At 43.1% G+C, this 129,274-nt stretch overlaps 1 protein-coding gene across 1 annotated transcript; it reads left to right on the top strand.

Moving 5' to 3' along the window:
* Positions 1-32,139: 32,139 nt before the first annotated feature.
* Positions 32,140-120,587, top strand: Dpy19l1 (dpy-19 like C-mannosyltransferase 1). The gene is made up of 22 exons (XM_051156090.1): positions 32,140-32,504; positions 47,850-47,874; positions 48,478-48,565; positions 52,080-52,217; positions 55,122-55,242; positions 55,892-55,985; positions 73,723-73,780; positions 83,863-83,954; positions 86,367-86,466; positions 89,049-89,126; positions 95,632-95,718; positions 97,276-97,335; positions 97,718-97,798; positions 102,246-102,347; positions 104,277-104,348; positions 106,159-106,208; positions 110,003-110,027; positions 111,435-111,554; positions 113,072-113,246; positions 113,859-113,958; positions 115,218-115,343; positions 120,040-120,587. Exons 1-22 carry the CDS (start codon positions 32,216-32,218, stop codon positions 120,194-120,196), a joined length of 2,238 nt encoding a protein of 745 aa, XP_051012047.1. The 5' UTR covers positions 32,140-32,215; the 3' UTR covers positions 120,197-120,587.
* The last annotated feature ends 8,687 nt before the right edge of the window (positions 120,588-129,274 follow it).

Raw genomic sequence — 129,274 nt, 5'->3', positions numbered from 1 at the left:
GGCAGAGGCATGTAAATGCTTTGAGTTTGAGGTCAGCCTGATCTACAAAGTGAGTCCAGGACAGCCAAAGCTACACAGAGAATCCGTTTCTCAAAAAACAACAACAAAAAACAAAAACAAAAACAAAACAACAACAACAAAACACTAAAAATACAGAACAAAGAATTGAAAGCTGCAAAAATGAAACACCAAGTTGTACTTGAACAGAGACCCTTATGAAAATAGCCGATTTCTCTATAGAAACTTCACCAGGCAGAAGTGCTTGAAATGCTGCATTTCAACTGCTGAAAGGCAACAATGCCAAACCAGGCTATTATATCTAGCAAAACTGTCAAAATTAAAGGAAAATGAAATTCTTTCCATGATGAAGCAGAAGATAGACTATCAGGACATGAAGATAAAGTAGAGGTTGTAGTCAGAATTAAAAAAAGAATATGAAAAAAAAAACACACAGGGAAGAAACATATAGGAAATGTGGCATTACATGAAAAGATAAAGCCTTCAAATCACAGGCATGTTTGAGGGAGAAGAATTCCAAGTCAATGTCAACGATCAGATGTTCAACAAGATCATAGAAGAAAACCTCGCCAAATTAGGAAAAACACACCGATACACATACAAGAAGCACACAGGACACCAAATACACCAGACTGGGGAAAAAAACACATCATAGTTAAAATACTAAGTATACACAGCAAAGTGTATTGAATAACTCAACCAAATACAAAATACAAATCACATATGAAGAGAAAACCATGGCTGATTTTTCAATGGAAAAATTGAAAGCCAAAAGAGCCTGGAACAATGCATTTTAAGCCATAAAAGACAATGAGAGGCAGCTTAGACTAATATACTCAGCAAAAACTACCTGCCATAATTGAAGAAAAAAGAAATACTTAGCATAATATAAACAACCTAAACATTTATATACAACAAACCAAACTTAAAGAAAGTACAAAAGCTATATTTAACACTAAAGAGAGAAGTGAACATAGACAAGAGATTTGGAAAAAATATTAATCCATAATTATTAAAACACAAAATGCCACTAGTCCAGGATAGTCAAGGCTACACAGAGAAACCCTTTCTCAAAAAACCAAAAGAAGAAGAAGAAAAAAAGAAAGAAAACAAAGAGCAGCAACAACAAGAACAACAAAACAATGCCAAAATCAACAACGCAATATCTACAGTTTCCAAACACATTTCAACAATAACTGTAAATATCAATGACTTCAATTATCTAATCAAATGATATTGACTAGATCAGGAAACAAAATCTGTCTGTTGCCTCCAAAAAATACATCTTAATTTTAAAGACAGGCACCACCTTAGAGTAAAAGGGTGACTAAAAGTGTTCCAATCAGTTGGGGCCAAGAAGAAAGCAAGTATCATTATCCTAATAACTAACAAAGTAGATACCATACTAAAACAAATTTCAAAGGACCATTTACCCAAGAAGATATTGCTTTCCTAAAAATATATACACTAAGCTTTCTTGCATGGAATTTCATTTTCAAAAAGTGCTACTGTATTTAAAGACATATATTAACATCAACCCATTAATAGTAGGTGATTTTCATATCCTGCTTTCTCCAATAGATATGTCATCTGGACAAAAAAAAAAAAAAAAAAGATAAGCTGAGAAACATCAGGTTTAGTTGACACATGCATCAAATGGACTTAATAGATCACCTAAAGAATATTCCACTGAAACACTAAAGACCACACATTCTACTCAGCAGCACATAGAAGGTTCTCAAAATAGACCACACCCTGTGACAAAAATCCAAATCATTACAAATTCAAAGAGATGGTAAAAAGTCTTAAATTCTGACTACAATACAATAAAATATTAATTTGACATCAAACAAATCTCTAGCAAATACAAAAGCTCTTGGAGATTAAACAACTCATGGTAGAACGGTGAATGAATCGAAGAAGTGAAAATTTACTAGAAATAAAGGAAAATCAAAACACAAGATGACAAATCTCTTGGACACACTGATAGCAGTCATATGAGAGAAATTTATAGTGCTAAGTGTCTACTTTTTTAAAAACCCGATAAGGTTACAAATAAATGACTGAATGATACAACTCAAAATATGGGAATACAAGAGCAAACAAAATCCAAACCCAGCCATGAGCAAGGACAAAAATTAATTAAATAGAAATAACATAATATGAAGAATCAATGAATAAAATAGCTTGTGCTTTAAGAAGGCAAGATTGTCAGACCCTTGACCAAATTAACCAAAAGAAAGAAAGAGTGGGCCCCAATTAAAATATAAGAAATGAATGGGAAAAAAATTACAACAACCACCAAAAAAATTCAGAATATCATCAGAGTTTAGCAATTTGTATTCCATTAAGCTATTAAAACTAAAAGAAATGGATGAACTAATAGATTCAATTGAACCACTAAAATTAAATTGAGAAGTCAACAACCTAAATAGACCCATAACAAAGGAGCAGACAAAAATAGTATTAAAAACCTTCCAGCTTAAAAAGAATAACAATCAGCACCAGATGAGTTCACAGCAGAATTTCAGAGATCTATAGCCAATCATCCTTAAACTATTAAAAAGGAAAGAGAGAGAGCACGCCAAACCTCCTTTTATAAAGCCAGTATCATTCTAATTCCCAAATGAAGTAAAGATACAACAAAAATAGAACTTTAAACCAATATTCCTGAAAAAAAGTCCCTTGATTCAGCAGAGGATGCACGTTCAACGAGTTGAGGCACAGCACACAGCAAAGCACACACTTGTATGGAAAATTAAACGCTGGTGTTAAAATTAACTAACTCTGGATATATCGAATAAACATTGGCTGCACTCTCTTTACATACTATGAAAAAGAAAATCATAATCCAAATGATAGCTGTAGTTTATTTTCTATATTTAGTTAAAGGATTTACTACATTACAAAAACTCGATTTATTTCTTTACAAATAGAAAAGTAGAAAGAGATTCTCCGAAAGAATTTGTAATACACAACAGTCGTTTATATCTCATTAGTGCCACCTTCTGGCTGTGGATCTTATAACATTTCTCATGGATTTAACGAAAAATATTAAAATACCATTTCTATGTGTTTTAATGGAACTCAAAACGATGGATAAGCTTTGTCCATCTTTACAATTGCAGTGGCTGGAAGCATCCCTGGCTCTTCTGGTCCTCATCTGCCCCTTTCCACAGTTTCTGTGCTCAATCCCCCTGCTATACCAGTGAAAATTTAAACTGGGGTAGCCACATAGAAAAATCATTGTTGCTACAAAACAGCAAACTGACAGTCGAACTACCATGTGCCCAGCCGTACCACTCCCAGGTATGTACACCATAAGCTCTGCCATACAGATGCCTGAACCCCATGTTTACTGCTGCTTTTTATCTATGGCTAAGAAACTGAACCCACCTACAAGTAAATCAACAAAGAAAATGTCGTTCAGTTGTCCAGGAAAGTGAACTCATGATGTTTGCAGGAAAACTGATGGAGCTAGAAATGATTGTGTTAACTTGGGATGATCCTGGCTCAGGCTAGCAGGCTGCTTCTCTTGTTTGCAGAGCCTAAGTTTTAGTTAGCATATGTGTATAATGTGTGTAGGGAACAGTACGGGTCATGAAATAAGAAAGATGATGATGAGAGGCGAAAGATCTGTGGCAGGGAGGTCAGAAAACAGAATACCCGAGAATTCAGAAAAATGGAGGCATCATCATGGCCCCAGGTGGCAGCGCAGGCTAAGCCACATTCAGACCCATCCTCACTACCCTCGTGTCCCCTGTCTGCCTCTCTTCACGTGTGCGTGAACTGTTCTGCTTCCCTTCCTGTCCCACATCTTGACCGCATGTGTGCTCGTCATCGTCATCGTAGCGTGGCGGCAGGCCTCTGGGTGTCTTCCTCCCTCCCACTTATGTGACTTAAAAAAAAAAAGAAAAGAAAAACCTTAAAAAACAAAATTACTTGTATTATGTGTGAGTGTTTTACTTGCATGTGCACCTTGCATGCTTGGTGCCTACGGAGCTCAGATGAAGGTGTAAGCTCCCCTGGAACTGGAGTTATGGGTAGCCGTGAGCCACCATGTGGGTTCTCTGCGAGAGCAGGAGCTACCGACTATAAAACTATCCCCTCAGACCCGTGTTCGGCTTTCCTTAATTAAGGGGTGAGGGAGTATCTAGTTGCCTTTGAGAGTGTCTTATTGAGCTATAAATTATTTATGTGCATGATATGTGTCATTTATTTCTGTTTTCCCATCCAGGAAGTCATGTTGCAGTAAGTAGTAAGTAATCAATAATGTCTCATGGAAAAAATAATGTGGAAAATGAGCAAGTAAAAAGCAAGACTGTTTCAAAGACAGCATGGGGATGACCTTTGCGGGGGGCGGGGGGTGTTTTTGCTGTTTGCGATTCCTACTGCATGGTTGAATTATCCTCAAAACAGATAAGCCATTTTCTCAGTTCTGACATCCAGTGCCGGCCGGGGCCTCTGCTGACCGGCCCTAATGTTAGTGTGAGGCTGAGGCTGGGTCTGAATTCCTGCTCTAACTCGGCAATTGATTTAACATTTAAAAATTTCATCATCTGCAAAATTGAAATGCTAAACGTATTTACCTCAAAATGGTGTTTTGAAAAAAAAAAAAAAAGTAGATTAATATACGTAAGGCACAGAGGATATGGTAAGTGCCCAGCGAGCTGTTCGTAGCTGCTGGTGTTATGGAGTCCAAGAACTGTTTGCAGATGATGCTGTTATTGAGTCCTGGACTGGATGTGAGAAGAGTCCAGTGGAGCAGCTACTGATGGCTAGGAGTCCGTCCTTCACCCAGGAAGTCTCTATTCCCGGTGGAGTTTTTATCAAAAACCTTACGCCACTCAGAGGAGCTTTACTACTGTGCCACTCCTCCAATATGGTTAGCTTATATAATTAAAATTTAAAAGCCACAATCTAACCAAGAAATGGACACCACATGCATGTGTGTGGATAACTGATACCGCAAACCAGCAGGTTACTACAGGACGATGGCATCGTACGGCTTTAAGTTTTAAAATACATTTATTTTAACTAGACTGGGTTAACCCACAGCTATCAGATAGAAAACCCTATCACAAGTCTCCAGAGCCTTGCCTTATCCCTAGAGAAGACAAAGAAAACAAGAGGAGACAAACGGCTGCTTCTGGGCTGGAAATGAGTGCAGATGCCACAGGCAGCTGGTGCTCTGTGGGCACAGTCAGCTACTGGCTGGGCTTAGCTGCGTGGAGACTGGAGAAAGGTGCCTGACTGTGCTCACTCCACAGAGTTGGTAAATGCTGTGGGAAAGTCCTGGTTTTGTGCTGTATTTGAACTCTGCAAAGAGTCAGAAGCCAGGTCAATACAGGCAAATGGGTTTTTTTGTTTGTTTGTTTGTTTCCTGTTTTTTTTCCCCCATTGTCATAAAGGAGAACATGGATTTAAGGAAAGGTAGAAATATTTCTTATGCAGTTATTGAACAACTTTGCAGAAGTTTGTGATATAACCAGGAAGTCCCTAAAATTTGACTGTTCTGGTCCTTCGTGTGTAGGGGTGGACTTGGACCTCTCCAGGCCCCAATCATATTCTTGGAGGGAGAAAGGTCAACTGCCTTGGGGACAGTTTCCCTCGCCTTTTCTAGGTTCGGTTCCAGCAATATCCGAGTTTCTTCCACCCTCTTCCGTTGAGTCTTTACCCTGGAAACGACTTTAATGGAAGGGAGCACCACTGAACCCCTTCAAGAGGCAAAAGTTTTTAAAGGGGTTTCTATTGTTCGTTTCCACAATCCAGCTATCTATGGCAAGGTTGGGGTGTACAGCCAAAGGGAAGGAGTGGCAGCTGATGATAGTGGTTGCCTGGCCTGCCCTTTGTTGGATGCCAGCCCGACCTCACGGTCTTGAGGCTAAGTGGACCTATGGCATGCTCAGTGACAGCAGAAAACCTAATTGCAAGATGCAGCTTGGGGGCTGCGTCCCATCCTGCCCAGCTCTCTACCACTGAGCTGACCACAGCTTCTGCTAAACATTGTGGTGACTTTCTCTAGACATTACTTTCCTTCTATATTATTCTCCAGGGGGAAAAAAGAGAGAGAAGGAGAGAGAGACAAACTTCGACTTCAGAACATTTTATCCAGTGTCATATTTTAAGATCATTTATAATTATAGATTCGTGTGCAAGTGAGATAATATTCTTTGTAGAACACCTTCATGCATGTGTTCCCTGACAGGCGTACAAACTTTACTCATATTCAGCATGCCCAAGCAGCCACCTAAGCTGAAGCCAGGACGTTATTCTGGGTCACAGAGAGGTAAAGCAAGACTTGTTGTGAGAGCATCCCTTCTTGTAGGAAGACCATACACACAAAGACACACAGACACAGACACACACAGACACAGACACACACACACACACACACATAACTTAAATATATATGCATATATAGTCAATATGTATATATATATAATTATACACACATATTATAATGCTCAGCAAGAAATCTGACAAGACAACATTTTTAAGATAATATTTTTTTCTCTTTTTAAAAAAGTAAAGGGTTTTTAACTAATTCAATACATTCTTGAAGTTGTACATACTTGCAAATATAATTTTTATTTTTAAATTAACTTCGTGTTATTATATGATTATTGCTTTAGTAATTGTTTGTTTTTGAGATTGGGTCTCATAGAGCTTAGGATGATCTTAAACTTCTAATTCTCTTTCCTCTGACACCTAAGTGCTGGGATCACAGGCATGCACCATCACACTGAGGTCCAGTTTTCTTAACTCTATGAAACTATAATGACATCAAGCCCTAGAAGGCAGTTCAGGTGTATCACAAGAGTGCCTGCTTTCCCTGGGGCTGGGGTTGCGTTCACAAACATAGCCTAATGGGAAACAATTTGTAAGCTGAAGACCTGACCCAATATCCTTCTTACTAAATGAATTTGTATACACAAATAGACACCCTCCCCTCAAGTCTATGGTTTCCATAAAGAACCAGAACTGAACAGAAGAGAGAGCTCAATGGGGCCTTAAGATGCAAAGGGAATGTTAACTGTGCATCTTATACTACTGCACTGATGGTTGTTGAAACCAGCTCCTCCATGCTAAGCATCGGATCTGCTGCTGCCCATGTCTGCTACAGCGAGTGGAGCACAGGCAACTCCAGAGGATCGCTAAAGGCCTCTGTGGCTAAAAAAAAAAAAAAAAAAGCTTGGGACTACTGTGTCACTTGTTGACACTGGCATTTTTAAAAAATTATTTCAGAGGAGGGAGTTTAAAAATAAAATTTTAAAAATCAACTAACTAAACCTATGCTGCGCAATTAGGCACTTACCTCTATATTTCACGGCAGCCTTGTGGATGCTATTTTATCACTATAAGCAACCAGAAAAGACTTGGGATCCCAGCAGGTTGTCGTGCTACACTTTTAGCCTTTTCAGAGAGAGGAAGATGACAAATAACAACTGGCCAGACATTTTCTCACTGAAAAAAAGTAGAGAGGTCGCCAGTGGGGAAAGCTTATCATATTTCACTTACCAGGGCAACTGTACCAGAACCATGCTGGAGGCTTTGGGAGGATGGAGGGAAGAGATCAGTGGCTGTCTTCTCCACATGTCTTCATGTGGGTTTTTACTTGGTCTATGTCCTATGCAGCTTTTCCTACAAAAATAGATCTTATTGGATTTCTTTCCCCGCCATGAACTCATTTAATTGTTATTGTCACCTTAAAGACATTTGAGTCGTTGAGGGCCAGGGCTTCAAGGGAGAATATGATTCAAAGTAGAATGCCTATTTGACATGTGCTTGGCGGAAAGGAAGAAGAGCCCTTCAGCAACACACGTGACAGAAATCCTTCTTAGAAACTAGTTTGGTTATTCTTCAGTAGCTAAACAGATTCCTGACATGACAGATGCCAAGGAGCTTAGAACTATGGGGGGGGGGTCATGAATGGTGTGAGGCATGCAGAAGCCAGAGGGATGAGCAATCCACTCCAGGAAAGAGCCTGCCCTCTCTCCAGTGCTGGGAGAGGATGTCAGTAATTCACTGTGAATACTTTATCTCATGATAATTCTTTATGAGGTGTATGTACTTATTTTCTATAATGTATGCCCAATACTATTTCTTTACTATGTTTATGAAATTGAAGTAAAGAGGTTTTTGGCGCCTGAGCACTGCACTGTACAGTCACAATTACATAGCCCAGGCAGAGAGGGTTCCCACTGAGAGATGTTGTGTGTAGTTCCTACCTGATGCCATATGTCACAATGGCACTGGAGGCCTTTAGAGCCATTGCCGTGGAGGAGGTTGGAACCAGATCACACGCAAAGGAAATGAGTACACTGTAATGAACTACATACACAAAACCACCTGCCACAGTTTCACTATTATGGCTATCTGATAAAGTAGATGATCCACAGAACAGTCGTCTATCCCTTGTACGTTTCAACCATCATTTGCTTTAGGTGTTTTTGTAGTCAATGTGCATAGCCACCAAAATTCACTTACAGACAAATGCAAGCCGCTGTAATTTGTCTTCGAGTAAAGCTGCTGTTTTGTTTTGTTTTGTGTTTTAGAATTTATGCTGCACACCTTTGCTTTCTCATATGAACAACTAAGGGACTCTGATAATTTTTTTAAAAGGCAGAGAAAAAGCAGAGAAAGTCATTCAAAAGGCCTGTGGTCCTGCTGAAAGTATGGAGCTAGTCTAACTGAAAACTGGGTCGTGTGCCAGAAGATTGGCCACAAGTTCCTCAAAGAGGAAGGCATTGCTGTGGCAGATTGCATTACTCTATCAATGCAGCAACAAAGTACCTCAATAACTGACAAGGAAGAAAGGTTTGTTTTGCCTTCCTGGTTTGGAGGGCTTGGGCTGTGTTGGCGCCATTGTGTGTGGGTCATTTTGGCAAACACTTCGGGAGCATGTTTCAGAGAAAGTTGCTACTTCATGGCAAAACCAGAGAATGAGCGAGAAGGCTCCAGGGTCCCCTGACTCAGCTGATTTTCTTAGGCATTTGTTACAAATAATTCCACAAACTTTTCTTAGAAACTAGAAATGGAAATACTTCCCACCAATTTTATGAGCCTGTAATTACACTAGTACTAAACTACACTGTGCTTGCTTCACGTCACTGTAATGAATCGTTATTTCTTGTAAAGTAAAAGGGGGAAGATTTATTTGGACTAATCATTTCAGAGCTTTCAGTCCATGGCCATTCAGCCTTGTGGCTTTGGGCCTGTGGCCGTATATAGTAATTATGGCAAGAGCATGTGACACAAGAAGCCTCTTTACCTAGTGGCAGCTGAAAAGCAGAGGGGCGAGAAAGAGATAAAGACAGAAGAAGAGAGAGACAGAGAGAGGTGGAAATAGAGACAAAGAGATAGAGAGACAGATTTGTAAATCTTGTTCAAGATCATGTCTGTAACGCACTAACTTCTCTTTACCAGACCCTACTTCCTGAAGGTTCCTCTGTCTCCCAACAGGACCACAGGCAATGGACCAAAGCTTTGACAAGGCCTTTGGAGGGTACTCACGATCCCAAACTACAGTTCATGCCAATATTTTCATAAACGTACAAGAAAAAAAAATACAGAAGCAAAAAAAAAATTTAAGAGGCTAATTCGAAATGAATAAATAGTTTATTTCAGAGACACATTTAGAACTCACTCAACATTAGTCAATTAATGTTTTGTGTCATATTAGCAGGCTATAGAAGAAAAATGATGTCTATATATAGTATTTAAATTGTTAATATTTATAATTTTAGAATTCTTAGGGTCCTACTAATAGATGAAACTTTATTAACTGTTAGAGGAGTAGTTAATACTTGATATTTAATGTAAAAAGATCGAACACTTTATTTTTAATATTACCAAGTATGACGACTATTTACTCCTCTCATTGCTTATACAGCATTGTGTTGAAAGCTCTAGCCAGTGCGGAAAGGCATGAAAAAGAAAAGAGAAGCACATCAGAAAAAAAAAAAAGAAACAAACCCTATTTTTAAAAAACAACATTATTTCTATGTGATCGTGCACCTGTTGTATCTGTGTGTGTTGTGTGCCATGTATGTGTACATGCCTGCAGAGGCCAGAAGAGGACATCAGATTCCCTACAACTGGAGGTACAGGCACGTGTGACCCATTTGATATGGATGTTGGTAGTCAAGCTCAAATCTCCTGGAAAAACAGCAAGTGCTTCTAAGTTAAGTGCTGAGCCATTCCTCCAGCCCTTCAAACTCTGTTTTTGGCTAACATGATTATATAGAAAATACCACAAAAGCTAAATAAAAGGTATTAGTGTTAAAAAAAAAATTACAATTGACTGAACTGTAAATAAACAAAACTAATTTTATTTCCACATACTACAAAAAAAATATTAAAATTTTACAGGTGTGGTAGTTATAATAGCACCACCAAAAAATGTAAGAAGAATAAATATAGTCATATGACATAGATGCTAAAAAATCGTAAGTCCTGATGCTAAAAGGCTCAGCTGGTCTATAGGGTTATCTGTAGTTCCAGGACATGACAGGGGAATGGAGCGGGACGGAATCAGGAGGATTAGGAAAGTTCAAGGCTGTGAGTTTGAGACCAGCTGGGACTTTGTAAGACCCCGTGTCATCGTCACCAACACCATTATCATCAATATCATCGTCACATTATAAATCTCAAAGAAAACCCACATCAGTAGAAAAACGTATTCATAGAATAGTGGTGAGATGTCAGTGTCCCATACACTGATCCATATAGCCAATGAGATTTCATGGAGAGAGAAAGATTTCCTTTTCTAAATATTTATTTTTATTTTATGTGCATTGGTGTTTTGCTTGCATATATGTCTGTGTGAGGGTGTCAGATCTTGGGGTTGCAGATAATTGTGAGCTGTCATGTGGGTGCTGGGAATTGAATCTCAGTCCTCTGGAAGAACAGTCAGTGCTCTTAACCACCGAGCCCTAAGAAAGGAGAATTTCAACAACTGAACGAATCACAGGGCTAACATCTAAAGTTGCTACGCTTTAGAAGCAAGCGTATGCAGAAAATATTACACCAATGGTAGTCTACTAGGACCCTACATATGACCCCTAAACCTGATGCACACATGAGAAATTCATAAATGGCAATTAACCAGAAATTGAGAATTTTCCCAGCAAAAGTAATGCCAAAAGTACTCAAAAAAAAAAAAAAAAAAAAAAAAAAAAAAAAAAAAAAAAAACCAGACTACTACAAAAACACTTTCAGAATACGCAGATGTCAAAAGACTTGCAGCCGTAATATATACTCATAAAGTACTCATGTCATAAATTTAAACAGCTACATCTTCATCCACCATATATGTGTAGAAATATCTGTGTGCGTATGTACATGTATATGCAGATAGCAAACAGGCACATGAAAAGACAGTTAACCTCATTAGTCATTAGGGCAATACAAATCAATGTATTCATAATTTAAATTTTGAATGCTAAACTTTAGGTAAAAATATAACACTATACAATGGCAGTTAGAACTCAGAGCCACCTCAGTATCTGGGGAAAACATTCATCAATATACTGTAAGGTCAGCCAAACACAGCCCTTCTATGAGACCCAAAGACCTCATGTTAAGGTACTCATCCCAAATAAGTGAAAACTTCTACTGACACAGAACCACCATGCAAATATTGTACAGCAGCTTTTCTGTAATCCACTCAAGCTGGAAACACCTGAGATGCATTTTAACTGGTGAAGGGATGAACGGAGAGTAAGAAAGTCACAGATATATGTTGCAGATCTGTGCCACATGTATCAAGCCCGCTGTGCTGAGTTTAAAAAGCTGTACATGGTGAATCCATTAGCATGAAATATTGGAAAAGGTGAAATTATAAGGAGAAAGATCAGGCCAGTGGATGACAGGAGGTCAGAGAATAAGAATTACTGTAAATAGGGTAGTTAGAACATTTGGGAAGTGCTCTACACGGTGGGGGTGAATTTGTAAAAGTTGTTTGTACTCAAAATGAGTGAACATTATTATATATTATTTTAAAAAATTTAAATTAGTGATAGATTAGTTTAAAAATTATTTAAATTAAATAAGTTGAGGCAAGTAATTACAGCTGGAAGGCTAAGGCTGGAAGATTTTGAGTTTGAGGCTAGCCTGAGCTACATAGTGAGTTACAGGCCATCATGGGGCTACAGAGTGAGACCCTTTATCAAGAAGAAGATGAAAAAGAAGAAGCAAAGGGAGGGGAGACATACACACTAAAGCAGTTTTTCTTTATAATAGTTTTCATTAATAAAGTGTTTTAAGCCATCTGGCAGATTCCTAACAAGCCTATGGAATAAGTACATTAATTCCACATTACAAATGATGAAACCCAGAATCAGAGAAGACAGAAACAATTATTGCCATATTAGCAAGTGACTGAGTCTTCTGCCTACAGGGTCTAAGTTCTTTCTCTGTGCCAGGATGATTTGACTCACAGACAGCAACACAAACACTACACATGTACACACCCACAAACACACACTGCAAAGACACGTATAAGATCAGATCCATGTGAGAGACCCTGCAACTAACAGCATCATACAAATGTGCAAACAGGAAGTTGTGCGATTTTTATCATTATCCTATTTAGCATATATAAAGTGCCATGAGTTGCAGAGCCCGTTTCCTTGGTCAGGAAATAACAATTGTGTTGTAGCAGGTACCACTTCAAAGGGCAGCAAGTGAAACGCACATGATCCCTGGGCCCATGGAGTCTCTGGACAGCAAGCGTAGTCAAAGCCCATATACTTGTTTAAGGACATGCAGAGATGTTTCTGTTTTCTGTTATACTGGGGGAAAAAAACCCTAACCAGTATAATATATTGCTCTTGGGAACAAGAGAGAGGTCTTCTCCTGAAGGCAAGGCCCTCATTTGATCATTCAGCATATAGTCAGATAAACTCTCATTTTATTTTAGGGCTTATGTACATCATAGGTTTGTACCTGGTGTTTTACATTTGTTGTGGGTGTTTTTGTCTGGCCACCTCTCAACATAGGAGCCGTGTAGTTTGTGTGTTTGTCTCCCCGTCCAACCTTGGTTCTTACCTTGACCTACAAAATATATTCCTTAGGCCAATTTACCTCTTGCCACCATATTTCCCGTTGACTTTCCACTTTTAAGGAGATTGGCTGGCCTTTTTTAGAGCAGCTAAGTAACTTTCCTTTACATAAACCTCAGATTGATGTGTATTTATCCTTTAGATCAGTAAGCATATATAATTCATTATTTTTTTTCCAAATACATTTATTTTATTACACATGTATAAAACAAACTACATACAGCAGGGATAACCATGTAACAATCATGAGTTCTATGTTACATTCATAGTGGTTTGGCTTTTTGTATTTGTCAAGCTTGAAGTAAATGTCTTTCCTGTCTTGTTGGGTTTCATATAACTTATTTTTAAGGAAAATGAACTAACATAATAAATTTAAGGGAAAAAATTTAGCTTAATTCCTAGGCTGTTTTTCTTATCAGCAGGGGAGTGACACCCTGTGGAGACCAGGTTGGTCTGTAACTCAAGAGTTACAGAAAAAAAGCCTGGCTTTTGTCTCTTTTGTGTTGGGATTAAGGGCTGGTGCCACCACCACCCCGTGTAACTATTTCATCTCAATTTCAGTCAAAATCTTCAGAAATCTCAAGCAAAAATCATGCATGGAAACAGGAAAAGTCTAAGCCTTGGGCCAGTTGTGCCAATTTGGGCTTCATTTAGTGAAATCCTGTCCACCATTTCTTGGTATGTAGCTATTGCTTTCTTTTTCCAGTGGACTTTTCCCAGAAAGCCCTGACAAACACCTTGTAGCTAAGGAGCTTTGAACCCCAGCTGCTTTAAATTCTATGGAGAAGAGTTTAGTTCCTTTTCCCTTTCTGGTTGCTGGTAACTTAGTCTCACATTTCTTGGCTCTCTGCCTTTCTCCCTGAACCTTTTTAGGGTAAGGGTAAGTGTGACTATAACTAAGCCCATTGTAAACATATTCATCAACACCAAAACAAAGCCAAAAAAGATGCAGGAGCCTTCTGCCATGGCGAAGGACCATAACAGTTTTTATTTTATTAATTTTTGTAGGTAGTTAACTCCATTTCTCAGGCTAGTTTAGAAGACTGTCAGTCTCTTAGGTCTGCCTCTCCAACTGGCCATGTGTATGTAGCCATCTTAGCGCTGGCCTATGGAAGCTCTCTGGGAGCTATTCCCCCCTTTCAGACTATGACAAAAAAATGCTTTTTTAAGAGTGTGGATACCTGCCCCATGTGGAGCGCCACTTGTTGTTTTTAATTATGTGTAAGGCATCACTTGTTTTTAGATTATCTGTATTATCTGTAGGCCCAGCTGGCTATCAAGACACAGACACCTGTTATATTTTGAAATAGCCTCTAAACTACTTCCCATACCTGCCCCAATACCATGTCATCTGCTTCTAATCATGTCTATCAAGCTACCTGGCATCCATAATTTCCAAATACTTGCTAATGTTCTTCATCTGGGCCAAATCTCCATCCATGCCGGCCACATGCTTTTTTTCCATCTAACCCATGGCGGCCTTCCTTCCCTTCTCCTCCTTTGGGGGGCGGGGGGAGCTTGTTCCTCTTCCCAGGATTTCTTTCTCCCTGAGCCCAGGAACCTTAGCCACAGCTATCTCATCTGCCCTGCCCAGGTGGGATGGCTTTTTGATAATTAGCATGAAAAGACATCAGACCATCCCCCAACACGGTCACTTCCTCCGTCAGAGGATTTCCCACAGCACTCCAGGAGCTCGGAGACTTTCTCAGGTGAATAAAATCGGGGAGAGGGGCTAAGCAAAATCAAACAAGCTTTTGAACATTCTGCTTCCACTGTCGGACTTGGCAGAAAACCTTAAGCATGCTGAAATGACGGTCTTCCTTTGTCAGATGCTTAGGAATAACTTTATAAATTGATGTCCTGTGAAAGATGATTTAGGAAAAAATGTGCTTAGCGCACATCTCTGCTAGCTCCAGGACCGAATGCCACCTAATTAGCCGCCACTGAACTTGTCTTAGACCATAAGCAAAATAATAACCTAGCTTTACCATAAGCGTTCGGATTCCCGCCCTTTTCTCCTGCCTTCCTCCTCCTCTTCTCCCGTTTCCTCCCACTTTCCCCTCCCCCCGTTTCCCATTCTCTCTGCTTTTCTATTTTATACAAGAATGTCTTGAATAAAACAAACCCAAAAAGCAAATAGAAACTTGGCAGTGATCATTTTTAACTGGATGCAGAGTTCATTGAAGGAAAAACTACTAAAAATGGCATTTTAAAGACTTAAATAACACATACTTATTGGATTAACTCAGGCGCTGTGTCGATGCTAGATGAAAATATATTACATGTCTTTCTAAATGAAGAACTTTTAATGAACATCCAGCAGTGGCTGCTGCACTGCGCTGCTGTCCACTAGGGGGAGCCATTCAACGGGGTTCTGTGCAACTGTCCCCTGGAGCACAGCCCTGTGAGTACTGTAGTAGAAATAGCTGAGGAAGCAGATGGCGATTTTGAATCTTAACATGGTATGGTCACCTTAGGAAAGACTCTAGACCAGACCATCAGCGCACATCCAGAACACACATTTTCCCCTGCAGATTAAGTCAAATGGGACAGGAACAGGGTGTAATCTACCAGAAGCAAGCAACCCTGTAGGCAGGTGGGATAACTCCCAGCTACCTTTGCTGTATTGTCTGTGCTCAATTCCGAACAGACTACCAAGCTATGAGAGAAGAGCTGGCAAGAAAATCAAGGCAGGCGGTAGGCTCGGTGCCACTTTTCAAAGAAGCCAGAGCCACCTGCACACAGCATGATTCCAGGAAACGCCAGAGTGTCTCGGGGCCTGTTCCTGGAGACTAGCAGACTTGTGAGGTGCATCCAAGCTGCGTGATCCCTACAGGAAGGAGCTGCCTCTGGATGCCAGCGGAAGGAGGCGACCCCGGGTGGCACAAGGGTTGTGTAATACCTTAACCTCTTCCGCTTCCCAAGGCTCAGAGGTCATCTGGTTAATTCTGCAGCAACTACAGGAACTGATTCTAGCCAAGCAGCCAGGAAGTCACTTTCTTGTAGCCTGCAGCGCAAAAAATGAGTCTGAGTTCTTACACTGCTTTGGGAGGGGGCCACACTCGGCCAGGAGGGTTTGGTCCTTTGCTGATGACCCGTGGCTAGGGGTAGGATTCCCTTGGAAACCTTTCCATTTGCAATGCTCAGAGCCTGGGCTGATGATGTGCACATTTAGAGCTAGCACATTGAGAGTCTCTAGCACCTCTCCCTGCCACAGTGGAGCCCCTCCTTATGGGCCCTCCAGCATGGTGACAACTGGATCCAAAAGTGCTTGTTTCAGGTGAAATGATCAACTTCTTTTGTGGTTAGCTGCTCTTGGACCAGGAGGATGGTTGCCCTGTTAGTTCCAGCATGCATTTTTGGGGACAGGGAGAAATGCTGCTTGGGACCCAGGAGACGGCCTGTACACCCCAGAATCAAAGAATATATAGCTTTCTTAGGAAGTTCAGTGGGCCTAAGTTTCTCCTGTGTTAAATGCAAGTAGTAATTTGTGATAGAGTTCTGTGGAGGGTTGGGGAGTAGCTGGGCTGAGGCTGATGAAGGTGGGGGCTAACTCGCAGATGGCACTGTGCCTTACTGCGAAGAGCCTGAAAACCACAGCTAGTGAATAGATAACCACCCAGATGGTACAAATACTATTCCCTCCTTCAAAGTAACAATAAGGTCATTTTGAATGAGACAGAAATATTGCCAGTTAGTAGTTTTGCTTTTCCCTGGCTTTCCCTTGATGGATCTAAAGTGCTTAGAGCTGTTGCCAGATCTCAGCGGCCTGCACGCACTTCTTGACTGGGTCTTTGGCGAAGTCAGTTAAGAGTAGTAGTAAAGTTGTCACTGGCCTAGTATCAGACGGGTAAACTTTTGTTCTATACTCATCTCCATTGCCACACAATTAATTTTATTAACTCTTGGTTTAGAATCATTAAGAAGACAGTATGGGCCCACTTCTCATAAAAATGTAGGGTGCTCAAGTGTTTGGGGTGTGAGTGGACTTTGGACTTTGGGAAGGGCCTGGAACTAAAGACTTGTGGCAAGTGGCATTTACTCTCTATCCTCCTCTTCTCCTTTCCTTCCTTCCTTTCCCCTCCCCTCTCTCCCACTCTTCTCACTGTGTGCTGTATTCCCCTCCGCTGTCATGCCTGCCCCGCCACTGTCCTGTTCTGAGTCGGATCTCGACGCTTGTCCAGACTAAATCCTCACCCAATACAATCAATCACAAGCTTAGGATTTGTGGTGAGGGGACATGAGGGCAGGACCAGGCTTTGTTCATATTGATTCTCAATAGCAAGTCCACTGGCCAGTCCCTAGTAAGCCCTGAAGTTACAAATCAGTGTTTGTGGCTTTTTGTTTTTGAGGGTTTTGTTGTTGTTGTTGTTGCTGTTGTTTTTAATCATCACATTTTCCAACTAACAAGGCCTTGAGAATCTTGAGGTAATTAGTACATTGGCTGAAGTTGTATCTTGTTAAGCCTGTTGTGATCCTTTGAAGTCTAAACAAAGGACACATATTGGTGTTTGAAAACAAACTTCTCCTGTACAATTTCTTAATGAAATAGTCTCAAATGCATTCTATGTAAGAATGGACTGGGGGAAGGAGGATGTAAGGACTATAAGGACTACCGAAGCCTTAGCATTTACACACAGACTTTGTGCAGATTCATTGGTTTTTATCTAAATGACGCTCGTGGGTTGAATGCAAGCACTGTCTTGCTTAGTATCTGCAGAACAGAGAAATACGCAGGATTCACTAAGCTACTCATTTGAAATGAAAAAAATATATATATAATTTGGGGCTGGATTTCTGGAAGAAAATTGAAGGCAAGAAGAAATAAGCAGCGAGCAGCCAGACTTCACCCTTTCCAGGGGGAATTGAAATCCATCCCCGCTTCGTTTTTATCTAAGCTTTGCAGAGTCTTCAAGCTGGATAAGGAATGCAAGAAGTGTATGCTTCCTCCCCTCAGGGTACCACTGAGGGACTCAGCTAAAGTCACGCCCGGCACATCGGAGGACCAAATGCCCCCAGGAAACACGCACATGTGTCCTTGGAGAAGTCCTGATTTCTCCCTCATGTGAGCTTTCAGAGAACATTCTTAATCTAGAAAAATTGAAATCTTTGGCAACAATAAATCTGGGCCTTATCCTGAAGCTTGGGACACCCACAGATGCCCCAAGTGTATTTCTTCAGGCATCCCAGCATCCCCATCCCTAGCCCCCAGCCTCCACCTGCATATCACAAGCCTTGAGTTCACCATCAAGTACTTTTTTTGGGTCTGTTACCACGAAAGCTCCAAACCAGGAGACTGACACGCACTGCTGATGTCTTGTTCTGTGTACCTTCCAACTGCCTTCCCAACTTTGTTACATAAATATCTCCCCGTTCAGGTTCATTTTCCAAGCCAGTGGGTTGTTAGCCATGGCAGTGTCACAACACACTGGGGTGTTGCAATGGGCTGTCAGCAATGGAAAAAAATCATTTGTTACTAACAATAGAATGTCAGTCTGCCAGGGGCTTATTTATAAATATATAAATTAAAGGGGAGTCAAGTTAATCCCTGTAAAATGCCACACTCTGCTGCTCAGAACACACTTGTGAAAGCCTATGGTTGTGAAGATGTCCACATTTTCAAAGAAGCAATTTTGAGTTTCTAAGGGAAACCACAAAACACAGTGCCTGCCTTTTATGAATACTACAACTCAACAGCAAGTGACCCAGACCTGCTTGATTCTCTTTTTTGGCCAGCTGTGTGACTTCTAATGTGCTACTCAACGCCTCTGTGTTTGTTCTCTACAACCCTGGGGATGGCAGCACGCACCTTGTAGAAGTCCACAAGCTCGTGTTTGTGAGGGACCGGAGCAGCGCCTGGACCTGGGAAAGGCTAGCTTTTGAGTGTTACCATTTGGAACGGTGAGACTTTCCCCACTCCGTTTGCCCTGCTGCTGATCAGTCTTCTCTCTTTGGGTGTGAAGAACATTTGCTGTGTTGAGTCACTGTGGCCATGAGAAGGTGGCTGCCAAAGCCTGGGCTGCTTTTGTTTTTTATGATGTTGAAAGTTCCTCACATAGCTTCATTGGCTACCTCCTGAAATGTTCTGTGCTCCATGGGGAAAATGGGACTTGACACAAAGAGCTTTTATCCAAATCACCCAAAGATTCTCTCAGCTCCTGTCTTGATGTCATTAATAATGATAATAATTCATATTATTGTGAGTAAAATAACTTACATCATCATCATTATTATTGTTATTATTATTTTATAGCCGATGCATGGTCTTTAGCATTTGGAAGACCACTATCCAAACTAGATCTGTAGCTGGAGTGAGCTGCTGAGGAAGGAGTCTGGGCTCAGCAGGTGGCTCACCACAAGGCTCCAGAAAGGCTTCTTGGAGGCACTCCATCAGCTGTGGGAGAGGCTCCAAGCAGCAGCGTCACCTCAGCTCCAGTTTCCGGTGAACTGCTCCTGTGCTAACTTGTTCTCTTCCTCCTCTCCATCTACCTTGTCTCCTCTGCCTGCGCTGTCCTCGTCAGGGTCCTCTGTCTTCCTAACCTTCCCTGTAATCTTCCTCTCAACAATCTCATATAGTCAGTGGCTTTGAGAATACACACAGTTGGCAAACAGAGTCAGTGAAGCAAGCAGAGTCTGATACTTACACTGTTCAACGAGGCAAACTGACTTTCAGACTTTGCTTGTCACTCGCTCGCTTGCGGAATAGTTCAGTGTGCTGCCATCCTGACCTTCCCTGCCTAGCCTCTGCAGCTGGAGTGGGCTTCAGGGCGGTCCATACATGGCTCTGCACTGACTGTCTTCTGGGATGCTCCCTGGGGCTGGTCTCATTTTGTACTGGACACTTGAGTAAGTCTCTCCATGCACACCTGGCTCCCGTGGAGAAAATGATACTGCAGATTAAATTTTAAAGCTAATACTGAAAGGAGCATATGTGTCCTGTTGGCAACACTCTTATAGCCCTCATTGTGTTTATTTCATCATGGGAGAGTGGAAGGGAGAACCAATTTATGTCTGTGTGAGTTTCAGGGCTACAGAAAGTGGCCAAGGAAGCCTCTGATCAGTGTGTGTGCCAGCTTGCCCACAAAACAGTTTCGGTCCCAGGTGTGGGTGAACTCTGTTCCACCAGGTAAGACACAGTAGTGGCCACCAGCAGGGAGGACCACTGTGCCATCTGATCAAGGGAGTCCAGAGGCTCAACTTGGTTGACTTTGACTTTCACACTTTAAGCAACTGACAACTGAGGGATGCTTGGAGTCAGTAAGGGCACTGGACTGTACGTAGCACTAAGTCACTGTGTTCGCCACCAGTCACCCCACCACTACCCCTATGCAACCCTCAAGCCTGGGTGGAAGCCCATAGCATGTGCCATAGGACCAGGGATAGAACCCGGGGCCACCTGCTTAGTGGAAACTGCTTCTTTTGTTGACCGTACTGTAGGAACAAACTGCCTTCCTCTGCCTGAATGCTCATCTTAACATATAACAGTGGCAGTGGGGTCTCCATTCCTCCCCAGAGTACTCAGAGGTTACAGTCAGGCTGCTGGGAACCCACTGCTCCACCAGCAAGGTCAAGGGTCATGATTCTACTGTGCTTTGCCCTTTGCCTCTTCTGAAGTGGTATTGATTCCTGATGCACAATGGCCACAGGCCAGGGGCAGAAATCAGTGGGGAGAATGGATGCCAGGGAGTTCTCTTCCCCCCCTAGTCTTCCCCCATGACTCTACTCTTACCTCATGTCTAGTACAAAACCTAGACAGTTGGTACACTGGGACAGAAGGGAACCATCTCCTGCTGCCCCTTCATGTTTAGTTAATAGATAGAAAAGCAAGACTCCTAGCACAGGCTTAGGTGAACTGAACACTTGGTTAGTAAGCAAAATAACTACACCTCTAACTACCTTAGTTTTAGAATGTATCTGCAAGGTCATTGACAAATAATGATTATTTTGAAATGAAAAATGAATGCTTTGGGAGGGCGGACTTTCATCAGTCTGTGGCCAAAATCTGTATCAGAATTCTGCTGAACAAGACCTGATTTGCTTATGCAACAAATATGTACTGATACTACTGATAAGCTTTTTATCACAACGAGTGTCTGAGATAATCAACTTATCAAGAGAAAAGATTCCTTTTGGCTTTAGGTCTGAGCTGTTGAAATCCTTGATTGGCTAGCTGTGTTGCTTTTGGCCTGTTCTGAGGGAGGACATTACAGTGGGAAGACATGATAGAGCAGAACTTCACTTCGTGCCCAGGAAGTAACTTGCTTGTTAGGACTCATGATGCAGAGGGTTGATGGGCAGTCAGAGAAGATGTAGGGATCAACTTGGGTGCCCTTGACATCTTTGATGGGTCATAGGAGAAGAGAAATGACAGACACCAATGAGCTGAATCCCCAGAATTATAGATTGATCAAGTTTGACAAATTATAAGAAGGAAGAATAACTTCCTGGATTTAGGAAACGTTTCTTAGTTGAGATAAGGGCATTAGAGAAAACACAGGGTGGGATTTGGGCATTCGAGGTGCCAGTGGAAATTCTGGTAGAAGTGTTGAGTGGGCAGTAGTACATAGGGGTCTGAATGTCAGGGAGGGAAACTGGGGACACAGGTTTAGATATGTGTAGCAAAGAACATGAAGTTCATCTTAACCATCAACTTGAATAGACCTACAATCCCCTAGGATACCGAGGTACACCTCTGAGTGTATCTGAGTGTATTGTGAGGGTGCTTTCAGAATGATTATTTAAGGGGGAAACACATAGCCAGAGTGTGTTTTACCATGATTCCATGTACTACAGGCCTGAGTGGTTCTCCTTTCTCCCATGACCTTATTACCATAATGCAAACTTCTGTCCTCTGCAGCACACTTCACTTGCAGCATATGTATCTAATACAAAGTCAGAAGGTTGCCTAGGAGACATAAAAAGAGATGATGCAGTTTTCAGACCCTGGGGAATGTTAGTTTCTGTAAACAACTGGTACTTCCGAAGGAGAACAGGAAAAACAACAGACAAAGAGATTACAAAACCTGAAAGGGTGGTTTTGAGGAACCATAGGAAATGAGTAACCATCTGTCTGGGAGGAAAGGACCATGGAAAGTGAGTGGCCAGATGCCTTAGAGGAGAGGACCACAGGAAGTGAGCAGACAGATTCCAGGGCTGATGGAAACTTGTGTTACTGAGAAGTTGATAATGTTGAGGTTATTATGGCCTTGGCAGGAGAAGGGCTGTAGGACGTTAAATGCAAATGCCAGGGTTCTGTGAGCTTGGGAGGAAAATAAGGAGAGAGAGAGAGAGAGAGAGAGAGAGAGAGAGAGAGAGAGAGAGAGAGAGAGAGAGAGAGAGCAGGCATAGGGACTCTGCTGAGAGTTTCTATGGGTGAAAGAAGAAGAGGATGGTAGCCTTGAGATACTGATGGTGAAGGGAACTTAAGATAGGAGACATTTGGCCATGCTTGCAACTGTTGAAATCACCCAGAAGAACCAAAAGCGAACCAAGTGTCTAGTTGATAGAGTGAGCCACCAAAATGGTAGGATGCTGCGGGCCATCAAATGGAAGAGACATTGGATATGTAGAGGAGCCTTCCCCTCTTTGTCCACGGGAAGGAAACCAAGGGAGATTCTGTGGAAAGATATGACAGCTCCTTCTAGAAGTGTCCAGTGACTTCATGGAGTAGGAGGAGAGGTCGTCTGCTCGGAATGAGAGTGTTGGTGACATGCGCAGGTGTAAGACATTAGTGGACACTTCCTACACCTTCAATGGAGAACAGGGGCACATGAATGTAAAGGGTAGCTTTTCGGGTCTAGTTGGTGATAGAACTAAGACTCCATAATGCTTTCTACCTTCTAAGCTGTAGCATTTCGCCAGCGTTCCTTAGCAGCATGGGAGCAGACCTCAGAGCTGTACAGTGAAAGTTTGCCTTAGGGATGAGAGGACCCAGGCAGGGGTGGGGGCTACGATTCTGCCAGAGCTGCAGTGGTGGGCCTGCCATTGACTCAGCATAAGAAGCGATGGAAAGCACTGGATTCGGTGCAGTGGATTGTGCAACACAAAGGCAGGCTGGGGTGGTGAAAGGCAGATGCTGAGCACATAAAACTGAGTAGATGAGATGGATCAGGGATGCTGGTCCCTGGAGAAGGAAATGAAGGGGGATGAGAAGCCTGGGGTTTTGTTTTGTTTGTTTGTTTTGTTTTGTTTTGTTTTCAGGAACTGTGACGACAGGGCTTAGGGTTTGCTATAGTGAGTGATGACAAGAGAACAAAAGGGCCATCTTGAAGGACAAGTACTACAGATAAGGGGTTCAGAGGGGCTTTGCAGGAAGCAGGAAGGAGCTCTGGGAAAGTAGAGGGGCGGGATGTGTGAGCCCGCCATAGAAGGTTCTAGGTAGAGGTCATGGACAGGGGCTGCATGTGTTGGGGACAGACTGGAGATTTTTGGGAAGACTGATGGAAAGCTAAATAAAGGAAACACAGGGATGCCTGCATAAAACCTCCAGGTCCTTCTCCTGGCACAACTTTTCATTGCTGTGACAAAATATTCGAGATTACTTAAAAGGAGAAAACTTTATTTTACTCATCATTTCCGCCATGGGCACTTGGTTCAGCTGCCTACAGGTGAAGCAGAACATTCTGGTAGAAGCACATGGGAGGGGAGTCAGCCAACCTTGTGGCTGTCAGGAAACAGAGGAAGGGGTAGGGGCCCCACGTCCCCATCAAAGGTTATTTGGAGATATTCTTTTACTTATTTTGATCCCCATTACTTATTTTCTATAACCAGCCCCCACCCCTTGAAGAGGTTACGCCCTGCCAACTGTGTCTCTCACAGGAATTACCCTTTAACATGTGAGCTGTCCCGGGGCATTTAAAATCCACATTATGACATTATATACCTGGCCCTGAGAGCTTGATGTCCATCTCACAATGCAAAATGCATTCAGCCCTTCTCTGAGACTCACCAAAGTCTTAATGTTTTCGGGATCTCTCAAAATCCAATCCAAAATCTCCTTTGCGATCTAAGGCAAACTCCTAGCTGAGAACAACTGTTAAATTAAAAAAAAAACAAAAACAAATAAAGTTCAAATATATTATGGCTGGGTAGACAATCCTATTACAAAGAGGATGAAAAGAAAATCAATAACACAGGATCAAACCCCAGGGAGAAAACATTAGATTCTTTAGTGCCATGTCTAACATCCAGACCAAAGAGACCGGTTGGATAACTCACCACCTTGCTGGTTGCATCCCATGGCTTCCATCTTAGGCTGACTCTGCTCATTGCCTGCAGCTTTGCTTTGCATAGTGTGTGTGTGTGTGTGTGTGTGTGTGTGTGTGTGTGTGTGTTGGGGTATGTATATGTGTGTGTGTGTGTTGGGGTGTGCTCACATATATGAAGAGGCCAGAGGAAGATACCAAGTGCCCTTTTCTATGCACTTTCCCATGATGGAACTAGTTCTGGCTAATGCACAAAAGGGGAGGACACCAGGCCAGAAATACTCATTGGCTTATATAGCTTTACAGCCCAAGTTACATGTTGAGTAACTAAGTTTGTTCCAAAAACACAAGAGTCCAAGGTTTTGCTACTTGGACTAATGGGGGAGATTTACACTGTAAAATATTGTCATAATATCTCCAGACAGACCAGGGCTTCTTTTAGCAGCCAGGTGTTAAGCAGGTTGTTGTCTGCCTGTCTGACAGAAAGATGCTCTTCCTGAGATGAGAAGCAAGGAGTGCTTTTTTTGGTTAAACTCTACTTTGTGTAACTTGGTTTCCTAAGTAAGTTTTCAAAGACCCTTAATGAAATTAATTTATTACTCTCAGTTTCTCCTGCATTTACTTGAGTCAGGATCTCTCATTCAATCTTAAATTCCCCCTTTTGTGTGTGGGGGACGGGTTAGGCTTGTAGCCAACAAGTTCTACTAATCCTCCTGTTTCCATCTGCCAACATGGTGTTACAAATGTTGATGACTGAGTTTCTACCCATGAGCTCTAGGGATTCAAACTCAAGTGTCCCACACTTGTGGAGCACTTTACACACTGAGTCACCTCCCCAGGGCCATGCCTGTATGTCTGACACTTCTGTTGCTGCTGGCTCTCTGCCACAGCTGTCTCCACTCGGCTGCATGGATTACCTTCCTCCAGGCTGCCTGCAGGAGCCCTGACTCTGCTACACACTTCTAGTCTTTCTTGGCTTTTAAGATATCTGTACCCAAACCTCCATGGTCCCACAACTCACATTGAGTATGCTTGTAGAACAAGCACAGCTGGATATTACCTGCTTCCTTCACAGCTTCCATGTGCCCAGATGGTTGAATGTGCAGGAGCAAATGCTTGAGAACCAGTGTCCTTCTCAAAGCGAGGGTTTATGCATGTTCAGTTTAAGCTAGCAAGAGTGGAACTTACTGATCCATGAAATGCCCTCACAATGTATTTTCCATCTCTCAGTGGTGAATACTTGGCTCCCTTTCAGTGGAGCTAATATTTTCAGTAACAACAACTCAACAAGCATTCCTTTCGTTCAGATTGTGAGGTTCTCAAACACTTTTTGATCACGATTTTTAGTGTAAATTTGGCTAAACGTAGCCAACAGTATCCTTACCAGTGCCTGCATGATGTCATGCCTTAAAATTTCCTCCACCGTGTAAACTAGTCTGCCATCTTTAAACTAAGCATTTTACAACATCCAAGGGCACAGGCAGAAGAACACAGGCAAACTCACTGAAAGTATCACAAAGTTGACCTTTGATTCCATTCCCAACACTTGCTCTTCCTCTAAAGCCTGGCCAGCTTTCCTTGTCTGTATCTTTACTGGGGATTTTTGGTCTTCTGAGCTCACAAAGGAGGGAAGTTTTATTTTGGTTCACACTTTTAGAGGTGTCAGTGTAGGATATTGGTTTGATTGTCTGTGCCTGAGGCAAGGGTGAACATCAGAAAGCGCATGATGGAGCAAAGCAGCTCACCTCATGACAGCCAGGAAGCAGAGGTGGCAGGACACGTATGCCAATATTCCCCTCAGTCATGCCCCTACTTTCAGTAGTACCACCAGCTGGGAAATCAAGCCTTTACCCTGTTACCCTTGGAGAGACAAGAATACAGCCTGATACAGACCTGTGGTTTGGTGATAGGAGACTGATCACATGTTTTGAGAGATTCAGTCCTAACCTTCCTCCGTGTCTGGAGGCAAGCAAGAGGAAGGCTTGGGATATCGGCGAGGAGTTAGGAACAGGCTAGGTGCTTGCATGTTTTGTGGATTTGTGCCTTCCATTAGTCCCAAGACCACCACGAGTATGGATGAGTCTCAGCACTGTGCATGCTGTCTCATCCCTGAACAGTACCATGGGCTGCACATACTGATCGTTTCACAGCCCATTTATAAGGTAGCTCATATTCAGTGCCTTCCTTCATTCCAAACAGGATTTCAGATGGTCATATTAAAACATGCTGTCTGCCAAATACAGACCAAGGGCTTCAGAAATATGCTTCTCCCTGCTTATTTTGAGTCTTCCACGTCCCTCTCTGTTCACACAAAATATACGCTGAGGCTAAATTTCACTTCCCTCTGAGAACTACCCCGTCACGCCAGCCATCACATGTTTAGAATTTAGTCCTTATGTTCTAAATAATACACTTTGTTATGTGAACATATTTTCTTTTGGCTTATTTTGCTTCACTAATTAAAGTTCAGGCGCTTCCAGGATAGAGGTTTGACATATGAATTTTTAATGTCTCTAATATATGCTAAGGCACTGGGGACCTAGTAAGCTGTCAATAATTGGAACTGTGCTTTAGTTTAACGGACATGCCCCTCTGCAGCAGGGTGATTGACTGCGCACTATAACTAAGCCTAATAATAAACTCCTTGGGGAAAACTCACAGGAGCGGGGAATAGTTTAAATTACAAGGTCAGATACAAGAGAGACGCAAGATAACAAGTGTAAAAAGAAATAAAGTAGCAGTTTCAATATTTTCTCCCCACTTCAGAGAATACATTAAAACAGATGCAATGACAGGTTAAGGTTGGAGCTGTGCTGAAAACCAGACTCTACACAGATAGACCTTTTGTACCAATTTAAGTTTCAGTGAAGTGACAGGATTATTCTGGTTCCTGTCTTGGTAGAAGCAGCTGCTGAGCCAGGAAACCAGAATCTGGAACTAACTTTAGGGCACTTCTTTAAAATAGAGAACGAATGATCTAGCTTAAGAGAATAAAAATAAACACCAGAAATTCCACAGTTGTCTGTTACCCATGAGTATGAAAGCGAAGGGGGGAGGAAAAGGCACTTGGAAGATCCAAATGGAGCCTTCAATGATAAAACAGAGGAGACCAGTTCCTAGAGCGGCCTTCCTTTGGTTCTGCCTACTTCCCTCATTACCCATTTGGTTTTCCCTGATACCTAAACTTAAATATTACTAAGTGTACTTTCCTGCATTACTTGTCTTGTTTTAGGATTTTATACTTTAAATCTTCATTCTATGTTTACTTCGTCCTTATATCCCCTACCACGATCCCTAACACTACACACAGTGTTTTCAACATGAGGCATCTGTTTCAATGGGCAAAGCATAGTTTTATAGTGAGAAAGAAATTGATTGACTCTTTTCTCAGGGGTCAGACTTGATCCTTCTTCTGAGTGCTACTTCTTTCTGATTCCTGGCCTCAGATTGTGTTTGTCTCTGGCTGAACTTCTATACACCATGGGAGGAATGATCTTTCCGGTATGTCATTCGAGCATAGAACGAAAGCATAGTAAAGGACTGCAATATTAATACTCAATTTAAATTCATTGTAAACTTGTATTGATGCAGGTGATCATCGACATACTTTTTTATTAATAAAATGTAGCTTTTAGTCTGTCAGGTTTGTGTGTGTGTGTGTGTTTAAATATCTAGCACTATGTGGCAGACACTAGTGTAAAGAGATGACTAAACTGTCTTCTGGCTTTTCTGCATTCTGTAAAGAGTCTATTAAGTCTGGCATATTGTCTGAAGACTCCATGTTCAGCTCCACCACCTTCCCAGGGTGAAACATCCTCTTCCTCGTCACTACCCAGAGCTCCCAACACTTACATCTACTTCTTTGTCCAAGTCTCTTTGAACACTCAATGAGCAACAGCCTCAGGAAATTCTTTTTTTCCCCATCCATACATCCTGATCCAGCCCCCCTCCTCTCCTCCTAGTCTCATCCCCATACCTCCTCCCCCCATTTCTCCCTCTCCCTCCCCCCAGAGAAGGGGAGGCCCCCATTTGGTACCAATCTACCCTGGTATCTCAAGTCACCACAGGACTAAGCACATCCTCTCCCACTGGGGAGTGACAAGGCAGCCCAGTTAGGGCAAAGTGATCCAATAGTAGGTAACAGATTTAGAGACAGCCCCTATTCCTATTGTCAGGGGACCCACAGGACAACCAAGCTTCACGTTTGCTACATATGTATAAGGGGTCTAGGTGTGTCCATGCAAGCTCTTTGGTTGGTGGGTCAGTCTCTGTGAGCCCCTGTAGGTCCAGGTTAGATTTAGATTACTCTGTAGGTCTTCTTGTGGTGCCTTCATCCCTCTGCTCCCTCTATCTTTCTTCCCACTCTTCTACAGCATTCCCCACCCTCAGCCCATTGCTTGGCCTTGGGTGTCTGCATCCGTCTCCATCAGCTGCCAGATAAAGCCTCTCAGAAGACAGTTATGCTAGACTCCTCTCTGCAAGCATAGTAGAGTGTCATTAATAGCGGTAGTGGTCAGCCTTCTCCTGTGGGGTGGGTCTCCAGCTGGGCCAGCCACTGGTTTGCCTTTCTCTCAATCTCTGTTCCATTCTTGCCCCTATTCGTCTTGTAGAGAAGACACATTTTGGGTGCAAAGTTTTACATGTGGGTTGTTGTCCCCTTCCCTCCACTGGGAGTCTCACCTGGCTACAGGAGGTGTCAACTTTATGCTCAGCTAGGGTCACTCCCATAGGTTTCCAGAAGCCTCCCCTGTCCCAGAAATGCCAGCCCACAAATTTCTGATCTCTCTCCCAGTTCTTCTCCTCATGCCCTTCCTCTTTTCCTCCAACCTGATCCCCACTCCCATCATCCTCCCGACCCCATTTCCCGCCCAGTTTCCTCTCTCCATCTACTTCGGATGGATATTCTATTTTTTTTTTTTTTTTTTGAGTTAAGCATCTTCCTTTGGGCTCTCTTGGCATCTTTGGGTCTGTGCACTGTAGTATGTTTATATTGTATTATATGGCTAAAATCTGCTTATAAGCGAGTATATACCATGTGTGCCTTTCTGGGTCTGGGTTACTTCACTCAGGATGATCTTTTCTAGTTACATCTATTTGCCTGAAAATTTCATGATGTCCTTGGGTTTAACAGCTGAGTAGTATCCACTGTGCGAATGAACGACATTGTCGTTATCCATTCTTCAGCTGAGGGGTATCTAGATTGTTTCCAGTTTCTGGTTATTATGAATAAGGCTGAAATGAACCTATTCTTTTTTTTTTTTTTTAAGGTTTACAAACCTGCAAGGTAGATAGATATTTTTGTTCTCCTTATCCAAGGGATGGGGAAACTGAGAGTCAAAAAATGAAGGGTATAGATAGGAGAGTCAGGCCAGACACCAGAGCAAGAATTACAAGCTGGTTCTAGATGGAGTATTGATTGATTGATTGACTGGAGGAGGGGCATACAGGACATTGCAATGTAGCACAGGTTGTCCTCAAATGTGAGATTCTTTTGTCTCACCTCGTCCCAGGGTGTGAGGACGGCAGGTCAGTGCCAGTCAAAACAAAACAAAACTGAACACACAAAACCAAGCAACAACACCCACTATCTCTCATACTTTCTTCCTTTGCTTGAGGTGTCTACAGGGTTGCTCCTCACAGAAGGGGAAGTAACTAAGATCTACGGGGTCTGCCCCAGCTCTCTAGCAAGTCAACCGAGCAAATTTCAGCCAAGGTCTGAGCTCGGGTCCAAGTTGCAGTTGAAGATGAGTATGAGAGAGATTTGGTTTCTTCCAGAAACTCAAACCATGTGGAGAAAGTACAAGTTCTAGAGACATCATGTTGTGAATAACTGATTGATTATGCTATTTCCTGCACTCATGCATTCATTTATGCAACAAGAAAATTGTCTGATAGAATGGTGCCAATTAAAGAGAAGCTGTTCTTTCTTTCTTTCTTTCTTTCTTTCTTTCTTTCTTTCTTTCTTTCTTTCTTTCTTTCTTCTTTCTTTTCTTTCTTTCTTTCTTTTTTCTCTTCTTTTCTTCTTTTCTTTCTTTCTTTCTTTCTTTCTTTCTTTCTTTCTTTCTTTCTTTCTTTCTTTCTTTCTTCTCCTTCCTTTAAGTCCCCTCACAGAGCTCAGTATTCTTAGGAAGCACAAGAAAACTTTTTCTTTTTTGTATACTCTTTATTTCTCTTTATTTAATTTTTTTCACACAATAGATTTTGATCATGTTTCCCCCTCTCTAATTTCCCCCAGGGTCCTCTATGTTCTCAACTCTCCCCGCCCTCCACAAACCAAAATACAAAAGCACAAAACAAAAATTATAACAGAGCAGCAGTACAACGGAAAAATCAAAAACACTACAAAACAAAACTCCACAAACACATAACTGTAGCATTCGTTTTGTGTTGGCCATCTCTATTCGCGGGCATGAGGCCTGCCATGGACCATGGCTCACAGACCCAGTGATGCTCTACTGGAAAAGCTGACTGGGAAGCAGCCCTAGACCCTCCACATCCCAGAGCCAAGCAACTCAGGCCTGTAGCTCCATGTGTCTTCTAGTTAATGAGCACATTGGTGATGAAATTATTGTCATTGTCCTTGGCAGACACAGACTTAAGTTTCTTTTAATCCGGTGGGTGATAAAGTCAGTATCAATCCAGGAATAACAGGAGGTTGACGCAATACCTTGTTTCACAGTACAAGTTGGCACTGCCAATCATTTGTTTTACAGAAGTGTCTTAAACAGTTGTTCCTTCTTTCCAATACCCAACTTAACACTCAAACCCAAGAAACTTAACAAAGTGTAACAGCAGTTAAGTCCTTTCACAAAATGCATTATTTTTCCCTGAGTTAATGAATGCTCATATTAATAAAGTCGTGAGCAGGAGAAGCCACAGCCTTCTGAAAACCCTGTAATTACAGTGGAGAAAAGCGGGACGATGTGCCTTGATTTCCAAAATTCAGACTTTTTGGAATAAGCTCATTTGGACAGGAGCCAAGAAATAAGCCCCTGCAGCCGTTCTCTACAGCTTTGTGCAATCAGCGCTGGGGTGGAGGCAAGGCAAGGAAGGTTAACTTGGATTATTTAAAAAAAAAAAAAAAAAAAAACAACTTTCCCTGGGCTTCTTCATTTACTCCTACATCCTGATATGAGAAATTTCATTTTCAAGTCAACTTTCGCATCTTTTAGCACTTTCCATACTTTCTAGTAAGGAAGACAGGATACAGCAGGTAAAAGTAACGTGTTGATAACCTTTGCTGACAGGCCCTTTTCATTTATGACTTAAGTTTGGGTTCCAGCCTAGGCTTTCAGTTTACACTCCCGCTCCAAACCTACTGGACTCTCTATTGGAAGACTCGGTCCTGTCCCCGCTTCTCATCAACTAGAGGCTGTTTTGAGTAGCGAGGCCACACTTTATTTACCTCGTTAGTTACCCCGCACAAGACGAATGTTCAGGGCTCCCGAGCGCACGCACTCCGCCCTTCCGTGGCCACCCAGTTCCCGTCCCGTGCGATCGCCCGCCACGGCGCCTCTGAGCCCGACCCCCCAGTTCCTTGGGGTGCACAGCCGCTTCCGGGAGGTCGTCCACGCCGCTCCCCGCCGGCCGTCGGTCCCGCCCCGCTTGCAGCCCGCGCGTGCGCGCTTGCTTGCTGGGAACGCGCCTGGGCGCGCGCTCTGGAGGGGCGGGGCCGCGCCGCTCGCAGGTTGTCCCCGCCTCCGCCCGGCGGCGTTCCGCTGTCGCCGTGGCAACCCGCGAGCGGCAACGGCGGAGGCGCGCGAGTCCGGCACCGCCTCCCGGCCGCCCCGCAGTAGGCAGCGGCCGCCCGGCCCGCGCTGTCCCCGCCTCCCGGCCCGCCCTCGCCGGCCAGAGTGAGCGACCGCCAGTCCGCGGAACCCGGCCGCCGTCCGGGCGCGCGCAGCTAGCGGGTGCGACTATGCCAAGATGGTACTGCAGGCGCGGAGCAAGCACCGGGACGCGGCTCCCAGGCCGCCCCGGCCGGCCCGCGCGTCTCCGCCATTGAGTGGGGCATCCGAGGTGGGCGCTGGGGAGCCGGGGCCGGAGCGCGCGCCGCCGTCGCCGGGGCGCAGGGGCGCAGCGGGCAGGAAGGGGCCCCGCGCAGAGACCGCTGCGCCCGCCCCGGACGGCCTCGCGGGCCGCCTGGTGGCCGGGCTGCGCTGGGCGCTGGGCCTGCGGCGCGGGCGCGGCCGGACCTGGAGCACGCTGCTGCTAGGTGAGTCAGTTAGCAGCCTTCTCCGACTTTTCCCGGGACGCTCCTGCCTCCTCTCTGCTCCTCCCCGCTCCTTCCGGGGCTCAGCTCTGCGCACCCTCTGTCCCGCTGTCCGCCCGGGCTTTTAAAAACATGGCCCCGAGATCAACCGCTGCTCGGCTGGTGGCTGGCGGGCTGGCCTGCGCGGACCAGACCGCCTTCTGCCTGCAGAAAGTGTCCACTCTTTGCCCCTGGCTCGGCCGCTACTTCGGAGGATGGTTTGCTTGGTGATGAGAGCGATTCCAGGAGCTCAGGTTCTTATCTTAGAAAGTTGCCAAACTTCTAATTACATTTTAGCGTTCTTTTTTTCCTTCTTGGCCGCAAACACCGCGGGTGGCACTTCGTAGTTCTGTCACTTTGCAGGCTGTATTAGTGTTTTGGATGCTCAAGCTTTAACCTTCCCTGCTGGCATCTTTATTCCATGCACCAAATGGATGGGTTGGTTGTAACTGTGCACCTAAAAGAAATAAGTTGAAGTATTTACTTGTGGGCAGTCTTCTGGGTTCGTTTTCCGATTGACTTTGTCGGAAAGGCAAGTTTATAGAAGTTTGGATTAACAGGCCTAATTTTTCCAAATCCATCATAAAGATCCTGTAATATTTTTGCCACAATGGGCTTTGGCTATTGAGTTATGTAGTTACTGGTGATATTTTCTTACTATCTTTTCACCTATGCTTAATGACCTTTAAGAGTTTGGGGTGCTTAGAGCCTGAAGTTTGTGGTTTAGATGGGCTATACAGCAAAATCAGCTTTCCTTTGGGCATAGCCTCGACCGCAGCCACGTCGTCACTGAAAGCTAGTCATGGCTATGTGTTTGTGGGTTCAAAAAGGCAGGTGTTGTTACTAGAACATTTTCCTTAAAAAAAAAAAATAAATAATTGGGCCAAGATTAGGCAAATTCATTATTTTCACCATGCTTCCCTCCGGTAGCTCGCTTGAACCTGGCAAGTGTACAGGTTCACCTTGGGGAGGCAGCGTGGTACAGTGGATGAGGTTGAAGGCATTCAGAGCTGGTGCTTGATTTTGCTTTAAACCTCACTTTGAGGGCCTTTTCTTCTCCGTAATGTGGCGTTTCCCCGTGCCCTAGTTACCCCAGGGATGTCCTGAGGAGCAAAACTGAAGATTCCGTGGATGCTGCTTGTTTGTGTCTTAAAGCATTTAACAGCATCAGCTCCTATTGTAAAAGCAAATACATAATCTTGATTTCAGATCCCATGACAGAATAAATCTCCAGCTTTCGTGAATGACTGGTATAAACAGCAACTGTAATAAAGTAAGGGATGACATTGTTTTTTATTTCAGGGAGAGACAATACTAGATTTTAAAGAATACTTCTCTCCCCACCCCCATATTTTATGGTGTACTTCCTTTGGGTTTTCTTATACTGGATGGCTTGTGTTTGGACTTAGTGATGCCCTTGCAGAAATAACAGTTTTGTTCATTGTAGCAGGGTAGCATTTCTTTTGACTTGCTCTTAAGCATTATAAGTGGAAACACAGAGGATGTGGCAGACCATAGTCTTAGGTGTACCATGGACAGAGGTCACCAGGTGTGTGGAGTTTGGAGGAACACCACAGTCTTTGTCCTCTCCTTGGCCATCTGCTGTGAGACCACATAGGACACGGAGGGAAGGCTCTGCTGACTGATCAGACCTGGTGTGCTTGATTTAACTCTGGCCCTGTCCGCTCCTTTCTACAGCCATGCTGCCAAAGCCTCAGGAGCCACTCACCCTGCAGACGGCTTCTAGCAATTCCCATGTTTTTGAAGGCTGCTTCATTTCTTCTGATTTTTACCCTCCCAGAGTGGGTGGGAGTTGTATTTCAGTGTAGAACTTTAAAATAACTTCTTGGTCTTCCTTGTTGAGAGGCATTGCATAATCACTTGTTGCCTGAATTAATTGTAGTTGCTCAGCTCTAACAACTACATATTAAACTGTGATAAAATGGCTTTATTCCTATTTTATAGTAAACTTCCTAACTTGAAGTGCCATGTAGCAGCACATGTTAGAAGTGGCTAGAGTTTTTCTTCATGTGTGCTGGGCACCGATAAGTCACTTGCCAAGGTGGCCTCTCTACTGTTGGGCAGTGATGGGCTTTGTCTATGTTAGTTATGTGTGTATGATTTTCTTACATATGGACATCACTACTTATTTAATGGCAACAAAGAGTTCTGGAAATATTTTAGAAGTTTCTGTCCAGTTACTCCTACCTACAGGAGGCAATGGTGGAGGAAGAATCTTGAAAAAATTTTCAAAAATTTCCCTGACCATAGTAAATAATATCTGTGGCCTCCAACCTGCTCCCACCTCAGAAAGTGCATCCTAGGGCATAGATGTGTCTGTATGGATTTCTGTGGTCAGGCAGGAAACATTAATAATTGAGCTAGTTTCGGACGTGCTAACAAGTTCGAGAAACCTGCAAAGGCTGTTGGGGCATCTGGGTACCATGAACAGTGGGAGTGCATTGCTGGAGGACCAAGCCTTCTGTCTGGAGGTGTGCTCAGCTGTACTGAGGAGTCACGGTCACTCAAGAGGAGCTACAAGCCTTCCCCCACGTTAGTCTTCTGCCCTTAGTGATCCTGCCGGCCACTGAAACATCCTGTAGAGGCTGCCTTCTGGGACGAGGGTCAAGGCAGAGCAAGGTGGAGAGTGGACACCAACCAGCAAAGTTCTGGTTAACACTGCTTTTCAATAAGTTTTTCTTTTCTTTCCTTGTGCTGCTTAGCTTTGGCTGCCAGGGTAGCCCTGCCTTAGGATCACCTGGGAAGGGAGTCTAGGAATTACCTAGATCAGGCTGGCCAGTAGGAGATTGTCTTGTTGACGGATGTAGGAAGACCCAGCCAGTGCTTGGCTGTGCCATTCCATTCCCCTGGGCACGTACGGGAGGAGGAAGTTGGGTGAGAACCAGTGAGCAAAGATAAATCCATGTGAGTCTTCCTCTCTGCTCTAGATTGTGAACACCATGTGTTATGTTCTTGAGTTGACTTCCCTGTAGTTATGGACTTTCTGGGCTTTCAAGCCACATGCCCCTTTTCCTCCCCTATGTTGCTTTGTTGCTTTGTGTCAGGAGATTTCATAACAGCAATAGAAGTGAAACTAAGACTTCCTTCCTTACCCTCTCCTGCCTTTCTTTCCATGTCTGCTTACCTTGTTTCCTGTTTCTTTTTCTTTTCTTTCTTTCTTGTTTTTGTTTCTGTTTTTGTCTGTGTGTGTTGTTGTTGTTGGTTTATTGTTTTTAAAAGACGGGCTTTTCGGTGTAGCCTTGGCTGTCCTGGAGCTCACTCTGCAGACCAGGCTGGCCTCAAACTCAGAGATTGGCTACCTCTGCTTCCCGAGGGCTGGGCTCAGAGGTGTGTGCCACCACCACCTGCCTTTCAGCTTTTTTACATTTGATTTGTGCATGTGTAAATTACTGTTACACATTAGACCAGCAGTTTTTAACCTGAGCTGTACACTGGAGATATCTGAAGACTTAAAATGAAGCACACATCAGACCACTAGGGGTGGAAATATAGCACAATAGTGGGTTTTAAATGTTTATTTGTTTTTGGTGCTGCGGATTGACTCCAGGGCTTCATGGTACATGCTGTACCACTGAGCTGTCTAGAAGCAGACTGGCAGCACTGGGAAATGGGGTTTTCTTGGCTACAGTCTGCTGCTGAAGCTATATACCCCTCCTTTGTTTTTTATATATTCTCTCTCTCTCTCTCTCTCTCTCTCTCTCTCTCTCTCTCTCTCTCTCTCGTGTGTCTGTCTGTGTGTGTGCGTGTATGTACATGTGCCACAGTGCTTCTGTATCAGGATAACTTGCAGGTATCAGCTTTTGCTTACTGTGTGAGTGCCTGGGCTTAAAGTCAGATTGTCCAGCTTCGTGGTAGGCACCTTCACCCACTGAGCCTTCTGCTCTGCTCTACCCACTTTCTTGAAATGGGCACATAAACTATCCAATTGCTACAGCTCCTGTAATCTTTAGTGCTTCCTCAAAACTGGGGCTATCAGTTACCACTTGCCTGGTAGAGCTACACAGTTCTTATATCCAACTGTGTCCTGCTCTTTATTAAAACAAAGAAGAGAAGTTCTGGTAGTCGGAGAGGGCTATGTTGGAGGGTGAAAGTGAGAAATGTTCATATTGAACATGTACACAAAACATCCTAGTGGTACAGGACTGTGATCTAAAACTTGTTAAAAAGGGAACTGTTGGCTTGAAGAAGAATGGCCCGCAATAGCCTTATGTATTGAAATAAAAATGCATGGGTCATTAGGAGTGGCACTACTTGAGAGGTATTAGGAGGGATGTTCTTGTTGAAGTAAGTGTGGGCTTAAGGAGGAAACGTGGCCTGTGGCCCAGAGCTGGGAATGGAGCTGGGGTTATTCCTGGGGCAGTGGAAAGTCCCTGAGAAGTGTTGAGCAAGACAGGGCCATGTTTGCATTTTAATTTTGAGTAATCTGTTCTAGAAAAATAGGTCGAGGCAATGCAAAGATAAAGCAGGGACACCCTCGCCCAAGTGGGGCTCTTCTGGGGCCCACGAGTAGTTGACACCGAGAGGGCGTGGCTGTAGGGATGGTAGGAAGGGGCTAGGATCGGATGGAGTTTGGAGGTGAAACTGGTAGACCTTGGTGGATTGGTCTTGGTGTGAGGGGAAAGGAGAGACAGTGAGGACTGTATGGACGCAGAACAAGACAGGTGCGATGGAGAAGAGCAAGGGCTGCATCTCAGACAGGACTCGTCACGTGACTGTGGGATCTCTAAGCGTCAGGTGTCAGGTGGTGGTAAGACAAGTTCTGAGTGGATTAGAAAATAGTGAGCTTCCAGCAAACAGTGGTATTCAGAGTCAGGGTGATTGGTTGACTTCAAAATAGCATCTCACACTGGGGGGTGGGAGTGGAGCTTGGGGGGGGGTGTCTTACTCTGCCCTGCTATGTACCAGCGCTGCAGATGAACACTTTTAACAGACTTGGGCCTGACCCTGGCATTGTGATTATCACATTTACTAGAAAGGGAATCTGAGGTACATGGGTGCTTACTAATGCAGCTTATGCAAGGTACGTCTGGAATGTCTAAGGTCAGGCTTTGAACCCAAGCCCTGCGTCCTCCGAGTTCATGTTCTTAATTGCTATGCAGCCTTTCATCTTGAGCACGTAGAAGAGGACGCGGGAAGCCTCTTGGCCAGTTCTAAGATACCTCAGCAGTTTGTGCGTGGCCCGCCTTCTTCCTTGTTTCTTTCTTCAGAAGAATTAAAGAAAGAAAAAAGGAGTTATACATAGAGACAGCAGAGTGAAGAATGGAGAGGCAGCCGGTTAGTGGCCAGTTGCAGGGCAGGGAAGCTCAAGTCTGAGGCCCAGGGAGCATCGGCCGCCTCCTGTGCTGCCCGCCAGGCAAGAGCATGGACCCATCCAAGCAGGCAGCTGTGGGTGTGTGCCTGTGCTAATTACCGAATCCCATTGAAACCAAGAAAAAGACAGAAATTTGGGATTTTGAAACTCTTTTCCCCTTTTCTAAAATAGACTTATGGTTAACTCTTAAGAATATTTATAATCACCTAAATATGCTAAAGGTGATCTAATATGGAGTTTGTGAGCATTACACTTGCAAGTGCTCACTTCTTGTAAGATTATGACTATGTTTTTTATTTGTGATTTCCTTTTGCCAATAATAGGACATCTATATTGAAAGAGGATGGAATTTTAAACACACACACACACATACACACAGACATGCTCTTAGGTGTTACTAGGCTATTTAAATTCTTTAAACCCTTTCCTACTATATTGTATTAATACCTTTAAATGAGTGTAAAGGTGTATTAATATCTTTTGTAAGTTTTGTTAATGATATTTGCATTTCATACACTACAAAGCTTTGTTATTTACATATTTGTTTCTAAACTTATATTTTGCCCTTATCTTTTGTATTCTCTCTTTAATGTGAAAGTTTAAAAAAGAAAAATTGACCTGAGTGTAGACTAGTAATTATTATAGAAAGGGAAAGAGTTGGGGGCTGGGGAAGGGAAGAGGATTAGGAGGGCTGGGTTTAACTGGCACCCAGCAGGCATATAGCTAACACTGAATGGCACTTGCATAAACAATACGTGCTCATCAAAAATATTGTTTAGTATGATAAAGAATTCCAGTTTATCAACTTTAAATACAGGCTCTGTTTTGGGAAATAAGGGTTTCCTATGTTACTTTTACATGGTGGAATTACATACACCACAGGTTCTTTCCTTGGAGCCCCAAAGTAGAAGTAATGGTTTCTGTAAAATGCAGACCTCTAGCCCCATCCACACTGACATGTGTCTCTTGGCCTCATCCTTCGCCATTAGCTGTAATTTACCATTGGAACATTTTTAGGATATAGTTTGTTAGTTTTCTTTATTCCACTCCTCACTAGAAATCAAAACTAGTAAAAATCTCATCCGTTTTTAGATCCACACCTTCAGCTCCGTGAAGAAACCAGTTCTCTGTGGGTAGCTTTTGTCATCCAATCAAGAGTCATTTAGTAAGAGTAGATTAATTCTGAGAATGCATCAGTCTACAACAGTTGTGGGATATATTTTAATAACACTTATATTTTCTTACCATTACCATGATCAGAATGGAAAAAGGAAGTAAAAGGGAGCCATGACTGTTCCTAAGGAGTTGAGGGTTTTATTACAAACGTAATGGAGAACACAGGCAGAGGCAGAGATATCTGGGAGAGCCCGGAGCGGATGTGACCAGCAGGCTGGACCTGACCGTATGAGCGGAGAGCGGAGGGGAGAAGGGAGAGAGGCGAACCAGGAGCACTGGCCAAGCAGGCAGGAGGCTGAAAGGTAAAAGAGACACACAGCCAAAATGGCCGGGTTATATAGGGAGGAGCAACTGGAGGCAATGCGCCCAGCCCCTAGTCTGGAGAGTTCAGGGTAGGGGCGGGGTGTGGCAGCCTGGAGGACCCTGTAACAAGTAGGGACTGAGGGATGCTGGGAGAACCTGGGCCAGTCCACTTTGATGCGTTAAATAGGCATCTCAGCCTTTTGTTTCAGGTTTGAGATGTACTGTGATCCCTTCTTTCTCTAGGGCTCTTAATGAAAAGTTAAGTTGTCTATCTTACTTCTTTAGTGTCTTTCCCCATGTTTGACTTCCTTCAGATTTTGCTGATTGTCAGGGATGCCTTCTAGCACTGTAGCCACAACAAGAGGAATGTTGGGATCTCATTTTGTGATCTTAACTTAATGTAGAGGTGACCAATTGACATAACTGTCACCTAAAGCATTGACAAGATTTGCTTTGCTTCAGTGTGATAAGGAGGGAGGTGGTTTAAATGCACATCCCTGCGGCTTCAGGCAGATCTTGGCACTCAGTGTGTGTGTAGATTGACTGGTCACTTAAAGAGTTTGCTGCCCAGGAGAATGTTTGATTTGGGAAGATTGTTGTAATTGATAAAAGTAAGGTTTTATTTGTAGTTTTTATCACAATTCAAATAATTACGTGACTGTCCCACTCTCATTCTCCTCATGGTGACCCTGGCTGTTTGCACAGTCCTCGTCATGTGACCGTGGCTTCTGCACTTCGACTAGTGAAACGTGGTTTTTAGAACACTTCCTTTTCTTGTTTCTCACTCATCTTTGATGTCTACAGAAATCTAAGTATCTAGAACTTAAATGCTATTGTTGAGACTTTTACTCATGGGGACGTCATTCCTGAGTTCCCTGGGTGAGGTTTGGACTTGAAGCTAGTTATTTTCAGTCATATTGGTTGGCTTTAGGTCTCAGGTCTGAAGGCATAGACAGTAGTCCAAAGCCTAGCTGTGGGAAGAGGATCTCTTGTGCCCTGAGACCTGTTGATTCTTTAGAGACAGATTTCTGTTTCTGCTCATTCTGAGAATCGTTGTGGTGTTTATACCCTCAGGTCTATCTACTCCCCCCCTCCCACCCGCCCCACCTTCATCTTCATTTTTACTTTTTAATTAATATATTTATTTTTTAAGAATGTATAAATTCTGAATTTAAAAATATGAGAGGAAGTTGTTTGGGAGTGCTATAAAGAAAGGAAGATAGTTAATAAGTTAATAACCTTTCTGACTCATTTAAGTTAAAAGTAAGCGAGATTTTACGATACTCAAGGGCAGTTTGCAATTTGAAGGGGTTTCATTATCTTAACAGTAGAATGGTTTATCAGGGAATAAGCTTGTTAAAACTTACAGAGTCTTAAAATCTTTCTGCCCCTTACTCCCCTATAATCCCTAAGTCTTAGGTGTAGAAATTGTATTGGAAATGTATGTGCCCCACATCCATCTATACCAGCCACATGGGCACTTCTGATCTGCATTTGATTGGTTGTGATTTTCTGTAATTTTTTCCATCTGTTGTTTTGATGAGGGGTGATGACTACATTTACGGGTGGGTATACAGTTAGAGGCTATGGCTATGCTGATTTAGTAAACGGTGCTTGTAGGTTCTCCTTGAAGATTAATGACTTGTCTAGCCCTGGGAAGTTGGCTAAGTTTCTCGTACCAGACATAAGCTTCCTTCTTGTGAGTGGGCCTTAAGTCCAATTAGCTGTTGTTTACAACCAGGATAAGTATGCCACTGTAGCACTTAGGGTGGTGTGCTGTGCTGGCCACGGTTTTAGTTCAGGGTCCTCATAGTGGAATATAGGTTGCTTTTCTCCCTTGTATTTATATATTTGTGTGTGTGTGTGTGTGTGTGTGTGTGTGTGTGTGTGTGTGTGTGTGTGTGTGTTTACTTGTGCTTGTCTTTGAATCTTGTCCTATATTGAAGAGACCTGTGTTCTATATTTTACCTAATGGATTTACCAGGTTTTGCATTTTCCCTCTACATGCTCACAAGCATAGTATTTTGGTTGTATACTTTATTTGTTCTTAAAACAGTAAAATGCATTGTGTTTTGACAATGAAGAAGTTACTTTATGGAAATTATCAGTGTAGGTTATTGTTTGATTTAGAAATATTTGTGTAAGGCTAAGACTTTTTAAAGGAAGAGAGAATTCACTGCTTTTAAAACACGTCTTGTTTAATCATGCATTGCCTCCTCTAGTAGTTGTACACAAATTTATGTTTAAAACATGTGCAAGCTGACTTTGTGTGGTTTTCTGTTTAGAATCCCAGGCATGCTGTCTGTGGGATGGTGGCATATCCTCTCTGTGCTCTGTTATTTTCATATATTCAGCTTAGAACACATTATGTCTTTGATACTGTTGTGATTTCTAAGACATTTCTTTGTGTATCACTTGACTCTTTTGGCCAATGTGCTCAACACTTTCAAGTCTGGACTTGCAGTCAGGGAAACCTGAGCTTTCTTCCAGTGGTTATTGTACCCTCGCTGTGTGAGGCCTTAGGCCCCTGCGGGAGTAAAAGCCGCTGGTTCTTTAGATGGGCTCCTAGGTCACTTTTGCTTAGTGTTATTGGGCAGACGTTAGCTATTACCATTATAATTAAGAGTTTCTAAGTTTTTTCTGGGCTGTTGTCAAGTACTGTTTTGCTCAGTGCCGAATGTATTAGGAGGCTGGAGTTAACCAGCGTTGATCCGTCACCCTGTGCCACTGTGCGCTGTGCATCTAAACAGAAGCCATTTCTTTAAATCAGCCTGTGAATTTTAAAAGCAGCTTTGCTTCTCATTCTGAGGCTTAATGTCGCTATTAGGAAATTGAGCCTATGCCTTCTTTTCCTATTACGAATAGAACAGTTTCCCCAGTCCCAAGGAGGGAGCAAATGAAAGAGATCAAGCCTATCAAGGCTTTGATGTTTGTGGAGCAGGAAGATTAAAAATGAAAACAGAAAATAGGCAGAAAACCACTGTTGCAGCCGCTTCTGAGAGTATGAAGAAGTCCTTGCAGGTGGTGAAGCCTGGGCCACAGTGAGGTACTGGTCGCTGAGGCAGCCCCTCCCCCACGCTGTACTCTGAGACTAAATGAGTGATGTCTTATAAAACCTGCAAAGTGCTTCTTCTTAGGAAGGGCTTTCTTATAAGAAGGGAGTTTGAATTTTAACGCTTTCCTTTTCTTAATTATTATTTGTGGCCACCATGCTTTAAGTTTCTTACTCAGTTATCTTTTGAATTTGTATATTCTTTTTCCTTATCCCTTTTTGTCATCATCCTCCAGGTCTCCTCATCTTACCCGAATGAGTTGTCACCCGCTCTTCTCACTGGACTTGCTATCATAACTGGGCCACTTCTCAAAGTATGGACTATATGAATCACTTGAGGGCTTATTTTTAATGTATGGCTTCAAGCCCCTTTACCTGTTGAGTGCTCCTCCCATGGCTGTGCTCCAGGGCCACCTAGTCGTGTGGAAGGCTGCCAGGGACTGTCATTGAGCTGTCTGTGTCTACCTCTGGCTTCTTGAAATGTTGATTGCTGGCTGAGGGGCAAGGCTATGGCTTGAGATTGTGCTTTTCCACCTAGCCCCCAAGTAACAAACCATTGCTGGCCTCCAGGATACTTAGAGTACTAAGGGACCCTTCAGTTCTCAGTGTAAATCTCATAAAGAGCATTTGCCTGTACCCTAGTCATTCTCTGATAATCAACCTTGATCAATCTGTCAGAGTCGCTTGCTGTTGTTTGAATGTTAAGTGTCTCCCATAAACACTTCTTCCCCTATTGGAGGCTCTGTCTGGGGAGGTTGTAGATCCCTTAGGAGGTGGGTCTAGCTAGAGGAAAATGGGTCATTGAGGGATGGCCCTTGTTTGTATGTTTTGTTCCATCAGTCCAGAGTCATCGACATAGAAGCAACATTCTTCCCTCAACGCAATGCAAGTCACTCTCTGCTCAGTAGTCAGGAAGTCCAGGCTCTTCAGTTTTGTAGAACAGTCTCCACTAAGGAGGTGATCTGTGCTTGACAGGACTTGAGATTGTCCACGTGGAAGCCATCACCTGCTCAAGCTTGCTCTTGAAGCCGCTGGCCAGATGCTGTGTTTGGGCAAGGGCTCCTTCAGCAGCTCCCATGGCACCCAGGGAGACGGTGAGACCCGCTCAGTCCGCTGAGCAGAGGGATGAAGGTCTCTTTTCTTTCAGTCTTGTCCCAGCTGTACAGTGAGTTCTTCAGGATCATGGAGATAAACCTGGGGAACAGCCATCACAGGAGTGCAGAAATGGGGGTTTAATGCAGGAACCAGTAATGGTCCTGCACCAGAGAAGAGCAGGGGGTGGGGGAGTTAGGACACATTGGCTTGGTGACTGATGTTGCTGAAACAAGTAGGATGGGATCTTGAAGAGGGCCCTACAAGGCGAAAGGGCATGGGTGGGTGAAAGAGAGGAATGGCTTGTAACCTTGGTGTGGGTAAGGGTCCATGGGGCTCATGAAGTGGTGCTAATGGGACCAGCTGCCAGTAGTGGCTGGAGGAGGGAGCTGGCATGGGTCGTTGGGGAAGGAGGTCAGCTAGTTATTGGATATATTGTGGCCAGGACAGGGTGGCTTTCCTGATGAGGGTTAAGTGGCATAGTAATTTATGGGTATAAAGATAAGTTAAGAGACATTTTATTACTATATTCATTTAGCAGAATGTTAGTAGTAGGTTTTCCCTGAGGGCTTATGACCTGGCTAACCATAGATTCTTAGCTCGGTTAATGATACCAGGTGTGAGTTCTGTCTTATGAATCAGGCCTTAAATCCACTCAGAAAGTGATTGATTACTCCCATAATATTTGTGCCACTATTTCATCAGTGGCCTGTCTTGACAGGGCAGCAATTATTGTAGCTTGCTTACGGGGTTCACAGCTGGGTAAAACTGTTGATTATGTAGCATCCACAGAACCTTCCAGCACTGTGAAAGTTGGCCAATAGGAAGAAGCTTTCTGGTCAGAACCAGCTCCATCTGTCCATGTCCTCTGTGTAACTCACTATGGCTTTAATGCTTGGGTCTCACCATCAGTGGAGCCCCACTGAGCATTACCTTCAAAAGAGGTACCTCATACCTGGCACATAGCTGACTCCTTCCCACCTGTCCCTAGGTTCTTGAGCTGTGGTTGGAATGTGAAGTCAGCATCTGGCAGGTGAATGTAGCTCAGGCAGGAGAAACTTGGTGGTCAGGAGCTCTAGTAAGACAGAATATCCGCGCCTGCCTCTGGCAGCTGTGGGTGGCCCAGCAGGTGAGACCAACTCAGGGCTGCAGGGTCATGCATGCTCTGTGCACTGAAGTGGCAGAAAATCCTGATGTTTGGCCCTTGGCTGCCTCCAGTGAGTTGTTTAACTTGATGGAGTAAGGAGAAAAGATCACATATAGGTTTGTGTCTAACAAAAGGTTCAGCTTAGCTTCTTTACTACAAGGCCAGGATTTGGGTGTAATGTGTACCCTTCCCATCACACTTAGTTATACATAGTAATTCTAAGGCGTTTGCACCCCAGCTGTACGCTCTGGCTAGCAAATACTGGAGTAAATTCAGGAACTTTGTTTCTAAACTCCCTTCTGCAGGCAGTTAGGCTCTGTCTTGCTAGCTGGAGTCTAGCTGCAAGGAGAGACTTAGAGTTTTGTTTGTAATGTTTCACGGCAAAGTCCCACAGGAATGAAAATTGCTACAATGTGGCATAGAACCTGGCGCAGACTATTTAACGGTCAAGAGTTAGCATCAGAGCCCAGCACCAGACTGAGCTTCGGTGTAGGCAATATGCTTCCAGCCAAAGCCAGAGGGCTTTCAAAACCATCATTGTAAGGAGTGGGGCCCTCTGTAATCACCTTTCCTTTACACACACACACGCACGCACGCACGCACGCACACACACACACACACACACACACCCCAAATAGAAAAGGGTTAATAATAACTGAAATAAATGTAGAGAAAATAAATTAGAATATTCTTTTTTGAAGCCAAGAAAAGTGCAGAAATGCTTTTAAAAGTTCCTGTCACTTTGTGTTTATTCCTAAATCACATGTTTTCACGCAGCATCTTACTGGAACTTCAAGTGACACAGTACCCATTATTTTAAGTAAAGCATATCTCCAAATTTTAATATAAAAATTATTTCTATCCATATGTAAGCCGGTGTATGTGTGTGCTCGCCCCTGCCTGTATATGTGTGTGTCTGTCTCTTGCACCTGTGTGTCTATGTGTGTGCTATGTTTATGTGTTTGTGCCTGTGGAAGCCAGATGAACCGTGGGTATTATTTTTCAGGAGTTGTCCATTTTTTTATATTGAGACAGGGTTCTCTTAGTGGGTGGGAGCTTGAGGATTAGACTAAAGTGGCTGTCCTGTGAGCCGGGGAATTCTCCCCCCTCTGTGTCTCCAGAGCTGGGCTCACAAATGCTGCTGGCTCCTGCACCCCGTTGTTCATGTGTATGCTGGCTTAGTCATCATCCTTGTTTGTGTGCAAATGTTTTCTGGATTGAGCCTTCCCCCAGCCTCTAATAACTAATAGTGTCTATAAATTACATTTGCTGTGTTGAGGATGCATTGTCCCAGTTTTCTCTTTTCTATTTATTAATGTGGGGCTGGGATTAGGAATTCTTTATGGGCAAGGTGGCTGAGATTTGGCACTGCCCTCCTTTCTGTCCTCTTCTGTAGAGGCTGTACCGTTTGTGGATCTTAAGTCAGAAGTCTTGAGCCTAGTTCATTAGTTTTTCCATTTGCCCAGTATGCTGTGTGTCATCCGGCAAGTTACTCAATTGCTGTATGCCCTAGTTCTTCATAACTGACCATTTACTTATGCCAAGCACAGCATGGGAGCTGTGGAGATTCAGTGACTTCCTGCAGGTAAAGCTTGTCATAAGTGCTGGGGAGGTGTGTAAAAAATGTTTGCCGTATCACTAACTTGAAAGAGAGAGATTGAAAAAGTGCTGTTCATGTGCCAGGATGCCGGGATTTCCTATTGTCCACACTGGTGCTAAAGGGACTGATTAAAGGGACTGAAGACATCTGGCATCTTCCAGCCTTCTCTCAAGAGATTATGGTATTCTGAGAACACAAAGGAAGGTGACCTTGGCAAATCTTCATTTTCACTACAGAATAGAAGATGAAACTTGTTCAAGTAAGAGAAGAAGTCAAGCCTAGCATGTCCCTTTTCACCTGGATTTTTAAGGAAATTCTAGAATATTATTTTGGCCGAATAGAAGATGCTAATGGTAATATTATAAAACAGAAAAATTAACATTTGCCAATAATACTGTTTAAAATGGAGAATTTACAATGATAAGCTGAAAATACTATAATCAATAAATTGAAAGAAAATGAGCTAGACAAATGTGTAACAAATTAGTTTTCATAGCTTGTATATTAACAATAATATACATTAGCATATAAATTAATTCATGGACATTAGAAAAATTTAAACTAGGAATAGTGTGACTACTCCTAATCTGAAATCCCAAATCCAAAGTCTGAAATATTTTGAGTGTTGCCACATGGGCACAGGCAGAAACTATTGGACCTGACCTTAAACACTCTGAAAATACAGTATCAAAGCACCTTCTGACTGTACAGTATTTCAGAAACATGAATAGATTTGTAATCAGACATTGGTGCCATCCCCAGCTATCTTATTATGTACAAGCAGATATTTCAAAAATAAAAAATAAGTAACACTTGAAACATTTCTTGTCCCTAGCCTGGAGGGTGCGACTCCTCTCTTTGACCTTGCTGTAAAGGTTTTTTCATGGGCAATTGAAATGTTTTTGGAATAACCGAGTGCATATACAGTATTTATGGATACAGAGTCTGTAATCCGATGAGTCTGCAGTGATCTTTGTACTAGGGCAGAGAGTGGACTGCTCTGAGATGTGCTCTGTGTTACTGTTGGACTCCCTCCGAGTGTATCTTGCTCAGACTCTTTACTTCTTCCATTTTATATTTGCTATATCTATAAATAAGTGTGGGACTTCCAGAAAAAATCCAGGCACTGAGGTAGTTTTAACAGGTGGTGGTACTTTGTGTCTCTCACCTGTAACCCTGGCCTCACTAGTCAGCGTGGCTCTTTGTTGTACGGCACCCTTACCCATTGCTTCTGTTGCTCTGGGGTCTTTTTTGTAACGGCTTCCATCTAATGGTTCCCGTACAATGTCTGGCAATAGTAGGGCCTCACATGTTGTAGAATGAGTGAGTGGGTGAATACCATAGATAGAGCCTGAGCCAGCCTGTTGGTGTTCTGTAGGCTTAGCCTCAGTGCTCCTTCTAAAGGGTCAGTAGTCTCTAGGGTGCTAGTGTGCTAAGCCTGGATCAACCTTCCCACAGCTCAGGCTTGGCAGGTTTATCTTGGGAGTTTTTGTGTGGCCTAAAGCCATCTGGCCCTGAATGTGCTGCATCTCATTGGAAGTGCTTATCTGTAAGGAGAAAATATTTCTTTATGCTAAAACAGTAATGTAAATTTCTTTTTCTTTCAGCTTCCTTTGCAGCCCTATTGCATTGGTAAGATTGTTTTTTCTTTAATGATATGTATTATATAAATGTTTATACCTTACAAAAGCTATATCCTATGTATTTAAAAGACTAGCTTCTGTATCTTAAGGATGAATGTATCTTATTTATACCACAGTCCTCTGAAAGATTAGTTTAATTGATAAATCAGGATCAGAATAATAAAACTTTTATATAAAGTTATCTATTATTAAAGAGACTATATTTGATACTCTAATTTGCTTAACATTAATATGGTGTGCATGTTGAGTATTAGATTGATGTTTTTAATCTTCTGGGTGGAGAGATGTATGAATTTTGGGAACCAGGCAGTTCCTGAATGGTACCCAATGGCACATTCATTGTGATCTATAGTTTTATAGTACATCACTTAAAATATTGTTATGGTTTATGTTAATGTTAAAATCTAATTGGAATGTGTTTTCTTACGAAGAGGACTTTTAGTAGAATTGTTAAAACTGGTAGAAAACAAATATAGATACAGTCGTTTTTCAGTTTTATTGCAAACTGTCTAGATCTGTAGGACTTCCCTCTTTGCTTTGTAGTAATCTCACGGCTTCAGCACTATTGGCTTTGTTGTTTTAATGTTTCCAGGAGCCACATAACGCACCTCTTTGAAAATGATCGGCATTTTTCTCACCTCTCAACACTGGAAAGGGAGATGGCTTTCCGCACTGAAATGGTTAGTTGTGTGTGTGTGTGTGTGTGTGTGTGTGTGTGTGTGTGTGTGTGTGTGTGTGATTTCATTGTAGTATTTTGGGACTCTAAATATTTTAAAGCTTATTGGCATGAAAAGTTTTAGCAAGACATTCCCAGGTAAAAGGAGTAGATGTTAGTATCCAGGCATTCCACTGGCCTGCCTTCAGGGGCCTAGCAATTGCTTAGGACATGCCTTGACACTTCCAGGTGCAACAGGGGTGTGGTGCATATGAAAGGACCCACAAGCCACTCAGCAGCTCTCTCTGTTGTCTGCAAACCTTCCCCCCTTCCCCCCACCGCAGCCCATCTGCATGTCCACCTGCCGGCCCTTTATCCCTGCCCAGCTCCTCACTCCCCTCCTTTCCCCAGTAAACCTCCCTACACCAGATCTGTTGCATGACATAATTTCCCATGGGCACACCTTGGCATGGGCCTGCCAAAGGCAGGTACCCCCACCACCACCTTATATTTCATAGCAGTAGACTGTTCTCCCTGCTCATCTTGTAGTTTAACAGCAGACAAGTCACAGTCATCCACACCTCCTCACCTATCCGGTTGAAAGGGCATTTCCCTCAGCTGTCTCACTAGCACATTCTAAGTTCCTCAAAGGACATTTTGTCCTCAGCAGTTTCTTAGCGCCATCAAATTTAAGTTGGTGTTTGAATGAGCTGATTGGCCCTTGACAGTGTCCTTAACTGAAGGTGCAGACTGTCTGCACTTCTGTTTACCTGCTGCGTCTATAAGTCCCTCTTTCTGTTTTGTTTTTCTGACATTTGTCTATTGAGGAACCGTGTGTGTGTGTGCGTGTGTGTGTGTGTGTGTGTGTGTGTGTGTGTACAATTCCTCAATATATGTGCTGTATACATATATGTGTTAAGTAGAATTGTCCACTGTAATGCACATTCTCACTCAGTTCCCATCTCGTGTGTTTTCTGAAGACTGATGGAAAATACGCCTCCTTTTCTGGATGGAGTACTTCCCAGCTGATGATGCTGGGCACTTTTTATCATGGCATGTAAGGTACACACTGGGACAGATAGCCTTCTGGGGAGGAGCTTAAGGAATGGTCTGGCTGAGGCCTTGTTAGCGCTCAGCCATCCTTGCAGTTTACTCCTCTTGGTAGAGTAGACACTGTCTTTGTTTTTCAGCACATGCTGACTTGCAACTCTAAAGAATTTTCCTGCAAATGTGGCTTCAGTTTCTTTCTGAGGCGTACTTCTTAGTGGAAAGACATGAAAATGATCAATTCTTCTATTTACAGTGGTTTTTTTTTTCATAAAAAATGAATAGATTCTTTCACATCTTCTAGTCAGAATCCATAGGTTGATTGGCACATATTGTGTAGCCAGTTTCTTGCAGTTGGCTGTGCCGACCCTCACTGTGACCTCACTAGCGTCTCCTTGGTGTCTGGGGCTGAGTGGCAGTTCCTGCCCAGGCCTGGCAGCAGCTAGTTGTCCAAAGAGCCTCAGTTCTTTTCAGTTGCAGATAGTGTGTAGCACCCAGAACCTCCACCTGTTGAGACAGCCTTTTAGTGAACAGAATTATCAAACTTTGTTTTAAAACAAAAAACAGTAAATCGTGAATTTATATTAAGATTTTTAAATTGTAGGATTTGTTCTATTTACTTAATATTAAATTTGTTTTATTTAAACAGTATTAATTCCGAATTATTTATCTAATAAAAATGTCAAACTCATTACTAGAAATATAATTATTAAGTGAAATTCAGGGTTTTCTCATAGCTTATCATGGTGCTATGCTGTGCTCCACTTAGAATGCCCAGTACAAATACTTGGTTTTCTCTTCCAATTTGATAATTAGCACTTTTCCCTTCTTTTTGTTACTTAAATATTTAAAGCTTTGTGTTTTGTGAGTAAATAAAATGTTGGGATGTTTCTAAAATGATATTCGCAGAGAAGGGTAGATGCAATGAGTAGTTAGGGGGTGTTGGTGGTCCATTGAATGAAAACAGTGGGAATCTGCTTTCTGATAGTGCATCTTCCAAAAGGGACTCTGTTGGTCAGCAAGGCAAACTTGTTGCTGAGGTGAGCTGGGTTGCTAGCTGTCTGGGTTTCCTTGGCTTGCTGCTCCATCACTCCTGTTCCTTTTGTCCTTCATGTCTGTCTTTCCATGCTGTAGGGCTATGTTCCATTTAGAGTCACCCTAGTCTGCTTTGTCCTTTCTTGGACTTGGTTACATCAGTAAGGGCTCTCTTTGCAGTGCGACCATGCTAGCAGTTCCGGCCTACCTGAAAGTTTTAGAGGCCTATTAACTTAATATAGTAGACAATATAGGTGGGCATTGAACTCAGAGCCTCCTGCATGCTGGGCAAACACTCAACAGAGTGAGCTATATCTTCAGCTCTGCCTCATATTGCTTTGTCCTGTGTCATTTCATCCTTGTTTCAAACCTTTTCAAAGTAGCATGTCAGACTAAACTTTTAAAAAAATTTTTTTATTATTAATTTATTCTTGTTACATCTCAATGGTTATCCCATCCCTGTATCCTCCCATTCTTCCTTCCCTCCCATTTTCCCCTTATTCCCCTCCCCTATGACTGTTCCTGAGGGGGATTACCTCCCCCTGTATATGCTCATAGGGTATCAAGTCTCTTCTCTGTAACCTGCTGTCCTTCCTCTGAGTGCCACCAGGTCTCCCCTTCGAGGGGACATGGTCAAATGTGAGGCACCAGAGTATGTGAGAAAGTCATATCCCACTCTCCACTCAACTGTAGAGAATGTTCTGACCATGGGCTAGATCTGGGTAGGGGTTTAAACTGTGGTACATATACACTATGGAATACTACTCAGCTATTAAAAACAAGGAATTCCCGAAATTTGTGGATAAATGGATTGAGCTAGAAATGATCATAATGAGTGAGTTAACCCAGAAGCAGAAAGACTTAAATGGTATATACTCACTTATATCTGCATACTAGCCCAAGGGGCATGTCCCACCAAAGCCTTCACTTACCAGGAAACTGGGACAGAGGGGAGGACATCCTGTCAGACTAAACTTTAATATTTCCCTCAAAATACAACCGCCCTCAGTGCCCAGTGTCTGCTCTTCTGCTGAGTTGCTATGGGAAAAAATGATCTGTAGAGTTTTTGTTCAATAGCAGTGTGTATAATGTGGAGTCTTTTTAAAAAATGCATTTGAATGTTTCAATGTACATTTGGAGGAAATAAGATTGATGACATTTTGGGTATTCAATAGACTTTTCATACATGGCATATGCTGACTTACATGTATACATATTTAAATTCTGAAATTATTTTGAAACTATTTATCTATTTAATTATTTCAATTAAGATGAAATTCTTCTAAAATGTACTATTTTGTAACCTATGAATTTATAAGTGATCAGAAACCTGTGAAATTAATTGTAGCTATTACCTGCTTGAGTGCTCAGGTTTTCAAAAACCAGTGTATTTTAAATATTTGTAATCTAAGAAGATGAATAACTGCTTTTTATTCTAACTGGAGCGTATCTTTCAGGGGCTGTATTATTCTTACTTCAAGACTATTGTGGAAGCGCCCTCATTTTTGAATGGAGTATGGATGATAATGAACGACAAGCTGACTGAATACCCCTTGGTTATTAACACATTAAAAAGGTTCAATCTTTACCCTGAGGTAAGTTGCTGTTCCCAGTTGTGCTTTTTCATGAAAAAATGCCTTTTAAAAAGGAAATACTAATTTAAGTTCAGATTCACCATAGTAAATTCTATTTAATATTTTAATTTTAAAAATGCACCATGGGAAAGAGTTTACGGGGGAGAATTTGAATCTCTAGGACTAAATGGAAGATGGGCTCATCCAGTAGGCTGGGAGGGAAACTGTGATACTGGTGACATTTTAGGACTTTCGTTACTCTCACTGTCCTCCTTGGACATATTTCTTAAGCATTTTTCTGGGCCCTAAATGAAGAAGCCACTTTCTTTGTGACTTGAAGTCAGGCTCCCTTGGAAACCCACATCTTCGTGTGGTACAGAATGACACCCTGATGTCTGGGTGGGTCTACCATCTTTTTCTACTGAAAGGACTTCACTTCTCGGCTAATGACTTGGTTGGTTATTGAGTAATCAATATGAATGCCCTCCCCAGTTCAGTGTTTTCCCATGAAGTATGGCTCTTGAATATTTTCTGTGACTGTATGCAAGTAAACTTTACAAAAATGGGATTGCAAGGTGGGCACTATTTGTATGTGTGTGTTTTGTCTTTTGCCAATATTTGTAGCCGCTCTCTCCACCACTTCCTTTTCATTGTGTGTTTTTTTTCTTGGTTTCTGTACATAGCCTTGGCTGTCATTATGTCATTTCTGATGGCTGTGTACATGATCTACTAGGGTCTCCTTTAGCCTGTCTTTTATAGGTGTTTTAACTTTTTAAACTTGTGACTGTTTTAAGCAAAGTGCAGCAAGCATCCGTGCATCTAAATCCTATTGTACACATCTGCCTTAGTTACGTTTTACTGCTTTGATAAAACATTAAAACTAAAAGGAACTTGGGGAGGAAAGGGTTTATGTGGCTTATATAATGGTCATAGTTCATTGAGAAAAGCCAAAGTAAGAATTCAAGGCAGAAACCTGGAGGCAGGAAGTGAAGAAGAGACCATAGAAGGATGCTCCTTACTGGCTTGCTCCCTGTTACTGCCCGTGAGTGGCACTACCCACATTGACTGGGCCTTCCCATCAGTCATTAGGCAAGAAAGTGCCCCACAGACTTGTGACCAGGCCAATCTTTTGGAGATGTTCTCTCGATTAAGATTCTCTCCTCTAAGTTATGTCTAGGCTTGTGTCATTTACAGAACCCACCAGTAAAACATTTATTCATTGTTTTAAACTCTAAATTTGTGCATATAGCCCTTCAGTTTAGCAGACTATGTATTGTAATGATTTGGGGGCATATTGCCAAAAGCCATCCACATAGGATATACCAGTTGAATCTCTGCCAACAGCAGTTCGGGAAATGTTGATTTGCATCCTTGCTGATTTTGATAGACAAGGAAATTATAAGTACTTTGTGTATTTTATTCAATTCATGTATATGTATGTATTTCAGTGCTATATAAATAGCCATTTCTATTTTGAAAAAGAATTTCTGTTTTCCCCCAATTGTATATGTTTCTATTGGGTTTCTTAAAGACTCATTTTATATACATAAGACGTTATCATTGTGACATTAATAAAATATTTATCTTTTTAGCTATGGATACATATTTTTCTATGCAACATTTTATGCCCATGAATCTTTTAACTTACGACTTTTATACATGCTGCATGCAAAATACTTATTCTTAACAGTTATATATTTATATTTTTAACTTATTTGGAATTAGTGTTGAGGCATTTGTAGAAAAAGAATATTTTTTCATACTGTCCTTTTTGCTGATAACAGGCTCATCTTCTCTGCACTGACTTGAAGAACACTTCTGTGTGGAAAGTTAGTGTACATATCAATGGCTCATCTGTGTTTGGATTTTATGCTCAGTCTTGCCTTATTTGAGGTCCCAAAAGTGGACTCTGAGCTGGAGGTTTGCTTGCAGCAAGTTACCAGGGAGTGCCCTTGGGTTCACACCAGAAGGGGGGTTGATGGACACAGAAAGAGGTATAAAAGGAGTTGAGCTGTGAGGGAATCTCTTCAAAAGTCCCAGTGAGTCTCATGGGTTCTCTGGGCTAGGGTAGATTTGCACAGTTATGCTTTCTTTGGCAAAGGCCCCTAAACTATAGATCACTTCTATTGATTAGCCTATCATAGCATGCAATGTGACCTTGAGTGCACACTTTCTTCAGCCCAGAGCAGTTCTGGAGAGTGGACAGCTGTCACTACCAACCATCTAGCTGGGCAGCTGCTGGGGCTGGGAGTGCCTCTGCCTGGAAGATGGATCAGCTATGTCCATCACCTCGACAGATTGCATTGATCCATCTGAGTGTGTTTCTGCCAATGTCATGCTATTTTAGTCACTTTCAATGATAGACCTTTCTATTCAGTAGGGCATTCTCTTCTTTTTCTTTTACTTTTCTAGAATAATTGTAGGTTTTGGGATTTTGGATAGTATTGTTTTGTCTTTACTAATTAATTTGAGATATGAATTTACATCTTGAAAAATTAGACATATATATGTATATACACATTTGTTTAGGTCTTTTATGTTCTTTGTAAAATTTTATATTTTTTAAAAATTCTAAATCTGGCAGATTTCTTATTTCTTTTTTCTTACCTGTATGTCACCAGTCAGTCTGCATGGGAGAGGCTGAGCCTTGTACAAAAAGAAAAGAAAATCTCTAAAACATATTCTAGTAATGAAAACTATTTCTTTTTCTTCCTTCCTTCCTTCTTTTCTTTCTTTTAAATTTTTTCAAGACAAGGTCTCTCTGTGTAGCCTTGCCTGTCTTGGAACTCTCTCCGTAGACCAGGCTGGCCTCAGACTCACAGAGATCCACTTGCCTCTGCCTCCCTAGTGCTGGATTAAAGGAGTGTGCCACCACTGCCTCGCTTGAGAACTATTTCTTATGACATCTTTATTTTCTTTAAACAGGTGATCTTAGCCAGCTGGTACCGGATTTATACCAAAATAATGGATTTAATTGGCATTCAAACCAAGATATGTTGGACAGTTACCCGAGGAGAGGGACTCAGTCCGATTGAGAGCTGTGAGGGTGAGCTCCTTTTACACCTTGTCCAGTTGGCTGCTGGACTATAGTAGGCTATTCCATTCCTACTGGTATAAATATCAACCATTTTATTATGCTCTAGGATTCTGCAAGTTGCAAATATGGGCAGGCTGGTTTGCTTCCATGGTCACAGGGTAATCACATGGCTGGGAAAAGCAGACTGAACCGGAAGCTGTCTCAGTCATATTTTGGCCGTTGGGCTAGGTAGTTCCGGTATCCCCCGGGACATCTACATGCCACCTTTCTATGGACTTTGAGGTTTATTTTTATAGCAAGGAACTTGTCAGAAGCTGCTGTGCTCTTCCCAAGGCAGCTTCACTCCCCCTGGGCCACTGGCTGCTGCTGTCTTCCTCCCAGAGGCAGAGATGCTTCCTCTGCTTTACTCAGCTGCAGCCCAGTCGAAGTCCCGAACCTCCTTGGAAGGCATATCAACAGGCTTACAGCCCTGTTTCCAGAGCAGCATATCGGAATAGTACTGTTGTCATCACTATTATGCATTCCTGTCCTGTTTTCATATGGGAACCAAGGAAACCATTTATCTGGCAACCGTTTCACAGTAAGCACAGTTTAATGTAAATTGCTAGACTCATAACATAATTTGTGGCTAGAACATATGTTTTGTTTATTTTTAAAGGATTGGGAGATCCTGCTTGCTTTTATGTTGCTGTAATTTTTATGTTGAATGGACTAATGATGGCATTATTCTTCATATATGGCACATATTTAAGGTAAGAATATTTTACTATGTGTTTATAAAATATAATAAAAAGTTATTAGTCAATAATTATTAATAACTTATTGCTCAATTTTAATAGTGTTTCTAAAATATCTATTTGTGGTTACAATGGGATTTTTATTAATCTGATTTCACTGTTGTTATGGCAGTCACATTTTAGATAGCTTTAGAGCACTGGTTCTCAACCTTCTAATGCTGCAGCCCTTTAATACAGTTCCTCATGGTGTGGTGACCTCCAACCATAAAAATATTTCATTGCTACCTCATAAGTATAACTTTGCTATTGTTAGGAATTGTAATGTAAAGATCTGATATGTGACCCCCAAAGGGGCACGTCCCACAGGTTGAGAACCACTGTTTCAGAGATTTAACTAGAGCATGGTACATAGGCATGATTCATAGGCATGTGGTCATCTGTAAAATTAGAACGCATTACTAATATCAAATGTTAGTAATGGCGTTGCTTTGGCACTGTTAAAGCAGGAGTGTATTCCGCACAGCTATTTGCTCTCTGCCTATCTTCATGGTCAAGCAGTCTTCCTCCAACTTAAGTCATGATAGTGTTTAAAGGTTTTGTGTTTGCGTTTTTCTTTTTCTTTTGATGATGTATTGCAATATCTCTGTGTGCTTGTCTGAACACTCTCTCTCTCTCTCTCTCTCTCTCTCTCTCTCTCACTCTCCCTCTCTCCCTCTCTCCCTCTCTCTCTCTGTGTATGTATGTGTATGTGTGTGTATGTGGATGCACATCAGTGTAGGGTATGTGTGCATTTGCGTGGAGTCAGAGGACAACACTGAATGTCTTTTCTTAGGCACTGACAAATTTTGCAACTAGGTCTCTTGCTGGCCTGGAACTCACCAAGTAGGCTAGACTGACCGACTTGCAAGCCCCGGGTGCCCATCCGTCTCCTTTTCTGAGCATTATTCACTTTTTATCATGAGCTTCTTGGGGATTGAACTCAGGGCCTCATGTTTGGAATGCAAGCACTTGATGCCTGAACCCTCTTCTCAGCCACTTGAGCTTATCTGACCTTGAAAATGTCGCAGATGCTTCTTCCTGCTGCTTGCAGATTGTCTGCAGTGCAGAACTGTGCGCATATGACTGTGATTTTCCTCTTGAGTTAGTGGAAAGGACTTCGGGTCTCTTACTGTGCTGCTGTCTTCTGCATTCAGTAATATACCTACGTTATTAGCCCAGGTTTGTGTGCACAGCAGTTACTTGATAAGTACTTATTAAGTGAAGAGGCAACTAGGTCAGTTTGAGATAGATTTGCATATAGACTAAAACGCTTAACAGACACCTTACTGTATTTAGGAGACTCAACTCACGTAAGATAAATACAGAAATGGTGTTCTCTTCGGATAGTTTGTGCTTATATTGTTGAAAGACCCTCTCATCCTTTACTGGAGGAAACATGCACACAGATTTCTTACCATGCTTGTAACTTTTGTACCGAAGGCTAAAGTCATAATATTTGCAAACAGGATAGAAGGTTCTGGTCCTATTGAAGGGATTTTAGTGGCACTGGCTCCGTGCAACTTTCTTAGTCTTTAGCCCTAACCTTTCCTGATAAACAAGTGCTTTTCTTCATATATGGGCAATGCTTGTTCAGTTGTTCAGTCAACACACAAATTACACGCTAGACAGCTTCTCTCTTAGGACTGTTGGCTGTGGTGGGAGGTGAGCAGACAGGGTGGGAGGTGAGCAGACAGGGTGGGAGGTGAGCAGACAGGGTGGGAGGTGAGCAGACAGGGTGGGAGGTGAGCAGACAGGGTGGGAGGTGAGCAGACAGGGTGGGAGGTGAGCATGGCAGCATAATGCACATCAGTGGGAGGAGGAGGGAGGAAGGGAGAAGTCTAGAATCCTGAGCGGAAGTTTGTTCTGATGGAAAGGACACTGGAGCCCAACCCTGAGGCATCAGATTAGATAGATGGAAATAACCAAGACCCTTCCCAGTGAGGCAGAAGCGGGCACGCAAGATGTGGAAGCAGCTGCCAAGGTGACAGTTTTACCTGAGGGTTCATGTTCCCCATAGGCGAGAAGACAAAGTCATAGCCATTGGGGGCTGGATGCTGGCCTTCCTCTCAGGCTGGCTTTAAACTCATTCCAAAGAGACTGCAGTACGTTAGAAGTTTTAACTAGCAGTGGGCTATGATCTTAGAGGGCCTCGAGCTGCCACTGTCCCTAGAGGTACACAGACCCAGCACAGCCTAACACTACAGAGCATGGCCTCTTAAGCAGCTTTGAAAACAGTTTTGTAGGCTGGTACTCTATTTTTTTTTTCCGCACGGAAGAGAGTATTTTAGGAGCTGGGCAAACTTGCTTTTCAAGCATGGAGACCTGAGTTTTTCACAGAACCCAAATGTATTGGTTACTCTTCTGTTACTGGTACAAAACACTGTGACCAAAGGCAAGCTGTGGAAGAAAGAGTTTATTTTGGCTTATGGTTCTAGAGGGATAAGGGGTGATCCTGGCATGGAGCCATGGCCACACGTGGCAGGCATGGCAGAAGAGAGCAGGATGCTGAGAGGACAAACTGCAATTGCGGCAAGACTGTCAGTTCCCAAAACCCATCTGGACTTTCTCCAGCAGGCCTGTACGATCTCCCTGAACATCGCCCCACCTGGGGACCAAGTTCCCAGTGCTGAGCCTGGGGGGCACACTCTCATCCAAGCCATTACACCATAATGGAGGGGGAAAAAGCTTGGCACGCTGGCACACCCTGACACCAGGGAGGCTGGGACAGGTGGACGCTTTCTCAGATAACAGAATTTCAGACAGCACCTGAAGAATTTACCCCAGAGGTTGTCCCCTGACCTCTACTGCAGGCACATGTGTACACACACACACACACACACACACACACACACACACACACACACACACACACACACACACACACAGATATTTGAGGCAGATGCTAGAGTAAAGCATTTTTAATGGTGTCAGTACAGCTTAGGCTTGTTGTATTGTATCTGAGTACTGGGTTACGCTGTAATGCTTTCTCTATCTGTAGCTGCAGTCCTACAAATGCCTCCGTTTAAGGTGGCGGTGAGGGAGTAATGGGCTCTGTTTTCCTTCCAGGGTCAAGGCCTATACAGATTGTTTCAGCTCTGCCTGCTTTACTGCCTCTGACCCCTTCTGTACTGCCTCAGCTTGATGCCCTGCCCCCACAGCCTGCATCACCAGTGCACATCTGTTCTCCAGCTCTGTCTTCCTTGTTAGGATAACCACAAAGGGGGAGTGCATGCTGCCTCTCACCACAGAGTCAGTAATCCAAGCCGAGAATTAACCTTTAAGTTGCACAGACCCGAGAAGGCAGAAGAGCAACATTCCATCCTGTCCTCTGGCAGTGGACTTTAGAGCATGGTGACAGGGCCCGTCGGCCATTACAAAGTTACCTTGTCTCTGAGGTTCATGGTATTTCGGCTTCTCTTTATGTGTCCCCCACTTTCCCCTCTTACGGCCTTTCTCTGTGCAATGAGGTTTGCAAACTCCAAGGCCACAGAGCCTTGAGCTACCACCTGGTTAGAAGCTGCTTAGAGCAAACAAGCTGTGAGTGTGTGTGTGTGTGTGTGTGTGTGTGTCCGTCCACTGTGCCTTTTATAATAGAGTAGAGCTTGTCTCTGTGCATCTCTTCTGTCCCCTGTCCCCTATCACTTTTATTAGCCCCAAATTATTTTGTTAGCCTGTGCAAAGGTATCTCTGAAGATAGATGGGAAAACTAACCCAGTTCCTCTGCTCACGGGTCTACTCAGTGCCTGTGTTGTTGCTGGATTATTATAAAAATGCGTACAAAGCATGGGGTGAGAGGCATGGAGGAAAGGCTTGTGGAAAGGAGCCCAGGGCCTTGTGGCCCTGATAGCGCCACTTTCCTGAACTTTCTTCCTCTGCTTGGCATTTGGATACTTTTTAAACTTAGTCTTTTTGTCAGTTTATGGAAACATTTGTCATCTAGGGAAGATTGAGTCACTATTGCTAACTAACTTGAGAGTTAGCCACTTTCCCTTTCCTGGAACTTGGAGGTTGAGAATGAAAACTCCTAAACCCTGAGCCCTGCCTTCATGTCCTTGTGACCAGTCCCCATTCCTCAGCTGCCTAGTGGCCATCAAGCTGTCAGTGAACTCTAGAGTACAAAAAGAAATGTGTCACTGCGGAGATTGCAAGGAGTTCAGCATCACATTATCCTAAACTCAGAGGTCTTCCAGCACTTGCCGTTCCCACAAAGCTTAGTTAGAGCTGTTGGAACAGAGGGCCCTTACAGCCCAGGGAGCTCAGAAGGGAGACCTCCCTGCTCTCTAGAGCACCAGGGTGCGTGACACTGGAAGGCTGAGCTGGTGAGCACTGTGTTGAATACAATTCTTTATCACTGGTTTCTTTCAGTTTTTAAAAATTGCATTTCTTGATTGTGGCTGTGCCTCTGTGTGTGTGTGTGTGTGTGTGTGTGTGTGTGTGTGCGTGCGTGTGCGCGTGCACACATGCACACACGCAAAGGCCAGAGGATGAACTTGGGTATTTGAGACAGGGCCTCACTGGCCTGGACCTTGCCAGTGAGGTGAGGCTAGCTGGTGTGTGGATCAGCCTCTCTTTGCCTACCCAGCATTCGCATTGCAAGTAGAAGCTCCTGTGCTTTTCTTCCTCTTTAAGTGTAGGTGTTCCTGCTCTAAGTGCTTTACCAATTAAGCTGCCCCTTTGGCCACAGGTTACATTTCTAAGTGTTATTACCATGAAGTACTTTTAGAGTCTCATGTTTATTGTTTTCTAGTTTGAAGGTTAGTTTAATTACTTGTCTAATTTTTTGACTGGGATAAAGATGCAGAGTTTTAATAGTTGAGTCAAGAATAAAGAAGAAGATATAAAAAATTGACATAACTATTTGTCAATATAAGTTATGTTAGGTAGAGAGAAGTTAAATTTAGATTTTATCTGGCAGATTAGAAATTTGCAGAACAAACTGATGGTGCCCTCCTGTAATCCCAGTACCCGGGGAGGCAGATCTCTGTGAGTCTGAGGCCAGCTTGGTCTACAAAGCAAATCCAGGATAGCCAAGGCTACACAGAGAAACCCTGTCTCAAAAAACAAACAAACAAAAAAGAAATTTGCAGGGCAGCTAAGTGTATGTCACTTTTTTTCAGATGTATGTTTGTTTTCAAAATAATATGACAATGCAGATATATATATTTTCAGGAGCCAGATAATCATTGCTTTTCATCAGAAATGGAAGTAGGAGGGAAATAAAGAACAGCCGCCTGGTGATTGGGGCTGGCTTTCAAGAACTGACTTAAGACAAATGAGACATCGTTTCAACCATAGCCTATTCACAATATGATTCTTTTCCTGGAATTCTCAGTATTTTAGTATTTTTCCAAATATCCCCTTCTAATTACTCTTCAGGCTCTATTGCTAGTTTATGGCTACAGTTACCTCGTTCAGTAGGATACTGGTATTTGTACACTGTAGATTGACAGTACCAGGAGAGCAGCTCTAAGAGTATGGCTTCCTACAAAGCTTCTTTTTAGGGGAAATTCACACACACTCAAGGCATACACTTTTTTGATTGGTAAAGCTCATACATACCCAAGGTATGAACTTCTTTGATTAGTAAATACAAAAAATATTTGTTGTTGGATTGTAGAGCATGTACCAAGCAGGCAAAATGCTTGTTCTTTGCAGTGTAGCATGGCTTTACAGTCTGTGGTGTCGGGTTCACCCTGGTCATCGTACGTTGAGAGTAGCTTGGTTGGTTTGTTTTGGAATTAGCATCTCTGTAATGATGCACTCATGTATGTCTGGGGAAAATACGCACATATAAAATTCATTAAAACTCACTGATGGAAAATGTGTACAAGTTGCAGCATTATTCTGACAAAGATTTGTTTTTCTCTTTGGAATTGGTCTATGAGAAATATTCTGACTAGTATAAACAGAAGAGTGAGTGCAGTGTTGGGATATAGTGAGTTAGGAAACGAAAGGCAGGAAACAAAAGTATTTGGTCCTAAAGACTGAAGGTGGCACCTGAAAGCACTTTAACCAAGAAGGCGTCGTGTTAGCTTTCTATTGCTGGTACAAGTGGAAAGCTTGGCTCCCGGGTCTGGAGACTCCACCATGACACAGTGGCAGCTCACACCTGCTACGTATGAAGGGCTTAGTGGAAGTGGATTTCTCTTTATCACGTGAGCTTTATTGGAACTTACCACCTTAGGAAGTGTTTTCCAGTGGAGTCCGCTCTCCCTGGACCCCGTTCTTTGCTGGCCTGCTCTTCACTGAGTACTTTTCATGGTGCAGAAGCCTGCCTTACTGTACTATGTGCAGGCTTTGGTCCATCCTCTTTATTTTAGTAACCTCACTTAGGCCTGTGGTGTCTCATGGCAAGTTAGCAGTTTTTTAGAAAAAAACTGAGGTTTACATAATATTATGTAATTTTTCTAAGCTCTCCTGAGAGCTATTCGGTTGCAGTGTTGGGATTTGAATGTAGACCAAGCTGTAGAGTGTATGCTCTGCAGTATCTTTGTGTAAGTCCATTTTAAATGTTCTTTCTACAGAAACTATCTATAGATTTGTTTAATTTGTTATTTACACATTCTGAGTAATGAAGGAAAAAGATTTATTCCATTTTAAGGGGGAGTCCTGTTTTATTTTTAAAAAACTTCACCTAAAGTGCTTTAAAGATTAATGACATTTACAATGATCCAGACTTTCTGTTCCCCCTCTCCCTCCTCCTCCCCTTCCCGTTCCCCACTCTCTGCTTATAATAGTACATTTCCAAAGGTCTCCACAATCCCAGGATTCTGGTATTCTCTCTTTTTTTTTTAATTAAAGAAAACTTAATTTATATATTCATTCACTTTATATCCCAGTCATAGCCCCCTCCCTCCTCGCTGCCCAGTCCCCCCCTCCCTCCTCGCTGCCCAGTCCCCCCCTCCCTCCTCGCTGCCCAGTCCCCCCCCTCCCTCCTCGCTGCCCAGTCCCCCCCCTCCCTCCTCGCTGCCCAGTCCCCCCCTCCCTCCTCGCTGCCCAGTCCCCCCCTCCCTCCTCGCTGCCCAGTCCCCCCCTCCCTCCTCGCTGCCCAGTCCCCCCCTCCCTCCTCGCTGCCCAGTCCCCCCTCCCTCCTCGCTGCCCAGTCCCCCCCTCCCTCCTCGCTGCCCAGTCCCCCCCTCCCTCCTCGCTGCCCAGTCCCCCCCTCCCTCCTCGCTGCCCAGTCCCCCCCTCCCTCCTCGCTGCCCAGTCCCCCCCTCCCTCCGCGCTGCCCAGTCCCCCCCTCCCTCCTCGCTGCCCAGTCCCCCCTCCCTCCTCGCTGCCCAGTCCCCCCTCCCTCCTCGCTGCCCAGTCCCCCCTCCCTCCTCGCTGCCCAGTCCCCCCTCCCTCCTCGCTGCCCAGTCCCCCCTTCCCTCTGCCCCGCCTTTGTATTCTTCATATAACACCCCTCCACACAACAACCCACACCAGCACATCAAATCACATCAGGGCTGAACACATCTTCCCCTGTGGCCTGGCAAGGCAGCTCCACCAGGGTGAAGTGATTAGAAAAGCAGGCAACAGAGTCCATGTCAAAGACAGCCCCCCCTCCCCTTTCTAGGGGACACACATGAAGCCTGAGCTGCCCATTGGCTGCATCTGTGTAGGGGACTAGGTCCAGCCCATTCGTGGTCCTTGGTTGGTGCTTCACTCTCCACAAGCCCCCACAGACCCAGGTTGGTTGGTTTTGTTAGACTTCTTGTGGAGCTTCGGTCCCCTCCAGGTCTTTCTATTCTCCCCCCAGCCCCAACACACAGACACACATTCTTTCACATCTCCCTGTGCTCTGCCCAATGTTTGGCTGTGAGTCTCAGCATCTGTTTCTATCTACTGCTGGGTAGAGCCACTTAGAGAACAGCTATGCTAGGCTCCTGTCTGCGAACATAGCAAAATATCATTAATGGCGTCAGGGTTTGGCTTTCTCCCATGGGGTGGGTCTCCGTCCGGTTGGGCTAGTTATTGGTTAGACATTCCTTCCATCTCTGCTCTGTCTTTATTATCCCTGTACATGCATCTTGTAGGCAGTGTGAATTTTGGGTCAAGGTTCAGGATAACCATACTACAATTCATACAGCCAAAGAAGATAATTAACACCCAAGGGAGGACACTTCTTAAATCTCACTCAGAAGAGGAAATAGAATAGACAGTGGAAGCATTTGAAGAAAGGGGACAGGGTAGGAGAGGGAGCTAGGAGAGAAATGACAGTGGAGGTCAGACTTAGGGAGAGTGGGGACAGCAGGACCAGTGGCTTGCAGAGAAGAGAAACTGGATAAGGCTTCTCCAAGAGAAGCTGGAGACCCCAGACCAGGTATGCTCCTGGGAGGATGTGCGGTATGCTCCAGGGAGGATGTGGGGTACACTCCTGGGAGGATGTGGGGTATGCTCCAGGGAGGATGTGGGGTACACTCCTGGGAGGATGTGGGTATGCTCCAGGGAGGATGTAGGGTACACTCCTAGAAGGATGTGGGGTATGCTCCTGGGAGGATGTGGGGTATGTTCCTGGGAGGATGTGGGGTACACTCCTGAGGATATGGGGTACGCTCCTGGGAGGATGTGTGGTATGTTCCTGGGAGGATGTGGGGTACACTCCTGAGAGGATATGGGGTACACTCCTGGGAGGATGTGGGATACACTCCTGGGAGGATGTGGGGTACACTCCTGGGAGGATGTGGGATACACTCCTGAGAGGATATGGGGTATGCTCCTGGGAGGATGTGGGATACACTCCTGAGAGGATATGGGGTATGCTCCTGGGAGGATGTGGGATACACTCCTGAGAGGATGTGGGGTATGCTCCTGGGAGGACATGAGGTATGCTCCTGGGAGGATGTGGGGTATACGCTCCTGGGAGGATGTGGGGTATGCTCCTGGGAGGATGTGGGGTATGCTCCTGGGAGGATGTGGGGTATGCTCCTGGGAGGATGTGGGGTATGCTCCCGGGAGGATGTGGGGTATGCTCCTGGGAGGATGTGGGGTATGCTCCTGGGAGGATGTGGGGTATGCTCCTGGGAGGATGTGGGGGTATGCTTCTGGGAGGATGTGGGATGACTCTAGCTGACATGCCTAGTAGTAGGGGTCATTGAGTCTGAAGAGGCCTCCCTGTAAGGAGACAGGACTCTGAGTGCAGAAGACATTAGACTTCTACTCTTCTATTTCCACTTAATACCTAGAAGTTAACTTTTTAATATTGTCATCTATCACCATCTCATTTTGCTCTATTTTCATACTATCATGCAGGGGATATTCATAATCATTTGAGTAGTTTTCTCATTTCTTTTTCTTGATGTCACTATATTGATTTTTTTAACTACAACAAAAATTGGAAGAAAAGGTGCCATGCTGTCTGCAGTGCTCCTGTGGCTTTACAGGTCCTGGGTGATGTATCTGCCCTGGGTTCATGCTCCAGTCTCTATCATGTATGACTCCAGAATTTTAGATGATGTGGCAGTATGTTTGCCTCAGGGATAATTTCTCTTCTAGTAGTTTTTAAGCCAAAACTAACAAAAACCTTACTACTTTTTTTTTTGGTGGTGGTAAATAGGAATATCTGTTTTAGTACCATCTGGAGCACTTTTATGGTTTATTTAATCACTTTACAGCCTCATACCAGCCCCCTCTTCCCTCTCCATCTAGTCCTGCCCTTACGCCTCTCCTCCATTCCCTCCACTACTTCTTTTCAGAGAAGTGAGGCCCTACATGGATACCAACCCACCCTGGCACTTCAAGTCACAACAGGAATAAGCTCATCCTCTCCCACGAAGCCAGACAAGGCAGCCCAGCTAGGGGAAAGGGATCCAAGTCAGGGCACAAAGTCAGAGACAGCCCCTACTCCCATTATTAGGGGACCCACATGACAACCATGCTGCACATCTGTTACGTATGTGTACGGGGTCTAGGTTTGGCTGATGCAAACTCTTTAGTTGGTGGTTTGGTCTCTGTGAACCTCCAAGGGCCCAGGTTAGTTGACTGTGTAGGTCTTCCTGTGGTGTCCTTGACCCATCTCCCCTCCTAATCTCTCAGTCCTTCCTCCTGCTCTTCCACAGCACTTCCTGAACTCTGCCTACTGTCTGACTGTGGGACTCTGCATCTCTTTCCATCATCTGCTGGATGAAGCCTCTCACAGACGGTTATGCTAGGCTCATGTTTGCAGTCATAGCAGAGTATCATTAACAGTGTCAGGGTGTGGCTCTCTTCCATCCTGTGGGTTTCAAGTTGGGCCAGTCATTGGTTGGCCGTTCCCTCAATCTCTGCTCCATCTTTATACCTATACTTCTTGTAGGCAGGACAAAGTTTGGGTCATAGGTTTTATGGGTGGGTTGGTGTCCCCGCCCTCCCCCACTAGAAATCTCACCTGGCCACAGGAGATGGCGACTTCAGGTCTTAAGAATTTTTAAATTACATTTTAAGGGTTGTTTTTTCCCTCATTTTATCTGTTATACTTTCTGTTCCTTAGTAAAATTTCAACTTTTTAAGGAATCTAGGTCTGCAATTTTCTTCTGACTTTGTGTGTGTGTGTTGTTTCTTATGTCTAATTCCCACCTTTAAGTGCAGTTTCTGTTTTTCACGCTGAGTGACCCAGAGTCTGGCAGAGAGCTCTCCAACCTCATGAAATCTGCTAGTCTGAAAGTCCCACTCCCTTAAAAACATTGTCTTCTCGGGTCCTAAAGGTGGGCGGTCTCCCTGCTGGGAGGCTGTGGAGGGCACAGTGGAAAGACCACTTTGTCTGTAGCTCTTTCTTTATGGGCCCAGCAGCATCTGCATATGGAGAAAAAAGGGGCAAGGTGAAACTCTTGCATTTTTTCTAATTTAAGTTTATTTTTTAAAATGTATTCACTTTACATCCAATCATCCTTCCCTCATCTCCTCCAGGTCTCTCCCTCCCTCCCTCTTCTCCCCTCTTCCCTTGCCCTGGTCCTCAGGGAAGGGAGTCCTCCCCTACCATCAGACCCCAGCCTATCAGGTCTCATCAGGACAGCCTGCATCCTCTTGCTCTGTGGCCTGGTAAGGCACCCTGCCAGGGAGAAGTGACCAAAGAGCAGGCTACGGAGTCCATGGCAGACACAGCCCCTGATACCCTTACTAGGGGACTCATATGGAGACGGAGCTCCCTATTGGCTATGTTTGAACAGTCCTTTCTATGCATGGTCCTTGTTTGGTGCGTCAGTCTCCACAGCACCTCCTGGGCCCATCTTTGCTGGTCTTTTTATAGAGTTCATATCTTCTCTGTGTCCTTCTATCCCCCTGCCCCGTCCGTAAGACTCCCTGTGCTCTCCCCAAAGTTTGGTTGTGAGTCTCAGCATCTGCTTCAATCCCCTGCTGGGTAGGGAGACTTTCAGAGGACATCTATGGTGGGCTCCCATCCTGTTCCCTCTCTTCAACCACTTCCACTGTCTATTCTGTTTGCCCTTCTGAATGAGAATTAAGCATCTTCCCGTGAGCCCTCCATGGTAATTAGCTTCTTTAGGTCTGTGGATTGTAGTATGGTTATCCTGTATTATGTGGCTAAAATCCAGTTATAAGTGAGTAAATACCATGCATGTCTTTCTGGGTCTGGCTTACTTCACTCAAGAAGACCTTTTCCAGCTCTGTCCATTTTCCTGCACATTTCATGATGCCCTTGCTTTTAATAGCTGAACAGTATCCATTGTCCATTCTTCGGTTGAGGGATATCCGGGTTGTTTCCAGTTTCTGGCTATTACGAATAACACTGCTATTAACATAGTTGAACAGATGTCTTTGTTGTATGGTGGAGCATCTTTTGGGTATATGCCCAGTGCTATAGCTGGGGCTTGATGTAGAGTTGTTCCTAGTTTTCTGAGGAAGCTAACCATTTTTATTCTGGAATGAATCTGGCGTATGGAAGTGATACCTACATAGTGGTGCCACCCACTTGGAACACTGGCACGTGAGGGCCGAGTGGTGCACTCAGGCAGGTGCACTCTCCATTCCTCCTTTACTTCCTTGTGTTGCACTGAGCTAGCTTTCTTAGAACTGACAGGTTTTTTCATGCATTTCCTATCCATTTCCCATCTGCTGACCAGGGTCCCAATGGCCACTCTGATCTGTCCCCAATGCTTTCCTCCTCTTATGGAATATTTACTGCTTCTTTTGTGTACTCAAATCTCCATTGCTTCTTTGTTTTTTTGTAAATGGAGTTAGTCAGCAGAGAATACCTTTTCTTTGGCATCTGAACTCTGACAGTCACCAGGGCACAGGTTGTTCATCTTTTGTCCTTCTGTCATCCTCCTTGGTCAGTGAAGGTCAGAGCAGATCTCTTGGTAGCAGAGACCCTTTTTAAATGTGAGTTTACTTCTAGATGTGTTACAGAAGGCCAAAGGCCCAGAAGATTTATCTGTATCTTTCTCTTTCCCTGTTTGGCTTTGCGTGTGTTCCCTTTTCCTTCTGAAATGAGTAGTCATCACAGCCTCCCCATGACCCGAGTCCAGCTTCTGATCATCTGTTCTTTGGAGGCTCCTTGGTAGAATAAAATACTTTTTTTTATTATCAGTTTCTTAGTCCTCTGCTGGTTCCTACCTGTTTTAATGAAAAGTTAAGTTTCTCATGAGAATATATTTTACGGCTTGTCTTGCTGTATAGTTTTATGTGATATTTTCTGATTCTTACCTATTGTAAAGCAGGCATTTACTGCTTACCCAGGCAGGATTTAGTAAAATGTGTCTTAAATAGGTTGTGTATTGTACCATCTGAAACTTGGCTACTTACATACATCTCTGAATGTTCTAGTAACTTGGCTTGCTGTCACATTCTTTATCCCACCCATTTGGCTTAACAGTTGTATATGAATATTTAACAATAAGTATTTCTCTTTGATATGCATAAAGTGATGAATGCTGTTGTTAGAAAATACTAACATCTTTTCTCCATATACTTCCCCTTATATGACTTCACTGTGTTATCAAATGATACTTCTTTCACAGTAATGCCCATGCCTGACTTCTAGGAGGTACCTATGGCCTTCCTCTGCCCTTGGCTCTGTATTAGAGGTGGACCCAGCATCCTGTTACTTCTGTCAGAGCATCTCAAGTCCCTCCACACACCAAAGCCTTAGTTCACTGGCTATCCAGCTATGCCTCAGCCTTGCCCTCACCACAGTCTTTTGTACACTTCAGCCCATGTGGTTGTTTTACTTGAGACTCTGACAAAGACCAGGCAGCTGGACCACAGACTTCAGGTGGGGAAGAATGGAGAGGGGTTCTGGAGGTGGAGTGGGGGCCAGATCCTGCAAGACATTTGGGCATGCTTTGATGTTTGGATGGAGCTGAGAGAGAGAGAGAGAGAGAGAGAGAGAGAGAGAGAGAGAGAGAGAGAGAGAGAGAGAGAGAGAGAGAGAGAGAGAGAGAGAGAGGAGGGCAGTGAAGTACAGTGAGGAGGACAGTGGGGGCTTGATGCAGCCCATTATGAAGTGCTTTGTGGGTGGTGGCCTGTGGCAGTTTAGTATGTTTAGGAAAGGAAACAGGCCTGGGAGAAGAAGGCCACAAGGCCATAGCCCTCCAGGTAGAAGAGGATGGCAGCCTGGGCCAGTGTGTGGGAGTGCTATTACTACAGATATTAACAAGAAGAGCTGGGGAGTCTCCAGGGAAGCAACTGCACAAAATACATGATGGTTCCAGCAGCAGCAGCAGCAGCAGCAGGAGGAGGAGGAGGAGGAGGGAGCGGCTGAGGCAGAGCAGGTGGGAGGTCTCTCTGCTGGGAGGCTGTGGCGGGCACAGTGGAAAGACCACACGCTGTTGACAGTGAATCGGCACCTACATCTGGGCAAGTGACTAAGGACCACAGCGACGTGTTTGACAGCAAAGCTCCAGAACCAGCAAATCCCAGCAGCCTTTTGTTGAGTGCCATTTGTGTATTTGTTTGTTTTAGGGGCCATCTGTGAGTCTGTGCCGTGACAAGGCTTGCTCTGGTAGTAAGTGTGCAGGTCCTGCCATGCTGAGAGGGAGTGTTTGTTTAAATACCTGCACACGGTTAAGGAGTTGTAATGTAAGCCTGAGAGTTGGACGAGGCCAAGCAGAGAACGTTTTTTAAAACCCTCCTTTGTTGTCATTTCCTTCCCTTGTCTTTACTTTCTTCTTTTTAAATCATTGCAATTGTGCACATATGTGTACTTGACATGTATGTATGGGCATGAGCCGTGGTGCATGGATGGAGGAAAATGATTGGGTTGTTTCTCTACTTGTACCTCTGTGTGAGGTCAGGGGTCTGCACTCAGATTCCCACACTTGAGTAGCAAGAGCCTTTTCCCGCCGAGCCCTCCTGCTGGCCCAGTGCTTGTCTTTCTTTATCGTACCTTTGAGTCCCTCACACATAGGACATGCATCTCCACTTAGCTGCTGATGCAGCTTCAGTAGGCCAGCAAGGTGTGTGCCTTAGTTCCCAACCTTGCAACTGAAAATTCTTCATTCAGTGTCCACATTTTTCTCTTCCCTATTTATTAAGTATTTACATAAGAAAAATCATTCTAGGTCTTATTTACTATAGTTTTGAAAACTCTGAATGCTCTTTTCTTCTCCTCAAATGTTATATTGTGTGTTCCATCATTTTCTACATAATGCCACAGGGAACAAATTAACATTTGTTAATCAGAGGATTGACAAAACCCATTAGAATTTGATAATTGATTTAAATTTTTACAAATTAAGGAGTAAGAAAGATTATTGAATTATTAAATTTCAGAACTGGGAAGGATTTTTAATGGAAATTTTACATTTTAAGCTTCACTGCCCCCTTCTTAACTTTCTGTCTGAGACCATTGAAGCTCAAAGGGCAAATCAAGAGTCTGGGCAGCTGCCTCACTTGGTGAAGAGCGTGCTTACACAGCATGCTGACCTGTTCACATCACTGTGCCTGTGTAAGAAGCCAGCCAGTGCTGCAGCACACACCCGCAGAGACAAGAGGGCCGGGCCTGGAGCTTGCCAGCTAGCCAGTGTAAGCTCCAGGCTGACCTAGAGACCCTGCCTCAAAAAAGAAAGGTGGACATTCACAAGAAAATACCCAATGTTGACCGGTGATCATCACACACACGTGCGCCCATGTGTGTGCACATACACATACACACACAAACATACACATCCACCACATACACAAAAATATGAGTGAAATCTTTGACTGTATGTGGCCAATGTTCAGCAAGCTTGGCATGTTTTATAAGTTTGCACAATAATGGCTTTCATGCTTTCTGACAGTTGATGATAGATATTTTGAGAGATTATTTTTTCTTAATTACTAAGCAATGCTGAAATATCAACTGTGATGAGGGAAAAGGTTAAACATTTTAAAATATTCTGATTACCACGTTTTCTGGTTAGCAAAGTAACATTTTTTGGTGGCAATTTCTAGGACAGGATGGTAGTTTAGTGTTAGGGACACTAATTTTGATTTTTTTTTTTTTTTTTTGAAGTCACAACATTAAGTAGTGATTGCAACTCCCTTATAGGCACTTATAGATAACACTTATCCCTTATAGACAAATTCCTTATAGACACACCCGCTCTGTAGGCTTGTTTGTAGACATCCACATTCCAGCTTCGCAGGTTGTGAAAGTGGCTCAGAAAAACTTGCCTCCCTGCGTAGTTCGCACAGAAGACAGGAGGCACAGGCTTGAACCTGTGCAGTTTGGCAGGAGGGCATGTGTGCGGTGGAGATGGCTCAGTCTCGGAGGCTTGGGGCTGGGGGCAGCTAAGTGAGGCTGGGCGGCTGTGGCAGCTCCTGCCTGAGGCTTTGCACCTCTTTGCGTTTCATCTATCTCTGTCTTTTCACTAAGAAAAACTAAAGACAGGAAGCTCGAGTTTGGGTTCTGTTTTGCTCAAGGGAAGTCTTAAAAGGGGGAATTTCATATTAAGTTCTTAATTTTTTTACTATAATCTGAGAGTGCATTGACTCCAGAGCTTGGTGCTTAAAAGGAACAGCATAGTCTCTGTCTGGTCAGACTACTGTATATTTTTATAAAATTGATCGTTTTAGTGATCTATTTCAAATCTCTGGCATGTTTTCTTGGCCTCTATGACCAGCCACATTTTGAAAGCACGAAAACAACCACCACGGTCAGATTTCACCACGTTCTCTGTATTTATAGAAGGATTAACTTTAGTGCTTGAGTGATGTATTATTGGCTCATAAAAATTTCTTTGAAGTATATTAATTGAATAAATGGAGAGTGGCATATTCAGTGATTGAGCAGGCAGAGCCGTCCATCATAAATCATGTGTAAATTCAGGACCATTTGGATGAAATACAGCATTTGTTTTGAAAGTGGACTGTTAGATCATGCTTTGCACAGAGTAAGTTTTTGAGCATCACCAAACAGTCTGTAAGAGTGGCTGGGAGTTTTCCTGAGTTGTGTTACAGTAGCCAGCATCTTACTGGATAAAGATGGTGTCGCCCAACAGTAAGGAATTACAGACCTGAGTCAGTTGATAGGACAGACGATTCTAGCGTTGTAGCAAAGTACTGTATGAGAAAGGCTGGGCTGTGTTTCTCCAAGAAAGGGAAGTTTCCTTGCTTGGGATTTAAGTATGAGTGGTAACTTCAAAGAGATTAGATTAGAGCTCTCCGGATGAAAGGTCTAAATGGAGATGCATGGTTCTAGAAGAAATTTTATCTATAAAATTTTGAAATAGGAAAACCCTGCCTAGACAAGGCAAGCAATAGAGAAGAAATAAAATTGACATACTTAGCCACATAATAATTAGAAGTGCTAGCTGAATACATTATAATTTATATCAAAGCAATTTATGACAACCGACCATTTGATTACCACAGTCTATAATAAGAGAAGCATGCAGTCATAATAGTTGAATGCACAAGGATGTCTGCTGGCAGTTCATGGAAGAAAAATGTGCATGTCACTGTAACAGTCCAGGGGTCCTCCCTCCCAGTAGGGAGGGAAGTGAAAGGTAAAGTGACAGTGTAGGGGAGCTGCACCTGTCGGGATGACCGGGAACTGATGCGGTGCTTACCAGAGAGAGCCACGCCCACGTCTGTCCTACGGAGAGAAAAGTGTCAGCATGTGTATTCCCAACATGTGAACACAGCAAGAGCCTGAACATATCTGCACACACATTACAAAGAGCTGAAGGAAATGCAGTGCTCTACTATGCAATCTTTCACATTGATTTAAAAGATGCCTGTGGTAGCAATTATTAAGAATAATCATAATAAATTAGAAAAGAAAGAATACCAGAGAGATGTGAATTATGTGCTCACTTGTAATTGTTTGGCTATAGAGAATGATTTGGAAGGAGAGATAGGTAAAAATGTCAGTAACTTTTTAAAAAATGACTTCTTTTAGTTTTTTTTTTTTTCCCACACCTCCTACGCCCCTCCTTCTGAGTGTGCACATTTTGTAGGTGGCCAATGAGGTGTTTGGTTTTATTTTTCTGAGAGAGGATCTCATACTCTGGCCTCAAACTCAAATGCAGATAAGCTTGGCCTTGAACTCCCGATCCTCCTGCCTGTGTCTCAAGTATTGGACTCAGAGGCCTGTGTCACCTCACTGAGCTGGTAAGTGAGTTTTAAAAAATGTAGTGAATAGTGATAGTTTGGAAGAAAAAGAGCATTTGTAAATAAGCGCAGGAGAGGTCTTTTGTGGCCAAGGCAGGCTGTGTTGGTGGAAAGTTACCGTGGTGCTGTGATTGAAGGCGTCAGTTACAGGTTCACCCTCATTTCTGACAAGCACTTTCCTTTTCCTCTCCTCTTGCAGTGGCAGCCGGCTGGGAGGCCTGGTCACAGTGCTGTGCTTCTTCTTCAATCATGGAGAGGTAGGTAGTCACGATCACTACTGAAGTACAAGCTTCTTCAACCTAATTCTTACAGTTAATCTGGAATACTGTTTATTCCTTAAGCATTTAATCCTCTGATTTTGACCCCAAATTTAATTGCTGGTGGTCTCCTGTGACAGGAGTCTTACTGATTTGAGCAAAGAGTGAGTCTGGTTTTAAAGATGGTGTCTCTCATGCTAGGACTAATGAACTTTTAAGTATCCTATTGAGACTATTTGCCAAACCTGTAAGTTTGTGAATATCCAAGGCAGGCCAAAGATAGCAACGTTGTCAAGTACGTAGTCTCTGCGTCCGTGCTACCTGGGTTCAAATCCCAGTTTTCCCATTTATTATCTGTCTGTGCATTCCCTCGCTTTGTAAATGGGATTCTAACATTACTCACCTCATAGTGTTATTGCATAAATCAAATGCAGCTATGTTAAAGGCCTAATACAGCCTTTAAAACATAAAGGGCCATGAGCTTGTTAGCTCAGATAGGTAGTTTTACTTATTACTAATAGTTTTCAAATAAAATTCTATAAGTTCAAATTTTCAATAAATTCTTTCCTCTAAGTTAATCATACTTGTAATTTTTTTTTTTTTTTTTTTTTTTTGGTACTATGTCTGTCTAGACTTCTTATGGAAAAGTTTGTATGAGGAAGGAAAAGGATGTGTGAGGTGTCTGCATCTTTTCTCTCTATGCCCTAAGTGCCTGCAGTCTTTGAACATGCACAGGTTTTAAGCGTGAGTAATGATACGCAAACTGGACCAAAGATGTTAGCCAGTTGCTAACAGAGTCTCACCTGATGTACACTCACTGTTTAGAGTCACAGAAATGCAAAGTTGAGTGGCCTCGGGTTAGCCCTCCGCAAGTGAGTGTAGCAGCAACAGTGCATTGCTAGAGTGTGAGTTTGAACCAAAGGAGGGAAGAATTTGGCTTTATCCTAACTGTGGATTCTGCACGTTGTAGTAACCTGGATTGTGGGATGTTTTGAAGTTGATTCTATGAGAATGGTGTCTGAAGTGGAAACAGGAGCTTAATAATGCAAGAAAGGGGCATTGTCTGTAAGAATAGGATGCGGGGCATGGCGTTACTGAGCATGTAGATCAGATGCGGCCAGAAAGGCACCGTTGTTGAGCACAGAAGGCCCTTGTCCCATCACGGTTTCCTGGCTTGCCAGTGCCCCCTTCATGTTTTTCTTACAGTCTTGATGCTAAAGTAGCAGGAACAATCTTCACTTTTAAAAGTGGAATTCAGATCGGTTGGGTATTTTTTTTTTTTTTTAATGTTGTTGGTTTTTTGCTCTTAGTATGTTCTAGCTGTTTAGTTTAGTTAAAACATGCTTACTTAGATATCATTTTCTTAGGAAGGGTACATGAAACAAATAAAATTAGAACTTTAGCTTTATGGAAATAACCAATTAATTGTTGTATTTCACTTTACTAGTTTAGGGCAGAAAAGTAATATTTTTGTATAATGACATTGATGTTTAGAGCATACGCTACAGTTTTGGTAAATATTGGTAAGAATTGAAGTAAGCCCAAACCTACGATAGTGTTATTCATTTGCTTTCAGACTATGACAGCTTTAGACCCTTTTTTCTTCTAATCTTTTAAAACTGTTTATAGCTGGGTGCACGCCTTTCATCTCAGTGCTCAGGAGGCAAGATGGTGGAGCTCTGAGTTAGAGGCCACTCTGGCCTACAGGGTCAGACCAACCAGGGCTACAGAATGAGATCTGTCCAACACACAGACAAACAGATAAACAAATGTATTCAAGTTTTAAAGTCTCAGATGTTTGTATGACAGGAATCATCTACTCTGCTCCTCCCTGTCACACATCAAGTACCTTTTGTGGAACACTGCTCAGTGAAATGGCTGTCGCTAGTAACCAGTGCCTTCCTTTGTAAGATTGCATTTGATTCTGTGAGTAGTTGGGGTACACATGACACGGCTTCACATGAGGATCACTGGACAGCTTTCAGGGGCCGGTTCCTCCTTATTGCGCGTGCTCGAAGGATCAAATGTAGCTTGTCAGGGTTGGCAGCAGGAGCCTTTACTAGCTGGGTCATCCTGTTGCCCCACGCTTTGCTTTCTCAGACCAGACGTTTATTCACATGAGTGAATTATTCATACACCAAAACATATCCTTGGCTTATTAGTTGCCCTTTTTTCCAAATTTTTTATGCATATGAGTACTTTAGTCTATACATCAAAAGATGGCATCAGACAGATGTGAGCCACCGTGTGGGTGCTGAGAATTGAACTTAGACTCATTGGAAGAGCTCTGAGTGCTCCTGACCACTGAGCCATCTTCCAGCTCCCTGCTAGTTGCTTTTAAGTTTTGTTTTTATTAATACATTGCCTCAGTAGTGGATATAAGACAGTATTTGGCAAATTGTAATGTTTTTTCCCACAGATTATGTCACAAAGAAAATCTTGCTTTAACAGAAGAACAGCAGCGTTTGTTTATAGGGCAAGAGGTATTGCTGGAGGGCAGAGCGCTTGCCTAGTACCCTGAAGTCCTGCGCCTGCTCCCCACTTACCTAAAATGATGGATAGCACAAATAGATTAATTCAATCTTTAAAAATATGTAGAAGACCTTGAAGTCTGAAACATGTGATGGAAGATAGGGGCTTTTTGCCATCACAAGTGACAGTACTGAGGGTCTGCATTCCAGGGTAAAACACGCAGATGAGCTTATTTCTTTATTCTTATGCCACTGTGGGAAGCTAAGATGACAAAAGCCAACAACTCTGCTGTGTTTGTCATATGTTTCCTTGTCATGAAACCAGAAGTGTGTGCCTTAGGTTGACAGTATAGCACACGAACTGAAAAGAATGGAGCCTGGGGGCTGCTCCGCCCTGGGGGACACGCATAGCTCAGGAACCTTCCAGGAAGAGCAGGTAGAAAGGCTATAGAGCCAGAGGTTGTAGATAACATCAAGGAAACTGTATTTCCAGCTGCTACGTGGCAGTTGCACATGTGATCTCACAGGGATTGTGACAGCATGTGCAAGCTTCAACCAGAAAAAATCCAGGCATAGGGCAGGGAGGGTGGGCAAGAAGCCCCACCCCTAGCTGAGGAGCGACTAGTACTCCATAGCTTCTGGGCGGGGTCAGTCAGGACGGGGCTCCCTGGGAGACAGACCATGTTCACAGGGCAAGACCCACTCCCCAAGCAGTCTGTACAGCACAAACTGGACTTGACATGGTGGTGGTGTGGGCTCTAAGTTGGGTGGGTGTGTGGGGAGGATGGAAACTTGTGGGAAGAACTGGGAATGTAAGTGATTTGGTAAAAATATGTTGTATGAAATTCCCAAGGAATTACTAAAAATGTTGTTTAAACAAAAGATGACGAGGTTCAGGCTGTAAGAGGACACTGTGAATGTCAGGAGACCCATAGAGTAGCTCATGCTTATGGGGAGAACGGCAGCCTTGTTTAACAGATACAGTGGGAAAAGCTAAATGACACAACCGTCCATGTTGGCATTTGCCTGGCAAGGTGGTTATCACAGGTTGAAACTGGATAAATATCACAGAAGGACCTTGGAATGGGGAACAAAATCTCATCGAGTAGAAAAGGAAAATGGCAAAGAGAAGGAAGAAACACTTGAGGATGTAGGAGGAAGTAAGCTTACACAGTGTTCATTGTACACCAGTTAAAGGAAAGAAAGAAAGAAAGAGCAAAAAACTTTCTTGACTTGATTTGTTAGAAGCCTTCATACATGAAAGGGCTGGGCAGTGGTGGGGAGAGTACACAGGATTCCCCTGAACAGGGCTGGGGGATATGGCTAATGAGAGGGAGCTTGCCTAGCATCTACAAGGCCCTGGGTTCAATCCCCAGCACTGCAAAGAGCAAAACAAAACCAACTAGTACTGTATGTTCTTCAGCCTTGTGAGTGTGAGAGTGTGAGTGTGTCTGTGTGTCTGTGTCTGGCTGTCTCTGTCTCTGTGTGTAGGTATATATGGGTTCCTGCAGAAGTCAAAAGAGGACAGTGGATCCCCTGGAGCTAAAGTCACATTTGTGAGACATCTGCCATGGGTGCTGGGAGCTAAGCTCCTGACCTGTATAAGGGGACCAGCTGCTCTTAAGTGCTGAGCCATCTCTCCAGCCCTGCTTCAAGTATTAACTGCTAGATGTTCCTTTTTACGTGAAATAAGATTATTTAGCTTTTCCATATAGACTTTTAAAAATTAATATTCATGATCAATGTTTTATATAAAACATACTGTCATTTGTGAATATATTCACATACAAACAAAAAGGCTTTTAAAATTGTAAATTCCATTTAGAAAAGCAAGTGAAGGTAGGTGGAAATATTGTCTTGTGGATCATGTATAACCCTTTAAAACTACCCCAACATATTTATTCATGTTAGTTTCTTAAATTCATTTATTTATTATTTTTGAGAATGTATTTAATATACATTATTCTCACCCATTTGAATCTTCCTTTTCCGTGTCCTCTGTTCTCTCCCAAGTTTATGATCTTTAATTACATTGTTACATGTATATATGTATGTGCACGTGTGTGTGTGTGTGTGAGAGAGAGAGAGACAGAGACACAGAGACAGAGACCGAGAGCGAGAGAGAGGAGAAGCACATACTGAGTCCAGTTAGCATTATTCTTATGTGCCATTTGTAATTAGACAACCTAACTGGGTCCTCATCTCCCCGGGAGGAAATTCATTTCCTATTTCAGTAGTTCCTGGCAGATACTGCATTTCATTTGGAGGTGGGACCATTTGCAGTTTACCCTGTCCACAGTGCATGTCACTGGCTTGTCTCAGGCAACCATATTGTTGAGATTTCTTGGGTGCATTTTTCTCTGTCATGTCTCAGGGATACTATTTAGAAGTAGTCATCATGGGCCTCTGACTCTTCAAGTCTTTCTGTCCCCTCTTCCATGATTTTTCTTGAGTCTTAGGTGTAAGTGTGGTATTACAGATCTGCCAGTTAGAGTTGGGTGCCCAATAGTCCCTGAACTCTGCAGTTTGGTCAGTGTGGGTCTCTGTAATCGTCCCTTCTGTTGTATAAAGAAGCATTGCTGGAGGTGAGCGTGCCACTCACCTGTTGGTGTAAGGATAGGCTTTAGAATAGTTAGACATTATATTGCTTTAGGAAAATGCCAGTAGTAAATTATCTGCTCAGGTCTGTGACTTCTCCACCATGGATAGTTAGCTGGATTTGTATTACCAGGCATGAGTCCCTTGTATTGAGTAGGTTGAGTGTAATTAGATAGCTGCTGTTTATACCCAAGACAAAAATGCCACTATTGCAACATTGTGGCTCTTTTCCCAGGCAAGTCATTGTTATGGTTTACAGGACTTACAGCTCAGTAGGAATATTGTTAGCTTCTCTTCTGTGACAGCTTATATAGCACCTTCTGAGACCGTGGAATCAGTCCTCAGAGAGGAGGCTCCTAGTCCACTTGCATCACAATTCCTCCACATCTTACAAGTGTGGTGTCTTCAGCAGTAGGGTCTTACTTTCAAGTTCTGGAAGTCATCCAAAGGCAATGGAAAGCAATAGCCAATATTGGGTTTTGGAGACTCTTGTATTCCTCTGACCAACAACGTGAGGGCCATATGCTGTGCCTGGGGCTGGAGTTGTATTAGGTATAGGGATAGCACCATCATCTCATATAGTGTGATTGCATTAAACACACACACACACACACAGGCACGCACACACAGGCACGCACACACACACACTGTCACACACAAAGATACACACATACATTAAGTGAACTGGCTTTTCCAAACATCCTCAGTGTTCTCATTCCTCTCTGCACTCCCATTATTTCCTTTGTAGCAGCTGCCTCCCGCTGTCAGCATTTCTAGAGCTCTTTCCTTGCTTCTTTGCATTCTTGAATTTCTAAATATTGGAGCCAGGATCCACAAGTAAGAGAGGACGTTCAGTCTCTATGGTCTAGGTGACCTCAGTGTAGTATTTTCTAGTTCTATCCGTTTGCCTGAAATTTTAATTTTCTTTGCAACTGAACAGGATTCCTTTGTGAATATGTACCATACTTTCAATTATCCATTCATGAGTTGAAGGACATCTAGGTTGTTTCCATTTCCTGGCTATTTGGACTAGGGAAGCAAAGAACACGGATGGGCAGGTGTCTCTACAGTAGGAGGCTGCGTCTCCGGGATGCTGGTAACTGGACTGAGATTAAAATATAAATCTTCATAATACTAATTGCTTATTGGCATGATTATGTTGCTTATATAAGACTTGGAGAACAATTCTTAGAACACTGAAAACAATTTAGATAATCTTTATAATATTCTTTCATAGTAGGAAGCTATAATATCCCAGTGTGCATTAAATGGAACCACTCAAGATTCAGTAAGTCATGACTACTAAGCAGGGCATTTTATTAATTTTCAATGTATTTTTAAATTGAAAATTGATAATTATATGATCTGTAGATACATTGTAGATTTGGTCAAAATATTTGCCAACATTTTGTGATTCAGAGGAATAAACTCCAATGAGAAGTTGAATTTATTTTCAAGTAGAAAGGTGAAATATTGAAACAGCCTACTGAAGAAACTTTTGACATTTCCTCATTACAGATAGCATGGTTATATAACTGATTTCTAGTGAGGTCAGACTGTTTATATTTGAAAAGCATTCTGGTGAAAATAGAGTTTTGGAGGGGCATATTTTTAGCTTGTAGACTTTGAATTGCTTTTATTTTATTCATGATTATAGATACTGATACTCTATGCTATGTCATTAGTCTAATAAAGTAAAACTTGTGCAACAGAGAAAAAAAGATATTAAAAGTATTCTTAGAGCCATTTTGAAATACATAGTGTGTTATTCACCGTGGTTACGGGAGTGCACAGGCCCCTGACAGGCGCTCTTCTAGTCTGAGGCTTTGTGCCTTTGATCCGACTTTTCCCTTCCCCCTACACCACATCTTCTTCCTACCCCCAATCCTAGGAAGCACCAGTTTATTTTTCATTTTTCTGAGTGTAACTTTTTGGATTTCCTGTATAAGTAAGATCATGTTTACCTTCACTTATATTTATCAATTTTTCTTTAAATTTCTTTTAAAGTTTTCATTATATTGTGTGTGCGTGTTCATACCACATACACCACATATGAAAGTCAGAACAATCTGCAGGAATTGGTTTTCTCCTTCCCCGTGTGGGCTTGTGGATCCTGGGCATTGAACTCAGACCATGAAGTCAGGATTTGGGCAGTGCCTTTACCTGCGGAGCTTTTCGTTTAGCATGCCTCTGTTTGCACACACGTTACTCAGACAGGCATCTCTTGCTCCATTTGCAAATGAGATGCGAACACCTTGTTATATGTTGCCTGAAAGTTGCTACATTATGACTGACTTTTTTCATACTTAAGAAATCAGTGGTAATATTGTATACTGCACAGTCAACATTTCCTAGTTATTGCAGCCAGTTCCTTTATGCTTTTGAGTTGGGTACGGGACTTGCTTAAGGACCACACGTGGTTTTTAGTTACCGTTTTATCTAGAGGGCCTCTTGTAGAGCAGCCCCTCCGTCTGTCTTCTGGATGGGCACACAGACACGGGCCTCCTGCTTTGTAAAGGCCCCATCATTTGTTTGCTTACCAGTGGGTCCCGACTTGACAGTTTTTGAAGACTGTAGCAGGCGATATATCATTTTTATTGCAGTACATTGAGAGACTTGTGAGACCAGTTTGCCACATTATTGGATTTCTTCAAGCAGTCCCATGGTTCAGGTGGTGAAAGTCAGATTTATCTGTTGAAGAGATGCTCTTGTTCCTTTTATATTACTAAGTGGTTTGTGTCTTGATGCTGTGAGATATAAAATGTCTTGTTTCCTTGAAGCATCTTACCAAGTGCTCACATTCATTGATGATTATTGCCTGAATCATTTACTCTGCTGGCCTTTGAAAATGGCAGTTTCCTGATTCTCTTATATTATCTACATTTAATAATTGCTGTTCTATAAAGACAAATTTTCACTCTTGCTTTCTTTTACTATTATTATATACACTTGAGTTCTTTTTATATGTAGTGTTTTGTAATCTGTCATCGTAATTCTTTTTTTCTCTGTCGTCGTAATTCTTGATGTTAAAATCACCACAAATTCAATAGTAGCCTTGACTTTAAATGGTGCATAATTTACATATATTAACGTCACGTGTAGTAACTGTCAAGCTGAGCAGATTTTACATATGTACCTAGTTATGCTGTCTCTCTGTACATCAGGGGTTCTCAGCCTTCCTGATGCTGCCACCTTTTTAATACCGTTTCTTGTATTGTGGTGACCCCAACCAGAAAATTATTTTAACGCTACTTAGGAATCTTAATGTAAAAATCTGGCCTGTAGGATATCTGATATGTAACCCCTGTGGGGTCTTGACCCACAGGTTGAGAAGGGCTGCTCTAGATCAAATATAAGGTACAGTTTTATCCCTCGACAGGCGGTCCCCTGAGCCCCTCCATGGGAAACAGCTCCTGTCTCCGTCATCATTTATGGGTTTGGTACTTTTGTAACTTTATAGAATTGAATTCCTACTTTTTTTTTAGTAGAGTTTTTCTCCTTTGAAAAGTCATGTCTACCTGGCCTCCAGCTCCCTTCGGAACCTTCTAGTACGTCTCCCTCCCAATTTCATGCATTGTTTTGGTAGGGGGTGCTAAGATGCTAATGCCCCAGTGGATGTAGTCAGCTGTCCACAAGTACATGGGTGTTGGGCAACCCACCGGGGCATTGGCATCTTAGCACCCTCCACCAAAGAAAAGTGACTCCCTCCTTTAGCAGCCAGCCACTGGCAGTAGCTCCTCGTAGGTTGGGACTGAGGCAGCCCCTCTGGATTCACGCCAGAGCTGATGTGAATTCGTGCGTGCGGTAGTTAAGTCATGTCCAGAAAACCAGTCACAGCACTCCTCCCCATCATCCAGCTTTTTCATTCTTATGCTCCTCTTACATGGTGGTACCAGGGCCTTGGGGCCGCGACAGATTGATTTAGATGCCCTATAAACAACTGAGTACTCATAGTGTCTTGCTCTCAGCACTTTGAACTACTACAAGTCTGAATTGACCATCACCCACCACAAGAAGAAGCTTCTGCCAGACTTGAGAGCACAGATCTGTGCATGTGAACATAAATATTCATAAGGCAGTTGGATAGTATGACCTTTCTCCAGGATGCTCAGTAGCGCTGCTGCAGCAGAGAAGAGAAGAGCCCATGAGCCCGTCCTGTGTCACAGCCACCTGCTGACTTGTCGGGCCCCCGGCAGGCCGCCACAGCTGCAGTGGCTACGTCATTTACAAGAGACGGCTTTCTGCAGCCGTTCTCCTTGTTTTGTGGCTCTTCAGTCCTTTCCACTCTGTCTCCTGAGATGCTCTCTGAGCCCTAGGAGAGGTGGGAGACCTGTCCTGTTAGGGCTGAGCACTCAGCTGTCACTCGGGAGCACCGTAGGCAGCCATGCATCTGCATTTGCTGCTGCTCATTGCAGAGAAGGTGGAGTGCATTTCACGTCTTTTGATATGTTCTTTCAGTCTCTGAACACTTTCTTATCTCAGGACCACCTTGTTCCATGATACAGAACCAGCTATTTTCACATAATCTTATATCCCATTGGGAAAAATGTATTTAGAGATCACAGTCTGAGCTATTAAGTGCTTGCATCTCTCCTAGCACATCTGACTGCTAGGAACAGTCACACCCTTCTAGCACTTTTGAAGTACATTGTTGTAACCAATACTTACTCGACCTGTAACTGTTCTACTCTCAGGTATATCTCCAAAGAAAATAAACATTTTGTCAAACGTTATCCAGACCACTGTGTTTGCCACATCCCCATTTACGATATCCAAGATACAGAAAGAACAGCAAAGGTTGTTGTCCGCGTGCATCTTGAGCCTCGGGTGCCTTTTCCCAGCGAGGCCTCCCACTTCCCAGTGTTCTGTTTATGGGAAACCCAGCAGCTCGTCTTCAGTGCGCCATTTGAAGTGCATTTGGGAAGTAGTTGGTGTTCGTTGATCATGCCTCTTACCGTGTCCTCCTCACTCAGTGCCTGGAGTAAGTGTGTCCTGTGGCATGTCTGTTTGCAGTGCACGCGTGTGATGTGGACGCCCCCCCTCCGGGAAAGCTTCTCCTACCCGTTCCTTGTGCTTCAGATGTTGCTTGTGACTCATATTCTCAGGTAACTTTCATTTCTTCTCCTATTGGGGGTTGTTTTCCCTTAAATAACTTAAACCAGAGTTTTGTAAAGTTTTTTTTTAAATGATGTCTTATTTCCTTAATAAAAAATTAGCATAGTAAATTAATATGATCTTGTTATATTGAATTAATAAAGAAAATTTGTATGTATCTTTTCAAAATGTAACTTTACAGATAGTACCGAAGACCTTTCCTTCCTCTGCCCTCTGGTCCTGTCTTTCCTCTGTGTCCATGGCGACTGCTCAAGATGAGCAGATGCACGTTTACTCCTGCTTCCCACAGTCACTCACCTTTCTCTTTCACCACGTCAGCCGTCGGGACTCCGTCCTGTGGGATTCAGTCCTTTGAACTGAGTTCATCGAGTCCCAGCTGGACGCGCTCACACGTGGACTTCGTGGCCTCTTGCTTCCTGAGCTTCCTTAGCTGCTGCCCGGCAGAGCGCAGCTATAGGAAGAAACCACCTATGTAGACCAGAGGAATGCTGGGAGAATTCCTGTGCGGAATCTATAATTGAGTTTGGTTTAAGTACCACTGAGAAAGAATAAGACCAGCTTCTCTTTGAGTGGAGATGTCCTGAATTTAGGCATCTAGAGCATGAACATAGAGTAGAGCCTATGCTCAAAGCGTCTTGGTCTGAGAACTCCATCCAGTGCTCTGCTGAGTTTTGCAGAAAAAGGCTGCTATGTCTTTGGGCAGTTTGCCTCTGTGATGCATTTAGACGACAAAGGAGCTGTACACAGCTTCCTGTCTCTGATAGAGTCTCATCAGACAGGTCAGGTGGCTGGCGGCTTTTAGCCTGTGAGCTTTTTAAAAGTCTACATGCCTCTATCATTGGTCTGAGTTCCCGCTTATGAGCAGTTTCAGTGTCTCCTCAGCACCCATAAATGATGTGCAGCCCTGCCCTCTTGGCTCTGGCACTGGGAGAACAGCTTCTGTGCACTGCGGAGGAAGTGCTGCCCTGCAGGCCAGCCTGCCTTCTGTTTACCAGAGGCCATTTCCACATTCACATGCCATTTTTGACTTTTCCTGTTTCTGCTCTTGTTCAGTCTGATGAGTCTCACATTCCAAAGTAGTAGAAAAAGCTTTGCTTGTACAGAGTGGCATTCCAACCCCATGGCTGTGACTGACTGTGGTCCAGCACACACGTGTACAGGCGAGCACACGGCTGGAGCTGAAGCTTCACAGGATGGAGCCCTGTTCTGCAGGCTCTGCCAGATACTGTCTGTCTCCTGTACTCCATTAAAGTGCTGCCTTTCATCTAGTTACTTGATTTCTAAGGTTGTCTGGAGTTAAGAATACTTGGGTTAGATTAGAGCAACAAAGGCGGATAGTTCTTTGGAGAGGTAGCTGAGGAAGGCCCCCGGGTGGTGTCCCTGCGCTGCCTGCTCCTCTCCTCGCTATGCTAGTATGCACACTCTACTTTTGTGAGGATGGTGGCAAGCAGATGGTGGCAGGCCTAGGGCTTGGGACTGGCTCGTAAGTGGGAGTAAAGGCTGCTCCTGAAAGTCTCCTAAAGTACTAGCTGGTCCTAACATGACACTCCTATTGGCTCCAGAATAGCCCCTTTCTTTGCCTCCACATCTCTTTTCCAAGATGCCCCTGCAGAAGGCTGCCTTTTATGCTGCTTCCTCAGAGAATCCCTGCCAGTCCCTCTTACCCTGCATCCCATCCCTGAGGTGCTCATCCGCACACTGCTTAGCTCCCGTCACTCCCTCTTACCCTGCATCCCATCCCTGCATCCCATCCCTGGGGTGCTCATCCGCACACTGCTTAGCTCCCGTCACTCCCTCTTACCCTGCATCCCATCCCTGCATCCCATGCTGTCCCCTCCCCCCCCCCCCCCTCCCTGCTCCCCCCCCTCCCCCCCCCCCCCATCCCATCCCCATCCCCTGAGGTGCTCATCCGCATACTGCTTAGCTCCCTCCACTCCCTCTCACCCTGCATCCCATCCCTGCATCCCATCCCTGCATCCCGTCCCTGCATCCCATCCCTGCGGTGCTCATGCGCACACTGCTCAGTGCACACAACACACCACTTTTGTCACTTCTCCTAGACATTCTCTTACTTCTGGAACTAATGAATCTCTTGAGTCACCATTTTAAAAAGTTTGATTGTGAATTCTCCAAAATGTAATGTGAAAACAAAATAATGACTATGCTAACCTCACCTGCTCCTTCTATTTGGCAGGGCTTTGTGGGTTTGCAGTAATAATAGGTATTTACTTTTTATAGAAAATTATTGTAATTGAGAATTAGAAGGTATAATTTCTAACCCATTGGTTCATCTTGTGTGCAGTTTGTGTGAACCCCAGATCATGTTTGTGATTTATTAGCAGGAGTTTGGAGCTATGGCAGACTGTTTTCTAGTTAAACCTCCTGATATTTATCTTTTCAAGGACTACAAAAATTTACAGAGGGAGTTTGGTTGCACTGTGCATTTCCAATGTATTCTTCATGCTTCCGTGGCAGTTCGCCCAGTTTGTGCTTCTTACTCAGGTAAGGTGGGCACGTTTCTAAACCTAAGTATTTGAGCTTAGTGCTTCTGATTATGTGAGCATTTGTATGAAATTGTAACCACAATTTATTTTGTATTTTTATTGTCTGAGAATTTTATATATGAGTACTTATTAACAACATTCTCTCCACTCTTCCACCCAGTGCCTCCCATTTCTACCTTTTATAGCCATGCTTTTTTATTTGTATTGATGTTTTACACACACACACGTCTTTGTTAGCCTGTAACTGCTGGTACAGTGCAAGGAGAACTAGTGGCTGACCCAAAGTGCGTCTCTAAGTCAAACTATGCCTAGTCCCGTAAATACTTCCCGGTACGTACTGTTTATCTGTATCAACTTCACTCCCCTCACTCCCTTCCCTTCAGTTTCTCCCTTTTCCTTACCACTTTTCCTTCCAACTCATGTGCTTGTGTGCTCACAAGCCCCATTCTTGTGTGCTGTGCACACTGCCCCACTGAGTGCATTTAGTGTGCAGTGGTCAGTTGGAACATGGAAAGCATCTCAGGGCCCCGCATCCCTGAAGATACCTGAGTACCCCCCCCATCACCAGTTGCCCATAGATCTTCAAATAGGGGTGCGACTTCATGGACCCCTCCCCACCCTAGTGCGGGGTTTTGGCTGGCTCACTTAAATTCTTACATGTAGAGTACATATATGTGGAGGGAGAGAATGAGCAGGCAGTAAGTGTGTGCTTGATGTGGCTGCCCTGGTGCTCTGTAATTTATCATCTTTCCATGTATCCCGCTTCTCCCTTCTAGATTTATAAAGCAAGGTGGCCTTCTGAGAGAGGAGGCTTTCAAGGGCTCGGGTTTTCTCTCACTTGCTATTAGTGAAATTATGCTTGTCACATTAATACAACACTGTCAGAGAGACGTCCTTAAATACTCAGAAATAAAGGCAGCTCTGTATTTGAGTTTTAACTAATTACTGCTTTCATAGGCAAAACAAACAAACAAACAAACAAACAAACAAAACAAAGAACCATAAAGACAAAAATGAAAACAAAACCTTAACTTTTTTTATTCCAGATTTATCTTTTCTGAAACACGGAGAAGTACCCACCTTGCTAGGTTAGGGTAGCATCAGATGCTAGTGTGTTTAAGTCTCAGCGCCGTAGCCGGGACTCAGCCAGATGTCAGGAAGGTCAGCTGCTTTGATTTGTTTTATTTTTTGAGGCAGAATATTGGTATCCTCAAAGTGATGACCCTGTAGTTTCAGCTTCCTGGGTGCTGAGCCTGCAGTTGCTTCATTCACCTGGTCTTGTTAGTTGCTTTTTTGTTATTTAAAAAACATAAAAGTTGGGGTTTTTGTTTCTTTAGGTTTTTTTATTTTCTGTTGTTTGTTTGAGACAGTGTTTCTTTGTGTAGCCTTTGTAGTCCTGGACTCACTTTGTAGACCAAGCTGGCCTCGAACTCACAGCGATCTACATGCCTCTGCCTCCCAAGTGCTGGGATTAAAGGCGTGCGCCACCATGCCTGGCTTTGTTTTGTTTTTTAATGTCTTCATTGATCATATCTTTGAGACTTCTTTGTCTTTAGTTTGACTCTGTTTAAATTCACTTTGTAGCTGAGTTGTCCTTGGAGTCCGAGGGTTGTGCCCTGTAAGTGTGCTGTGTGTGGCTCTACTCCAGGGGTGACGAGGGCCTTTTGATTCCTTGCAGGTAGTGGGCTAGCCTGCATTCAGTGTGGGTAGGTGAGGGGTATGCGGAAGGGAGCTACTTGCCTCCCTTGGGGCTCACGCAGAGCAACACACTTACTCACACACCATCTCACATTGACTGCCCTGAAGCAGTGTGGTCCCCATGGGTATCTGGGGAAAAGAAAGCATGCTTTTCTTGTTAGGAGGAATGACTTAGAAATCAAAGACAAAAAACGTTAGTGGTTGGATCATAGATTGTATGTAAGTACTAAGCCCTTATGCAGTTTTCCATGCTTGCGTGTGAAGAGGCATAGAGCTATTTTGAATGAATTCATCTAAATCAAGTAACTTTAGAATTGTGATAAATTGGAGAATTTTGTAATTCTTCATCGAATGGAAAAGTTTTTTGTAGTATTTTTTCAAATTTGAAACTTGACATTTTACTGTAATTAGCATGTGACCGTCTATCTGAATTATGCATAGTACTAATGGAGGTGACAAACAGGAGGACTTCATGTGTTTTTACATAAATATACATCACCTAACTACTTTTTAGTTTACTGTGTCTTCTGCAATTGTCTTAGTGGTCATGTTTTAATTATATTTTCAAGTGTTTGATTGCCTAGAAGACTTCTTACCTGTATGTGTTTCAGTAGAATTAGGCTGATATTAAAGTGAGTGCTGTTTTGGACGATCCACAGAGTAGATACGTCACACAGTTGCCATTAGAGCTGTGTAAGGGAAAGATCAGCTAATTGTTATATTCAATAGTGAACCGGCAGCTGGAAGGAGAAAAGAAATCCTCAATTCCTGTGTAAACACAATTTGAAATGATAAAGTAGCATTGTCTTTATTCGTTGGCTGCTTGTTTTGTACGTGTGTGTGTATGGTGTTTATTTTTGATACAACTTCTTTTTATTTCAGATTGCGTCGTTATTTGCAGTATATGTTGTGGGATACATTGACACATGTAAACTACGGAAGATCATTTATACACACATGGTAATGCTTTCTGTTATATGTTTTCTCCGTAATTTTACCTTAATAAGCTCCTGATCGATGTTTTGACTTGTTTATTTCTTTAACAGTCAGTGTTGTTCAAACACTGATGGTTGCCCTTGTTTTAGATAGACTGCCACGAAGGTTTTAATTTGGATCCTGCTATCTTATGGGCTCTGCCCAGCATATGTACATGTGCACAGAGACATGGAGTAGGGCACTGTCCACCTGTGGAGCCTCCTGTTGACGTGAACTGGAACGTCCACTCACTGGGCATGAGACACATGCCCTCAGCATTCATGCTTCTGACCTAGTTGAGTGGAAAAATTGGGGATGTAATAGGTGTTGGAAAGCGATAAAAAGTAAAGAACAGAAACCTAACAGAGAGTAGGGCATTTAGGGAGCACGAAGTTGGGGGAAGAAGATGGCGGCCATGAAAGAGGTGGTCAGCCCAAGTAAGGACGAGCAGGACAGAGGCTGGAGGGCAGGCAGGCAGTGACGTCACCGAGAACAACAGCCTAGGCAGGTCAAACTGCTTGAGGAGCCTCTGAGGCTGGTTGGTTGATGCTGGCTGCGTGTTTGTGCTTTGAAAGTATTTGTCTACTGTCACTCCTCGTGTACACATAACGTCCGTGTTTTCTTTCTCTGCTGACCTTGACGTCATTGCACTGGACCAAAGCTGCCTTTTCTTTTCCTGCAGCTCACACTAGGGATGCTGGTATGTTTAGTTATAGGAAGCCTCTGCCATCCTAGCACAGCATAGCCATCCTCACCTCTCCCGGAGGTCACCACCGTCCTCACTGGGCTGTTGTTGAGTGGCTTTCCTTCCGCTTTGCTGTTTAGATAGTTTGAAGAAGTCATACTTGTGACCTAGAAGCCTAGTTCTTCGTGATGTGGGTGGCCTTTTTCTGAGGCTGAGTTTTTTTCTTAGGTCTCTGAAATTTGCATGTTACTGGAGTTCAGAAATGTCCACTGCTGAGCATTTTCCATGGCATGAATAAAACAGTTTATTATCTTTCATTGTTGAAGAACATTGAGATTTTTGCTGACACTTCTGTCTCTTCATTAACAAATAATGATGTGTAGTCTTACTAGTATATCCTGGGGCAAGGACTTAGGCATTTCTTGGGAGTCTTTACCTAGTACTGCTCTATATTAAATTATTACCATGTTCAACTTTGTAACTGATAAACCATTTCTCAAATGGTGAGAGTAATACATAAGGAGCAATAAAAAAGCAATACATAATGGTTCATGATAACTACATTTTCTTTACATATAATGCCTGTATATAAAATAGAATAATCCAATTATAATTTTACATTTTCTCTTTTTTACTCATGAATCTGTGCATCTTTAGTATGTTTAATCACCCTCTGTTTTATTTCTGAGACCTTTCTGCTCAAATCTTTTTGCAAATTTTCTCTTTTGTTAGAGTGGTGGGATCTCTTTGATTGTGAGTGATGTAATCCACTGTATTTATTTTTTGTTGTGTGAATTACACATGGTTAGCCTACTATTCTGTGTGGCTTTTTTTTAATGTTCTCTCATCCTGCTTTAACTACTTTTCAAAAGAAATGAATAATTATAAATTTTATGAAAAGCTCTTCCTCTGCCTGGATGATCTGTGTGCTGTTCCCTCTTCAATCTGCTGTCAGGGTGACATCACATTGAAAGAAGCAAACACCCTTCATTTGGGGCAGGGGGGAATAGGCACAATTCCTAACTATTGCTGCATTTTTATTTCTCCTTATGAATTCTAAGGTTAAATAATTATTCTTTACTTTTTAAAAAAAAAATTTATTAATTTATTCTTGTTACATCTCAATGGTTATCCCATCCCTTGTATCCTCCCATTCTTCTCTCCCTCCCCTTTTCCCATTATTCCCCTACCCTATGACTGTTCCTGAGGGGTATCAAATCTCTTCTTGGTAACCTGCTGTCCTTCCTCTGAGTGCCACCAGGTCTCCCCCTCCAGGGGACATGGTCAAATATGAGGCACTAGAGTTCATGTGAAAGTCATACCCCACTCTCCACTCAACTGTGGAGAATGTTCTGTTATTCGTTACTTTTATTTTCTTAAATATGACTTAATTTTTCTCCCTAAAGTGGTTAGTGCAGTTTTATACTTTGAAGTACACTTCTCAGTAAAATGTGGTGTGCTATTCCATTGAGCCGAAACACAGTTACACCAGCAGCTGTGCCTGAGCACAGGTGAGAAGAAAGTCCTCTTTGCATGATGCCTGCAACTGCTGCTGTCCTGCATGGGCGTGGCACTGTTGTCTTGGCTGACAAACTTGCATTGACATGTCTCACATACCCAGTTTGTGGGCTACGTCAGGGCCCACTCTTGGCACTGTATATTGTATAAAATGTGATGGATGGTGACACATCCTGTGAACAGGGTCACAGTCCTAGAATACATCTAGTCCTACCCACCCCCCATGTGCCTAATAATGGCCATCTTTGTGTTGTTTTGCCCTGTGCTGAGTGCCAGACATGTGGCGTTACATAGCTCTTAGCCTTTTGCGGATCCATATCTTTCACTTACTGAATGCAGTTGGTTTACTTCTTTCGTGCCTTGATAGCTCACTTTTTCATAATTGAATAACATTTTGACTTTTTTTTTCTTTGTTATGCCATGGTTTCTCCATTTATTTACTGAGGGGCAGTTTGGTTAATTCCAAGTTTGTGTAGCTATGAATAAAGCTGCAGCAGCATTTGCCTGCAGACTTTTATATAGATTTAAATTTTAAATTCACTTGGACAAATACCAAGGAAAGTGATCGTTCAATCACAGGGCAACAGTTTATCTAGTGTTTAGAAAATTGCCAAACTATTTTCCATGCTGGCTGCACTATTTTACATTTCCACCAGGAGAAGGACAGAGGGAAGAAAGAAAGAGGGGTGTGAGGAAAAGAAAGGGGACCCTGCTGCTCTGCCCCCTCCTCTGAGCCTATGCCAGCCATTCTGCTCCGTGAGTCGCACTTGTCTCACTGCAGTGTGTTTGAGCATATTTTCATATTATTAGACTGTTTCTGATTTGGTGTCATGTTTGTTCAGGTCTTTGCCATTGGTTTTGTTGTTGTTTATTTTGTTTGAAGTTGCTTGTTCGTTTTCTTATTATTGAGTTTTAATAATTAGTTGTTATTTTGGATAACAATCCTTTAGCAGATGATGTCTTTCTCTTCTGTCTACATCTGGGTACTAGGAGTTAAACCAAGAGCCTCATACATGCTAGCCAAGCGCTCTGTCACCAAGCTACAGCCCCAGTGCACATGTACCTTTGATGAATATTTTTCCCTTAGTCTATAGCTTGTTCTGATCTTGGCATTGACTTTCTCAGAGTTAGAATTTTTAATTACTTTCAAAGATTTATTTATTTACCTATTTGAATACTCTAACCAGTGTTGCATAGTTATCTCTTTATAGATTTGTATATTTTGCCTGTGTGCATATCTCTGTGTTACATGTGTGCCTGATGCCTGCAAAGGTCAGAAGAGGGCTTTGGACTCCTTAGACCCAGACATCTAGAAGGTTATGATCTGCCTGTGGGTGCCGGGAACCAAGCCTAGGCCCTTAGCAGAAGCAGCAAGTGCTCTTAATCATGAAGCTATCTCTCCAGCCCAAGATATGTTTTTATTTATTTAACGTGAGTGAGTATGTGAGTGCGTGTGTGTGTGTGTGAGTGTGTGTGTGAGTGTGTGGTGTGTGTGTGTGTGTGTGTGTGTGTGTGTGTGTAAACTTGTGTCTAGAGATCTCGTAAGCATTTTGTTGGATTTATACATAGTTCCTCCTTTCAGCTGCTAGCTTAAATGGCGATGTGCTTTTAATTATCAGACTCTGTTGCGTTGTGAAGGAAGGCAGGCGAAACCCTCCTCGTTAACCCTGGGTTTGTTGGTCGTTTGGGATATTCTTTACAAATTGTCCTGTTACCTGCAGATAATGAATCCCTTCCCTTTAGTTGCCACACCCTTCCTCCCTGTAGGGCGGAGGGCTTTTGAGAAGCAGTGAGGGTGCTCACAGCCTGGCTCCTGATCCTGGCAGCGGGGCTTGATCACCTTAACTCTGCTGTGGATCTCTGTAGATCTTCTTTGTGAACTTGAGGGAATATCATGGGTGTTAACAGTTTGCTGCACATGAATGCATGTTGTGCATGCTCAGATAGCTTCTCTTCCCTGTTTCATTCTTCAGGTGGTCAGTGTTAGAGACAAAATGGCTTCCAAGTGCTGCACACGGCACGCTTCATGCCTGGGTCCACCCACTTGCTTGTGGCGCATGACTCTTTATTTACTGTCCACTTTGATTTCCTGATGTTTTGTTGAATTAGGTTCATTGTTGTTGTCATTCTTTTGCGTCTGTGGGAGACACTGGCAGCCGTCTTCCTGTGATGTCATTGTCTGAATAAGATAGTGTTGTACCGTCCAGTGAGCTGAAGAGTTTGCAGGGCTCCCATCTTCTAGAGGAGAGAGTGGAAAGCTGCATATTTCAAAGCAGAACCATTTTCTCCTTCCACTGGCAGCGTAGAAGGATTTTCTGCAGGGATCTTTGCTCTGAGAGGAAAAAAATAAAGTGTAAGCTCCCCCTTCCCACTGTGCCCACTGTGCCTGCTGCAGCGGCCATTACTCCATTACAGCGCAAGTCTTCCCAGGCCCATCCGTGTTGCCTCATCTCCACTGACCGATGCTGGAATTCCTGGCCCATGTATTGCACGGTCCGTGCCTGGGCGAGTTCACTGCCTCTGTCTACTTCCCTGACTCTGTGCCTGCCCCACAGCATTCTCCGTACTTTGGCATCACGTTAAGCTTTGCAGCCCAAGTCTGAGTCCGTACCCTGTTCTTTTTCACAGTGCTCATTCGTCCACAGCATTCATTTTAACAGGATTCAAACAATAAACGTGAGCTGCCTTCTCATTATTTGTGCTTTAATTTCTTTGTGAGGCTTTTTATAGTATTTTTCTTTAAGTGTGTTTGTTCCTTTTGATGGTACTGGCAAAAGGGTTTACTTTCTAGATTTCTCTCTGAGATTGTTTCTCGTTGGTGTGTGGATACTTGCCTGGGTTTTGGGTGTTAATTTTGCAGCCTGTTACCTTCTTGCATTATTAACAATTGTTATACCACTTTCAGGCTTTTCTTCATTGTATCTGTGAGCAGAGGTTTTACTCTTTCGTCTCGTGTTTGCTGGGATGTCTTCTTTCCTGTCTCTCTAAGAGGCACAAGTTTGTACTGTCCCTTGTCCCAGCAGCGCCTGCCTGGCGACATGCATGGCCTCTGTTGTGTAAAGCTGGGTTTCCCCTGCCCCTGGTTTGTTCAGTGTATTGTAACTGGATGATTTTGAATTTTAATAAATACTTCTCTGTATCAGTTGAAATTGTACCTTTTCTTTTATTCTCAAGATGTAGTGTATCACATTGGTTGCTTTTAAATATAAATGTGTATTTTTGAAATGAAATCCACAAGAAAATGGACATATATCAAAGAAAAATTAAACTTTTAGAATAAAGTATGGACTTTTTATTTTTAAAGACTTTTTAAATTATAAAGATAAGTCTTGAAGACCCAAAGGAGGTATATAATAAGTATAAACAGACCATAATACAGAACTAGGACAGAGATGAAAAATGAACCAGGGAAATACTTACGGTATATTTGTTTCATAAGGAGCTTCGTCCTGTGACACATTACAAGAACCTGAAGGAAAACCAGTAAGCTAATAGAAAAACACACATTTAGAAATAAGTGGTTCACACTCATAGCACACGCCTGTGGAAGACACTGCCTCATACACCATTGCAGCAGGGAAGGGGTTAACAATGACACAGCATTTCCCTGGGTGTAATGGGAAATTTTAAAGAAGCAATGCGCATTATAGGTCAGTATGTGACAACAGAAATACTCACTCTGTTTGGGGTAGAGTAAACTGGTACAGTCTGTTTGTACAGTATCGGTATTCTGTCTTTTGGTTTTGGAATGACTGTATCTTGACCCACCAGTTCTTTTTAAGGTAGTTCATCTATAGCAGTGCATTGACTGACAAGTGTGTTACCTATAGGAATGTACTGGGCCTTGCCATTTCCGCCAGGGAAGAGGAAGACAGGGTAGAAGCAGAAAGCCCTTAGGTGCTGGGTAGTACCCAGGGCAGTCAAATAAGCCATGGCTTGTCTGTCAGGTGGAATATGCTTTTCAGTTCATAAACAGCAGATTAGAATAATTTGGGTTGATATGGAAAGCTTCCCTAAATATGTTAATAGTCAAAGCAAGAAAGAGTAGCTTAGGGCTGGGTGTCCATTTGTGACTCACGACTGAGGCATAAGCTGTCACTTGTTGATGTTGGTGTCTGTGAGGGCGCACAGGGCCCGGCTGGTGATGGCTGCCTTGGGGAATGGGATGTGGGATGGAAAAGCGTGCTGGGTCTTGCTTGGTGCTTTGAATTCTGCGTTTGAAAGTGAGACTCCGTGTTCTTCCTTTGCGTCCATTGGCCTAACTGCATTTCATTTGGATTCTTACAGATTTCTCTTGTGCTTTGTTTTGTGCTGATGTTTGGGAACTCGATGCTGCTGACTTCATACTATGCATCCTCGTTGGTAATTATTTGGGTGAGTGTTCTCCTGGCTGCTTTTTAGAAACTTTCCTCTATTTTTGATAATTGTATACATGTATTTAATGAAATATGACCATAGATATTCCCATGTGCCCTCAGCACACTGCCCCAGCTTCCTGTCTTCCCACTCCCCCCGCCCCCCCTTGGTAACTCTCTATGTTCAGTCCGTCTGTCTTTGGCTGCTTTAGAAACAGAAGGGTTCACATTGTTTGTCACTGCCGTGGCATGTGAGAGTAGTGTCTGCAGGGCCCTACCAGGTGCTTATCACCCTTGAGTTTACCTGGCAGAGTGATGAGCTTCTCACGTCACAAGCAGAGAAAGTGACACTCAGTGGAGTCACTGCCAGACCTCAGTGCCTGGCTCATGCTCTATCCACCCTTCCCTCCCCCGCGGCTCACCTGGCACCTGCTGTGTTCCTGGGTTCATTGTGGGAGGTTTCTGTGCTTGCTAATTTTTCTTTTCATCTTTTCAGTTTCAGCCTAAATATAAAGTCATCTTAAATTTAGACGTTTGTGAACTTTTAGAAAATTGCTTTGATTCATGGGCTTTAGTGTTACAATATTTTGCAAACGGAAGTTCTTCCTTCCATCTGTAGCACGTGGGCTTCCACTGAGCTGGTTTCCTGAGGACACATGTGTGCACGTGCGCATTGCATTTCCCCAGCCCACTGCTGTCTGCCATTTGAGAAACTGTCCTTTGATTCACATGGTTTCTAGAACCCGTTAATAAACTAACTTGGAGTCTTACGTGCCTGCTTTGCAAGTACCTACTTTAAAATACCATTACCAAAAAAGGCACCTTTTCCAACCCGAGCTGCTTCCTCTACTCTGTAGCTCCAGTATGTTTAGCCACAGCCATGGGCACACGGTGATGCTGTTTGTACCCTAAACTTGGGGTTGCTATCGGGGTGCCTTGGGATTAGGACTGGTAAATTCTTTAATATATTTTTTGGCAAGTTTGAAGTATGTGTTTCTCTCTAGTTCTAGTATGGCTTAGAATTCATGTCCCTGGACAGAATCAACACAGAAATATTTAGTTAAGATAGGAGAAGCTCATGTATAGTTCATCACATAAGTCAGGAATTGCCAGCTTAACGGGAATCTTACGCGTGAGCTGTTTACATTTCTGCTATTGGTGCATACCTCTTCATAGGCAAACCAGATAGATAACAGAGAGAACTAGATTTTGTATATAATGATTTCCTTTTCAATTTTACAAACTCACTGATGATAAATTTTTTTAGTGTTAATTTTTTAAAGAAATGCTTTAATGTCACTAACTGCAAATATATGGAACTTGGAGTGCTATGAAAAGTCCACAAAGCAAAGCCCATGAACACATGGGAAAGAAATTTGTAAGGAGGAGAGATGAGGACTGAGGAAGATGGGATGGGAGAATAAATCAGATATATTTTATACATGTGTGAAAATGTCAAATAACAAATTTAATTAATAAGAAAATCAATCATGTGCTGAATTTCATCCTTCAAAGTCTTAATTATTCAGAATAATTATTGCTTGAACTTCTGATATTCATTTGTGCTCCTGTTTAGGGCATGCTGGCAATGAAACCACAGTTCCTAAAGATGAATGTATCTGAACTTAGTTTATGGGTAAGAATAAGCCTTTACATTTTTTTTTCTTGAAAATCTAACAGCATCTTAAACACAAGGGCTGTATTTGAATGTCCAGCTAAGTAGGTGAGGAGCCTTCTGGGTGCAGTAGTCCATTGAAGTTTTCTTTACTACCAAGGGGCCCCAACCCCACTGTAGGAGTCTGTTTACATCTCTGATAAGACATAAACAGTTTTGCTGGAAAGGTCATATGTTTTTAGTTTCAATTTTAGTTCTAATAACTCTCAGTTTTGGAACAACAGGTGTTTTTCCTTGGAGATTAAGATATTGTATACATGGGAATAAAGCATTTGTTTTGTTCACTTCACCAAGCTACAAAAGGTGGACGCAAAGTTAAATTTTATTTATATTTCTTTTGTAGGCTATCCAAGGATGCTGTTGGCTGTTTGGAACTGTTGCGCTCAAGTGTTTGACTTCCAGAACTTTTGGCATTGCAGATGATGTAAGTGCAGGGCTGCAGATGGTATAAGTGCAGTGCTGCAGATGATGTAAGTGCAGTGCTGCAGATGATGTAAGTGCAGTGCTGCAGATGGTATAAGTGCAGTGCTGCAGATGATGTAAGTGCAGTGCTGCAGATGGTGTAAGTGCAGTGCTGCAGATGGTATAAGTGCAGTGCTGCAGATGATGTAAGTGCAGTGCTGCAGATGATGTAAGTGCAGTGCTGCAGATGGTGTAAGTGCAGTGCTGCAGATGATGTAAAGTGCAGTGCTGCAGATGGTGTAAGTGCAGTGCTGCAGATGGTGTAAGTGCAGTGCTGCAGATGGTGTAAGTGCAGTGCTGCAGATGGTGTAAGTGTAGTGCTGCAGATGATGTAAGTGCAGTGCTGCAGATGGTGTAAGTGCAGTGCTGCAGATGATGTAAGTGCAGTGCTGCAGGTGATGTAAGTGTAGTGCTGCATATGATGTAAGTGCAATGCTGCAGGTGATGTAAGTGCAGTGCTGCAGGTGATGTAAGTGCAGTGCTGCAGATGGTGTAAGTGCAGTGCTGCAGATGGTGTAAGTGCAGTGCTGCAGATGATGTAAGTGCAGTGCTGCAGATGATGTAAGTGCAGTGCTGCAGATGATGTAAGTGCAGTGCTGCAGATGATGTAAGTGCAGTGCTGCAGATGATGTAAGTGCAGTGCTGCAGATGATGTAAGTGCAGTGCTGCAGATGATGTAAGTGCAGTGCTGCAGATGGTATAAGTGCAGTGCTGCAGATGATGTAAGTGCAGTGCTGCAGATGGTATAAGTGCAGTGCTGCAGATGATGTAAGTGCAGTGCTGCAGATGATGTAAGTGCAGTGCTGCAGATGGTGTAAGTGCAGTGCTGCAGATGATGTAAGTGCAGTGCTGCAGATGGTGTAAGTGCAGTGCTGCAGATGGTGTAAGTGCAGTGCTGCAGATGGTGTAAGTGCAGTGCTGCAGATGGTGTAAGTGTAGTGCTGCAGATGGTGTAAGTGCAGTGCTGCAGATGGTGTAAGTGCAGTGCTGCAGATGATGTAAGTGCAGTGCTGCAGATGATAAGTGCAGTGCTGCAGATGATGTAAGTGCAGTGCTGCAGATGATGTAAGTGCAGTGCTGCAGATGGTGTAAGTGCAGTGCTGCAGATGATGTAAGTGCAGTGCTGCAGGTGATGTAAGTGTAGTGCTGCATATGATGTAAGTGCAGTGCTGCAGATGATGTAAGTGCAATGCTGCAGGTGATGTAAGTGCAGTGCTGCAGGTGATGTAAGTGCAGTGCTGCAGATGGTGTAAGTGCAGTGCTGCAGATGGTGTAAGTGCAGTGCTGCAGATGATGTAAGTGCAGTGCTGCAGGTGATGTAAGTGCAGTGCTGCAGATGATGTAAGTGCAGTGCTGCAGATGATGTAAGTGCAGTGCTGCAGGTGATGTAAGTGCAGTGCTGCAGATGATGTAAGTGCAGTGCTGCAGATGATGTAAGTGCGGTGCTGCAGGTGATGTAAGTGCAGTGCTGCAGATGATGTAAGTGCAGTGCTGCAGATGATGTAAGTGCAGTGCTGCAGGTGATGTAAGTGCAGTGCTGCAGGTGATGTAAGTGCAGTGCTGCAGATGGTGTAAGTGCAGTGCTGTTTACACTTGGAAGACCTGAGAAGGGTCAGAGTGTCTTAATTGAACGACTAGAGTGTCATTATTTAAGCCAGGTTCCAAGGTGAAGTATGTATTATTTTCTCTCTTTAATGCCAGAAAGAAAATCACAAAACTGTGATTATATATATAGTTTTTAATCTCCAGAATTAAGTTCTACGTCATAAAGATATAGAAACTTTAAAACAAGAACTCTGGAGATTAAGGCCTAATTTTAAGGTCTGTATAGCCATCTCTGCTTTCACAGTCACAGGCAGAGATCTGCTCTCCCCATCTTCTGTGGTCAGTGTGTGTGCAATGGCTGTTTGTATACGGTTGTTGACAGTGAGAGCCGTGTTAGACTTTAGGTATTTTGTTTTGTTTGGCTAGGACAGAGAAAAAATTGATAACATTCCTATTTTATGAAGGATTCTTATGAACAGTTATTTTATTTATTTGTTTGTTTGCATGTGTATAGAAGATATGTATGTGTTCACAGTGCCTGTGTGGGTGCCTAGGGGTGAGCCTTACTGTCATGAAGCAAGACACTGAACCTGGAGCTAGACTAGGGACCAGCAAGCCCCAGGGATCCTCTTGTCTCACCCTTGAGGATGCTGGACTTGTCCACAGGTTAATCTCGTGTTTCGTCCATGAGGGCTACTGCCCCACCCCCACCCCCGCCCCACCCTGACCATTCCCCAGCCTCACCTCACATACTTTGTTTTGATGCTGTGGTCAGCACACTCTAAATAGGGGCCTCCCAGCAATTACAGTAATCCAAAGGGTAATGGAGGCTGTGACACTCAAGAATAGTAAATGTGGCATGTTGTAGGAGCACACATTGTAGAGTGGTAAAAAGCAGCCTTTCTTGCATTTTGAAATGAAAAAGGGTCACTCATGGCAGTCACCTGCAGTGCCATGGGGCTGCGGAGCTGTTCCTACCTAACTGTAGTTATGTATCCTTTCTGACCACTTCGCCTCTCACTTCCTTTTTGCTCAAGCTATTTTTAACCATATTTTTCTGCTGAGATTAACTTTTGTAGAATTCATTTACAAGATTGAGCATGCTTAGCCCTCTTTCTTTTACCACTCTTCCTTTCTAGTAAATTTGTCTTAATTATTCCTGTAAGTAGTGCTTTTTGTATATTTTATAAATTAGCTTTTTATATGATCTAAAGGTTATTAAAATTTACCTTATTTAGTTTCCAGGCAAAAGGACTCGTAAAACCATTCCTAGTTGTTTTCTAGTTTTGTTGCACTTATGATAAAAAAAATTAGGTTTTAAGATTACATGCTGTACGTGTGTGTGCTTATATATGTATATACATATATAAACACTTAAATTTTTTTTACTGTGCCTAAGGAAAATGATATGCTCTTCCTATAAAGTGTGTAGTCTTTATTTATGGACTTATTAATTATACTATGCTGATTTGTGTTAAATTTATCTTCTCGTGCTCCTGAATTAAAGCTTAACATTTCCAGTGAATCCTGTGAGCTTCCCTGCTTCTCCTGCAGTTGTCAGTTTCACAGTCCTGCACTGGCGGCTCTACAGGAGAGCGCACACAGGCATCTGCCAGCTTTCTTTGTTGTTCATTTACCGCTGCATAGTATTGTCTTTTTACAAGTTGAATCTCCATGTAGTTTTCAATCTTGAATTTTGTATTTAGTGGGTGAGTGAGTGAGTGAGTGAATGAGTGAGGTTGGGGCAGTGGAATCCTCTCTTTCCACTGTGGTTCTGGGTCCACACTCTTCATTGGTTTCCGTTACAGGTGCTTTTCCTTGAATCTCACTGTCTTGAACTTAGTTTTATGATGTGCTGTCATTGCTACCCTAGGTTTTTTTGTTCCAGACTTATGTTGTTTATTTTCTTTCAGCTTTTGTGTAAAGTTTATCTTTTGTAGACAACATAGAAATATTTGATCCCTGAGGCAGTTTGAGCACCTGTCCATTAACGAGATAGCTTAAGCTTTGTGAGTTAACTAGGTAACTTTTGCTCTGTATGTATACACCTTCTTCTAGAAAGCTCTTCATTTTATTTGTTTCCTTGTGCTGTTTCAGGGGCCCCATATCCTCCCTTTTAGCTTTGTAACTTCTCCAGTGCTCTTTTCTGATAGCTTTTGCTTTCTCACATTGCTGTCTTTCTGCTCCACTCTCACCAGCTCCAGTGCTGTGGTGGCCTTAGGCATAATCTCCTCTCTTTTCCTAGTCTTTGCTGTTTTAGATAAAAAATTAACTTTGAAGACAGTTCGGTGACTATCTTAATGTCTGTAAGCCTTTTCACATTTATGAAGTGAAAACGGCTGTGCCTTATCTGTTGGAGGGAGGTGTATGTGATTACGCACATGTCCATATTGTTAGTCAGTCAGAGGCACCTTTTATACCAGTCCCTCCCATGTCTGCTACCTTTAAACAGTCTTCTAGGTCTCTTCCCAGAATTCAGACTCAGCCTTCCCTCTGTACTGCAGACCCAGTTTCCCATGTCATGGGCAGAAGTCTGTATAGAGTTCCTGGTAGGCAGCTAGGTGGGAGCTGGGAAGCCTGGTTAACCCGGTGTAGTACCATGAGAAGCAAGTGTCCAGGGTGTAAGCCTTGGGCATTGGTGAGGTAGACATTGGTAGGAAGCTTCAGGATTTGTCACTTGCTGCTGGCAGCACAGGGACACAGCTGTGGGGTTGGAGGAACAGAACTTTCTTTAACAAAGGCCCAGATTTGGAACAATGGACTTTTTCATACAGTGAAAACTATTTTTAGATATTGTCAAGATTAAAATGCAAAATTATAATGTTTGGCTTGGTATAATGGTTCCTGAATTTATTTTTTTCTAGGCTCATATTGGCAACTTATTAACATCAAAATTCTTCAGTTACAAGGATTTTGATACTTTACTGTATACTTGTGCAGCAGAGTTTGACTTTATGGAAAAGGAGGTAAGATACCATTTCCAGTCTTTTTTCCTGCAGTTTCAGGGTCCGCAGTGCACTCTTATCTCAGAGGAAGAATGCCTAGCAGCTTAATGAAAGCTCTTCCCATTTGTACATTTATTTATGACCTTTTCTGTGTTGGTAATTTGGAAATATGCGTTCAGAATGCCCACAGTGCGTGGATGAGTGGACACAGGCATTTCCAATTGCCTCTTTTCAGAGACAGCATTACTGTTCAGTCGGGCTTCAGGCTCTTAGGCTTCTACTTATTATGTGGATATTTGAATGATCTCGTTGCATTTAAATAGCAGTGAGCACAAGTTTTTCATACTGTCATTACTCTTGAAAATTTGATTCTGACATTTGGTGTTTACAGGAAAGCTAGAGAGGGGGTAGTGGATTGTGGGACAGAACCCTGCAATGCGAACTAATGGTCTTGAACAAACCTGTCTTATTCTTTGTGTTATAGCCTACTAGTTCCTTGTAGTATACTGCAAACAGATATTCTGAAGACAAAATGAGTTTCACATAGTAAAGTACTTTGATCTCATAAGTGAAATTTTATTTTCAATACTTCATGAGCTAGTTTGTTTCAAACATGTTTTTATTAGCCTTGGAAGCCCCACCCATTTTCCTTTCCTTTACAGCTATTTATACTCGATACTTCTTCCTTTAAGGCTACATGTGTAGGAGTGCACTAACCTGGCCACTGCTTTATTGACACATTCATTTCCCCTGCAATCCCTCTGTGATAATACTATGTCTGGAGTGCCAGGCCAGCAGCCTTCAGCATGGAGTCATCTGTTCTTAGTCAAGTGTGCCTGGACGACTCCAGTTAATTACACATTGGTCTTCATTTGTCCTGTTTGTGATATTGATACATAATAGCTAATAAAAGCTATGCAAATGGCAATAGAAAAAAGCAAAGGAAGAGTATCTTGTAAGATCCTAAAATAACAGTTATAGGAAGTCAGGACGTCTTTTAGAAAGTGGTGAAGGAAGTAGAAGGTGAACATCATCAAAGGACGGAAGTGCTGTAGGAGGGGCTGGAGACCATGGAGAGCATCGTGCGGCTGTAGCCCAAGAGTGGCCGTTGCCTCAGTCTAGTGAAAGAAGTTGTGTGTTGAGGCATGGCATGACTTCATTCAGTGTAAGCAGAATGTCAGGCTGTTTGTAGTATGCCATGCCTATCTCCATATGCATCTGAATTCAGGGTCTGTTACTAGGCAGTTGAGTGTCTATGTCTTGAGGGAGTGCATACCTTTTATAGTTATCATACAATAGAGAAAAAGACAAACCTTGAACACTACTCCCTATCACAATTCCAAACTGACCTGGGAAGATGCTTAACATATATAATGGAAAAAACAAAGGCAATCTTACTTACCTATAATTAACACACAAAGGACAGTGGCTGGAGTGGGGAGATAACTGAGAAGTGCACAGGTGTTACTAAATATATTTCTGTAAATTTATCTGTTGATAAGATGTAAAGATTAGCTTTGTTACCTTCATAAGCATTGGTCATTATTCAGCATGTATTTGGGTATAAAAGAAAAAAATACAGTGGGTAAGAATATACATAAAATGTGTACGGTAGCTTGTTCCATGTAAGCAAACCCGCTTTAATGGGATGAATAGCAAGAGAGCTCCTCAGTTAGACAAATAGTGTGTAGGGAGAAGAGGCTCTAGCGGCCTTTCACAGGAGTTGGGGACCTGTATTTTTAGTGTTTTCAGCCCAGCTCTGGTAAAGTGTGTTTCTATGGAAACGTGCCTTAATTTCAATGATGGAGTCCATGCATAGGCTGGACTCTCAGCTGATGAATGTTTGTGTGAACTTTCTCTTCCACCTTTAGAAATTCATGTGTTTCCTCATTTGAAAAGGAGTTTTGTTTGGCTAAAACACTTCTCTCTAACAAATACCTTCAATTTTAGACTCCGCTGAGATACACGAAGACGCTGCTGCTTCCTGTTGTTGTTGTCATCTTCGCCTCAGTGGTTAGAAAGGTGCGCGCGCCGCCGAGAAGCCAACCACCGCTAAATACACCCCACCTCGCTGTATAGTAGTTACAGACATTTGACTACGTGATAATCTGATAGTTTGTGTGATTTATTGAAGCATTCTGTATTTTTGTACTGATGGCCTCTGGTGGGTACATACCAATCTCAAAGATGTTCTGCTTCTGCTAGCTGAAAGTCGCCACAGGGAAGGGAGGCCTAGGTTCTTGCTGTGTACTTGGAAGGCACGTCCAGAGGCTGTAACTGACCCACTGACCTAGATTCCAGTTGACTTACCCGTGTTCATTGTTTAGATTTTAATGCTAAGTCATAGTTCCAAAAGCATTTAATATTTTAACTGATGTACACAGTATGCGAGCAGTTTTCAGTTACTCTTGAATAAGGTTTATTATTAATCAGAAAAAATTGCGAAACTTCAGTGTATTGATGAACTAGATAGCTTGTTAGTTTCCAAATTTACTTTACTAATGAAATTTTAAGCCCTGGTGTAAAGTAGGCCTGAGAAACATTAGTTGACTATAAAGAAAGGCAGGTGTGGAGCTCTTTTTTTAAGGAGCTTGTGAAGTCTGTAACTGCATGAGACTTAAAAGATGAGATCGTGTGCAATTGAAGAAGACACAGCAAAGCCCAGCACGAGCTCTAGGGATTAGGTTAACGCAGTATTTATCTGAGGGATATCTGTGCACGTTATGTTTGCACTGTGCTTCATGCTCCTCCAGACTATTTCCCCATGGCATATTTTGATGTGCTATTCAGCCACTGACCCACGGGCTAGACAGATAGTGCCTTGGAAGGTCAGAAGTTGTTAGTAGCCCACTCTCACACTAGACTCAGGCTTAGCACCCTCCTCCTATACCAGACACCGGGTGATGCCCAACTTGGCACTCTCTCAGCATGTTTCAGCTCATGTCACTTTACTGTTTCACTGTGTGCCAACCTCTGCACCTGCTTTGCCTTTTTCCACTATGATTCATATATAAAAGCCTTCAAAATTAACCAGATATTGCCCATCAAAAGACTATTCAAAGACTACAGTGGCCGGGCATGATGGCACATACCTTTACTCTTCATGTGTGGGAGCCAGAGGCAGGTGGATGTATGTGGGTTTAAGGATATCCTGGTCTATATACCGAGTTCTAGGCCAGCTAGTGCTGCGCAGTGAGATGAGACTATGCCCAATAAAACAAAAGACTGCAGTTTTGCTAGCAAGGTGTGATGGAATATAATAGGTCAGATGAACGAAGCTCCACTGTTTAGTTAAAAGAAGAAAAGATTCAAATAGAAGATGGATAATTGTTTTCAAATATTTAAAAAGCCTGTTATTAGGAAAATATGACTACATTCCTTTTGGTGCCTTAGAAATCTGGCAAATTGTAAATTCTAGAGATAGGGCTTTTGACCAGAAATGCATAGGTCAATCAGGAAAGTATTAGAACCCGTGGCAGCAGCCCAGTATTTCTTCTCGGGGTTAAGCTAAGGCATGTGCAGAATGCTGTGCTGATCTTTGTGCTGGAGATAGGATTTGAAGAGTTGGTGTCTCTGAGCCACTTAGGCAGTTCTGTGTACATGGTTAAGGGAGGCCATTTCATCCTTCTGAGCCTGTTGCTAATGTCTTAAGTGGGATACTGCAGTTTTCCTAACAGGATTCCTGAATGTTAGACACAATCAAGGACTGTAAATAATGTTGAAATTATTATTTTCATAGTCATCTCTTATCTCCATATTTATCATGTTTATATTAAGAGTTTTAACATCTTTAATAACAGCTATTCTAAAGTCTTTAAAAATCTATTTGCAGATTATTAGTGATGTATGGGGTGCCATAGCTAAACAACAGACACATGTAAGGTAAATATGCTCTTAATTTTCTGACTTCCGTTTATTGAATATTTACTACAGTATATACTTGTATGCTTATATGTTATACATTCAGAATTTCATAAGTGATGTTTTCAATTGTCACTATTCCCTTCCTGTGGAGGATACTGGACTCTGCATTCATTCATCAGATCTTATCCAGAGAAGTCTGACCACACCCCCTCATACCCTCTTTTTTTAGAGGGACACAGCTTTTGCCAGAAAATCACTTACTCTACTTGGGAGCGATTAGATTGGTGTACTTCAGAAATAAACACAGAAGTATAAAACTGGATCTATTCCTCATTTTTTCTCAACCTCCCTAAGAAGCAGTATTAATATATAGGTAACCAGATGTACCTAGAAGTTGACAAACAGAACAGAATATCCTTGTAATTAAAGAAATAAAAGGCCTTTTCTGAAGGATACAAAGCATATATGCTGGGAAGGTTGACAACATCAAACAGAAGTACTTCCATTTGATAAAAGATGCTAGAAGCATTACTGAAAGGAAAAGGATAGTTGCAACAAATACTTATGACATGTGACTCAGGATTGATGACAGCCTGGGACACATAAAGAACCTAGAAAAAGTAATAGGAAAGTCTTCATACACCAGGAAATGAGTGAAAGACACAGAAAAGAGAACTGAAAGAAAGGTGAGTCTGTGTTTTCCGTCTCCACCACACCCATGCCCCAGGACCGTATGCACTTCAGTAATGGCCAGCTGTTCCTGTCAGAGTAATTTGTGTCCTCCACTCCCTTTCAGTCTGACTCTTGGCATAGCCAGTAGAAAATTGTAGTAGTTGAAAGGCAAACAGTCTTGTGATGAAGAAACTTTGAGTAAAACTAAGTCTTTACTAAGCAGATTAGTAAGAATTGGTGATATCCAAGGCTTACATAGCTGGAAGAAATGGGAAACAATTGGCTGTGGCCCTTCAAGCTGGCGCTCCCCGCTGCAGGTACATCCTGCGGCAGTGTCTGCACAAATGGAGATAGTGGTCAAAGGATGCTTAGCATGGCACTGTGCAAAATATGGAAAGTTAGCATGGTCAAAACATGTATTAATACAGAGTAAAATTATGGTCCCGGAATAAAGTAGAATATTTTACCATCTTTATGGGAATAGTTCGAGCATACATCATTGGATTTTTTGAAAGCCAAGTCACACATACATACATACATACATACATACGGCAACTATACTTTTAAGTTATGCGTTTGTATGCAGTTTCTTTTATAACTTGAATATTCTTACCTTTTCACTATTTTCTGACCCTCGGAAGCTCTGCTAACACAATGGAAAAATCTTGTATAGTATAGCATTTGGAAACAGTTGTCTGTAACTATGCTTTGCTTGCACCTGCATGGATGGGCAGAAAAGAGCAAGTGATTTTGGTATATGATGCCAAAATTTCTCTTCATTTGAGGTAGTGTTTTGTTTTGGAAGAGTTTGGACAAGCAGCTTCAAAGTTAGAACCTTAGTAGTCAACTCTGGAAAAGGAAAGTAAAAATTTTCATAGAAAAATACAACTGCCTCTCAAGACTAGCCAAACTCCACAGGGGATTTCAGAAAACCAGACTTTTGTGGGGTTTTCAGTTCAGTAGAATCAGAGTGCTCTTGTGGAAAGGGAATGGCATGCTGACATTTCATTTCTCATAAGAGCAAACGTTATGCCAGGATAAACTGGAGAGGGAGGAGAAAGAGGCACACCTTAGCTTGGATGCGATCATCATCAGCTGCTCCATTCATGGACCTGGAGGTAAAGAAGTAGTCATGGCTACACGGAAAAACTGCATCAGCTTTGAGATGGCCCTCAATGCAGCCTTGGCTGACAGGCCCACTGGGGCTGGCTTCCCTCGCTGTCTGTGGGGGTGACAAATGATTGTAGCATGTTAACACTGTGGCTGCTCAGGGAATGGAGACTGAGTGACAGCCCACCTCCTTCATACTTGGCCTGTGTGTTTGCTAAACACATTTTTTGAGACCAGATTCCCAAATCCGATTGTGCTCTGGCCAGGCTGGGGGAGGAGGACCACTGATACTGCTGTTCATCTGTGTTCAAGCCTTGGGAACAATTCTGGGTCTCTTAATTCCATGTCAGAAATCTTCCAGATCCCTCTTTCCTGTCTGACACCTCCATCTGACACCCCGGTGGCTTACCTCAGCAGCTGTAAGCTTTGATTTTGCTCTTAGGTGCATATTCTAGCAGTTGGCGGATCTTGCCATTGCCACATTTAGAATATTTGGACTGTGACTACCCCGGCCCTTCCTTACTCCAGCCTGCCACTGCTGCCTCTGTGGAGTGCCTCTCCTGACTGCCTCTGCCTCTGACCTTATCGCCCAGATGCAAGCTTTTCCAGCGGAAGTCAGAACACACCATATCCCTGTTCTCTTCAGCCCTTCAGGGCCCTTGAGGACAAGTACACCACAGTCCTCATCCTGGCCTCCAGGACCTTGGAGCCTCTGACTGCTCACCTCCCATGACCCACCCTCCTCTTAGTCTTGGTCTTCTCTTCTCTGCGGGCACACTGTCTTCATGGCTGGCCCAGCAGACCCCCCTACCCTGGACCTGTGGCTCCTGTCTGCTTTTTGTCCACAGGGTGTCTCCTTCTCCCCCATCTCAGAGCCCAGGCAGATACTTGTTCGTGGTGCTAGCCCTCTGTAGGCAGTCATGCTCCAGCATGGTCCACCTTTTCCTGCCTCTACAGCTCTGGTCACTGTGAGACAATTGCTTATTTACCTTTTTTCCTCTTTGATTTATATATAAACTCTGAGAGGATAAGGATGGTTTCCTATTTTGTTACTTCTCTATTTCCTAGGTGTTCAGTATTCAGTGAACTTGAGTAGATGGATGGATAGATCTATACCGTGGACTCCTGCAGGTCCCATTTTAATGGAGAGGGGCAAATGAAGTGATATGCAAAATACAAATATGAATCCTGTCTCCTCTAAGAAGGGCAGTGGGACAGGCGTGACTGTGGAGTGGACACTTTGTAGGAGACAAACTTCTCTCGTGGCTTTAGGAGTCAATTAGCCTGTGACCAAGTCACTTTAATCAGAAGAGGACAAGGGAGGAGGTAGCTGTCCAGAGTGAGAAGTGGGGCCATTGCAAGAGGAGCATTGGAGCTGATGGACTGAACGTCCGCATCAGTTGCAGAGGGACACTTCATTCATTTTAGACGTTGAAGCAATGGAGTGGCTGACTGCCTGGGCCTTCCGGTAACTGCTTGTCCTGCTACTGTAGGAATTGATGGTGGGCAGGGAAAGATGATAGCAGGACGTCTCAGTCTCTAAACACATAACCAGAAAAAGAGAGCATTCAAGCAAAGCTGAGGGCAGATGTACCTATTTGAATGTTAAACACCTAGTGCTGAGAAGACTGTGCGTGCAACTTCTGTGGCCATGCCGTCTCTACTGCAGCAGTAGGACAGAGCTTCAGCGGGGGAGTAGTACAGAGCTCACCAGGGGAGGAAGCAGGCACAAGGGTCCTGAAGACTTCAGGGTTCTCATCTCATGCCTTAAGGGGCCTGCTATACCCACCATAGGATTATTGGCATAGTAAATACATGCCTAGTCAGATTCACATTGCCCTTTAAAAAATAAACTATTTTAAATGGTTGTACACTAGTATTGGGATGAAATTTTTAGGTTTTTTTATTTCCATGTATGTGTCTTGGGAGGAATACTAAAGAGATTATAAGAGGTTATCAAAGATAAGAGAACAAGTAAATGACATGACTGCCTCAGTAACAAGTAATTTTTTTTTTTTTTTTCATTTCAGAAAACACCAGTTTGATCATGGAGAGGTAAATATTTACTTTATATATGTGGACTTCGTTTTGTAGTCTTGGTGTCTGGGCTTATTGGCACTTGCCATTAATTTGTCTTCACACTTCTATGGTATGTATTTGTGTGTGTGTGTGTGTGTGTGTGTGTGTGTGTGTGTGTGTGTGTGTGTGTGTGAATGTGCAGGCTGAGTAGTTGGCTCATTTGCTGAAGTGGTAAACACTGTGGTCAGTGAAGTCTGTCCTTACAGACTAGAGCCTAGTTTCTGGAGCCCAGTGAGGCAGACACGTGAGGTGCCGTTGCATGATGGAATGCCACGTTTTTCTCCACCCACCGTATCCAGAAGCCTCAGAAGTGTGAGTGGCTGCTGTCCCCACCTTTCGGAAATGAGCTGGCTTTACACAGCCCAGCGTGAAAGCACTGTGGTTTGAGGCAGCGGCCTTCATTCCCTTGACCACTTCCATGCTTTGGTCTAATGCCAAAAACAAGGCAGATTCAAGGTAGACCCAGAAATCAGGCTGCATTGACTGCAAACTTCCCTCTGAATACAGTTGCACAAATGCTCAACTCAGCTGCCTTCTAAGTTCAGCCTCTGATAGAGTGGTATAGCCTGATAGTACATTTGAACAATGTCTGTAGCCAACAGATTAGGCAGTTCTCAGTTCTCATCAAAGTGCAGAAAATAAGTATTCATAGAGCAGTCAGCCATGAATGGCTATTTATAGGGTCCCTTCCCCTACCAAGCCAGACCTATCTTGGAAGAGAGACAGGAAGAAGTGTAAGAGCCAGGGGTCAGGGAGGACCAGAGCGGCTTCAGATGCAGGACTGCCACACTCAAGAACACACAGCAGCTGTGGTCACCTGCACAAGACCTGTGCACGATCAAGCCCATCCACATTCCAGCATGGGTGAGGTGGGGCTTAGGAGCCTCCACCATTAACTGAGGAGCCATGGACAGCTGGTGGCTTCTAAGGGAAGGAGAATCAGTTTTCTTTAAAGATATGGCCAGGTAGGTCCAAATGCTCCAGTGGATGATCTCAACCCCATGAGAAGGCAGGGGAGGAAGGGAGAGAGAGCCGAAGAGAGGGAGGTGTGTGTGTGTGTGTGTGTGTGTGTGTGTGTGTGTGTGTGTGTATGAACAGCACAGAGAGAGAGAGAGAGAGAGAGAGGTAACAAACAGCACAAATGAACTAATACTGTTTTTAAAGGAGGCACAAAGTTAAGAGGATGTAGTCTGGGGGTGTGGATCTGAGAGGAGTTAGGGGAAGATGTGGGAAATGAATATATTCAAATGCCTTGCTTGAAATCCTCAAACAGTTAATAAGAATAGTACATAGAATCACTTAAGACCCCATTCTGCCAGTCCAGATGAACAATGTGTTCTTAGCACAAATGGCGGAAATGAATGCGTCTCTCCCTCCCTCCAGCTGGTTTACCATGCTCTACAGCTGATCGCGTACACAGCCCTTGGTGTTCTCATCATGCGACTGAAGCTCTTCCTGACCCCACACATGTGTGTTATGGCGTCCCTGATCTGCTCCAGACAGGTAACTTGGGTGACAGTGAGTTCTAACTCAGCTGTAGCTACGTGGGGCCTTACGCCGTGCTGGCTGACGGGGTTTTGTAGTCTTTACCACTGAGCCCTTGGTTCTGTATACAGCTTCCTAAGCCTAATGGCCCTGGCTGATTACTCTCTGCCCTTCTACTTTATAAAACTGTTCTGGCAAACAGCAAATGCCAAATCAGTGCAGCCTGGGTCTGTCAGTGATCTCTATGGGCACTGATAGAATGTGCAACTCAACTGTAGAAAAATTTTTATATTTATATCACAATTGAATCATCATTACTACCACCACCACCACTACTACTATTGGAATTTTGTTTTTGGTGTTTTGAGAAAAGGTTTCTCTGTGTAACCCTGGCTATCCTGGAACTCGCTCTGTAGACCAGGCTGGCCTGGAACTCAGAAATACCTGCTTGCCTCTGCCTCCCGAATGCTGGGACTAAGGGCATGCACCACCACTGCCCAGCTACATAATTTCTAAAAATGCATTTCAAGTTAACTTTGAAATTACATTGTCTTATTCAGAATCAAAGTTTAAAATGTTTTTCATTGTGTGCACACTTGTATGTGTGTCTCTGCTTTTACTCTTTAGAGGTCAGTCATCCTTGATGATTTACTCTTACTTGTCATATGGAGAAATGTTTACTCCTCTGTACTGTTGTCTCATCGGTCAGTCAGCAAGGTGCGGAAGCATCACCTCCATCAGCTGTAACAAACGTTTACTAAGCACCAGCTCTGAATTATGGGGTGGAAAAATCAAAATGTGTATCTGTTCCCCAAAAGTCAGGCAGGGGCTACCCAGGTGAAAGAACTAAGTGTGGGCTGCTTATGCATGTGACGGGGCTCTTATCACAGTGTGCACACCATGCAGAGAGGCCCCTGCTCCTCATCCTCATCTTTTAGGCTGCGCTGGGACTGGAAAGAGCTGGTGGCAAGTCCTCCATCTTGACCCCCAACCCCCAGATGGGGCGGGCACTAGCCTCTGCACCATGTTCTGGACTCAGAAGGACTCTGCCCTGGGCTAAGCCTGTACCTGCTGTGGTGCTGGAGGTCGCACCCAGGCTCACAGGCTCGTGCTCTGCCAGGGGGCTGGGTGCCTAGCCTGTTCTGCACCCACAGGTCTTATAAATGGGCTCTCATTTTTATTCGGGCCTGGGCCTTGTAAATCAAGAGGTGGCCTGGCTCTTCTCGCTATGCTTCTGAAGTGGTGTCCCTCTGGGGATTGTTTGCCAGGCCAGCAAGGTGGCCCAGTGGGTAAAGGCACCTGATGCCAAGCACAATGCCCTGAGTCCAGTCCTGGAAGATGGAAGGAGAGAACTGACTCCACAGTTTCTTCTAAGCTCTGTCTCCTCCACAGTAAGAACTAAGTAATGACAGGCAGTTAGGGTTTCCGCAGTCCACAGGGGCACCGCAGCCGGGTTGGGCTCTTCCTCAGGATGGTTTCTTATGGGTACACACTGCTCTGGGCTGACAGTCACAGGGTCTTTACTTGGATTCCAGCTGTTTGGATGGCTCTTCGGCAAAGTGCATCCTGGCACTGTTGTTTTCGCCGTATTAGCAGTAATGTCTATTCAAGGTTCAGCAAACCTACAAACCCAGTGGAACATTGTCGGGGAGTTCAGCAATTTACCACAAGAAGAGCTCATAGAATGGATCCGATACAGCACAAAACCAGGTAAGAATTACAAGAAAGCCCTGTTACTTTTATAAATTACCACAAAATCCCACCTGCGTTTTCTAAAGGTGCTACTGCTTCCAGCACCATGGTTTAAAGGGGGAATGCTGTAAACATCTTAGTGATTTGCTTTGCTATTTTCATGTTAATTTCAATTTGTAAAAATTTTCCAAAGTTGAAAAGTGCTACATTTAACATGATTTTGTTGGTTCCTTCCTTAATGGAATTTGAATATAAGCCTTCCCAGTCCCTCTCACTGGCAAGTTGTGCCCTTTAAACCTGTTCCTGTGGAAACTTGCTGTCCTATATGAAGTGGCTGGTGCTGCGAAACTTTCTTAGTCAGTTGAATATTGCTCTCTGAGATATTAGAAAAGGAAAGGGAAAAAGAGAAAGGTGGTGACCGCTCCTCGGCTCTGAGGACTCCCCAAGCCTGGCTGCAGACCTTCATCCATCAGCCATCGGCCTTCATTCTGTTCCTGCCTTGAATCATTAGCTAGTGAGCCTTGCTGGGCTTCAGCCATCTCTGTTACTTGTGAAATAACTGGGCTGTCCTGATGGCAGCCCCTGGTGATGCTTGTCCAGCTTGTTCTCAGACCATGTTACTGCTTCCAGATGCAGTGTTTGCAGGCGCCATGCCCACCATGGCAAGTGTGAAGCTCTCTGCCCTCCGGCCTGTGGTGAACCACCCACATTATGAAGATGCAGGTCTGAGGTTAGTGTACAGATGCATGGCAGGAAGGACACGTGTTCATACAAATAGACAGGAGGGAGGAACCCAGCAGAAGAGGACTGCTGCAGAGAAGACAGTGTCAGCATGGCTATTGCAGTCATCCATGGGGAGGCCGTGAGGAAGCAAGGCCGCTGGGCTAGGAACAAGACTATTGAGGCGCCAAGGTACAGGAAAGCTGTTATCTTCGATGCTGTTTCCTATTGAGCAGACAAAAAGAAAGCAAGGCAGCGTGGCGTGGTGGCGCACGCCTTTAATCCTGGCACTCGGGAGACAGAGGCAAGGGGATCGCTGTTAGGTGGAGGCCAGCCTGGTCTACAAAGTGAGTCTGGGACAGCCAAGGCTACACAGAGAGAGCCTGTCTCAAAAAAACAAAAACAAAAACAAAAAAACAAGCAAACAAAGAAAAAAATCCTTTCAGTTATTCAAGGTGTCGAGGCCTCCTTCGCCCCATCGCCCACAGTTGTGAGACGTACAGCAGTTTGTGTTTGTAGTAAAGCCTCCACGTCAGCTTTTTTCTTGAAGTCTGAGGAGTCAGTTGCAAGAGATTGATTCCGTGGGATTTCTGCTCTGCTTTTATGATATTGTTTGCTGTAATGAGCTTGAATATTTTGTGTGGTCGTGTAAGACTTACTTGTTTTTCCATAAATGATGCCGTGTGTTCTCTTAGAAGGGGTGATAGATTTAATACACGTGCACGTTCCAGAGCAGGTAAAGAAGCTATTCATTTCCTAAATGATTAGATGAATACTATTAGGATATTGGGTTTTTTTGCATAACAATGAGGTATACATTTTATAAATAAAAAGCTTTTTCATTAAAAAATCAATTTTGGAGAACTGAATTCCAAGCAATTTAGTAGAGTACATTTTTCTTAAATCTAGAAGTCAAGCGGAGAGTTGTGTGGGCTGAGCAGCTGCCTCTTGCAGCGCTGGAGCTAGTGTGCCTGCTTTCTTGCCTGTCTGCACACAGGGCACACAAGCAAGGGAACAAAGAGAAGATTAAGTTTGGAACGGAGGGGCCTTACATCAGAGCCACCCCTCTTATCTAGAACCCCGGAGCTACTTCTGCCTTCTAGTTGTCATCATGCCCTGACCCCTTGCAAACTCCTGCAGCACGTTTCCACCGTCTCTCTTCTCTGGAGTGTGCTCGGTTCATCCCATGCATCCATGCACACTTCCATAGAGCATTGATCGGATCCGTTCTAATCTTGAAGTTTTTGTCTATTTATTTTTTTCCTGAAGAGCCAGAACAAAAATAGTATATTCCATGTATAGCCGAAAAGCAGCTGAAGAAGTGAAGAAGGAATTGATGAAATTAAAAGTGAATTACTACATTCTAGAAGAGTCCTGGTGTATAAGAAGATCCAAGTGAGTATTTCATACAATTACTAGTTTGTAGTCATAAGAGTAAAAAGCTAGTTTAGACTCACGGTAAGAGGTCCATCAGTATGATATATGTAAAATAAAACATTTTCAAAAATATGAGTGAACATGCTGTGCATAACTATTTTAATTAGACCTTTTTGCCTGTTATATATACTTTTAATAGTGACATGCATGTATATATTACATTACTGTGATTGTATTGGGGTTGATAATCACCCAAACTGTTCTTACTTGCCTTTGCTGTCTGTAAACACTTTAGTTAGAAATAAGTGTATTTTCCTTCAAAAGACCTCAGACTCTGAAGCCAGGTACTGAGATAGTCCTGCTGTGCTGCAGTGGCTCAGCAGAGGCAGGGACTCCCGTGTCCAGGCGAGTCTGCCCCTGACCTGTGGTTCCCTGGCATCATCGCCTCAAATGAAACTCTCCTTTCTTGCTGCTTTACATCTCAGTGTACAAATAATTAGCTTTATGTACATTCTCCTAAGCTTATAATTTGGAAAGTTTGTTTTTCCATAACAAAGGTCACTGATCAGAGTGTAGCAACAATGCCAGAAAGATCTCAGAGTCGAATATAACTTCTGAAATGGGCTGGGCAGATGCCTTGGCATCTCAGCATGCCAAGGGGAGGATTGCAAATTTGAGTTACTTTTTAAAAAATTTATTCAGATTACAACTCAATTATTATCTCATCACTTATATCCTCCAGTTCCTCCCTCCCTCCTGCTTTCACTCTATTCCCCTCCCCTAGGTCTAAGACTGAGGGGGACCTCCTCCCCCACGATATGGTCATAGGCTATCAAGTCTCATCTTGGCAGCCTGTTTATTATTTCTTTGAGTGCCACCAGGCCTCCCCACCAAGGAGAAGTGGTCAAATATGGGGCACCAGAGTTCATGTCAGAGTCAGTCCGTGCACTCCACATAACTGGAGAATGCCCTATCCAGTTGCTAGATCTGAGTAGGAGTACACGTGGAATTTACGAACAGCCTGGACTGCATAGCAAGGCTCTGGCTGGAAAAGAAACAAAGCCGGAGCCCAGCAATAGTGCATACAAATGATGAGACAGCAAGTGACAGTGGTCTGCCATGACAGGACCAAAGCCTCCCCTAAATGGGGAGCACATGGCTTGAGTATTTCAGCAAGAGTTGACAGCATTGAGTAGAACACTGTTGTTTTATGTCAGAACTCTTAGTTTTGCCCAACTGAACCTCAGGAGACTGCCCTATCTGTGGCTCAGCTATCCTTGCCTGCCGTTTACTTCACTGATTTTATAGGACATCAAGAGAGATTGCTCATATAAACTTCATGAGTGAAAACAGTTCTATGGCATAGCATTGCTATAGCTTTGTCTACAAGACCTAAGATAGTTACTGGTTATGGAAAGCCCTTCCTGTGAGTAGGTTCCAGGTAACTTGAATTCAGTCATCATTTATGGAAAGTGTTATTGCTGTTACTGTGTAGAACATGTCTTAAATGCTTACAACCAGTGTTAAGGATATGGCTTAGCAGTTAAGAGCACTAGCTACTTCTACAGAGAACTAGGGTTCCCTTCCCAGCATTCTTATAACTCCAGTTCTGGGGGATATGATGCCCTCTGTGGCCTTATCAGACACTAGGCGCTTACATGATGCGCATATATATGCAGGCAAAACCTTCATACACATAAAATAAAAGTTACAGTGCCTATGGGGTGTGGACATAATGGAATCCATATACTCACCATTTCTCTCTGTTCTGTACATTGTACAGAATCCTAGTGTCTCTGTGTTATGAAGACATGTAAGAAGGCAGTGCTGGGTGAGCCTTGGCAACAGCTCAGAGTCCTGACAGCCTTCTGCTAGGTCGGGCTCTTTTTATCTCCTTGGGCTTCCCCTTTTAAGAAATGTGGAGGCCACTGGAACAGGAAAATCGTTTGCATAACTTTCCCCTAGTTGAGGAACACTGACCCAAGATTCACCCTAGTTTTCTAGACCCTTGCATGACATTTTTGCGTGTGTCCCAATTGCTGACGCTTTGTGCTCTCCAGTCTTGGTAGTGCGGCTTTGGTTTGCACAACTCTGGTGCTGCCGTCCTCTGGTATGCAGAGAACTGGTTTTATGTGGTTAAGGACATTGAGGACACTGAAGATATAAGGCAGTGGTTCTTAACCTGTGGGTTGCAAACCCTTTTGGGGGTCAGAAACCCTTTCACAGAGGTCACCTAAGCCTATCAGAAAACAGATGTTTACATTACTATTCATAACAGTAGCAAAATTACAGTTATGAGGGAGCAATGAAAATATTTTTGTGGTTGGGGGGTCACCATAATGTGAAGAATTGTTTAAACGGTCGCAGCATTAGGAAGGTTGGAAACCACACAAACATAAGGCAGTAACCGTTGCCTCCGAGCAACACCAGCACTGTCTGTCTGGCTTCAGATCACTCTGGACGCTTAGACTCTGACAAAACAGCCATAGTCAACTTTCTATAATTTTAATTTTAATTTTTCTTTGTACTGGGAATTGAACATCATAGAGCCTCATTTGGGCTATTCAAGCATCTTTCCTCAGACCTTTTTGCGTTTTGAGATATCATCTCAGTAACTTGCTCAGACTAGCCTTGAACTTGAGATGTTTCTACTTCAGCTCAGAGGTAGGTGAGATTATAGGCCTGTGCAACCAGTACAGGCTTTTCTTTTTCTTAAAATCTCCCAAGACAAGTAAAAATAGAAGAACCACGTGAGAATTCAGCAGCTGTGTCCATAAAGCATACCTGTTTAAAATGTTAAAATTATTTAGATGACTTATGTAGGCAAATATAACTTGGTAATCTTATTTATACCAGGCTTTGTTTTGGTTTTTGGTGTTGAGACAGGGTTCCTCTGTGTAGTCCTGGTTGTCCTGGAGCTTGGTATGTAGACCAGGCTGGCCTTGAACTCACGGAGATTCACCTGCTTTTGCCTCCTTGTGCTGGAATTAATGGTGTGCACCACCATGTGCTACTTATATTGCTATTTATAAAATATAGTAGTAGCTGGGCATTCTGGCACACACTTGTCATCCCAGGCCTTGGAACTCTGGCAGGAGGACCGTATGCTTAATGGTATCCTAGGCCATACAGTAAGACCCTGATTTTGAAGGGAAAAAAAAAAGTACATTGTATATGAGATTTAATTATTCATTCAGCTAAGAAGTAAGCTTACTGCTGTTAGGTGTCAGGCAGTCCATATATCCAGAAATACGCTTAAACTGTGCTACAGGAAGATTTCTGGTGGTTAGATAAAGCCAGAGTTCCTCAAGAACTCCTGTGAAACTGGTTCCCATCTGCCCAAAGTGCCATAAGGAGTCATTTCCCTTGCCTCTGTCAGAAGGGACGGATGGCTCTATTGACATGCAGGTGTGGCTGCATGTCAAAGCCCATGCTGGGTCTTGAAGCTCCATTAGTACCTTCTCACAGGTGCTGCTTACGTGTTTCCACGTTCACACTAACATCTTGGCTCTTCTCGCCTCAGGTCTTTATACCCATGTCCCAGCTCTGTCCCTGCTCGTCACCATTCTCTCTCCTGCTCTTCTCACTTCTCTTGCAATAACCCTGCCTTGTCTGATCTGTTTCTTTTCTCTCTGTTCTGTACTCTCTCAGACACCTCTAGATATGTTCTCTCTCTTGGTCATGTCTGTTGTGGTGGTTCGCCTGGTCCCAAGCTCCTAGAATAATGGCTCATGAGACTGTGTGTGTGTGTGTGTCTGTGTGTCTGTGTGTACACGAATAACCAAGGCCACATAGCTAGGCTCTTCTCTGACTAGCTCATAACCAAAAATAGTCCATTTATTCTAATTCACATTCTGCCACATGGCTGGTTACCTGTGCTCAGGTCCCATGTTTCTGTCCTCCAGAATCATTTCTGCCTTCCAGATGTCCCACCTTCTATTTCCTGCCTCAGCTTTAGGCCAACAGCATTTTATTGACAGGTGATGCTTCCATACAAAGAGATTCCTTCTGCACAGGTCCAATCTGCTCTTTCTCTCTTGCGCTGGACTCTGGATGGTTGTTTATTTGTTTGTTTGTTGATTTTTGTTTTTGTTTTTTTTCTCTCTCTCTTTTACCTGCAATAAAAGCTTTAAGTATACCACGGAGCGGCCATATTGAGAGTTTCTTTGCCCTGTCCCTCCCATACAGTCATAATAAGACTTTCTTTTAAATTGACTCATTTTAGAGTATAATAAATGCACCTTGCCCATGAACTAAGCAAATTTCCCCATTTTTTAATAGCTAATAATTTTGTACTCTGAGCCTGGTGCTGTAGATATCTGCCCCCAGTCTTCACATTCTGAGTGGCAAACCACTGCTTTGGGCATGTTCCTACTTCACTCCAGAGGAAACCACCTGAGGGAAGTAACTAACTTTAACAGCACATTCTGGATGAGCAGCAGAGGCAGAACTTACCAGAATTTGTCAGCTGTCTTATCCAGTCCCTGAGCACATGTGTCCTGTACATCTTACTTACACTCTCTGTTGCTGTGTTCTTCTTGTACTAAAGAGGAGCTATCACAGCTTACAAAAATAAAAGTAACTATTATGACACTAAAAAATTAAATTAATGTAAATAGGAAAGTTGAAATGAGACAAAAAAGTGTAGACAATGTGCTGTGCTGCCTGCATTTGGACAGTGTACATTGATTTTACCGTTCATTTACTTGTCTAGGCCCGGGTGCAGCATGCCTGAAATCTGGGATGTGGAGGATCCAGCCAATGCCGGGAAAACACCCCTGTGCAACATCCTGGTGAAGGACTCCAAGCCACATTTCACCACAGTGTTCCAGAACAGTGTTTACAAAGTCCTAGAAGTCATCAAGGAGTGACTGCTGCATGCACCGCCCTCAGAGACCGCATCAGTAATGGCTTTACTGCTTTGCCACTAAGTCGTGTAACATTTTAACTCAGATTGTAAAACCTTTTTTAAAAATCTTTTAAAGTAACTGTTTTCAAATGGAAAACATTTTATTTGGTCAATTTGTCATTCTGATTGTAAAAATGACTTACACCAGATCAATTAGTTACTGTTTCAGTGCACCTGTTAAAATTTGCTATGCAAATGAGTATATGCTTGTACATCATTTAAATATTTGTGTTACAGTGAACAAAGCCACCTGGGTAGAAAAACATCATGGGTCATGACAAAGATGATATGAAAACAGTCACTTCTGAACTGCTTAGGGGCTGCTTTTGAGCACAGAGCCTTTCAACACCCTTGCTCCCTGTCTCTGAACACTCAGTGATTCTGTAGTTCGCAGTCTTGTCAGCCCATCTCAGCACTCAGGCCAGGTGTAGCTGGTGTGTGGACCGCCTGTTCATCTCATTTCCTGGTGCTCTTTTTCTTTTGTATTGCTCTTGTGAATCCTGCCTGTTGTCACCCAGACTCCTGGGTGTGGTGGCGGACCGGCTCCTTCAGTTCCCATGTGTCTCTTCCCACACAGATTTTTTCCCCACATAAATGCTATCTTGTCTTTAGATTGATTAGCAAGTGCTTGTTCTTGGTTAAGAAATTAGTAATTATGTATCTTTCTCATTTTTAGTATTAACCAAATATTATATTTTAATAACTTTATTTCATTTAAAAATTTTTCATGATTAATTACAGTTTTAAGAAAACCTAAATTGGACAACCCAAAAAATGATGCAGAGAGAGTGAGAGAGAGAGAGAGAGAGAGAGGGAGGAGAGCGCTTATGGTAGACTATAGTATATCATAATTTTTCTTTTAGTATTAGAATAAAACGTAAGTAACTTCTGTCAAAATGTAAATGAAGAATTATAAATGAATAGAGTTTTTCTATTTTGCTTTCAAAATTGCCTGTCTTTAATAAGACAAAGCCTTAAACCTTATATTACAATTTTGCCTCAAAAAAACTTTAGTATGAGGAATGAGTATATTCAGTCTCCCCCGTTTCTTCTCCCCCCCCACCTTTTTGAAAATTTTCCAAACATGCTTTGAATTTCTTATATAAATTTTTTTCTTAGAAATTAATTTGTGTGAAATGAGATTCCTCAAAACCATGGATCTTCATTGTTGTAAGAAGTGGTTATTCGGTTTTAAATTCTAAGCAAACTGTGACCATAGCTGAGTACACATTTAATTATACAGTCTTCTCTTTATTAACCACAGGCAGATTAACCTCAGTGTGGATTGTCCTTGAGACCTGAGTCCTCAGGGATGGTTTCCGGTGCCCACTCCTGGCAGCCATGGAAGAGCTGTTCTCTTTCTGCCTTCTTCCCAGAGCCCAAGGACAAGCCTGTCTGGGGAAGCACTAGCTTGTTCCTATTGGTCACCTGCAAAGACAGCACATGCAACTGAGGAGTGTGACCTCAGTGAGGAGCCAGCCTCACCTGCCAGGGTCCCCCTCCCTGGAGCTGCATGGGGACTGTCATTTCCAATGCTGCAGACTATGCCAGGGACTCAGTGTTACACACAGTGACCAAGCTTCCTCATCTGATGCTTAATTTTATTTTATACGCTTTTACTAAGTCAGAAAATAAGGAAGCAGCTGGAGATAGTGGGTCAGGCTTGTTTGAGTGGCGATGCAGTAATGCAAAGAAATGGGAAGCGGGCCCTTGAGGCTGGAGAGAGAGAGAGTGGGCCTAGCTGTGAGGGGCATGCACGCCCTGCCCTGTCTGCAGCCATTCTACAGCCCAGTATGGCTGCTGTGGTATACAGCAGTTAGGATTTTTTAAAAATCACCTTTTAAAAAGTTATTTTCTATCCTTACCCTCTAGCAGTCCCCTTTATAATAAGCTCACATGTAATGATTGGAAATTCTGTACAGAGAAACAAAACATTAAAATACTATTAGAGCCAGTTCACATGCTGGGAAACATTAAAAGTAGCCTAAATTAGTTTTTTGCAGAAAGCTTTTGTAACCGTGTTTCTTAACGTAACTCCACCAGCAAGCTCTGCTTGTATTTTAGGCAGGCCAGCGTGGAGCTGAGGCTTTGGAGTCCACTGCACACTTAGCCTCCGGCATGTCTAGGAGCAGCCAGTGCTCTGCGCTGTAAACACTTTTATGGCAACATGGAAGAGTAATAGATTCTGTGTAGCTGAAAATGCAGTATTAAAGCTCAGTATTTTGCATATTTTTAGCATTTACAACTATTTTTGCTTTAGTGCAAGGAAAGGAAAGAAAGACAGGAGGCAATTGAAATAGTTATTGTGACATTAAAAAAATAAGTTGGGCACTACTACCATAAAAAGATAAGCCTCTAAAATGCCTGGCCAAAAAAAAGGAAAAAAAAAAAAGTGTGCTGTTAAAGTAGGTCAATAGTATTAAGGAGAAAATAAAAGGATGTGTCCAAAATAAAGTGATTCTGCATAGAAGCATTGTATTTTTATGAATTTTATGCCCCTTGTTTACATGTACTATATATGTTAAATAAAAAATACATGAAAAATGTACCAAATATTTTCTTTGCCTTCTGCTTTCCTTCGCACCTAACTGTGACTGTGCACACTTCCGTTTGTACTCAGATGGCCATGGGCTGGTTTGCATCATCTTGCAGACCTCACTGAAAGGGGAAGGGTAGCGACCATGGGGCCCACTGCTGATGGTAGGTACTAGAATCATCCAAAATGTTACTAGGTTTATGGTCAAAGCCACATGTTACTTTGTCCTTTTCGGCAAAGGACATATGTATTGGTATAATTGCAGAGTTGCTGACAGCTTTTCACATACGTTACCCCACAGACAATTTGGGATAAAAGATTGCTCAATTATAGTCTACACATTTGTGCAGTGCTCCTTAGCCTGCTTGGAGGGAAGGCAGTTTAGCTGTGTACTCACAAGTAGAACTGACTTTTGTTTTTACACAGGGTTTCTCTGTATGTAGGTCTGACACTAGCTCTGTAGACCAGACTGGCCTTGAACTCATGGAAATTTGCCTGCTTCTGCCTCATGGGATTAAAGGTGTGTGCCGCCACCACCCAGTTTAGAACTGTAACACAGCTGCACTTTGATTCTGACATCCTTGGCGACTGATGTTCTGATGTGATCATTCTCAAGCTAGTGGTCATCCCAAGTATCCAGAAAGGATGGAGAGATTGGCCCTTCCATAGAAACTTCTCACTTGGCTGGTGTGAGATGGGGGTCCCAGGATTTACATTTTTATTAGCATGTACATTAATATGTTGAGTCTCTTTCACCTCTCCATTGCCTTCTCTTGTCCTTTTACACTCTCATTGATCCCTTTTCTATTCCCCAAGTGTCGTGTGTGTGTATGTGTGTGTGTGTGTCCCAAAGGGTTTATTTAGGGTTGTTACAGGTTCATAGGCACATGGGTGAGGGCTTGATTATAAGAGCAGGCTGTTTACTGGTGGCTAAAGACTGAAGAAACCATCCCTCTGCCCCCTATTAACTGCCTAAAGATTTTCAAGGATGGGTAGGGCCTCCTGAGCCCCTTCTCCTAGCAACTGTTAATTGCCTATAAGTCGTCAGGGAGAGGTGGGCCTTGTAAGCCCTCCTTCCCTACTCCGTGGCAAACTGTTGATGGGCCCAGCCTTGTGTGGGTTTTATCAGTGACCACAGCTGCCAAGAGCTGAAGATTGCAGCAGCCTTACTAGGTCCTGAAGATGGTATTCCACATTGTACCCCTCCACATTTTTTTTGTATCCTGTTTCATAATGTTCCTGAACCTTGGGGGAATATAGATGCCCCACTCATAGTCATTTATTCTCCAAACCAACTGGTTATGAGCTTCTGCAGTAACTACAGCCCAGTACAAAAGGAAGCTTGGCTGACAGCAGCATTAGTCCATGGGCACAATCATATTCAGAAGCAAATTGACAGCTACATCATGTCCTTTCAGCAAGACTTCCCCAGGAGGACCTAAGTTCTTCCCTGCCATGGCTTTTGAGTGGGTTTGCCACAACAAGCAAGTGAAGCAGGCCACCACTCTCACCAGAAAGCAGCTATCTTCCGCAGTCCTGCCACTGTTGCACCACTATTAACCCCAGCAGGCCAGTCCTGCAGCGTACACAAGAGCATGGGCAGCTCCCTGCCAACAGCTTACATGGCACCTCCCAGCACCATAAAATATTGCCAGAAGAAGGAAGCTTCGAGCTTAATTGCAACTCGAGTTCTGTATGCCTTTCAATCAAAGTATGCATTGTGTTCAGTAACAGGGTCTTAACCGTATACCTATGGTACATAGCCATTACGAGGGGCAATGATCCATATTGTTTTATGTACATCAAAGGCCTTCTTGGCCAACAACCTATGGAGAAGTAGTTCATCCCTACTACTGGGTTTTTCATTTTTAACATTTTCATACATGTATACTATGTATTTTGATCATACTGTGTAACTCCTCCAAGTCCTCCCTCTTCCTCGGCAAGTCAGTTGCCCTTTCTTTGTCATTGTGACTCAGAGTCCCATTACAAATGCACAGAGGAGCATGAATAACTTAACTAGTGGCTAGGCTATTGAAGAAAATTATCTCCCTCCCACCATCAGCCAGTAACTGTATAATCTCAAGGGGAGATGGGCCTTGTGATTCCCTCCCCTCTTGGCGACAATGTTGATGGGCTAATTTTTCACAGCTGATGAGAGTTCAAGAATGCAGAGAAGAAAATGTTCCATAGCACTCTACCCCTTTCTCTAGCTCTTTCATTCTTTCTGGACCCTGTATGATGGTCCCCAAGCCTTTGAGGGAGTGTGAGTGGTGTCCTGTTGAGGCCACAGCTTCTGCCACTAAATTATTCTCAGCACTTTGACCAGTTATTAAGTCTTCAGAGAACCACCACCTATTATGAAAAGACGTGTTTCTAACCAAAGCTGACAGCAACACTGATCATTTCTGCTGTGGTGATAACACTTGACAAAGACAATCTAAAGAAGAAAGGCTTTATTCTAGCTCATAGGTCCATCTTATAGCGCATCATGGCAGGAAACCACAGCAGTGGGAGGAGCCTGAACTAGCGGGTCACATTGCATCCACTGTTGAGAATCGGAGCCAAGGTATGCTCAGCTTCCCTTCTACACTTTATATGGCCCAGGGAATGGTCCAAACCACAATTAGGATGAGTATTCTCATATCAATTAACATAAAAGTCAAGCCCACCAGCATGTGCAGAATCATCCCAATTATTCTAATGTCAATGCTAAGCATCACAATGGGCATAATCCAAAATATTTAGGAGGTGAATTAATAGGTTTATGGCTCCTGGGAGCAGATCAAATATTTTTACTTTTATTTTTTAATTAGCTTATAAAGTAGCAGGTTTCTTAACATTTTTTTAGACATTGTTTGGTTGACCTATTATTTACATTTTTTACCAGTTAGGCCATGTAGATTCCAGGGCCCCAAACTCGAGAATGACTGCTAATGGACGGCTGACCTATAAGGGCACTCCTTTCCTGCCGTCATATACCAAGATATATTATATGGTCCCTTATATCTAGTGCTAACATTCTTTGTCCCTCTGACACTAAAGGACCTTGATTTAATTGGAACAAATAATCTGCATTTGTAAGGAAGCATTGACAGGAGTCATGCATTATTTAAGTAATTTGAAGCCATAAACAAGACTTTCTTTTCACTTCTGAGATAGAAAAACTGAGTGAAAATATCCCTTGAAGTGGAGCTACCCTTTGTAACATTAAGTCTGGGAGAAAACATAAATTCAGTGATATGTGGGAAATTTAAAGCTGTATTTTTTCACTATTTTTTGTTGTTGGCCTCAGAAATCTTCAATCTTCTCCTGATATTAGAAGGGCACTGCAAATCAGTACTAGGTCATCAACCACCCACCTCTCCTGCCTCCCATATTCCTGTGCCCAGCTAGATGTATCTCGTGTTAATCTGTAAAGTCGCTCTCAGCACAAAAAACATGGGGCAACTTTGAAGCTTCGCGTTGTGTTCGCGAGTTGATCTTTACAGTGCTGCATCAGGCAAGTGTATTTTCACAAACCAAGGTGGAAGGTCTTAGAGATTTAACTCTCATATTTCCTGCTATGACTTCCAAATAAGGCAGCTGAGAACTTCTCCCTTTCTCCCTTCCTTCCTTCCCTCCTTCCTTCTCTCTTTTCCTCCTTTTTAGCTACCTGGCTAATAAGCAGGCTGTGGAAGCTTGGGGGAGCTTCTGGCTCTAAGAGTCATTTAAATTACTACCAACCTCCACTGGTCCAGGTTGTAGAAGCTTGGTATGGCTTGAACCAACAGATAACACAGATCACCAGGCAGTTAATAATGTCTAATTCTCAGCTTTCTGGATGGAGTAACAGGTTTTTCATCTTTCCCATTGGAAAGGCAATCAATCCTGTGTGCTGAACATCCCTGGTTTCGCTGGAGCTCTGTGGGCACAAGGACCTCCATGCTATCTATGCTCCCAACACACAATGCTGTTAAATGATTTTCAAATAAATGGCAATGATGTTTGGTATTCTGTTTGGGAGGGCATGTTGTTTTAAACACAATACATGATTCTGTCAACTTTTATTGCACATAGGTATGTTTTTCTTTTGTGGTACACAAATTTAATACTTGAAGGGAGAGTTTAATAAAGTTAAGCTCATTTATTTGCTATGCTGATTATTCCAATAGCTTTAATCTTTATCAAGTTATGTTTAATAAGAAGTGAAAATAAGAAGTGAACATTTTGAGAAGATGTGGCATCATGCATGAGAACACTCTTTGGGTCCTCGGGTAATGCATTGATGATGATGTCCTGTGTGGCCTGGCCCCCTGATGGTCTTCACTCTTCCATTCCTGATAGCTGCTTATTGACAGCCTCCTTCTGGCTCAGGAAAGCCATCTTCAGGTGCCATTCCGATTAGGCTCCACCCCTTCACATTGCTGATGATTTGGGCTTTTCCTAGTAGATTCCCTCTCAACAGATTCTCAAATTTTTAAATACTACAGTATCCCAGCAATGTACAGACTGAAGCTTAGAATTGTCATAAAACCCCCAGAAGAGCCTAAAGTCTTTATGCTAATTTCTAGTTCTGTTTTTTAAGGTAGGCTTACTATGTAGCCCTGATTGCATCGGAACTGGCTATGTAGACCAGGCTGAATTTGACTCAAAGAGATCATTCTGCCTTTGTCTTCTGAGGGCTGGGATTAAAAGTATGGGCCATGTATTACTCAGGGTTCTCTGTGGTAACAGAACTTATAGAATGAATATATATTAATTTATATGCTTTTATATAATATATATATATTTATTGTAATACTTTATAGGCTGTAGTCCAGCTAATACAAAACTGACTAGCTATAAATGGAGAGTATAAGAGTCCAGTAGAGTCTATGAGGCTGGCTGTCTCAGCAGGTCTTCAGTAGACTCTGGAATCTCAAGGAAGTTGGCTGTAATGACAGGGGAGGAACGGACGTGCTAGCCTGGTGAGAACAAGCAGGCAGAGAGCACAAGCTTCCTTATCTTGTGACCTTATATAGTATACATGCTCCCAGCACAAGGTGTGACCCAGATTAAATCTGGATTAAACCTCAAAGATACAGACTAGAAGTAGCTCTTCACACTGCACATCCAGCAGATGTCCTTCCCAAGTGTGCCCTCCATCTTCGGGTTTTAATTAGTTTCAAGTGTAGTCAGGTTGACAACCAAGAACAGCCATCACCAGGCACCATGCCTACCATGTTGCTAACATTTTAGAGCCTTCTTTCCCTGCTTCACTTCTGAGGTCTCTGTCCAGTCAAAAATGAGAAAGAACTCTCTCAAGTACATTCTTTTTTTATTAACAATAATTGATGGGGTTGGGCATTTAGCTCAGTAAATTACTTGGTGAATAAACATGAGTACTGTAATTTTATCCACAGGACCTGAGTTTTAAAACAAAACAAACAAAACAAAACCACGCACTGTGGGAAGGGAGAGAAAAAGGAGGATCCCCAGGGCTTGATGGCCAGTCTAGACAAATAAAAAGGTCTCAGTTAAGTATATTAAATAAGTTTAGTCATGTCTGCAAAAATAAGGTGAGGAATAATTTAGGAAGATAACCTAACCTTTACTAACCCTGGCCTCCACATGTATGTGCAAACATATGCATCCAAATAAGCATGCACAAAGAGATTATTCATTCTCATAGTGTTTCTACTCATTGTGGAGCTCAGTTATGCTGGTTTATTAAATAAAGAATCCATGTACAATCACATTTTTTGCATATGACAAGGCCTGAGGAAGGAAGGACAACGTAAATTTTACTCAATTGTAAGCCCTGACTAGTGTGCCAGCTAGAAATTGAAAGAAAAAAAAATGTTTTAAAAGTTACTTTGACCATTCAACGTGTATGAATAATCAATTTCCTTCTCTTTGCAATTTTTTTCTTGGAATATGCATATCTTGATTGGTGTCTAGGTCAAGATGCAGCTCAAGTGTCACTTCCTCTGTGAAGCCTCTCCTGACTGCCTGTCAAGTGAACTGACCCGCCCCCCTCCCCATTGTCTCCTCAGCCCTGAGCCATGTACACTTACTAACAGGACTTTCCCTATACTATAGTGCACCTTCACAGAAGGGACACGTGTCCTAGCCCACTGTGGGTTCACATGCCTCCTAGCAACGATCCTGGCAAGTCAAGAAGCCTAGCGATATTTTAAATAAACTATACTTTCTGTTTGCAATGCGGTAAATTCTAGGGGGTATAAGATTTTTCAAACTAAAACAAAACAAAACAAAAATGCAGTCAGTCTATGGAGAATAATGAGACATAGCACATCTTTATATGAGTTAGTATCATAGGAGAAAAATGTTTTTTGACCAATCGCTAGGCAAGAAGTTCAGTAGTATAAACTGACTTGGCACCCTGGGAAGAAAAGAGGCAAAGCAAGTGTGTCAACCCTGGGTCCATGAACCTGGTCGGGGTGTCTTAATCTGAGCAGAGTCCTTTGTCTTTCAAATGGTTTGCCTTCTAGATCGTAATTAGAAATAGAAGAGGAAGAC

Source organism: Acomys russatus, chromosome 14 (assembly GCF_903995435.1).
Source record: "Acomys russatus chromosome 14, mAcoRus1.1, whole genome shotgun sequence".
Lineage (NCBI taxonomy): Eukaryota > Metazoa > Chordata > Mammalia > Rodentia > Muridae > Acomys > Acomys russatus.
Note: the sequence above shows the minus strand (reverse complement) of the source record. Positions and strands in the feature narration are given on the sequence as shown.

What these genes read in the sequence shown, in the direction of transcription:
- Dpy19l1 (XM_051156090.1), top strand. Translation starts at nt 32,216, where the DNA reads ATGGTACTGCAGGCGCGGAGCAAGCACCGGGACGCGGCTCCCAGGCCG. An exon ending in TCGCCTCAGTGGTTAGAAAG is followed by an intron (nt 104,349 to 106,158) that starts GTGCGCGCGCCG and finishes ATCTATTTGCAG; the next exon opens with ATTATTAGTGATGTATGGGG. An exon ending in TATGAAGATGCAGGTCTGAG is followed by an intron (nt 113,959 to 115,217) that starts GTTAGTGTACAG and finishes TTTTTCCTGAAG; the next exon opens with AGCCAGAACAAAAATAGTAT.